This window comes from Oncorhynchus clarkii, chromosome 30 (genome assembly GCF_045791955.1).
Source record: "Oncorhynchus clarkii lewisi isolate Uvic-CL-2024 chromosome 30, UVic_Ocla_1.0, whole genome shotgun sequence".
In the NCBI taxonomy this organism is placed as follows: domain Eukaryota; kingdom Metazoa; phylum Chordata; class Actinopteri; order Salmoniformes; family Salmonidae; genus Oncorhynchus; species Oncorhynchus clarkii.
This window is the reverse complement of record NC_092176.1, coordinates 18,273,981-18,418,159: the sequence shown is the minus strand read 5'-3', so window position 1 is coordinate 18,418,159 and position 144,179 is coordinate 18,273,981. Positions and strand designations below refer to the sequence as shown.

General features: G+C 41.9%; 5 protein-coding genes across 7 annotated transcripts in view; 3 read left to right on the top strand and 2 right to left on the bottom strand.

The window, feature by feature from the left end:
* Nucleotides 1–8,215: 8,215 nt before the first annotated feature.
* Nucleotides 8,216–25,889, bottom strand: LOC139389779 (phytanoyl-CoA hydroxylase-interacting protein-like). 2 transcript variants are annotated; one of them, XM_071136723.1, is made up of 5 exons: nucleotides 25,658–25,889; nucleotides 15,047–15,226; nucleotides 13,571–13,745; nucleotides 9,305–9,422; nucleotides 8,216–9,205 (listed from the first exon to the last, which is right to left on the bottom strand). In XM_071136723.1, the coding sequence occupies exons 2-5, from the start codon at nucleotides 15,212–15,214 to the stop codon at nucleotides 8,662–8,664; spliced, it is 1,005 nt and encodes a 334-aa protein (XP_070992824.1). In that variant the 5' UTR covers nucleotides 15,215–15,226; nucleotides 25,658–25,889; the 3' UTR covers nucleotides 8,216–8,661. The 2 variants fall into 2 exon arrangements, with proteins under 2 accessions (XP_070992824.1, XP_070992825.1); XM_071136724.1 differs by having other exon boundaries at nucleotides 15,047–15,223.
* A 7,757-nt stretch (nucleotides 25,890–33,646) lies between these two features.
* Nucleotides 33,647–41,408, top strand: LOC139389794 (DNA-directed RNA polymerase III subunit RPC4-like). Its single transcript, XM_071136747.1, has 9 exons — nucleotides 33,647–33,826; nucleotides 36,987–37,155; nucleotides 37,258–37,301; nucleotides 37,419–37,576; nucleotides 37,683–37,807; nucleotides 37,910–38,081; nucleotides 38,197–38,447; nucleotides 38,548–38,700; nucleotides 40,509–41,408. Exons 2-9 carry the CDS (start codon nucleotides 36,988–36,990, stop codon nucleotides 40,626–40,628), a joined length of 1,191 nt encoding a protein of 396 aa, XP_070992848.1. The 5' UTR covers nucleotides 33,647–33,826; nucleotide 36,987; the 3' UTR covers nucleotides 40,629–41,408.
* Nucleotides 41,409–42,219: 811 nt separating this feature from the next.
* LOC139389808 (glycerol-3-phosphate acyltransferase 4-like) lies at nucleotides 42,220–76,669 on the top strand. Its single transcript, XM_071136772.1, has 13 exons — nucleotides 42,220–42,316; nucleotides 43,632–44,248; nucleotides 49,273–49,342; nucleotides 49,440–49,740; nucleotides 57,170–57,244; nucleotides 57,358–57,447; nucleotides 64,387–64,480; nucleotides 64,762–64,877; nucleotides 66,448–66,503; nucleotides 66,653–66,738; nucleotides 66,818–66,946; nucleotides 72,895–72,974; nucleotides 73,141–76,669. The coding sequence occupies exons 2-13, from the start codon at nucleotides 44,075–44,077 to the stop codon at nucleotides 73,247–73,249; spliced, it is 1,380 nt and encodes a 459-aa protein (XP_070992873.1). The 5' UTR covers nucleotides 42,220–42,316; nucleotides 43,632–44,074; the 3' UTR covers nucleotides 73,250–76,669.
* Nucleotides 76,670–87,923: 11,254 nt separating this feature from the next.
* LOC139389457 (inositol polyphosphate-5-phosphatase A-like) lies at nucleotides 87,924–138,739 on the top strand. Of its 2 annotated transcripts, none has more exons than XM_071136227.1 (16): nucleotides 87,924–88,354; nucleotides 112,530–112,571; nucleotides 113,019–113,119; nucleotides 113,448–113,535; nucleotides 128,631–128,694; nucleotides 129,330–129,433; nucleotides 129,677–129,729; nucleotides 130,323–130,442; nucleotides 130,557–130,641; nucleotides 130,744–130,839; nucleotides 130,934–131,008; nucleotides 132,420–132,493; nucleotides 132,605–132,716; nucleotides 132,826–132,894; nucleotides 132,999–133,058; nucleotides 134,190–138,739. In XM_071136227.1, the coding sequence occupies exons 1-15, from the start codon at nucleotides 88,295–88,297 to the stop codon at nucleotides 133,038–133,040; spliced, it is 1,185 nt and encodes a 394-aa protein (XP_070992328.1). In that variant the 5' UTR covers nucleotides 87,924–88,294; the 3' UTR covers nucleotides 133,041–133,058; nucleotides 134,190–138,739. The 2 variants fall into 2 exon arrangements, 1 of the variants encoding a protein (XP_070992328.1); XR_011629410.1 differs by having other exon boundaries at nucleotides 87,931–88,354; nucleotides 132,999–133,848; nucleotides 134,190–134,932.
* A 4,386-nt stretch (nucleotides 138,740–143,125) lies between these two features.
* LOC139390139 (NK6 homeobox 3) overlaps nucleotides 143,126–144,179 on the bottom strand; it is a 1,728-nt gene continuing 674 nt past the window's right edge. Inside the window, exons 2-3 of the mRNA XM_071137338.1 lie at nucleotides 143,514–143,683; nucleotides 143,126–143,356 (exon numbers count right to left, since the gene is read on the bottom strand). Of these exons, the coding sequence (XP_070993439.1) occupies nucleotides 143,126–143,356; nucleotides 143,514–143,683 (401 nt within the window). The remainder of the gene's footprint in view (nucleotides 143,357–143,513; nucleotides 143,684–144,179) is intronic.

Here is a 144,179-nt window from a genome sequence, read left to right as displayed (position 1 = left end):
AGAGCACACCCCCATTCTCATTGACGGGGTGTAATGAAGCAGGTTGAGAGTTTCAAGTTCCTTGGTGTCCACATCACCAACAAACTATTATTGTCCAAACACACCATGACAGTTGTGAAGAGGGTACGACAAAGCCTATTCCCCCTCAGGAGACTGAAAAGATTTGGCATGGGTTCACAGATCCTTGTACAGCTGCACCATTGAGAGCATCCTGAGTGGTTGCATCACTGCCTGGTATGGCAACTGCTAGGCCTCCGACCGCAAGACACTACAAAGGTAATGCGTACGACCCAGTACATCACTGGGGCCAAGCTTCCTGCCATCCAGGACCTCTATTCCAGGCGGTGTCAGAGGATGGCCCTAAAAATTGTCAAAAACTCCAGCCACCCTAGTCATAGACTGATCTCTCTGCTACCGCATGGCAAGCGGTACCGGAGCGCCAAGTCTCAGTCCAAAAGGCTTCTTAACAGCTTCTACCCCCAAGCCATAAGACTCCTGAACAGCTAATCGAATGGTTACCCAGACTATTTGCATTGTCCCCCCTCCCTTATTTATGCTGCTGCTACTCTCTGTTTATTATCTATGCATAGTCACTTTAACTCAACATGTACACTACCGTTCAAAAGTTTGGGGTCACTTAGAAATGTCCTTGTTTTTGAAAGAAAAGCCATTTTTTGGGTCAATTTTGTCCACCAAACTGTCTCTAACCAGAGTAGAAAGAGGAGTGGGAGTCCCCAGTGCACAACTGAGCAAGTACATTATAGTGTCTAGTTCGCGAAACAGACGCCTCACAAGTCTTCAACTGGCAGCTTCATTAAATAGTACCCGCAAATCACCAGTCTCAACGTCAACAGTGAAGAGGCGACTCCGGGATGCTGGCCTTCTAGGCAGAGTTCCTCTTTCCAGTGTCTGTGTTCTTTTGCCCATCTTAATATTTTATTTTTATTGGCCAGTCTGAGATATGGCTTTTTCTTTGCAACTCTGCTTAGAAGGCCAGCGTCCCGGAGTCGCCTCTTCACTGTTGACGTTGCGAACCCAAAAATGCTGATGCTCCAGACACTCAACTAGTCTAAAGCAGGCCAGTTTTATTGCTTCTTTAATCAAATTGCAAAAGGGTTTTCTAATGATCAATCAGCCTTTTAAAATGATCAACTTGGAATAGTTAACTCAACGTGCCATTGGAACACAGGAGTGATGGTTGTTGATAATGGGCCTCCGTATGCCTACAGTGCCTTGCGAAAGTATTCGGCCCCCTTGAACTTTGCGACCTTTTGCCACATTTCAGGCTTCAAACATAAAGATATAAAACTGTATTTTTTTGTGAAGAATCAACAACAAGTGGGACACAATCATGAAGTGGAACGACATTTATTGGATATTTCAAATTTTTTGACAAATCAAAAACTGAAAAATTGGGCGTGCAAAATTATTCAGCCCCCTTAAGTTAATATTTTGTAGCGCCACCTTTTGCTGCGATTACAGCTGTAAGTTGCTTGGGGTATGTCTCTATCAGTTTTGCACATCGAGAGACTGACATTTTTTCCCATTCCTCCTTGCAAAACAGCTCGAGCTCAGTGAGGTTGGATGGAGAGCATTTGTGAACAGCAGTTTTCAGTTCTTTCCACAGATTCTCGATTGGATTCAGGTCTGGACTTTGACTTGGCCATTCTAACACCTGGATATGTTTATTTTTGAACCATTCCATTGTAGATTTTGCTTTTTGTTTTGGATCATTGTCTTGTTGGAAGACAAATCTCCGTCCCAGTCTCAGGTCTTTTGCAGACTCCATCAGGTTTTCTTCCAGAATGGTCCTGTATTTGGCTCCATCCATCTTCCCATCAATTTTAACCATCTTCCCTGTCCCTGCTGAAGAAAAGCAGGCCCAAACCATGATGCTGCCACCACCATGTTTGACAGTGGGGATGGTGTGTTCAGGGTGATGAGCTGTGTTGCTTTTACGCCAAACATAACGTTTTGCATTGTTGCCAAAAAGTTCAATTTTGGTTTCATCTGACCAGAGCACCTTCTTCCACATGTTTGGTGTGTCTCCCAGGTGGCTTGTGGCAAACTTTAAACGACACTTTTTATGGATATCTTTAAGAAATGGCTTTCTTCTTGCCACTCTTCCATAAAGGCCAGATTTGTGCAATATACGACTGATTGTTGTCCTATGGACAGAGTCTCCCACCTCAGCTGTAGATCTCTGCAGTTCATCCAGAGTGATCATGGGCCTCTTGGCTGCATCTCTGATCAGTCTTCTCCTTGTATGAGCTGAAAGTTTAGAGGGACGGCCAGGTCTTGGTAGATTTGCAGTGGTCTGATACTCCTTCCATTTCAATATTATCGCTTGCACAGTGCTCCTTGGGATGTTTAAAGCTTGGGAAATCTTTTTGTATCCAAATCCGGCTTTAAACTTCTTCACAACAGTATCTCGGACCTGCCTGGTGTGTTCCTTGTTCTTCATGATGCTCTCTGCGCTTTTAACGGACCTCTGAGACTATCACAGTGCAGGTGCATTTATACGGAGACTTGATTACACACAGGTGGATTGTGTTTATCATCATTAGTCATTTAGGTCAACATTGGATCATTCAGAGATCCTCACTGAACTTCTGGAGAGAGTTTGCTGCACTGAAAGTAAAGGGACTGAATAATTTTGCACGCCCAATTTTTCAGTTTTTGATTTGTTAAAAAAGTTTGAAATATCCAATAAATGTCGTTCCACTTCATGATTGTGTCCCACTTGTTGTTGATTCTTCACAAAAAAATACAGTTTTATATCTTTATGTTTGAAGCCTGAAATGTCGCAAAGTTCAAGGGGGCCGAATACTTTCGCAAGGCACTGTATGTAGATATTCCATTGAAAATCAGCTGTTTCCAGCTACAATAGTAATTTACAACATATTTTCTTAGCTTTATTTAACTAGGCAAGTCAGTTAAGAACAAATTCTTATTTTCAATTATGGTCTAGGAACAGTGGGTTACATGCCTTGTTCATGGGCAGAACGACAGATTTTGTACCTTGTCAGTTCGGGGATATGATTTTGCAACCTTTGGGTCACTAGTCCGACGCTCTAACCACTAGGCTATGCTGCTGTCTACCCTGTATTTCTGATCAATTTTATGTTATTTTGACAAACAAAAAAATGGCTTTTCTTTCAAAACCAAGGACATTTCTAAGTGACCCCAAACATTTGAACGGTAGTGTACGTTACCTCAATTACCTCGACTAACCGGTGCCCCCGCACATTGACTCTGTACCGGTCGGTACCCTCTGTATATAGCCTCGCTGCTGTTATTTTACTGAGGCTCTTTAATGATTTGTTATTTTAATTTTGTATGTTTTATTTATCAATTTTTTACTTAACACTTATTTTTCTTAAAACTGCATTGTTGGTTAAGGGCTTGTAAGTAAGCATTTCACTGTAATGCTTACACCTGTTGTATTTGATGTGACAAATCAAATTTGATTTGATTTGATATGGTGTGTGGTCTTCCCACTACAATTTGGGAAACCATGCAGTTTATTAGGCTGTGGATGAAATAAACGAGGATGAACTTCACAGGGTGGTGAAAGTGTACAGTGGTCTTGATACTCCTTTCCAATAAATATCAAAGGTCTTATTCTGGTGACATGGATGCTTGACTGCATTTGACAAATAAAAATATTCTCACTCTTATCGATAATAATCTCATGTACACTAGCCTACTCGCACGGTATCTGCAAACTGTTGGCTAGAACGCAAAATGCCAAGTCCAGAGTAGTCATATTTGTTATTTAAGGCAACAGGTTTTGGGACAAAACTATCGTTAGAATTGATGCGATGGAAACACATTGAACTTTAGATTTTTAGCCGGTACATGAAAACTTAAGAGAAAAGGTACATTTTGTGTGCACTATGTTGTCACACATGGATTTTTATCCACGATATGTCCATTTGGTGAAAACACACCACTGGTGGGAAAACTTGCATATTTTCTTTATGTGGATTCTAGAATATTCATGTGAAAATCTGTCACTAATTGGAAACCAAGCTGCTGTTCTGTAAATTAGTCATAAAACTCATCACTATTGGCTAAGAATGATAAGGAAGTTAATTTCATTGGTCAGGATTAAGGAGGTATATAGTAGCAGGCACTACTGAAACTAGGTTCACAGTGCAGGACCAGGAAGGAGTGAAGTGAGAGACACAATAACTGGATGATTGGATTTTTTTTGAATAAACCTTAAATTATAGCGTTTTTAGATTGACTGTTGCAATTACTGTTTTTAACTCACAATATATAGGTCCAAGGCTGCTTCATGACACGTGTGATGTTTTTTCTAATTAAAAGTCTTAAAAAATATATTTTTAGCAAATTCTAAAATCAGAATGTCTATGACTAATTGCTGTATTTTATAGTGTCATTCTAACTGACATCTATACCTTTATGATCTTCTTACTACAGAATATATCCCAAAACAACAGAAGATGGCCTGTACAACAGAATAATTATTATATTATCTTGATGTTAATGATTTATCATGAATCTGTAGAAGATTATTCTTTTGTATTGACTTTCATCTTTATCCTTCATAGGGTATTAATTATGAATGTTTGGTGATCAGTCTGTGGGACCTCTGGATATTGCTGTAAGGCTGTGGGACCTCTGGACTTGGCTGTAAGGCTGTTGGACCTCTGGACATTGCCGTAAGGCTGTGGGACCTCTGGACATTGTTTTAAGGCTGTGGGACCTCTGTGTCACGTCCTGACCATAGAAAGCTTTTCATTCTCTATGCTGGTTAGGTCGGGGTGTGACTAGTGTGGGTCATCTAGGTGATTCATATTTCTATGTTGGTCTGGTATGTTTCCCAATCAGAGGCAGCTGTTTTTCGTTGTCTCTGATTGGGGATCATATTTAGGCAGCCATTTCCCCTTTGTGTTTTGTGGGATCTTGTAACGGCTGTCGTGGGTTGAAGAAGGTGAGGACCAAGGTGCAGCGTGGTACATGGTCATCTTTATTTATGAATTGAACACTGAATGAAAAAAACAACAAAAGACAATCAACGAAACAAAAACAGTTCTGTCTGGTACAGAATACAAAAACAGAAAACAACTACCCACAAACACAGGTGGGAACAGGCTACCTAAGTATGGTTCTCAATCAGAGACAACGATTGACAGCTGCCTCTGATTGGGAACCATACCAGACCAAACACATAGAAATACAACACACAGACCAAAACATAGAATGAAAAACATAGAATACCCACCCCGACTCATGCCCTGACCAAACCAAAATAGAGACATAAAAAAGGAACTAAGGTCAGGACGTGACAGATCTTGTTTTTGTGTAGCTGCCTGTGAGCAGCCCAGAACGTCACGTTTCGTTTTTCTTCTGTTTTTGTTTGGTGAGTTTATTTATTATTAAACATGTGGAATTCTACGCACGCTGCTCCTTGGCCCAATCATTATGACGAACGTGACACTCTGGACATTGCCGTAAGGCTGGGGGACCTCTGGACATTGCCGTAAGGCTGGGGGACCTCTGGACATTGCCGTAAAGGCTGGGGGACCTCTGGACATTGCTGTAAGGCTGTGAGACCTCTGGACATTGCTGTAAGGCTGTGGGACCTCTGGACATTGCTGTAAGGCTGTGGGACCTCTGGAATGCTGTAAGGCTGTGGGACCTCTGGACATTGCTGTAAGGCTGTGGGACCTCTGGACATTGCTGTAAGGCTGTGGGACCTCTGGACATTGCTGTAAGGCTGTGGAACCTCTGGACATTGCCGTAAGGCTGTGCTGGAGCCAGTGTCCACCCCTGTGTCAGCTCTTTTGTGCATCCTCTCTGAACCACCTGAGACCCTGCATCAGAGCCCCTGTGCCAGAGCAACTCTCCCAGAGCAGCCTAAGCCCTACACACCTGTGACTCTGAAGGAGATTGGTGAGGATGAAGTCAAGGCTAAGACTCAAAAGGATTGTCCCTAACAGCAGTCAATGTCTTCTCTGAGATGGAGCACTGGATGTACCCACAGCCATCACGCCCAGAAAGGGACCAGGAAACGACAGTGGGTGGTTCCAACTGCACCGTCAGGAATTTCAGTGAAGAGAGCAGGCTGCATATGGGCTTCCCACAGCCCTCTGCAGACTTCCTGTGTTTCCCTGCCAGGCTGAAGGAGGGCATGGTTCTCCTGGAGAACTGCAGTGTGACTGCACTGGCCCTACACGGAACAGTCCGTATGAAGAACCTGAGCTTTCAGAGTGCTGTGTGCATCTCAATCACCTTTGACTCTTGGCACAGCCACCAAGAAGTGCCCTGTGATTTCCTGAAGGAAAGCTATGGTGTACCTGACACAGACATTTGAACTTGACATCACCCTGCCCAAGCTCCTAGATGAAAATATAGAATGATGTGTGTCTTATCTACCTGATAGGTACAGCACCCCATTCTGGGAAAATAACAATAGACAGAATTACAGCATCTTTGTCTCTGACAAGTCTAAGGCACACTGGGGCATAATCTGGACAACAGAAAGACTGCACTAGGTTACTCTGAACCGCACAGTAATATTTCTGTTTAGACCCCAAGGTGAACTTTAATATGCTAAAATGTGAAAAAGACCTGGCTGCTTCACTACATCTAATCAGCTTATGAAATAAACTATTTATGTTTGAATTATGTGGATTTTCATATTTTTCACAGCGTGTGCTGCTTGTTTTCTGGAATAAAAGTAATTTGAATAGAATAGTATTGGAGATGGCTCTGTGCTTATTCCGTTTTAAACAATCATTGAAAACTTTTATATTTGCAATATTTCCAACATGGCTGGAGGGAAAGCCTGATATTTTCTAGTCTTCTATACTTCTGTCAGTGTGCAATGCAATTCAATCCCCCCTTCCCCAAAACACTTGTGAATATTGGACTATATATAAATTGTGCGTTCCTGTATTATACTTAAGCTCAAATGTTTATTCTATTCTACTGAGCCATGTACTTTATGTTTGTATTCTTATATTTTATTATTTCTTATTGTTGCATTGTCGACAAGGAACCAGCAAGTAAGCATTTAGTTGGACGGTGTATACCATGTGTACATACTACTAATAAAACTTTAAACTTGGAACAATTTGATTCCTCAAAGGAGAGAGTGAGATAATCTTATCCCAGTATTGTACTCTCTAATGCCCACATGACTAAAGCCTGGTATCATACGCTATAGGGATCAGGTATTGTTCCTGTGGTATTATCCTTCCATAGATCTAGACAGCCAGAGACACAATATCGTTACTTATCGACTAAAAGACAAAAGGAATGATGGCAGAAGCAAGCTGTGACTGGACATGCTGCCCACTCTGTGTACATGATGATCAGTGTTCTAAAGTACTTAAGTAAAAATACTTTAAAGAACTACTTAAGTCATTCTTTGAGGTAACGGTACTTCACTTAAATATTTATATTTTTGACAACTTTCACTTTTATTTCAGTACAATCCTAAAGAAAATTATGTCATTTTTACTCCATACATTTTCCCTGACATCCAAAGTACTCGTTACATTTTGAATGCTTAGCAGGACAGAAAATGGTCCAATTTGCACACTTATCAAGTGAATATCCCAGGTCATCCCTACTGCCTCTGATCTGGCGGACTCACTAAACACAAATGCTTGGATTTTAAATTATGTCTGAGTGTTGGTGTGACCCTGGTTATCCGTAAAAAATAAAGAAAATTGTGCCGTCTGGTTTGCTTAATATAAGAAATGTTTAATTATTCATACTATTACTTTTGATACTTAAGTATATTTTAACAACTACATTTACTTTTGGTAAATCCAGAACTTGCACAGTTGGTGGCTGACTAAATACTTTTTTGCCCCACTATATATTTCAACAAAATACTTTAAGACTTTTACTTTTACTTTTACCCAGTATTTTACTGGGGGACTTTCACTTGAGTCATTTTCTATTGAAGTATCTTTACTTTTACTCAACTATGAGTATTGAGTACTTTTTGCACCACTGTACATGATTCACAGCTATTGTGTCACTCTGAAAATGGTTTAGTAATGTCTGATCACAGGAATCATGACACATCTGTTGTGGGCATTGGTTTGGGGCATTCTCTTTTTGACCAAATGACATCCTACAGTCAATTAAAATCTTTATTATTCACTTATCATAAGCATTGACTCAATAACAATGTTTGAACATTTTCAAATAGTAATTCAGTTGACAGTGTGTTTTAACGTACAATACATTTTGGAATCATCTAAGACCAACAGGTTCTGTAAGGAAAAGATGGAAATATCATACGAATATATATCATACGAAATGTTATTTGACAAATACAGTGTTACACAATGTGTACATCACAGCTTCCTCTAGCAATGGAGGATCTCAAACATATGGTCCTCTGTATCAAACTGTAAGCCCATAATCTATCGTGCCTTTCTTTGGGTCCACATGATGATTGATGATTTTGGAGATTTTGAATACTAGTAGCGACGGAGAGGGATGGGGCAGTCAGCATGCACATACCCCAAGAGATGGGCTGTCACAGTCGTGTTACTTTACCTTACACTATGAGATAGATGAAATCGCTCTGCACATTTCTCTACATCTGCAGCTATGCCTACACAAATCCTCACTGTTCTCTAAAGCCTGTCAGTCCAGCCCGTTCTCTCAGCGGCCCACACTGATGTTGCACACCTTGCAGCTGGGGTCCTTCTTGGCGTTGGCCGTCGTCTGGCTCATCTGGTGGTGGCCACTGATCTTCACCACACTGCCCTGCTCCAGATGTATTGGCTCTGTGTACAGCACCTCCAGGATGACATCACTGGCGTGGCAGAACAAGGACTCTTCCTCTTGCCTCTGAGAGGGGATGTATGTCAGGAAGGGGTTGGCAGTCAAGTCCAGCAGGGGGAGACTGGTATGGCAGAAGTTATCCCCCTCTGAGCCAGCAGGGGCCAGTACCAACACCACATAGTGATAGGCTGTGTACATACAGTAGAAGTCAGCAAAGTAAAGATTAGTGTTGCGATTCAGCAGGTTCCCGGCCGGGATCTGGAAACGCAGGGGGCCGTAGGGGGAGTCGTTTGGAGGAAGACCTGTGTCAAACTCAGTGTTGCAGCTGAGGAAGACTCCCTGCAGTTTGCTGTTGATAGGAGAGCCATGGCTTCCACTATTGTCTTTCATGGCTGGGCGCATCAGCCCCCCACACTCAGTTCTAACAGAAGAGGAGAAACATTTGTACATTTTGTTATTGAACTTTACAGCACATCCATATATACCTGTGTGTATTTACAGAGAATTGTGTGGAACTGACCTGACATATTGAAAATAATCAGGGTGCTGGTTGCGATAAAATACAGAGAACCTTAGCAATCTTCCAGCAGAACCCTTTGCTTTGCCAAGGAGCTGTTTCAGGTGGTCCATGGCATAATCTGTGTCAAACAACAACTGTCAGTTATGAGGTTCCTGCTTCAAATCCTTTTTTTGGGCAAATTCAATTGAATCTATACTCTAAAGCTGGTTATACTGTGTGTATGTAAATGCTGTATATACAGTTGAAGTCGGAAGTTTACATACACGTTAGCCAAATACATATAAACTCAGTTTTTCACCATTCCTGACATTTAATCCTAGTAATAATGCCCTGTTTTAGGTCAGTTTGGATCACCACTTCATTTTAAGAATGTGAAATGTCAGAATAACAGTAGAGAGAGAAATTTATTTCAGATTTTGTTTCTTTCATCACATTCCCAGTGGGTCAGAAGTTTACATACACTCAATTAGTATTTGGTAGCATTGCCTTTAAATTGTTTAACTTGGGTCAAAAGTTTCAGGTAGCCTTCCACAAGCTTCCCACAATAAGTTGGGTGAATTTTGGCACATTCCTCATGACAGAGCTGGAGTAACTGAGTCAGGTTTGTAGGCCTCCTTGCTCACACACGCTTTTTCAGGTCTGCTCACAAATTTTCTATAGGATTGAGGTCAGGGCTTTGTGATGGCCACTCCAATACGTTGACTTTGTTGTCCTTAAGTCATTTTCCCACAACTTTGGAAGTATGCTTGGGGTCATTGTCCATTTGGAAGACCCATTTGCGACCAAGCTTTAGCTTCCTGACTGATGTCTTGAGATGTTTCTTCAATACATAATTTTGGGAGCAATTTCCAAACACCTGAAGGTACCACGTCCATCTGTACAAACAATAGTATGCAAGTATAAACACCATGGGACCACACAGCCGTCATACCGCTCAGGAAGGAGACACGTTCTGTCTCCTAGAGATGAACATACTTTGGTGCGAAAAGTGCAAATCAATCCCAGAACAACAGCAAAGGACCTTGTGAAGATGCTGGAGGAAACAGATACAAAGCTATCTATATCCACAGTAAAACGAGTCTTATATTGACATAACCTGAAAGGCCGCTCAGCAAGGAAGAAGCCACTGCTCCAAAACCGCCATAAAAAAGCCAGACTATGGTTTGCAACTGCACATGGGGACAAATATCGTACTTTTTAGAGAAATGTCCTCTGGTCTGATGAAACAAAAATATAACTATTTGCCATAATGACCATCGTTATGTTTGGAGAGAAAAGGGGGAGGCTTGCAAGCCGAAGAACACCATCCCAACCGTGAAGCACGGGTGTGGCAGCATCATGTTGTGGGGGTGCTTTGCTGCAGGAGGGACTGGTGCACTTCACAAAATAGATGGCATCATGAGGAATGAAATTTATGTGGATATATTGAAGCAACATCTCAAGACGTCAGTCAGGAAGTTAAAGCTTGGTCGCAAATGGGTCTTCCAAATGGACAATGACCTCAAGCATACTTCCAAAGTTGTGGCAAAATGGCTTAAGGACAACAAACATATTGGAGCGGCCATCACAAAGCACTGACCTCCATCCCATAGAAAATTTGTGGGCAGAACTGAAAAAGCGGCCAACAAAACCTGACTCAGTTACACCAGCTTTGTCAGGAGGAATGGGACAAAATTCACCCAACTTATTGTGGGAAGCTTGAGGAAGGCTACCCAAAACGTTTGACCCAAGTTTAACAATTGAAAGTCAATGCTACCAAATACCAATTGAGTGGATGTAAGAATGAAATAAATTAAAGCCGAAATAAATTATTCTCTCAACTATTATTCTGACATTTCACATTCTTAAAATAAAGTGATGATCCTAGCTGACCTAAGACAGGGAATTTTTACTGGGATTAAATGTCAGGAATTGTGAAAAACTGAGTTTATATGTATTTGGCTAAGGTGTATGTAAACTTCCGGCTACAATTGTGTATATACACAGTACCAGTCAAAAGTTTGGACACACCTACTCATTCAAGGGTTTTTATTTATTTGTACTATTTTCTACATTGTAGAATAATAGTGAAGACATCAAAACTATGAAATAACACATATGGAATCATACAGTAACCAAAAAAGTGTTAAACAAACTAAATATATGTTATATTTGAGATTCTTCAAAGTAGCCACCCTTTGCCTTGATGAAAGCTTTGTACACTCTTGGCATTCTCTCAACCAGCTTCAACTGGTATATATATACACAGACGCCTCACAAGTCCTCAACTGGCAGCTTCATTAAATAGTACCCACAAAACACCAGTCTCAACGTCAACAGTGAAGAGGCGACTCCAGGATACTGGCCATTTTGCCCATCTTAATCTTTTCTTTTCATTGGCCAGTCTGAGATATGTTTTTTTCTTTGCAACTCTGCCTAGAAGGCCAGCATCCCGGAGTCGCCTATTCACTGTTGACGTTGAAACTGGTGTTTTGCGGTTACTATTTAACAAAGCTGCCAGTTGAGGACTTGTGATGCATCTGTTTCTCAAACTAGACAATATAATGTACTTGTCCTCTTGCTCAGTTGTGCACCGGGGCCTTCCAATCCTCTTTCTATTCTGGTTAGAGCCAGTTTGCGCTGTTCTGTGAAGGGAGTAGTACACAAATTCGTACCAGATCTTCAGATTCTTGACAATTTCTCACATGGAATAGCCTTCATTTCACAGAATAAGAATAGACTGACCAGTTTCAGAAGAAAGTTATTTGTTTCTGGCCATTTTGATCCTGTAATCGAACCAACAAAGGCTGATGCTCTGAATACTCAACTAGTCTAAAGAAGGTCAGTTGTATTGCTTCTTTAATTAAAACAGCAGTTTCAGCTGTGCTAACATAATTGCAAAAGGGTTTTCTAATGACCAATTAGCCTTTTAAACTTGGATTAGCTAACACAACATGCCATTGGAACACAGGAGTGATGGTTGCTGATAATGGGCCTCTGTATGCCTATGTAGATATTCCATTAAATATCAGCTGTTTCTAGCTACAATAGCCATTTACAACATTAACAATGTCTACATTGTATTTCTGATCATTTTGATGTTATTTTAATGGACAAAAAATGAGCTTTTCTTTCAAAAACAAGGACATTTCTAAGTGACTCCAAACTTTTGAATGGTAGTGTATATGGACCCCAGTCGGGGTCTCAACTTATTATTGAGAGTAAGAATAGTAGAATACACCATGTGCATTTTCTAAATTTGGTTGTGGATCAGCAGTTTTTCTCTTGTTATGTCAGTCACTGACAGTCACTTAATTAGCCATGCCAGCTAACAATGTTTTGACTTGCAGTAATAAACTTGTAGTAATCATGGCCAAATATTGACTAGTCACGCAGGGCATGTGTCCACGGGCCTTGACCTCCATGGGGCCCCCATTGATTTTGTTAGTCATTCTCACTCGGATCATATTTTTATTTATTTAACCCTTATTTTACCAGGTAAGTTGACTGAGAACGCATTCTCATTTGCAGAAACAACTTGGGGAATAGTTACAGGGCAGAGGAGGGGAGATTAATGAGCCAATTGGATGCTGTGGATGATTAGTTGACCATGATGGCATGATTGACACATTGGGAATTTAGCACCCCTATTTAACACCCCTAGTCTACAATAAGTGCCATTGGATCTTTATTGACCACAGAGAGTCAGAACACCCATTTAACGTCTTATTGAAAAGACAGCACCCTACACAGAGCAATATCCCCAATCATTGAGCTAGAGTGCCTCCTACTGGCCCTCGAACATCAATTCCAGCAGTATCTGGTCTCCCAACCAGGACCAACCCTGCTTAGCTTCAGAAGCAAACCAGCAGTGGGACGTATGGTGGTGTGCTGCTGGATAAACATGGCAAAAGTCATTACTTTAAAATGGCAAAAGTTCTCTCTCTGTCCCATGGCAAAATGTGTGGAGTTGCAGAAAACTTTCTGTAAATCTGCAACATTTTCTCTATGCCCCTTGGCAAAATGTGTAGAATTGCAGGAAATGTACTTATAAAACTGAGTTTTTTTTCTTCACCGTCAAGAGGGGTGCCACTAAAATGTTTTGCCGCGAGGTGAGGTGCCCCCCAATTAAATCTTGCTTAGGCCCGGCTCTAGCCTTTTTGTGCTTCTATAAAAATAATAATAGATTTATTTTATATAGTGCTTTTCATACCAAGTACAATCTCAAAGCCACTTTAAAAACAAAAAAACGTAACTTAAACAAATGTAGGGATCTGGCAGACATACCCCCTGTGCAGAACTCGACCACCTGGCTCCAGTCAGACACCAGGTACTCTCCATCTGCCTGTCTTACTGCTGTCTGCACAGCAACACAGTACTCTGTCCGCGGGCTCAGGAACCAATGGCCTCTCACTGCCATGGGTAAGGGCACCGCCTTGGCCACCAATTTGGTGGGCACATCCTAATGGGTGAAACAAGGATACACGTTAATTCAAGTGACTCATTAGTTGAATTACAAGAGTACAGCAATTCATTGATACAAATGCCATTTTCGGTAGTTTCTAGTATGTTATCATACTCGTGAATTTTATATTCGTGAATTTTATATTTCTGCCACATATTGTGGCACAAACTGGTCTAGCTAAGCTGCTGTATATCTAACCAAATTAGTGGCTTTGTGTTGGCCAGGGGCTCTAAGACGCAACAAGCTCAGAACTAATTGCAACAAGCTCAGAGGGGCCACATATCCATGGCAACCACCCTGGTGCAAATTTGTTTGTGTCACTTTGATTCCTGAGTGATAGAAACACGCTTCCAATCAAGTACTCGGCACAGCTCTGGACAACGGAAGTCAGGAGCTTTTGTAAAGGCTGAGGGGAGAATAAGACAAAAGTATATTGATCAGAAATGAAGAAAAATGAATACCTTGCATTGCTGACTCAAATGTGTGAAATACGGAAAGGACTTAGAAATGACAATAAATAGAGAACCTTACCAAAGTAGGTAATCAAGTATCTAACGTGTGGATAGAGTAGGTGTAGAGATAAGTAAAGCTCAGAAGCACCCATTTAGGGATGACTGAGCATGACATCTTTTATTTCAATCATTCAAATTCTCCTTCTGTCACAAGATAAGAGATGACCTCAAATAATAGCCATAGGTTCTTCCAACAGTAAGGCAATTGAATCTGCTGCAATGCATAATTTCCGTCTGTTAGGAAGGATCCCATTGAAAATAACGGTCACTTAATTTTCTATTTCAAACATTCTTGTATTTTATATAATGATTGCAATTAGCTAAGCCTATATATTTTTTTTACCCCTAACATGTTGTCAAGAAAATAAAAGGAAATGATGGGTAGTGTAGAGTAGCTCAGTTCAGCGATTGGTCTGGAATAAAATCACAGTTCATAGCGAAGAGAACAGAGCTGCAGTTTTTAGGCTTTGTCAGTTTTTAGCCATTGAAGAGGAAAGAAATGTGACAATGAGCTGCTTGCCCGAAGCTGTTTTGCAGCACACAATAGACACTGCATAAACACTGTCTCATGCAAGGCCATCTCTGGTTATATCAAAATATATCACATCCCATGTTGTAGTGAAATGTCTTTTATTGGAGAACAGGATGGAATGACGTAAAAAACATGGCTCTAGACAGTGGGAGTCAGAGTCATGATGGTAATGGTCATTGAGTTAAGGGGGAAGGATGGGGGGGCCGGGGAAGGTTGTATGAGGGAGAAAAGCAGTGACAGTCTGTCAGACAGACCCTGTGCTTGAAGCGGTTGGGATCCCCGCCCTCCTTGCGGCTGAGGTCAATGAAGAAGTGTGTGGCCTTGGCAGTATCCTCAGGGGTCATGTCCCAGCCGATGCGGAAGGAGTCGCAGGTCACCTCACAGATCTGGATATTATGGGGGGTGGAAAGGGCTGTCTCCATGGTTATTAGCTGCTGAACAAGAAGAAAAAGGAGATCAGATGGGATCAGATTGTAACATTGTGATAAAGACTTATAGGTACAGGACTGAGAACATTTTATAGAATAAAAAAACCTCTAGTGAAATAGCTACGTTGCAATATTTTCCCATGTCCAATCTCAATTCCTTCCTTTCAAGCTATTTTTGATCAGTCTAAATCCATTGTGACTTTTAATACTAATCAATGAATCACGATTGGAGTATTGACTGTTAGATTAGTTTCACTTTCTCAACTTCCTCATCATGCATAGAGGGCTGGGACAAATACTGTGCTAAAACACCAAGATGGAAAGATTAGACAACAATGACACTGCCAGCTACGGAACATGCCTCAGACCAAATTCAATTAACCTTTAGTTAGGGGACCTGTCTGTGGCCACATCTCCTCTCCTCTGTCGTATTTGCTGCCCTTTTCTCTCTCTCCTCCCACCCTCTTTCACCCTCCACTGGCTTTTCCTTCATAACAATATACAACCCTATATTACGCCCACAGCCAATTGACTGGTCTCTGCAGGTTCTCCTTATTTCATAATCCACCAACAGCAGTCGCCTGGCAACCAGGCAGCATCGGCCACCATGTTCAATCCTCTAGTTTTACATTACCTCATTTACCTCATCTGCAAGTCTAAGGAAATGGTCCTACAGTCAGAGCTTAAAGGTCCAATGCTTAAAGGTCCAATATCAAATAATTTCTGGGTAACAATTAAGTACCCTCCTGTGATTGTTTTCAATCAAAATGGTAAATTAAAAAAAAACATCTTAGTAAAGAGCAATTTCTCAAGCAAGGATTTTGCAAGGACTGTCTGGGAGTGGTGTGGGGAGGGGAAAGCTGAAAACTAGCTGTTATTGACAGAGAGGTTTGAAACTCTCTTTCTTATTGATCTATTTAACTAATTTACCTCCTGGTGATGTCACCAGACAGCCCAAAACTCCATCCCATCAAAACAGGCTGACATTTCAGGTGGTCTTTTCCAACAGCTCTTACACTAATAGGACATTATCATAATTTTCACAATTTCATAATTTTATTGCAAATATATACTGTGCATTCAGAAATTATTCAGACCCCTTGACTTTCACATTTTGTTAGGTTACAGCTTTATTCTAAAATGGATCAAATAGATTTTTCCTCTAATCAATCTACACACAATACCCCATAATGACAAAGCAAAAACAGATACTTTTATTTAATTGTTTTGCTAATTTATTCAAAATAAAAAACGGAAATATCACATTTACATAAGTATTCAGACCCTTTACTCAATACTTTGTTGAAGCACCTTTGGCAGCAATTATAGCCTTGAGTGTTCTTGGGTATGACGCTACAAGCTTGACACCTGTATTTAGGGAGTTTCTCCCATTCTTCCCTACAGATCCTCTCGAGCTCTGTCAGGTTGGATGGGAGCTTTGCTGCACAGCTATTTTCAAGTCTCTCCAGAGATGTTCGATCAGGTTCAAGTCCGGGCTCTGGCTGGGCCACTGAAGGACATTCAGAGACTTGTCCCGAAGCCACTCCTGCATTAACTTGGCTGTGTGCTTAGGGTCGTTGTCCTGTTGGAAGGTGAACCTTCACCACACTGAGGTCCTAAGCACTCTGGAACAGATTTTCATCAAGGATCTCTCTGTACTTTGCTCCACTCATCCTGACTAGTCTCACAGTCCCTGCCGCTGAAAAACATCCCTACAGCATGATGCTGCCACCACCATGCTCCAGCGTAGGGATGGTGCCAGGTTTCCTCCTGACGTGACGGTTGGCATTCAGGCCAAAGAGTTCCATCTTGGTTACATCAGACCAGAGAATCTTGTTTATCATGGTCTGAGAGTTCTTTAGTTGCCTTTTGTCAATCTCCAAGCGAGCTGTCATGTGCCTTTTTACTGAGGAATGGCTTACATCTGGCCACTCTACTATAAAGGCCTGATTGGTGGAGGGCTGCAGAGATGGTTGTCCTTCTGGAAGGGTCTCTCATCTCCACAGAAGATCTCTAAAGCTCTGTCAGAGTGACCATCGGGTTCTTGTTCTCCTCCCTGACCAAGGCCCTTCTCCCCCGATTGCTCAGTTTGGCCGGGTGGCCAGCTCTGGGGAAGAGTCTTGGTGTTCCAAACTTCTTCCACTTAAGAATGATGGATGCCACTGTATTCTTGGGGACCTTCAGTGCTGCAGAAATGTGTTGTTACCCTTCCCCCGATCTCTGCCCCGACACAATCCTCTCTCGGAGCTCTACGGACAATTTCTTAGACCTCATGGCTTGGTTTTTGCTCGGACATGCCCTGTCAACTGTGGGACCTTATATAGACAGGTGTGTGCCTTTCCAAATCATGTCCAATCAATTGAATTTACCACAGGTGGGCTCCAAGTTGTAGAAACATCTGAAGGATGATCAATGGAAACAGGATGCACCTGAGCTTAATTTCGAGTCTTATACCAAAGGCTCTGAATACTTACGTAAATAAGGTATTTTTGTTATTTATTTTCATAAATTTGCAAACATTTCTATAAACCTGTTTTCGCTTTGTGATTATGGGGTTTTGTGTGTAGGTTCATGATGACATTTCTTTTTTTTTACATCCATTTTAGAATAAGGCTGTAATGTAACAAAATGTGGATAAAGGCAAGGGGTGTGAATACTTTCCGAATGCACGGCATAAAACAAGAAAATCACGTTTTTGACTGCACTGGGCCTTTAACAGAACTTCTGAGTAAAATTGAATCAAACTTTTATTTTCTAAGTTGGATGTTATCTCTGATTGAATGTATTTCCTATGGTGCTCAGAGCTCTATGAAAGCTGAGCAAGCAGAACGAGTGCAACTCAGGGGATATGGCATCTGACGTGTTGGAAGAAATAGAAAAACCGTGAATTGACAGGATAAGGTTATCTATGTATGGTCTTATTTATTTGCCCATAACAGCCAGGGGATTCAGGCTGGTGAACATAGCCTTGAAGACTGGAGTGTGTGTAATCTGTGGGTTAGCCTATTGTTTTTGATTAGCTGTCACATTCCCTCTCCTGAATTGATGGTGCCATTGATGTGCCTTCCAGGGTAAAAACAATTATCTCCCTCTCCGGTCCTGGCTGCTGTGAGTATGAAAGACAGGCAGGGAAGGCATCAACTTGTGAACTCCACTCTACTGGCTTCTTTTCAGTTGCATGTTTTCACCCTCAGTAATTCCTGAGAGGAATTATCATGATATAATTATATAAATGTTAATGTCTCCTCACCAGGATCCTTGACCTGGGGAAAGGTTATTGGGTTTCCTGTATGTTCCCGAGTTGTCTTTGAACTAGCCTTTGATGTAATGAAGTTTTATGCAGACCTAGCAGTTGGATTAAATATTAATCATCGAAATGAGAAGTTGTTCGGTTCATCTTTATATCCATGCCTTACACTTAGAATATAATGTATCTTTTTTTGTATCTCTGTCATCCTTCTTTACCTTCCTTGTCCTATTTTTCTCCCATCTCATAATGCCAATAGCTTGGTACAAAACGACATATGGCCCATTTCCCTGATTATGAGAACAGACACATGTAACATGTGCTGTAACAGTTTGATGCTCAGCAGTATGCGGCTAGCAATAAACAGTAGTAGTACAGACAGCATCTCTGTTATATTGTGTGATATTTGTTTATTAGTGAGAGTGGATGTTACAGTGACTGGATGGTGGAGAGACTGCGTGTGTGGTTTACAGTATGTGAGGTTCACTGTGTCACACATGGGTGTACATACTGCCTGGTCCTGTAGTGCATCTGCTTACCTAGGGCTGTGGCGGTCATTAAATATTGTCAGCCGGTTATTGTCATGCAAAAGACTGCTGGTTTCACAGTAATTTACTGTTAATTAACATAAACACCTATATCGTCTCCAGGCCTCCACGCATACAAGCCGCATACAAGCCTCTGTCGTGCGCCTTTGAAAAATCTACATTTGAAAATAGTCTAATAAATCAATTGAATATACACCATCACAATAAATCTATTTTATCAAAAAAGAAATGGCCTGCATGAAGCTACTAGGCTATTGATGATTTGAGAAAGTCGCCAAAAAAAGCTTGTCGTCTGTTCCTTGCCTCAGGGTACACATGCCATTCTCTGATCAAGTGATGATATTTTCACCCATCAGACTATTGTCAATTTAATCTTGTCTTTACTAATACAATACAAGTCAAAAGTTTGGACACACTTACTCATTCAAGGGTTTTTCTTTATTTTTTACAATTTTCTACATTGTCGAATAATATCGAAGACATCAAAACTATGAAATAACACATATGGAAACATGTAGTAAACAAAAAAGTGCATTTTATATATGAGATTCTTCAAAGTAGCCACATTTTGCCTTGATGACAGCTTTGCACACTCTTGGCATTCTCTCAACCAGCTTCACCTGGAATGCTTTTCCAACAGTCTTGAAGGAGTTCCCACATATGCTGAGCACGTGTTGGCTGCTTTTCCTTCACTCTGCGGTCCAACTCATCCCAAACCATTTCAGTCGGGTGATTGTGGAGGCCAGGTCATCTGATGCAGCACTCCATCACTCTTCTTCTAGGTCAAATAGCCCTTACACAGACTGGAGGTCTGTTGGGTCATTGTCCTGTTGAAAAACAAATGATAGTCCCCCTAAGCACAAATCAGAAGGGATGGCGTATCACTGCATAATGCTGTGATAGCCATGCTGGTTAAGTGTGTCTTGAATTCTAAATAAATCACTGACAGTGTCACCAGCAAAGCACTCCCACATCATCACACCTCATCCTCCATGCTTCACAGTGGGAACCACACATGCAGAGATCATCCGTTCACCTACTCTGCGTCTCACAAAGACACTGCGGTTAGAACCAAAAATCTCAAATTTGGACTCATCAGACCAAAGGACAGATTTCCACAGGTCTAATGTCCATTGCTCGTGTTTCTTGGCCCAAGCAAGTCCCTTCTTATTATTGTTGTCCTTTAGTAGTGGTTTCTTTGCAGCAATCCGACCATGAAGGCCTGATTCACGCAGTCTCCTCTGAACAGTTGATGTTGAGACGTGTCTGTTACTTGAATTCTGTGAATAATTTATTTGGGCTGCAATCTGAGGTGCAGTTAACTCTAATGAACTAATCCTCCGCAGCAGAGGTAACTCTTGGTCTTCCTTTCTTGTGGCAGTCCTCATGAGAGCCAATTTCATCATAGCGATTGATGGTCTTTGCGACTGCACTTGAAGACATTTTCAAAATTCTTAAAATGTTCCATATTGACTGAACTTCATGTCTTAAAGTAATGATGAACTGTCCTTTCTCTTTGCTTATTTGAGCTGTTCTTGCCATAATATGAACTTGGTCTTCTACCAAATAAGGCTGTATACCACCCCTACCTTCTCACAACAAAACTGATTGGCTCAAATGCATTAAGAAGGAATGGAATCCCACAAATTAACTTTTAATTGAAATGCATTCCAGGTGACGACCTGATGAAGCTGGTTGAGAGAATGCCAAGAGTGTGCAAAGCTGTCATCAAGGCAAAGGGTGGCTACTTTGAAGAATCTCAAATTTAAAATACATTTTGATTTGTTTAACACTTTTTTGGTTACTACATGATTCCATATGTGTTATTTCATCGTTTTGATGTCTTCACTATTATTCTACAATGTAGAAAATAGTAAAAATTAAGAAAAAACCTGGAATGAGTTTTGACTGGTACTGTTTGTAAAATTTGTTGAGATTCAGAATGGCCCATTATGAAATGGGCAGGAACAGGGGCAAGAGAAAAAATACATATCATCCTTATGCACTCGATTAGCGAATAGAGGCCACTTTCCCACCGGTTCATTTCACTCATGTCAGGTAAGCTACTCCAGTTATTTTGTTGTGTGATAGGTGATATTTATCCTAAACTCCGTATGCCATGGACTCTCCAACCCTGTTCCTGCAGGTACCCCTGCACTGTGTGCTTAATTTAGGAATCCAAGTGAAATCTCTCCGGGAACATCAACAGTAACATGACACATATTTCATTGAACTGTTGACAGCCCCTCACACTGCGTGCTGGAAAAAGGAATGAAGGAGCGAGGAGAAGATGGAAACGCACAGTGGTGCGATATTTTGTAGCTAAAGGTAATGTGTCAGCCTAGTATAAAAAATACCTTGTTACTATGCCCTATTATTCAAAATCAAATACAACTGCAATATAATTGTAGGCTCTCTCTGAATTAGTTTAATTTAGGCTAGACCAATTATGTACCAAAGATATCTTAATCAGTATATTTTTGCATTTGTTTCTGTTTGTTTTGAGGGTTGGGCTCATTTATATAGAGTTGAAGTCTGAAGTTTACATACACATTAGCCAAATACAGTTAAACTCAGTTTTTCACAATTCCTGACATTTAACCCAAGTAACAAATCCCTGCCTTAGGTCAGTTATGATCACCACTTCATTTTAAGAATATGAAATGTCAGAGTAATAGTAGAGAGTATGATTTATTTCAGCTTTTATTTCTTTCATCACATTCCCAGTGGGTCAGAAGTTTACATACACTCAATTAGTATTTGGTAGCATTGCCTTTAAATTGGGTAAAACATTTCAGGTAACCTTCCACAAGCTTCCCACAATAAGTTGGGTGAATTCTGGCCCATTCCTCCTGACAGAGCTTGTGTAAATGACTCAGGTTTGTTGGCCTCCTTGCTCGCAAACACTTTTTCAGTTCTGCCCACAAATGCTCTAAAGGATTGAGGTCAGGGCTTGTGATGGCCAGTCCAATACCTTGACTTTGTTGTCCTTAAGTCATTTTCCCACAACTTTGGAAGTATGCTTGGGGTCATTGTCCATTTGGAAGACCCATTTGCGACCAAGCTTTAACTTCCTGACTGATGTCTTGAGATGTTGCTTCAATATATCCACATCATTTTCATTCCTCATGATGCCATCTATTTTGTGAAGTCCCTCCTGCAGCAAAGCACCCCCACAACATGATGCTGCCACACCCGTGCTTTACGGTTGGGATGTTGTTTTTCAGCTTGCAAGCCTCCCCTTTTCTCTCCAAACATAACAATGGTCTTTATGGCCAAACAGTTATATTTTTGTTTCGTCAGACCAGAGGACATTTCTCCAAAAAGTACGATCTTTGTTCCATGTGCAGTTGCAAACCATAGCCCGGCTTTTTTATGGCAGTTTTGGAGCAGTGGCATCTCCCTTTGCTGAGTGGCATTTCAGGTTATGTCAATATAGGACTCGTTATGCTGTGGATATAGATACTTTTGTACCTGTTTCCTCCATCTTCACAAGGTCCTTTGCTGTTGTTCTGTGATTAATTTGCACTTTTCGCACCAAAGTACGTTCATCTCTAGGAGACAGACCGCGTCTCCTTCCTGAGCGGTATGACGGCTGTGTGGTCCCATGGTGTTTATACTTGAGTACTATTGTTTGTACAGATGAACGTGGTACCTTCAGGCATTTGGAAATTGCTCCCAAGGATGAACCAGACTTGTGGAGGTTTACAATATTTTCCTGGGGTCTTGGCTGAGTTCTTTTGATTTTCCCATGATGTCAAGCAAAGAGGCACTGAGTTTGAAGGTAGGTCTTGAAATATATCCACATGTACACCTCCAATTGACTCAAATTACGTCAATTAGCCTATCAGAAGCGTCTAAAGCCATGACATCATTTTCTGGAATTTTCTAAGCTGTTTAAAGGCACAGTCAACTTAGTGTCTGTAAACTTCTGACCCACTGGAATTGTGATACAGTGAATTATAAGTGTAATAATCTGTCAGTAAACAATTGTTGGAAAAATTACTTGTGTCATGCACTAAATAGACTGTAGTTTGTTAGCAAGAAATTTGTGGAGTGGTTGTAAAACGAGTTTTAATGACTCCAACCTAAGTGCATGTAAACCTCTGGCTTCAACTGTTTGGCCTATGCATTTGCATAAGCTCTAATATGCATATAGTTGTTTTTAATTAATCATCACGTTAGAAAGCACTGTCCATTTAGTTGTGTTAGGCTTTGAAACAACATCCACAAGTTCAATGTTTTCCACTCAGTTTCAACCTTTTTTCAAATTGATCAAACACAGTGAGGTATGTTTTAAAAGCACCTACTATTTTGATGATGTGTTTGATGTGATTTTAGATTGTATTTGCAGTGATGTCAGAGTGGTTAGAGGGACAATAGAGCCCTTAGTACCAGACCATTAGCACCCTGACTATCATTAGTGAGTTGGATACTACTTACACATGTCCAGAGTGAATAAGAGATTACCATGACTAAATGGTCACATAGAACACTATGACTCATGACTGCCGGTGTGGCGGTAATATGGTCACCGCAACAGCCCTATGTGTACCAGAGGGAGCCGGTGGGAGGAGCTATAAGAGGACGGACTCAATGTTATGGCTGGAATGGAATAAATAGAACTGAGTCAAATGTGATTTCCATATGTTTGATGTGTTTGATACCGTTCCTTATATTCCATTCCCTTATTTACAATGTTCCTGTCCTCCTATAGCTCCTCCTACCAGCCCCCTCTACTATGCACTGTATGTGGCCTGAAGAGCCATTGTGTTCTGGTCCACCTCATGATGGCGGCAGCTCATTAAAGCCACAGAGCTGTGAAATGTGTGAGCTAGCTTGTTCACACCAGGGATGAGGGAGCTGGCTGTGGCACCACACACATTCCCTCCCTGGGTCTCCTGTGTTACCCAGCTGCTGCCTGCCTGTCTGCTCCTCTCCCTCTTTTCACACACACAGAATTTAGGGCAAGAGGAGATTCTCATAGAGAAAACCATCAAAGCCTCCTAATTTCCAGTTGTGCTTGCTCCACTTTCTGACTGAATATGTCTGAACACAGTTCAAACGCAAGTCCCCCACATCATTTAAATAGTCCTCCCTAAGCTCTTAATTATATATCAGTATGCTAAATAGAGAGAGATTTCATTCCACTGTCTTTCCCCTATCTAATTGCCCATAATCAGCTAATTAGATCTGCAAGAAAACAGACTATTGAGCTGCATAGATCAATTCCACTCTTGGGTAAAGCAATTGAATATAATAATTATTATTATTATTATTCTTGCCTCTGGTCTTTGATAGTAACACATTTTACAGTTTGACTCATATATTTGTTTGTTATGTAAATATGTGATGTGTTCACAGTGGGAACTGTGAAGGGCATATTACTCATTCTCATTCTCCAGTGATCTAGAACCCTGATGCATACATTATCACTGTGCTGTGACAGTGTGGTGATGAATGCTGCTGCATACACCAAAAATGAATAGTGTACGCACAGTAAGCAGCTCCATGCCTCAAAGGCTGCATTCATACAGGCAGACCAATTCTGATATTTTTTTCACTAATTGGTCTTTTGACCAATCAGATCATCTCTGAAAAAGATCTGCTGTGAAAAGATCTGACGGGATTGGGGAAAAGATCAGTTAGTGGAAAAAATATCAGAATTGGTCTGCCTGTGTAAACACAGCCTTTGACATTTTTCTACTAGAATAGTGGGTATCAGGTGCATATAAGATACAAGTCATGGGATGTGTCCTATAAGGTGGAGGGTCATACATATGTGACAGTCAGTTGACTGAGGTTGAGGAAATGAAGCGACAGAGAGGCAAGTTTAGCGTGCCTTCTGCTCCACATCAGGTCATGGTAGAGGGACTGTGTGATCTCAAATTAACTGTATCCTCTGTCTACACCATATGGTGTACTCTACACTGAATCACTGTGTGGTAATCACTGTGTGGTAATCACTGTGTGGTAATCACTGTGTGGTAATCACTGTGTGGTAATCACTGTGCGGTAATCACTGTGTGGTAATCATTGTGTGGTAATCATTGTGTGATAATTGTGGTAATCATTATGCTATCATCAGAAAGGATCCTATTTGCACAGTGGTTCTTGTAATCTCTCAAAGCTCGTTTGTGATTGTGACTGTTTAATACATATTTCAGCCAGGTTATTAATGACTGTCAGTCATAGACAGATCTCTCTCTACACATGGGCTGATGATAATCACACCTGCATTGGGGCAAATTCTAAATGCCTGTACCACAGCTGAGACTCAAAACAGTTTATTACAAGATCATGGGCTTGACATAATGCACTAACTGCAAAAACACAGACTGCCTGATAGCATAATATAAGAATTTGTTCTACCTCAATAATAAGAAATGTAAACAGGCATTCTAACACTAAGCACACTCACATTATCAGTGGATCAATGTATCTACAGTACATAGTGTCGAACAGTAAATGGAGAATGCCCTGGTAATAAGCATGGAAAAAAGAGCATGCAATTTCCAGCATATAAATGAACAAACTGTCATCCTATTTACTGTGGCTCTACAATAGGTGTTGTTTACCTTCTGAACACTTGATGCATTAAGAGACTGACTTGAAGAGAATCAGATGGAAATATAGCCTTACCTCCGTGCGGTAGGTGAGTGTCTATGCAAACAAAATGCAATAGGTCCTTAACCAGAGAAGATGACTGCAGAAATCTATTCTATTTTACCCCTTTATTTTCTTCTGCAGTCGTTGATAGATTCCCCCAGGAAAACCGACTAGGAAGTAAAATGAACACTCCTTTTCTCTTACTCTTATTCTCACTTGATCTTCCTCTACTCTCCCTCTCTCCTTCTCTCGTTCCCTCTCATTCTCTCTCTCTATCACACACGCTCCCTCCCTTTCTCTCCTCCTCTAGCTGGGCTCTGATAGGGATATTTACTGGACTGCTGTACAGCTGCATCGCCTAATGCGAAACAACTGCTATTGCTGAGAACACAAACAAGAGATTTGCAACTGAGGTGCATGAGCAATTGGGATAAGCCTTTCACCGACATCAGCACCAACTTGCTGACAAATGGCAACGCAATTACACATCACTGACGAGCATGCCTCTAATGGGACAGGGACAGCAGCTTTACATAGCTGACAGTAGCTGACAGAGAAATCATCCTACATCTGACTACACAGACTCATACTGTATATCCGATGATGCCAGGAGGGGATGGAGGGGGTTCTGAGGATGCATGTAGTCCAGTGCTTAAACTCACAGAGTTACACCATATGGGCATCCTCCACAGTACCTCCACCCTTGGTAATCTATAGGACAGGAAGAGACTGGTACTGGATGCCTGCAAATAAAAATATTATTGAAGATAGAGATGTGCTTGCATATACATTTTTTTTTTGTTGGTCCGGCTGTAAGTGGAAAGAGCAACCTAACCCTTTGAAGAAATCAAATGAAAAGGCTGATATTGCCACAGGCCTATATTATGTGGCCGTTTGAGGCTGAAATAACACATATGATCATTGAATCATAAAGACAGTGTAGGACTAAATGGAATCTGGAAAAATATGTGTAGACAGCCTTAGGTGAGGTGAATAAGTGCATATTGTACATTCATAAAAGCTGTTCATTCTCTCTAGGGCATTGTTGACTAAATACTCTGTTTGCTGCAGCATTGTCTTTATTTAAAGATACACTCTGTGATTTCCCAGGACTGGACTGTGTGAGTTATCACCCAGCACCCAGGCTCTTTTATAAGGCTTGCCAGCCACAACTTACTGATTCCATCAAAATGCAATCATTCATCATTAGACATTCCAGCCATGCAAGGGCAAGATGGAGGGGGCTGGAGCAGCAGGGGGAGGGAGCAGAGTCACAACACAACTTATGCCTAATTTACATGCTAGTCGGAACTAGGAAACTGACATTCGACTTGCTAACTGCTTGAACATAACACAGCACGTATACTACAACCAGTTAGCAAGTTGGAGTTTCCTAGATTCCACTAGGACGTGGACACAGCATTAAGGCGTTTAAACGCTTCGCAGACAAAACTGTAAGAGTTTGTGCATATATTGTAAACACATGTAACGTTTGTTGGTTTGGACTTTGGTAAAGTTTTTTTCGGCTGATCGGACACACATTTCTTCTGAGGCTAGCAGAAGTTAGGGAGCCAAAGGCTGTGATTGGTCAACCTTAATTGAAGAATCTCTAAGTCTTTGTTGACTCATTTTCATGCACATTTTGCACATCAAAATGAATACAGTTTCTTGAGTTATTTTAGCTTAATTCTGACTCCTTTGAGGACGTGTATACTGGCTATGGCTTCTCAAAATGGACAAACAGTAGGCCTACTTTTGCACTTCTTTACTAAGCAAAGGTTTTAAGGGAGTATGCAAGCACACTTGTTCGGTTCACCAAGCCCAGCCGAACTGAAGCATGTTGAGGCATAGGCCTACTGTCACGATCATTATATAAATAATCGGACCAAGGCCCAGTGTGAGTAGTGTTCCACATATTTATTACAGTGAAACTTCACCACAAAGACTTCACGAACATGCAGTACGTAGCGCACATAGATACAAAAAAACAATATCCCACATCGCAGGTGGGAAAAATGACAACCTAAGTATGATCCCCAACTAGAGGCAAAGATATTCCGCTAACTCCAATTGGGAACCATACTCACACACCAACATAGGACTAAAATGACTAGAAACCCCCCCACTAGTCACGCTCTGACCTATTACACCATAGAGAACCCCAAGGGCTCTCTATGGTCAGGGTGTGACACCTACTGCAAATGTTGCAGGCTTGTTAGACTATTATTATGTTTTCATGTGTCACGTTCTGACCCTAGTTATTGTGTTAATTGTTTGTTTTAGTTGGTCAGGACGTGAGTTGGGTGGGCATTCTATGTTTTGTGTGTCTAGGTTGTTTTTCTGTGTTCGGCCTAGTATGGTTCTCAATCAGAGGCAGGTGTCGTTAGTTGTCTCTGATTGAGAATCATACTTAGGTAGCCTGGGTTTCACTGTTGTTTTGTGGGTGATTGTTTCCGTGTCTGTGTTTTACACCACACGGTACTGTTTTCGGTTTCGGTTATTCACATTACGTTTATTGTTTTTGTATGGAGTGTTCAGTTTATGTGTTTAAATAAACAACTATGGACACTTACCACGCCGCATATTGGTCCTCCAATCCTTCTCGCCTCTCCTCTTCAGACGAAGAGGAGGAAAACCATTACAGAATCACCCACCAAACAAGAACCAAGCGGCGTGGTAATGAGCAGCAACAGCGGCCGAAGACACAAGACTCCTGGACGTGGGAGGAGGGGGAGTTTGTGCATATACAGGGGAGTGTCACCGTCCCAAGCAGCAGCAGGAGAAGCAGCAGCGGCAGGAGCAACAGCAGCAGCAGCAAAAGCAGCAGCAGGAGAAGCAACAGAAGCAGCAGAGGAAGCGGCAGCAGCAGCAAAAGCAGCAGCAGGAGAAGCAACAGAAGCAGCAGAAGAAGAAGCAGCAACAGCAGCAACAGGTGGAGGCATTGAGGAGAGCAGAGGCAGCCGGAGAGAGGAGCCATCGATACGAGGGAACGCGACTGGCAAGGGCACTTGGAGCTGTCGGCGAAGCTGAGGGCTGAGTCTGAAAGGGTCGAGGAGTTATTGGACAGATTGGAGGAGAGTGAACGGATGGGAGATGAGGAGACACTCGAGGAGTTGTTAATAGAATTGGAGGAGAGTGAAGAGAGAGCTGTTGATTTGGCGTAGTATGCAAGGCATTCGCCCTGAGGTGCGTGTCCCCAGCCCGGTACCACCAGTGCCGGCACCCCGCACCAGGCTGTCTCTCCGTCCCATCAATACAGGTGCTCCCGCCTGTCCGGCGCTACCAGAGTTTCCGCCTCTCAGGCCAGAGGCGCCAGAGCCCCTCAGTCCAGAGGCGCCAGAGCCCCTCTGGCCAGCGCTGCCAGAGCCTTCCTCCTCTCCAGCGCTGCCGGAGTCTCCCGCCTGTCCGGCGCTGCCAGTGTTTCCGCCCCTCAGTCCAGAGCCGCCAGAGCCCCTCAGTCCAGAGGCGCCAGAGCCCCTCTGTCCAGCGCTGCCAGAGCTTTCCTCCTCTCCAGCGCTGCCGGAGACTCCTGCCTGTCCGGCGCTGCCAGAGTTTCCGCCCCTCAGTCCAGAGGCACCAGAGCCCATCAGTCCAGAGGCGCCAGAGCGCCTCTGTCTAGCGCTGCCAGAGCCTTCCTCCTCTCCAGCGTCGCCGGAGTCTCCAGTCTGTCCAGCTCCGCCTGAGCCGGCCGTCTGCCCAGCGCCGCCTGAGCCGCCCATCTGCCCAGCGCCGCCTGAGCCGCCTGTCTGCCCAGCGCCGTCTGAGCCTGAAAGGGTCGAGGAGTTATTGGACAGATTGGAGGAGAGTGAACGGATGGGAGATGAGGAGACACTCGAGGAGTTGTTAATAGAATTGGAGGAGAGTGAAGAGAGAGCTGTTGATTTGGCGTAGTATGCAAGGCATTCGCCCTGAGGTGCGTGTCCCCAGCCCGGTACCACCAGTGCCGGCACCCCGCACCAGGCTGACTCTCCGTCCCATCAATACAGGTGCTCCCGCCTGTCCGGCGCCACCAGAGTTTCCGCCCCTCAGTCCAGAGGCGCCAGAGCTCCTCTGTCCAGCGCTGCCAGAGCCTTCCTCCTCTCCGGCGCTGCCGGAGTCTCCCGCCTGTCCGGCGCCGCCGGAGCCTCCCGCCTGTCCGGAGCCGCCAGAGTCTCCCGTCTGTCCGGAGCCGCCAGAGTCTCCTGTCTGTCCGGAGCCGCCAGAGTCTCCCGTCTGTCCGGAGCCGCCAGAGTCTCCCGTCTGTCCGGAGCCGCCAGAGTCTCCTGTCTGTCCGGAGCCGCCAGAGTCTCCCGTCTGTCCAGAGCCGCCAGAGTCTCCCGTCTGTCCAGAGCCGCCAGAGTCTCCCGTCTGTCCAGAGCCGCCAGAGCCGTCACCCAGCCTAAGCTACCCCTCAGTCCTGAGCTACCTCTCAGTCCTGAATTACCTCTCAGTCCTGAGCTACCCCTCAGTCCTGAGTTACCCCTCAGTCCGGTGGGCCTGTTGTTTAGGGTTCCCAGGTCAGGGTCGGCGGCAAGGGTCGCCGTTCCTAGGAGACCACAGAGGCGGACTAAGACGTGGAGTGGGGTCCACGTCTAGCGCCAGAGCCGCCACCGCGGACAGATGCCCACCCAGACCCTCCCCTATAGGTTCAGGTTTTGCGGCCAGAGTCCGCACCTTGGGAGGGGGGTACTGTCATGTTCTGACCCTAGTTATTGTGTTAATTGTTTGTTTTAGTTGGTCAGGACGTGAGTTGGGTGGGCATTCTATGTTTTGTGTGTCTAGGTTGTTTTTCTGTGTTCGGCCTAGTATGGTTCTCAATCAGAGGCAGGTGTCGTTAGTTGTCTCTGATTGAGAATCATACTTAGGTAGCCTGGGCTTCACTGTTGTTTTGTTGGTGATTGTTTCCGTGTCTGTGTTTTACACCACATGGTACTGTTTTCGGTTTCGGTTATTCACATTACGTTTATTGTTTTTGTATGGAGTGTTCAGTTTATGTGTTTAAATAAACAACTATGGACACTTACCACGCCGCATATTGGTCCTCCAATCATTCTCGCCTCTCCTCTTCAGACGAAGAGGAGAAACTATTACATCATGCAATTCCTGAACTATATAAAAACAACACCCAAAAACAAAACAAATTGTTTGTTTATAAAAGGTATGTTGATCTATGGCTTTGTAAATGTACATGTGTTATCTGTATTCAAATAGTCTTACCAAACTCAAATCCTGCGCACAAAAAGAGAGACCATGTGTAAGGTTCTGTATTTATTTTCTTAGTCAACCTTGTGTTGTGTTTCGTTGTGTTCTTGAATGTAGCCCTGTCTTTCATTTTTGTTCATTGATTTCACCTGTGTTAGTTACTCACCTGGTCTCATCAGCTCCTTATTTAGTTCAGTTCATTCTGTTTGTAGCTTTGTGAGGTATTGTTCATTTTGACTCTGCTAAGCCTTTGCCTAGCCCATTTGTAAGAAACAGTTATAGACTTAATTCCCAGTTTTGATTCACCTGCCTGTTTGTCTACCTGTGTATGACCATTGCATGCCTGTGACCACTATTCCTGCCTTCTATGAAGGCAAAATAAACACCTGCTGCGCTCTGCGTGTGAATCTACACCTTTTTCTTCCTGAGTATTCATTACACCATGTTATTGAAAGTACTGGTGCTTCTAGTACAGAGAGCGTGAAGAGAGTGATGGTAGGGAACAAGAGTAATGATGTATGTATTGTGGAAAGTTGTGATGGTGTTTGATGTCACCACAGGGCCGCATCCTCACGCTATCCGATTAACAAATTATGTAAATAAAGAGGTGATGTAAAACTAGCCCGGTTCATTGGAAATGGTAGACTGCTAATATTTTGTGTTAGTCATGCTCAACAAGGGAAGATTCTTCAAATGGAAACTCTCAATGGGAAGAAGATCAAAAGCCATGTCCCTGGAGCTTATGCTAAGTTGAGGGGGAAAAAATGTGCCAACCCACTGGGTACAGAGGTCAATTCAACTACTAGTTTTGATTTACATTTGGTGGATGCCAGGTGCAGAGAGGCTAGAGCGGCCCAGAGATATAGAAACAATCATGTCTCATATGCAGAGGCTGTAAGACCGATTGGTGGAACTACTATTTGGACAATGGAGCTACCATGGCTGCTCTCCTAGTAAATGGACCTTCTGTCAGAACTGATGCTTCTAAGGCCTGTTCAGAAATCTTGCTCCCATATTTGTGCTGTGTCAAAGGACACTGATTGTAAATAAAATTGACTTAATAGCATTCATTGGAAAGGTTATCAACACAACTTGGATTGTGGAAAGCAGAAATGTCAGGTTAAAGATGATTGTAGATATGTCAAAGGCGTTATTAGGGTAACAGATGTCATGGTTGACATGATTTTTGAAATGCTGAATAATAATAAGGATGAGTCTCAGCATGATAGAGAGAATGTTTGAGGTTGGGAGGGTTTTGTGGAGGGGGAAGGTTTGTTAGTTATTAAGTATTTATTTATACTGAAAAATAAATAAACGCAACATGTAAATTGTTGGTCCCATGTTTCATGAGCTGAAATAAAATATACTAGAAATGTTCCATAAGTACAAAAAGCTTATTTCTCTCAAATGTTTTGCACACATTTGTTTACATCCCTGTGAGTGAGCATCTCTCCTTCGCCAAGATAATCCAGCCACCTGACAGGTGTGGTATATCAAGAAGCGAATTAAACAGCATGATCATTACACAGGTGCACCTTGTGCTGGGGACAATAAAAGGCCACTCTAAAATGCGTTGTTTTGTCACACAACACAATGCCACAGATGTCGCAAGTTGAGGGAGCATGCAATTGGCATGCTGACTGCATGTTGGTCCACCAGAGCTGTTGCCAGAGAATTTAATGTTCATTTATCTACCATAAGCCACCTCCAATGTCATTTCAGAGAATTTGGCTGCACGTCCAACTGGCCTCACAACAGCAGACCTCTACAACAGGTTTCTTCACCTGTGGGATCGTCTGAGACCAGCCACCTGGAAAGCTAATGAAACTGTTGGTTTGCACAACCAAATAATTTCTGCACAAACTGTCAGAAACTGTCTCAGGGAAGCTCATCTGCGGGCTCGTCATCCTCACCAGGGTCTTGACCTGGCGTCGGCGTCGTAACCGACTTCAGTGGGAAAATGCTCACCTTTGATGGCCATTGGCATGCTGGAGAAGTGTGCTCTTCATGGATGAATCCCGGTTTCAACTGTACCGGAGCAGATGGCAGACAATGTGTATAGCGTTGTGTGGGCGAGCACTTGCTGATGTAAACATTGTGAACAGAGTGCCCCATGGTGGCTGTGGGGTTATGTTATGGGCTGGCATAACACAACAGACAATGAACACAATTGCATTTTATCGATGGCAATTTGAATGCACAGAGATACCGTGACGAGATCCTGAGGCCCATTGTCGTGCCATTACCTCATGTTTCAGCATGATAATGCACGGCCCTATGTTGCAAACACAATTCCTGGAAGCTGAAAATGTCCCAATTCTTCCATGGCCTGCATATTCAACAGTCATGTTACCCATTGAGCATGTTTCCAGTTCCCGCCAATATCCAGCAACTTTGCATAGCCATTGAAGAGGAGTGGGACAACATTCCACAATCAACATCATGATGAACTCTATGCGAAGAAGATGTGTAAGAGCTGCATCTGGCAAATGGGGGTCACATCAGATACTGACTGGTTTTCTGATCCACGTCCCTACCTTTTTTTGTTTGTTATCTGTGACCAACAGTTGCATATCTGTATTCCCAGTCATGTGAAATCCATAGATTAGGTCATAATGAATTTATTTCAATTGAACGATTTCCTTATCTGAACTGTAAAATCTTTGAAATTGTTGCATATTGCGTATATATTTTTGTTCAGTGTATTGTCTTTGTTGTACAGAATTAGGCAACCCATGATCGATCGCACAATCCAGCACAGTAGAAGGCAGCATGCACATTATACGGTTGTTTGTATAGCACCTTTATACCATAGAAGAAGAAGAAATCCTGCGCATGTTTGATCCGCAAAAATACACGAGATGCAACGTCACGTCTATCTGTCATGGCGCTGTACAGCAGTCAATGTTGACTTTTTGAGTAGACCACTGGCTGAAGAAATTGACACGGTTTTACTCATAGAAGGGCTACAGTACATTTAAACGCAATCTTGGTTTGGTGAACATCTATAGAAGTAATCAGGTAATTGTAATAAGACAATATCTAAACGCAGTCAGTCCTTGCTAACTAATGTAACCAGCATGCATTGTTGCCATGTGTTGACAACTTCTTGATTCTCAGTTGTGGTAGCTATAACTTTGTCTAACTACCAATAGCATAGGCTCTATAAAACTTGAAGAATGTGGTATCAAAGACAAATATAAAGCTATGCGCATTCCATCCAATTATTTATACAAGTTATACAATAGATGACGCTACTTTGAAGCCTCCATCTTGGCACTCCCTTACCATTATAGTTTTTGGAACGTTTATTCTATCGCGGACACCATAATGTACATGTATCAAACTAATTCCACAGATGGCCGAGTGTCTGCGTGTTTTCGCTCCACCCTTGTACTTGATTGATGAATTAAGGTCACTAATTAGAACTCCCCTCACCAGGTTTTCTAGGTCTTAATTGAATGGAAAAAAACAACCTGCAGACACTCGGCCCTCCGTGGAATGAGTTTTGACACCTTTGTCTTCATGTATACTTTTTAAATTACATTGTGAGCTAAACAAAAAATATATAACATTTTCCTTAAAGTATAAGTTTTAGAAACGACTAACGATACTGCCCCCACTACCAAAAAAACAATAAAAATTATATTTGGCCTTAATATTTAATAGAAATACTGTAGAATTCCTATGGAGGACTGCTCCTACTGGGGAGTGTTATTGAGAACCCAAAGGGGACTTTCAACATGGGGACCCCTCAAGGGTGTGTGCTTAGTCCCTCCCTGTTCACCCACGACTCCAACACCATCAAGTTTGGTGATGACAAGACGTGGTAGGCCTGATCACCTTCGGCAATGAGACAGCCTACAGGGAGGATGTCAGAGACTTGCATGCTGACGACACCGGCTCGCGTTGCGTGGGTGAGCATTGCAAAATAAATATACACATGTTATTCAGTCATTGCACCCTCATTGCTCGCAAGCGTCTGCGTAGCCAGGCGCTAAAATAGAGCTTGGTTCTATTTGTGACTCTTAACGCTCTGCAAGTCCCACCTCTCCCAACTCCTCATTGGTTTTTAGGAGTTTATACCTACGTGGGTGATTGAAAGATGAACTGAGGTGCACGCTCCAGTTGGTAGTGGTTATGCACCTTAAAGTTGGTTGCCAACTGCCATATAAAGTCCAAAGAAGAAGCCTGAAAGAGGAGAGATTACTAGAAAACAAACTTTTACCCTTTTATCTGTGGATTAATTGTCGGAGTAGAGGACCTTGTGCATTTCAGGTAAAATAACAACCCAATGTTTATATCCCAGAACAAATTAGCTAGCAACAGCAAGCAAACTAGCTAAATTACCATAAATGTTTAATGCTTTTTGACAAGTCCACAAATTTAATATAGGTTTTTCAGAGTTTGTTTGATATTTCAACCTGCTTGTCCTGATTGCGTCTGGTGTGGGGGGACAAAATCAACATGCGCGCGATGGCTCAGCATGTTAGTAGTGTGGTACCAGGATAACAACCTCTCCCTCATCGTCAGTAAGACCAAGGAGCTGATCGTGGACTATAGGAGAAAAGGGAGAGCTCTCCCCCAACCACATCGACAGGGCTGTTGTGGAGCGGGTCGAGCGTTGTATCATGGTATGGCAAATGCACCGCCTTCAACTGCAAAGTGCTACAGAAGGTGGTGCTGACAGCCCAGTACATCACTGAGGCCGAGCTCCCTCCCATCCAGGACCTCTATCAGGTGGTGTCAGAGGAATGCCTGAACAATTGCCAATGACTCTAGTCACCCAAGCCATAGACTATTCACTCTGCTACCGTCTGGAAAACAGTACCGGAGCATCGGCTCTCGGACCGACGAGCCCAGAAACAGCTTCGACCTCCCCCAAGCCATAAGACTGCTAAATAGTCAATTAATGGTACCTAGTGTGTGGGAAATGTGAATGTGTGTGGGAGTGTCAATATAGTGTGTGTATATATATAGTCTAGTGAGTGTGTGTAGGGTCAGTGCAAGATAGTCAGCGCAAATAGTTTGGGTGCCATTAATACGCATACACACACACATACCAATGCAACACAAACATACAAATTACGCACACACATTCACACTTTTACTCATCAGTATCTGCTGCTACTCTGTTCTTTATTTTACTCCTTTCTATCCTGATGCCCAGTCAATTTACCCTGCCTTTATGTACATATTTACCTCAAATACCTCGCACCCCTGCACATTGATCTGGTACTGATACTCCCTGTATATAGCTCCATTCTTGTGTATTTTATTCCTCTTGTGTTATTATTTTGAAATGCTGTATCGTTGGGAAGGGCTCAATAAGCAAGCATTTCACAGTAAAGTTTACACCAGTTGTATATGACAAATACAACTTGATTTGAAGGCCAGCGGGTCCCCCTCTTGGATTCTCAGCTGAAGGTATGGACCACAGCTGGCTTCATGTGAATCCCCAATCCTGACGCTCTGTTTTAACGTTTAGAAACTTTATTAATCCTTGCTAGTGATATGGTTTTGTAAACCTTTTGGGACTTTATATGTTTATTGCTCGCACACACAGTTTTGCAGCGGTTATAGCAGGTGCAGTGAAATGCTTATGTTACTAGCTCCTAACAATGCAGTAAATGTCACAGATACACAAATAATAAATACACATTTTGTAGGCAGTTTGGACCTTGTGGCTGTGGAATCTGACTTTGGCTGTGTTATCTAGTGGACACTTGTGCAAAGATTGTTATTTTAATACCTCAATGGCTAAAAGAGAATCTGTCACGAGCAAAGGACCAGTGAGAATTTGCAATCTGTGAGCTTTATCATGCTGCGACTTTACAATCACTACCAATCACAAGCGTAAAAAGAAAGCTAATCATTGATTGTGAGCCATAGCTGCGGGAAGTAGTTCGGGGGTCGGGGTGCTGCGATGTATTAACTTATTTTTTCCCCGCGGTATTTCACGCTGTGAACTTTTTTACATGATATCGGGCAGTGTCACATCAGGGCATTTACCTCAGGCAGCATATAGATATGTGGAATGACCCAATGGAATTGTAGTCATGATAAGGGCTACATGCAGATATACTGTAGGTGTTCTATTGAAGACTTATTGAATGAAGCCATGTGGATAGTTATCCATTTAGCTTTCCTATACAATTTTCTCCCTAATTGCTTTGTCCAGGATGGCGGAGCCAGGCTCAAGCGACCCTGGTGGCCCCTCTAGCACTCCAGCAATGCCTGGAGGGAGTGGCAGGGGATTGGTGATGGGACGCCGGCTTCCAGCTACCCTCTCCACCGGCCGCTTCCCTTCCATGCGCACCAAAGACCTCACCTTAGGAGGGGTGAAGAAGGTAGGCTCAGTGAATTGTATGGAGTGTTTTTAATGGTCTATCACCAGCACTTGTGTATTTATTTAACTAGGTCCATCTTGACTTCAATGTTTTATATTTCAGAAAACCTTCACCCCTAACATTATTGGCAGGAAAGCTAAAGAAGAGTAAGTTCAGTTGTTCTGTCTGTGACAATATATGTGATTGCATGATACTGAAATGTTTTCCAGCACATACTAAAGGACCATATGTTGTTAACAGAGTTTTACTTTCTTATACTATAGGCAGAAGGTTGAGTCTGGGCAAAGGAGGGAAAGGAGAGAGAATGATCGGGGTCGTGAGCGAGGTGGTAGGGGTGGTCGGGGCCGGGGACGTCCAGAAGTCATCCAGTCCCACTCTATCTTTGAACAAGGGCCTGCGGAGATGATGATGAAGAAAAGAGGTAGAATCAGGGTCATTCAGCTGTAATTACATAACATTTGTTATATGGTATCATTACCATAATGATGTATCATTTCGTTTGAACTTTCTTCCTGTGCTCTATTCAGGTGGCTATGAAGGTGAGAGAGATGCACCAAGTGTGGGTCCCTCACCCATCATCAACATTAAGAAGGAGAAGAGGGAGACAGAGGAAGAGACCAAAGAAATTTTGCGCAATCTGGAACGAGACAATGTGAGTCCTCCATGTACCTATGTCTCATCATACTGTCTGTCTGTACAATAATTGTCTAGTTTGTTGTCCACTTATGAGTAATTTACAACTAATTTCCACCAGTTCCTGGATGACCCTCACCTAAGGAGTGATGTAAGGAGCTGCCCTGTTCAGCTGCCCCTGGCTGTGTCAGGGTGGGGATTCAAGGAGGAAAGTGATGTCACTGATATAGCCTTCAAACCAGACAAGTCTGAGGAGGACATTGAGGCCACGGAGGGAACAAATGCAGTCAAAGGTAACTATAATCACAGCTCTTACATCGCCAACGTTCATGTCAGTTCAAATGAAACAGAATGGCAAAACAATCTACTATAACTGTCTAATTTGTCTCCCTCCCTCCCTCTCTTCAGTGAAGCAGGAGCCAGAAGATGCTCCAGAGGTCAAGAAGATGGAACCCACTTTCAGACGACCTCCACTCCCTGATCCTGAAGTTTTACCTGAACTGCTGCACACCTGGAGTCAGAGCAAAGTGGAGGAGCTGTTCTTCATCCAGCTCCCCGACTCTCTACCAGGGCAGCCGCCCACCCGAGAGGTCAGGCCAGTGAAGACAGAGATGCAGTCAGAGGATGGACAGTCCATGCTATTGAAAACTGAATCTCAAGTAGGTATTCAGGTGTATTAAATATGTGGTTCAGAGAGCAAGGCTTCTGTGTACTCTGTATACGATCAGTTTGTTTGTGTGTGTGTCCTCTGTGGAATAGGAGGAGCAGCAGGAGGAGAACAGTTGCCATCTGAGAGACCTGCAGGAGGGTCTGGTGGGACGACTGTTGGTTCGGAAGTCTGGTCGGGTGCAGCTCATACTGGGGCATGTCACACTAGATGTGGCTCTGGGAACCTCATGCGCTTTCCTCCAGGTCAGAGAAAACACAACCTTTGGCAGCTCATAGTTGGTTGAAATTAGTGTCTACGGATGATGTCACCGGAAACACTTATCTTTTTCTATTTTGTTTTACTACAAAACATGGAAATCTGATGTTTTCATATACACTATATATACAAAAGTATGTGGACACCCCTTAAAATAGGGGATTCGGCTATTTCAGCCGGACAACGTCTGTCCTCAGTTGCAACACTCACTACCTAGTTCCAAACTGCCTCTGGAAGCAATGTCAGCACAATAACTGTTCGTCGGGAGCTTCATGAAATGGGTTTCCATGGCAGAGCAGCCACACACAAGCCTAACATCACCATGCAGAATGCCAAGTGTCGGCTGGTATGGTGTAAAGCTCGCCGCCATTGGACTCTGGAGTAGTGGAAACGCGTTCTTTGGAGTGATGAATCAAGCTTTACCATCTGGCAGCCCGACGGACTAATCAGGGTTTGGCGGATGCCAGGAGAATGCTACCTGCCCCAATGCATAGTGCAACTCTAAAGTTTGGTGGAGGAGGAATAATGGTCTGGGGCTGTTTTTCATGATTCGGTCTAGGCCCCATTTAACGCAACAGCATACAATGACATTCTAGATTATGTGCTTACAATGTTGTGGCAACAGTTTGGGTAAGGCCTTTTCCTGTTTCAGCATGACGATGCCCCTGTGCACAAAGCAAGGACCATACAGAAATGGTTTGTCGCGGTCGGTGTGGAAGAACTTGACTGGCCTGCACAGAGCCCTGACCTCAATCCCATCTAACACATTTAGGATGAATTGGAACGCTTACTGTGAGCCAGGCCTAATCAGTGCCCGACCTCACCAATGCTCTTGTGGCTGAAATAGAAGCAAGTCCCTGCAGAAAAATTCCAACATCTTAAGGATGCAAATTCTTCCCAGAAGAGTGGAGGCTGTTATAGCAGCAAAGGGGAACCAACTCCATATTAATGTCCATGATTTTGAAATGAGATGTTCAATAAGCAGGTGTCCACATACTTTTAGTCATGTAGTGTATGTTGATGTTGGTGATGAATTTGATGTTGGAAAAAGGGTGGAATTTCCCTTCAAATCTTCACTTCCCTGTAGTTGTATGTAAACATACAGGTGTGGCCAATTAATATGGGCTCCTTTGCACGTTTCTTAAATAATTCCCTATTCTAAAATAAGTTGAAATTGAAAAACACTTGGTCACACTTGTTATCGGATTTTCAACATTGCAGAAACAATTACATTTTTTAACTTAAGTTTACAATTTGAATAAAAAAATATAAAGACAAAGGGAATGGACAAAATGATTGCCATCCCGGAGCTAGTACTTGGTTGCACAGCCTTTGGCCAAAATATCTGCAGAAATACACTTATCGTAGCCATCAATAAGCTTGCTTCACCTTTCTACTGACAATTTGGCCCACTTTTCAGCAGCAAACGGCTCTAATTCTTCAATATTTGATGGGTGCCCTCCATCAACTACTGTATTCAGAGCTCGCCATAGGTTTTGATGTGATTCAGATCTGGAATCTTCGCTAGACACTCAAGAACAGTCCAGCATATCCTCTTAACAATTCCTGTGTGCTTCTTGATGTGTGTTTGGGGTCCTTGTCATGCTGGAAGACCCACAACCTTCAAAGGAGACTCAATATTTGGACACTGGGTTGAACATTGGACCACAAAACACCTGACACTCTGCTGATTTCATGATGCCTTTTCAAATTAAACTTATTTTAGACAAATTAGGAATTTTTAAAGCAAAGTGTAAGTGTGCCAATATAATTGCCTCTCCCCCCACCCCCTTAGGAGCTGGTGTCAATTGGAACAGGAGAGGGCCGGACTGGTGACTTGTCAGTGCTGGGTCACATCAAACACAAATTGGTCTGCTCGCCAGACTTCGAAGCCCTGCTGGAGAACAGAGTATGACAAACCAGGACAGGACTAACAGGACAAATATAAGCACCCACCATTAGGCCAGCGTTTCTACAGTACAGTGGGGACCACACACAGAATAACACAGACCGTGCAGCGCTGTATAAGGTCTATAAGGACAGTAGTACCACAAGCAAACATGGCACCTAAAACCTATACATGTTTTTTCAAGTGTCCATTGTTGTAACTTGGCCCTGGATAGTTTCAGAATGCGAAATAGAAAGTCTTGTAAACAGATTTCCTACCACTAGTTTGTAAGAAAAGCTGGCTTGTTTACAGAACATTTTATTTATTTTTCTCTGCTGAAAGTGATGGGGAAAGATGACCTTGTTTGAGATGTGTGCTAAATGACTCTAATAAAGGGATGGTACAGTATCCTCTCATTCAAAATGATAAGCCTACATGAATGTGCCAAATGTCCTATTTAGTGATGTAGTGATAAAGAAAATAGGTGGGTGAACTCTGATTGCCGGTCGTGCTGTAAAAATGAACGTGATCTATGCTTCCATTTTAATTTTCTTACTGTCATACAAAAAAGGTTGGTAAACTGTCACATGAAAGGTAGGTAAACTGTCTCACAAAAGTGGGTAAACTGCATTTACTTGTGTTTACCATCCACTACACCACTGGTCCTATTCCAGTTTTGTAAGCAGATCACACTATCAGGTCTAAGCTTGGGAGGGATAAGTAGAGCAGTAATATTTCCCATGTGGTATCCTGTAAACCCATGCCTAAATGACTGGATGTAAGATGAATAAAAATAACAAAAGTTCCTGTGTGCTTTATGTATTCATATACTTATATTAGCACTGAAGCTCTAAGGTAACTTGTTATACTTCAAACATTTTCATTGTGATATATATATATTTTCAACTTTACATGATGCGAGATAAGGATTTATCAGGGTCTAGCGTGGATTGCATTGCATTTATATTTCTGACAACTTTTACTCCATTACAATCCTAAAGAAAATAATGTACTTTTTACTCCTTACATTTTCCCTGACACCCAAAAGTACTCGTTACATTTTGAATGCTTAGCAGGACAGAAAATGTCTAATTAATGCGCTGATCAAGAGAACATCCCTTGTCATCCCTACTGCCTCTGATCTGGCAGACTCACTAGACACATGCTTCATTTGTAAATTATGTCTGAGTGTTGAACTGTGACCCTGGCTATCTGTAAATGTAAAAAAATTGTGTTGTCTGGTTTGCTTAATATAAGACATTTTTAATTATTTTTACTTTTGATACTTAAGTACATTTAAAACCAAATACTTTTAGACTTTTACACAAGTAGTATTTTACTGAGTGACTTACTTTTAATGGAGTCATTTTATTTGAAGGTGTCTTAACTTTTACACAAGTATGACTATTGGGTACTTTTTCTACCACTGTATTTACGCAACTATATCATATGTGTGATTGCCCTCACTGGGCCTACTGTGATGTATATAAAATACATGTATTTTGTGTTCAGCGTTAAGTAATTCGCCGGTGCTTCCACGTCCTACCACCAGATGTCAGTTTAGAGACGAGGAAGGATGTTTTTGTTCTTGCTGAAAAACGAGACCACAAAACCGACGAGATTCTCGCAGGAACATCTGATGCGCACCATCATCGTTCCATCACCTTAGGTCTATGCCGCTGTCGGTTGGCCAGGAGTGGAGACAACAATGTTAGGTGAGTACATTCATGTAGCTATCTACCCACGTTTCAGGAAATTGTATCTCATCTTCCATGATAGAAAGCTAACGTAGCACAAAAAAAATCGACTGCTTGATATTGTTTGTGAATATATGGTGTACAGCGTCAATGGTTACCACAGCCACAAAGTGTTCGTCCAAACCCGGCCTATTTCTACAATTGTCTTGTGATTTTTAACCTAACCTTAACCACACTGCTAACCTTATGCCTAATCTTAAATTAAGACACATGAGCAAAGTTTTGTTTAATGAATGTGTACTATATAGCTAACCAATATTTACTTTGTGGCTGTGGTAAATAGTGACAGAGTACAGCAGGTTAGAACTAAGCATTTTTAGCTAACCATAACCATTTTCTTAACCTATTTATCATAAACTGCTATGTTACTTCTAAACTAATGTGTAATTTCTAAAGTGCTAAGAAAAAGTCACTTCTGGTCGTAGCTGCATCCCACCTAGTCAGAGTACTCAATACTAGCCTAGCTAGCCATGCCGACTCAACTCTATGATTTAAGAATAGCCCGCAATTAATGTGTAAATGCAGGCTATTTGGCTGCTGAAATCCATCCCGCCCACATCCGTAGCAGCTCAAGTCCGTCGCAATTTGTTAAATTGCTCAACTCATTGTAATTCGTGGAGTTTAGTTTAATTGGCTAGCCTAAAAGTGTGATACGGATTGAATGCATAAATCGTGACACATTATTAGCTAGAATCCGTGTAATTTCCCCCGTCCTGGTCTGCTGGAGTTGGTGTTAAATTATTGCAACAGTCAGAAAATGTAAGTACATAATTTTCTCGATTCTCATACTGTGCAATAGCAAGCCCCTCACCAAAATGTTATCTGCCAGCCAGCTACCGTTACGTAGCTAACTTGCCGGCTTCCGATGTTATAATAACATGTCGTGACTGGAGCGAGGAGTGATGTTTAGTGGAAATAGTAGCGTATTTTTTAAAATGTATATAGTGGCGTTAGTTCTTTGTAGCTAGTTGCAAGTACTAACGTTAGCTAACTAATGTTACGAAGAACAGACTTGGCTGGCCTGACCATCCTAACATTTGAGTCCTCATAATCTGAAGGAGAGAGACGCCACGCTAGCATCATGGTCGTGTCCATCATGCGCAGTTAATTTTATTTTACATTATTTGCGCAAAGCTTCCTATTGGTTGATTATGATACTTCCCAATTGGGACACACATTTCTACAACGAGTTAGCAAATCAGAAATCTCCGACCTTCCTAGTATCGACCATCACTTAGGCCTGACCTTGTGTTTTTGTTTACATCTCTTTCAGGAACATGTGATACTCAACTAAACAGTTGCAACTTTTGGATTCTTTCAATGCACAATATTCTCAAACCCTTTCCGGGTCCATAAAAAAATGTTTGGTAGTAGTGGCGTTAAGTTAAACCCACATTCATTGTAGACCAATGCCCCGCAATAAGTTTGACTGATAAGAAGCTACAGAAAACAACTTAACTGATAGACTGGAAGGCCCAGTTGCTATAACATATCTATAAAGCTGGGAGACAGCAGCAAGATGCTGTCCTCTACAGACATTGATTCACTGACCAGTGTGAGGAGGAGTCTGGTCCCTCAGATGTCTTAATGAAGGCACTGCTCTGACTGTGACTGAGTCCTAAAAGGCGGACAAGTGCGACACTGTCTCCTCCTGCTTTTGGGTAGCCTTTATATTCTGTGTAGTAGGATCTCCCCATTGCCCCCTAAAGCCTCAAGATGGGCCCATTCTTAGACTTCAACCCTTTTGATAACCTGCTGTGCATTCTCTTGGGCATCTCCTTCACTGTGTGGTTCACCCTACTGCTCGTCTTCATCATCGTGCCTGCCATTTTTGGAGTGTCCTTTGGCATTCGCCGGCTGTACATGAAAACCTTACTGAAGATCTTTGAGGTGAGTGGGAACCACTTCACTGTTTGCTGGGGTTCACAGATGTTATCAGTTTGTGGTCAGATAGGACATCACATCAGACATTTGCACATGCATAATTAATTTGAATGATCAAGAATAGATGGTAGGCATATGTCACACAACATTTATGACTGACATAGACTTGAGTGGAGTGCATGAATTATACAAATCAATATCAAATCTAATTTATTTGTCACATACACATGGTTAGCATGTCTATGTTATTTTATTTATATTCACTGTGTGCAGTGATGTGGTACTTCCTTGTTTGACAGTGCACCTGACCCAAACTGGGATTTAGCAATGGGAATTTAGTTTAGTGTAGGTCATGTGTTTAGTGCACCTCCCCACCTTCAATCCCTCCCTTTCGACATCAACTCTCTATTGCGTGAGTTCAGTTCAGGTCCATATTTACAATGTGCTTCACATGAAGTCACGACAAGCACCTTTGTTGTCACAGAGATGCCGAAGCAGGACATGTCATATAAGATGGGTATAATGAGTGTGTAATAGAAATAGCACACAAGCATAAAGTTAGCACCACTCTAATCAATAACTCAACAATATAATGGGTCACTGCCAAGAGAGTCAATAAAAACTTTGCTGGCTGGCCACTATAAGTCAATTGTTAGTGGCACTCTTCACAACTCTGGCTTCACAGTGACCTTTTATCACTAGTACCCAGACAGCCATGCATTCAGTGGTTGGTGGGTGGAGATTACATGATGGCCAGGGGCCCTGCCTCCCCCTCATTATGTAACTATGGAGAGACCAGAGAGAACGGTACAGACCTAGGTACTAAAAGTCTTTATCTGGCTACATGTTTATGGTATGAACATGACTTTGTGGGATATGTGCTTCTGACCCTACATTATTAACATTCACTTTCTTGTTTGGCCTGCTGATGGAATCAAGTGTCTCTCAATATGATTAATCAAAGGTTTCAATGGTTGTTGGGAGTTAGCCTAGCTGTCTGTTCACCTCTCACTAGTGAGATGAAACCAGAGAAGGTTATCTCCCTCTGTCATCTTCTGCTTTATATGCTGACTGTAAGCCTGTGAGCAGTTTCCAGTCAACCCCTTTGAGAGAAAGTTCTAGTGGCAGAAATAATTGGGCTGGAGGGAGATGGCTGGTGATATGAGAGGTTTCTCAGCTCGCAGTAGCACCAAGCCTAGTCTACCAGCATTTTTATGAGAGAAATAAGCTTACAGGCTGACCACACCGCTCACGTTGCAAAATAAATGTAGGAATCTATGTTATTCCATTATTGCACCCACACTGCTTGCACGTGTCAATGAGTGTCTGCGTTGCCAAGGGCTAAAATTGAAGTAATTCCTATTTCTGATGCAGATTGTCCTGCCTCTCCCATCTCCTCACGTGCAGTCTCCTCATTGGTTATACCCACGTGGGTGATTGAAAGATGAACTGTGTTGCCGGTCGGTGTAGTAATACTATGAAAGTTTAGATGCCAATCACCATATAAGTTCAAAGATGAAAAAGCCTGCAAGGAGGAGAGATGACTAGAAACGATTCGGTTGACCGTTTTATGTGTGGATTAATTGTCGGAGTAGAGGACCTTGTGCATTTCAGGTCAAATTAAAAACTCAATGTTTATATCCCAGGACAAATTAGCTAGCAACAGCAAGCTAGCTAAATAGGACAAATTAGCTTGCAAGTGCAAGCTAACTAGCTAAATTGCCATAATTGTTTAATGCTTTTTGACAAGTCAAATTGCATCAGCTGCAGTGTTAGAGAATGGGAAGGAGAGAATGAACAAGGAGGACCCTGTAACTCCTACTCAATCTAGGCTATGAAGTGAGTGTAGAGGTATCACACACCATCTCTTTTTTTGGTTAGTATTATATAATCCTGTGCTACCACACCCCTTTGTCCTAAGCCATGTGCTGGCCTTGATTTGCCCTGTTCCAGTTCAGACTCAACAAGATTGCTATGTTCGTCATCTACTAGCCTAAACCAAAGCAAACACATTTGTGTCCCTATAAGCTGCACTTTAGTCTTATGATTCACATGTAATGGTATTGTCATGTCAGTAAGGATTTTGTTGCGGCCAACCAACTGTAAAATCTCCCCTCGGCGAGCAGTGTTATCATTTCAAAAGGTGGGATGGTCAATTTCAGTTTCTAAAGAGAACTGTCCTTCGTCCTGTAGTGTTGTTGACATTGGCCTGGCACTGCTAAGTAGCAAAGATGCTTTGCCTCTTACTATGTTGTTGTCCTCCTGTCCACAAGTGGTCAGTCTTGTAAATGTTCAGTTTACCTATCCTGTCAGAGGAATGTTGTGAAGTTGATCAGGTGAACCTTAACTGCTGTCAAGGCCTGTTGCCTAGTAAAGCCTTTTAGAATGTGAACACAGTCTACACACTTTTTTTTGTTGCTAGGTGCCCTGATCTACTTCCATTAGCCATTTGGCTCAAATAACTGTATTGGAGTGTAATGTATGTGTAAGATAGATGCTTGAGCAGATTGGAATGTTCTGGCAGCAGAATTCTGCTCCTCTTTGCCCTGTCTGTGAACATCAGGATCCTATAAAGATGTGATGTGTTGTGTGAACTTGCACCCAGCTCAGTGCCTGAGGTTGAAGTAAAAGTTTGAGAACAGTGGATCCCCTCCCACTTCCTCCTCTCCTCCCTGCTCTGCCAGTTGTTGCTAAGGTATTTGCAACATTGTCCATTTCCAGCCTCATACTTTAGTGTTTGTCTAGGTGTGCAGATACAGTATGGACATCTGCACTTCGTTCAGCTTAGGTGAGCATGGTCTTTTAGGCCTACATAAAACGGACAATTACTATGTGAATGCATTTAATAAAGAAATAGAGAAAACAAATTATTCTAATGATTTCCATGGGGACAGACTCCTCTCATAATCGCTAGCTGCCCTGGAATAGTAATATCAAACTAATGGCAAAATACCGTATCAACCTAATAGAATTAACTGCTTTATGTTATACTGTGTTTGTCTTGTGCAATATCGGCCTATTGGAAATGGCACTTGTTGATAACATGTCCGCAATTTACTGCACATCTTTATAAACTCAAGTGTTGTAGATAAAATATAATGGACATATCAATGTAGGCCTATCTGTAATTGAATTATCTAACCTGTCAAAATGCCACATAATTCCCGTAATACAGCATGAAGCTGTTTTGGTCATTTTATGTGACATAAAGTAAAAATGGGAAGTCTATTATTTAGAATTTGATAATTGTCTGAAGGAGGTTGAGGCAGAATGTTTCTCTAGGAAGTAACGGGCTAACACCTGCAGGATCTTTTCTGGATCAAAAGGGGGTTTAGGGGGCCGTGGCAGGGGGTGTGGAAATTGGCGCTGTGTAAATATTTTGGCGGTGTAGAGAAATGTGTTCATTTCCTGCTATTCAAAACATTTCTCCATGGAGCTGAGACATTTTAGCAATTTCTAAGGTAATTTCCTGCAATTGTACATGTTCTGTCATGGAGCTCAGAGAATGTTGCCGTTTTAAAGCTAATTTCCTGAAATTCAAGTCATTTTTGCCTTGGCTAATGCTGTTCTTTTGCTCAAACATAACAAAATCAATACTGCTGACTTCATTGTTTTTGGAATTTTAAATTCTCCCTGACTTTCTAGCTTTTATTTAAATGTTTCCAGTATTATACAGTAGGGGTTTTTTCTTTTTACTATTTTCTACATTTGTATAATAATAGTGACGACATCAAAACTATGAAATAACACACGGAATCACGTAGTAAGCAAAAAAGTATTAAACAAATCAAAATATTTGAGATGCCTTGAGATGTTGTTTTGTGACAATAGGGTTGGTATACAGAAGAGAACCCTATTTGGTAAAATACCAAGTCCATATTATGGCAAGAACAGCTCAAATAAGCAAAGAGAAACAACTGTCAATTACTTTAAGACATGAAGGTCAGTCAATCCGGACAATGTCAAGAACTTTGAATGTTTCTTCAAGTGCAGTTGCAAAAACCATCAAGTGCTGTGATGAAACTGGCTCTCATGAGGACCATCTCAGGAAAGGAAGACCAAGAGTTACCGCTGCTGCAGAGGATAAGTTCATTAGTTACCAGCCTCAAATTGCAGCACAAATAAATGCTTCAGAGTTCAAGTAACAGACCCATCTCAACATCAACTGTTCAGAGGAGATTGTGTGAATCGGGTCTTCATGGTTGAATTGCTGCAAAGAAACCACTACTACTAAAGGACACCAATAATAATAAGAGACTTGCTTGGGCCAAGAAACACGAACAATGGACCTTGGGCCTGACGTTTCCAAATTTGAGATTATTGGTTCCAACAGCTGTGTCTTTGTGAGATGCAAGAGTTTGTGAACGGATGATCTCTGCATGTGTGGTTCCCACCGTGAAGCATGGAGGAGGTGTGATTGTATGGGGGTGCTTTGCTGGTGACACTGCCTGTGATTTTTATTTAGAATTCAAGGCACACTTAACAAGCATGACTACCATCGCATTCTGCAGTGATATGCCATCCCATCTGGTTTGTGCTCAGTCCCACTATCATGTATTTTTCAACAAGACAATGACCCAACACACCACAGGCTGTGTAAGGGCTATTTGACCAAGGAGAGTGCTCCAGCAGTTGACTTAACCTCCACAATAACCTGACCTCCACCCAATTGAGAGGGTTTGGGATGAGTTGGACTGCATAATGAAGGAAAAGCAGCCAACAAGTGCTCAGTATTTGTGGGAACTCCCTCAAGACTGTTGGAAAAGCATTCCAGGTGAAGCTGGTTGAGAGAATGCGAGCAGTGTGCAAAGCTGTCAAGGCAAAAGATGACTACTTTGAAAAATCTCAAATATTTTGATTTGTTCAACACTTTTTGGTGTTCTACAATGTAGAAAATAGTAAAATAAAAACCCTTCAATGAGTGTGTCAACTTTTGACTGGTAGTGTATATATTTTTAACTACAGTTTGGACTTAGGCAACCCAAAATGACAGAAAAATCCCTGACCTGTCTACTTTACTTTTCTTGTAGTGGGCCACACATAGAATTGAAAGAGGAGCCAAGGATAACAACCATCTCTTGTACAAGCCCTACTCGAATGGTGAGTGATAGGCTGTGTGTTCTGTGTTGTTGATGAGTTTGGTTGAGTTTGGTGTATAGGTGTTAACCATTTCCCATGTCTCCCTGGGGTATTGCAGCCATCATTGCCAAGGAGCCCACCTCCCTGGAGGAGGAGATTAATGAGATCCGGCGCCGCGGCAGTAACCGGGACCTGGACTCCGCTTCTGAGTTTGAGATGTCTGACATCTTCTACTTCTGCCGGCGAGGAGTGGAGAGCATCATGGACGACGAGGTGACCAAGAGGTTTTCTGCTGAGGAGCTGGAGTCATGGAACCTGCTGACCCGTAGCAACTATAACTTCCAGCACATCAGCCTGAGGCTGACGGTCCTGTGGGGGCTGGGGGTGGTGATCCGCTACGGCTTCCTGCTGCCTCTCAGGTAAGCCAGGGTCCAGGTTAGCTCAAGGGATCAGATGGGGCGCTGGTTGGTTCAGTAATAGTACTCTCTGTTTTCTGACATGTGGAAACAAAGATGTTTGACAGGCTAACATCAGAAACACTTCTCCATGTTTCTTCCTGAGAACAAAAAACAAACAAACATTTGGCCATAGGCAGGGCTCTAACTAATAAAAGTAAGGAACACAACATAGAACTTTAGAAACCAGAATTTTTATTTTTATTGATTGAGCTATACAGTAACCTATTGTATGGTGTTCACCCATAAAATGAATAATTCTTTCAAGGTTTATAAAAATGTCCATTCAATAGGTATTTGCGTCCGAAAAACAATCGTCCAAACCCCATGTCTCTACCATACAGTACGTTCCCGAAAGTATTCAGACAGCTTTACTTTTTCCACATTTTGTTATGTTACAGCCTTATTCTAAAATGTATTGAATCATTTTCCCCCCTCATCAATCTACATACAATACCCCATAAAAAGCAAAAACAAGTTTTTCAAAATTGTAGCAATGTATAAAAAATAAACAGCTTATTTACTTAAGTATTCAGACCCTTTGCTATTAGACTTGACAGTTTGCTCAGGTGAATCCTGTTTCCATTGATCATCCTTGAGATGTTTCTACAACTTGATTTGGAGTCCACCTATGGTAAATTCAATTGATTGGACGTGATTTGGAACGGCACACACCTGTCTATATAAGGTCCCTCAGTTGACAGTGCATGTCAAAGCAAAAGCCAAACCATGAGGTCAAAGAAATTATCCATAGAGCTCCAAGACAGGATTATGTTGAGAAACAGATCTGGGGAAGGGTACCAAAAACTTCCTGCAGCGTTGAAGGTCCCCAAGAACACAGTGGCCTCCATCATTCTTGAATGGAAGAAGTCTTGGTGGTTCCAAACTCTTCCTAGAGCAGGCTGCCCAGCCAAACTGAGCAATCGGGGGTCAGGGAGGTAACCAAGAACCCGATGGTCACTCTGACAAAGCTCCAGAGTTCCTCTGTGGAGATGGGAGAACCTTCCAGAAGGACAACCATCTCTGCAGCGCTTCACCAATCAGGACTTTATGGTAGACTAGACGTGGCTAGACGTAAGCCACTCCTCAGTAAAAGGCACATGACAGCCCGCTTGGAGTTTGACAAAAGGCACCTAAATGACTCTGACCATGAAAAACAAGATTCTTTGGTCTGATGAAACCATGAACTCATTGGCCTGAATGTCAAGCACAACTTCTGGAGGAAACCTTGCACCACCCCCATGACCATCCCTACGGTGAAGCATGGTGGTTGCAGCATCGTGCTGTGGGGGTGTTCTTCAGTGGCAGGGACTGGGAAACTACTCAGGATCAAGGGAAAGATGAACGGAGCAAACTCCAGAGATCCTTGATGAAAACCTGCTCCAGAGTACTGGGACCTCAGACTGGGGTGACGGTTCACCTTCCAACAGGAGAATAACCCTAAACAAACAGCCAAGACAACGCTTGAGTGGCTTCAGGATACGTCTCTGAATGTCCTTGAGTGGCCCAGCCAGAGCCCGGACTTGAACCCGATCAAACATCTCTGGAGAGACCTGAAAATATCTGTGCAGCGATGCTCCCCTTCCAACCTGACAGGGCTTGGGAGGATCTGCAGAGAAAAATGAAAGAAACTCTCCAAATACAGGTGTGCCAAGCTTGTAGCATCATACCCAAGATTCAAGGCTGTAATCACTGCCAAAGGTGCTTCAACAAAGTACTGGGTAAAGGGTCTAAATACTTATGTAAATGTAATATTTCAGTCTTTTTAATAAATTTATACATACATCATCGACTACAGCTCGGCATTTAACACCATAGTGACCTCCAAGCTCATCATCAAGCTCAAGACCCTGGGTCTCGACCCCGCCCTGTGCAACTGGGTACTGGACTTCCTGACGGGCCGCCCCCAGGTGGTGAGGGTAGGCAACAACATCTCCACCTCGCTGATCCTCAACACTGGGGCCCCACAAGGGTGCGTTCTGAGCACTCTCCTGTACTCCCTGTTCACCCACTCATCAAGTTTGCGGACGACACAACAGTGGTAGGCTTGATTACCAACAACGACGAGGCGGCCTACAGGGAGGAGGTGAGGGCCTTCGGAGTGTGGTGTCAGGAAAATAACCAACAAAACTAAGGAGATGATTGTGGACTTCGGGAAACAGCAGAGGGAACACCCCCCTATCCACATCGATGGAACGGTAGTGGAGAGGGTAGTAAGTTTTAAGTTCCTCGGCGTACACATAACAGACAAACTGAATTGGTCCACCCACACAGACAGCATCGTGAAGAAGGCGCAGCAGCGCCTCTTCAACCTCAGGAGGCTGAAGAAATTTGGCTTGTCAACAAAAGCACTCACAAACTTCTACAGATGCACAATCGAGAGCATCCTGTCGGGCTGTATCACCGCCTGGTACGGCAACTGCTCCGCCCACCGGGGGCAAACTACCTGCCCTCCAGGACACCTACACCACCCGATGTCACAGGAAGGCCATAAAGATCATCAAGGACAACAACCACCCGAGCCACTGCCTGTTCACCCCGCTATCATCCAGAAGGCGAGGTCAGTACAGGTGCATCAAAGCTGGGACCGAGAGACTGAAAAACAGCTTCTATCTCAAGGCCATCAGACTGTTAAACAGCTACCACTAACATTGAGTGGCTGCTGCCAACACACTGACTCAACTCCAGCCACTTTAATAATGGGAATTGATGGGAAATTATGTAAAATATATCACTAGCCACTTTAAACAATGCTACCTAATATAATGTTTACATACCCTACATTATTCATCTCATATGTATACGTATATACTGTACTCTATCATCTACTGCATCTTTATGTAATACATGTATCACTAGCCACTTTAACTATGCCACTTTGTTTACCAACTCATCTCATATGTATATACTGTACTCAATACCATCTACTGTATCTTGCCTATGCTGCTCTGTACCATCACTCATTCATATATCTTTATGTACATATTCTTTATCCCCTTACACTTGTGTCTATAAGGTAGTAGTTTTGGAATTGTTAGCTAGATTACTTGTTGGTTATTACTGCATTGTCGGAACTAGAAGCACAAGCATTTCGCTACACTCGCATTAACATCTGCTAACCATGTGTATGTGACAAATAAAATTGTATTTTATTTGACATTTGCAAAAATTTCTAAAACGCTTTGCTTTGTCGTCATGAGGTTTTTGTGTTTTTATTTATTTTAAAATCCATTTTAGAATAAGGCTGTAACCTAACAAAATGTGGAAAAAGTCAGTCTGAATACTTCCGAATGCACTGTGTATGGTTCAAAAGTTAAGACTATTTACTCTGAGAATTTAGCATCAACTTAACTCTGTGGCACTGCTCCGTGACAACGGGACTGACTTTGAACATCAACTGACAACCTAACTAGCGGTTGCCGGTTTGTGATCGACATGGGCTTTTTCTAAATGAAATCTGAAGAATGCAAAATAAGGACTATATTATATATATATATATATATTTATTTCCAAAGCTAAGACTGAATTTTAATATCCACCCCCTGAAGACAGTATTCCTGTTTTCATAGTGTATTTCTGATTCTTTCCCTTTAAATTGCCATAGAAACTCTCAATGTAGATTGATCGCCAATGAAAGCTATGGATCTGGACATGAAAATGACGAGGCTATCAAGTTGATTTTAATTGGTCCAACCATCGGTAACGCATCCAAATGGTTCCACCTCCAAATGCTGGATAAACAGTATTTCTTTGTGGCTGGGCTTTCGGTCAGTGGACCTTCATCAGAGCACCTCCCAAAGCCAAATATGAAAGAGATGCGACGAAAGTCTAAACTAGCAACGGTCAAAGCAATTTACATTTCTTATTTCATCAACACTATCAAGTACAAGTATATTCAATTACAATATTGTTGAGAACAATTATTAATTTCTTGATTTATAAAGACAGGGAAATAACTGTTTTGAGATTCATTTCATAGCATCCTCTGGAATTGCCCCTTTCTCTACATTCTAGAGAATTGAGTGAACGTACAGTACCAGTCAAAGTTATACATTGAAGAATCTCAAATATATTATTATACAAAGTATTTACCCTTTGCCTTGATGACAGCTTTGCACACTCTTGGCATTATCTCAACCAGCTTCATGGGGCAGTCACCTGGAATGCATTTCAATTAACTAATCTAGGGTAGGGGGCAGCATTGGGAATTTTGGATGAAAAGCATGCCCAAATTAAACTGCCTGCTACTCAGCCATAAAAGCTAGAATATGCATATAGTTAGATTTGGATAGACAACACCCTGAAGTTTCTAAAACTGTTTGAATGATGTCTGTGAGCATAACAGAACTCATATGGCAGGCAAAAACCTGAGAAAAATCCAACTAGGAAGTGGGAAATCTGAGGTTTGTAGTTTTTCAACTCTTTGCCATTCCAATAAACAGTGTAAATGGGGTCATATTGCACATCCTAAGGCTTCCATTAGATGTCAACAGTCTTTAGAACTTTGTTTCAGGCTTTTACTATGAAGGGGGAGAGAATGAGAGGGGATTGAGCCAGGTGTCTGGCAGAGTGCCTGAGGCGCGGTCACGAGAGAGTTAGCTCTCGTTCCATTGCTTTTCTACAGAAATAGGAATTCTCCGGTTGGAACATTATTGAAGATTTATGATAAAAACATCCTAAAGATTGATTCTATACTTAGTTTGACAAGTTTCTACGACCTGTAATATAGCTTTTTGAACTTTTCGTCCGACGTTCGTCTGGACCTGAACGCGCGTTTGGATTTGTTTACCGAACGCCCTAACAAAAGATGCTATTTGGACATAAATGATGAACTTTATCGAACAAATCAAACATTTATTGTGGAACTGGGATTCCTGGGAGTGCATTCTGATGAAGATCATCAAAGGTAAATTAATATTTATAATGCTATTTCTGACTAATGTTGACTACACAATATGGCGGATATCTTTTTGGCTGCTTTGTTGTCTGAACGCTGTACTCAGATGATTATTTTCTGTAATGTTTTTTTTAAATCTGACAAAGCGGTTGCATTAAGGAGAAGTATATCTCTAATTCCATGAATAACACTTGTATATTCATCAACATTTATGATGAGTATTTCTGTAAATTGATGTGGCTCTCTGCACAATCACCGCATGTTTTAGAACTACTGAACGTAACGTGCCAATGTAAAAGGAATTTTTTTGATATACATATGTACTTTAGCGAACAAAACATGTATTGTGTAACATGAAGTCCTATGAGTGTCATCTGATGAAGATCATCAAAGGTTTGTGATTTAATTTTTATTTCTTTGTGCTTTTTGTGACTCCTCTCTTTGGCTGGAAAATGGCTGTTTTTCTGTGACTTGGTGGTGACCTAACATAATCGTTTGTGGTGCGTTTGCTGTAAAGCCTTTTTGAAATCAGACACTGTGGCTGGATTAAGGAGAATTTTATCTTTAAAATGGTGTAAAATACTTGTATGCTTGAGGAATTTTAATTCTGAGATTTTTGTTGTTTTGAATTTGGCGCCCTGCACTTTCACTGGCTGTTGTCATATCATCCCGTTAACCTCTTTGGGCTGCAATCGCGTTATCCTTTTCACATGTGAGTTCCATATATCGCTAACGGTCGCCCCCAGCGCGAGTTTTATGCACGTGATGTCAGAATGCATTCACTGTTCCAAAATGTGATTGTTACGCAACAGAACAGTTAACCCGCGCTGCCTGCTAAATATCTATAGGCTGTTTTAACTTGTCAAATGTCTAATGATTTTCTAACACAAGTTTGAATTGAGGTGTGTTCTGCCTCATTAATTCACAGAAGTAGTCAATTTCAGTGATGTGAACAACTTATGTTTGAGGCTTTACTGAGTCAGACTTCACTCTGAGGAGAGCCCTTCCGCATTTTTCCCACATCAAGTATGCCGACACTTGTGAAGTCTTGCACGAACTGGATTTTTTTTTGGATTGGCGCTCGCATTGTTGTTTTCCTTACAAATAATAACTTTGGATATGTGTGCGTTCCAATCAAAATGTGTTATTTTCTGTATACCATGTCGTTTCTACTGTATCATCATACAGTATTGTATGTAAACTCAGCAAAAAAATAAACATTCTCTCACTGTCAACTGCGTTTATTTTCAGCAAACTTAACTTGTGTAAATATTTGTATGAACACAAGATTCAACAACTGAGACAAACTGAACAAGTTCCACAGACGTGACTAACAGAAGTGGAATAATGTGTCCCTGAACAAAGGGGGGGGGGGGGGGGGGGTCCTAAGTTAGTCACAATCTGGTGTGGCCACCAGCTGCATTAAGTACTGACTGCAGTGCATCTCTTCCTCATGGACTGCACCAGATTTGCCAGTTCTTGCTGTGAGATGTTACCCCACTCTTCCACCAAGGCACCTGCAAGTTCCTGGACATTTCTGAGGGGATTGGCCCTAGCCCTCACACTCCGATCCAACAGGTCCCAGACGTGCGCAATAGGATTGAGATCCGGGCTCTTCACTGGCCATGGCAGAACTCTGACATACCTGTCTAGCAGGAAATCACCCACAGAACTAACAGTATGGCTGGTGGCATTGTCATGCTGGAGGGTCATGTCAGGATGAGCCTGCAGGAAGGGTACCACGAGGGAGGAGGATGTCTTCCCTGTAACGCACATCGTTGAGATTGCCTGCAATGACAACAAGCTAAGTCCAATGCTGTGACACACCGCCCCAGACCATGCTGTAAATCGGGCATTTGTTGTCGCCATCCTGTACCTGTTCCGCAGGTGTGATGTTCGGATGTACCGATCTTGTGCAGGTGTTACACGTCTTAACGACCGTTCCACAGGTGCATGTTCATCAATTGTTTATAGTTCATTGAACAAGCATGGGAAACTGTGTTTAATAAACCCACAGTGAGCTACTTTAGGTCAGTGGTCTGAGTCTGTTAGCCTCATTCACCTCCTGACATACACACACCTTTCCTCATGTGATGTGGAGTTAACGAGCTCTGATAAATCTAAATCTGCACATCCTTTATCCAGCTTTGTGTGTAGTGCGGATTCACCTGGATTAGACTTGCTGCCTCTGTCTGCCTGCCTGCATGCCCGCCAGCCAGGGAAAGTGGAGACAGACTTGGTGTAGGATAACATGACTCTTATTAATGAAAGTTTCAATCAGATAAACGCAACGTAATTTTGTATCCAGAGTAATCCATGTTCATTTAGCATTTATCATTAGGGAGAGTGAAAGCATTGCCGCAACTGTCTGTTAAAGACACTTTGAAAATGTCTTATGTTGTGTGATATGCACATGAGCTCAAACACAGAAATCATATGATTAGAATGGGCTGTACTGAGCTGTGTTTGACTGGAGCTCTGTGTGTTCTCTGACAGGGTAACTCTTGCCTTCACCGGGGTGGGTCTTCTCGTCGTTCTCACATCCATCATCGGGTTTCTTCCAAATGGGAGGTAAGGATTTCTCATTGTAACACTTTCCTTCTACCTGAGTCGTAACAGTAATTATGGTAGTAACGACATTGGTGTTGCTAGGTACCAAGCTGTTTCCTGTGTTCTTCCTGAAGGATGAAGAACTTCTTCAGTGAGCAGGTGCATCTGATGTGTTACCGTATCTGTGTTAGAGCGCTCACTGCCATCATCACCTACCACGACAGGTAAGCAGCAACCACTAGGCATACACATGGAAAGCATGTTGATGCATCTGGTCGTGATTGGGAGTCCCATAGGGCGGCGCACAATTGGTCCACATTGCCCGGGCCGTCATTGTAAATAAGAACGGACTTGCCTAGTTAAATCAAGGTTACACACACACCACACTGACCAAAAGGTTGTTTTTTTATTTTTGAATTTTTACCCCCTTTTTCTCCCCAATTTCGTGGTATCCAATTGTTTGTAGCTACTATCTTGTCTCATCGCTAGAACTCCCGTATGGGCTCGGGAGAGACGAATGTCGAAAGTCATGCGTCCTCCGATACACAACCCAACCAAGCCGCACTACTTCTTAACCCGGAAGCCGGGTTGGAAACACCGTTCACCTGGCAACATTGGTTAGCGTGCACTGCGCCCGGCCCGTCACAGGAGTCGCTGGTGCGCGATGAGACAAGGATATCCCTACCTGCCATACCCACCCGGACGACGCTAGGCCAATTGTGCGTCGCCCCACGGACCTCCCAAAAGGTTATTTTGTTGGCATTTACATATGTCCCCATTACCAGTAAAACATCATCAAAACCTATTTCTTTCACTTACTTGCTGTGCTGTTCCGTTCAGTCGTTTCATTTTCAACCAGGATTTCTATGGAACGCCGTTTGGGTCTTGGCGTGTCAAAAAAGAGACGTGTCAAATAACACTATTCCACTATTGTGCCTAATCCGTACTGTGTCTAGCTTCACAACACAACCCGGTCAGGTCAAGCCTCACTAGACAGACGCTAGCTGGCTGCTTATAACGTTAGCTGTGGGCAACAGGGTTAAGTAGCTGGATAGCTATTTATTTTTATGAACTGAAGATCAATTTCAATAGGTGAACAACAGGTGCCAACCTAGCTAATACTTACACACAAGGATTTCTAAATCATTGCTAAGAATAATGAAAATGACTCAGTTTCTACTGTTCATTGTTATCAGGCTGGTTGTATTGGTGCTAGCTAGCTACCCCAGAAATTGCGGTTGAACAAATAATGCCTTATTACCAACGCGGTATTGTAAACACATCGTTCGTGGCCGGTGTTTGCAGACTTTTTTGTGCAGCTTTGACAGTGCTACTGTATCTTTTTGAACATGCAAATACCCAAACGGCGTATGTCGTGAAGCTAATAGCAGTGACGCTATTACTGTGTAACTCCGGTAGGACAACATCTGAAAAATAGTGCAGTTGGCTGTGTGTACTGGTGCTCGACCAGTCGGCGAAAGCCAACATCACCCACAATAGAGAACGGCTGATTGTCTAGGGCAATGAATTCCATTATCTTGGCGTTTTTAATGGATTTTGCCTTTTGAGTTGTCTCGCTGAAATGTGCTTACTCTTTCAAATGACTGCTCGACTTGTTGACCGCTCGAGCCACACAGCATGTGTGGGCTAGGTTAGGAATGCTGTGTTGCACGTGTAGTGCAACATTTTACGTGGCGTCATTACGTCATGTAGGTATGCATGTTAGCTTTGACATCGGTTTTTAACATCGACGTTAAACTAGACATCGGCTGATTCCGATATGTTCACCAAATTTATATCGTACATCCCTAGTTAGTGCAAAAAGGGTAAATGCAGATGGTTAACTGGACTAACTATTTAGCCATCTTATGGCTTGGGGGTAGTAGCTGTTCAGGGTCCTATTGGTTCCAGACCTGGTGCATCGATACCACTTTTTGTGCGGTAGCAGAGAAGTCTATGACTTGGGTGGCTGGAGTCCTTGACAATTTTTAGGGCCTTCCTCTGACACTGCCTGATAGATATAGAGGTCCTGGATGGCAGGGAGCTCGGCCTTAGTGATTTACTGGGCTGTATGCACTACACTCTGTAGCGCGGTCGGATGCCAAGCAGCAGTTACCATACCAAGCGGTGATGCAGCTAGTCAAGATGCTCTCAATGGTGCAGCTGTAGAACTTTGAGGATCTAAGGGCCCATGCCAAATCTATTCAGGCTCCTGAGGAGGAAGAGGCATTGTTGTGCCCTCTTCACTGTGTTGGTGTGTGTGGACCATGATAGATCCTGAGTGATGTGGACACCGAGGAACTTGAAGCTCTCGACCCACTCCGCTATAACCACTGTCAATGTGAATGGGTGCATACTCGGCCCTCCATTTCCTGTAGTCCACGATCAGCTCCTTTGTTTTGCTGACGTTGAGGGAGAGGTTATTGTTCTGGCAGCACACTGCCAGATCTCTGATCTCCTCCTTTATAGGCTCTCATTCTCGTCGGTGATCAGGCCTGTGTTGTCGGAAAATGTAATGATGGTGTTGGAGTCGTGCACGGCCACACATTTGTGGGTGAACAGGGAGTACAGGATGGGACTAGGCACGTACCCCTGAGGGTCCAGCGTGGCGGACTTGTTGTTGCCTACTCTCACCACCTCAGGGCGGCATGTCAGGAGGTCCAGGATCCAGTTGTGGAGGGAGGTGTCCAGTCCCAGGGTCCTTAGCTTAGTGCCCTCCAAGCTCATCACTATAGTGTTGAAAGCTGAGCTGTAGTCAAAAAACGGCATTCTCACATAGGTGGCAAAGAGCAGTATGGAGTGCAATAGTGTCATCTGTGGATCTGTTGAGTTGGTATTGGAGTGGGTTCAGGGTGGCTAGGATGATGGTGTTGATGTGAGCCATGACCAGCCTTTCAAAGCATTTCATGGCTACAGATGTGAGTGCTCCAGGGCAATAGTCATTTAGACAGGTTACCTTGGCATTCTTTGTCACAGGGACTATGGTTGTCTGCTTGGGACATGTTGGTATGACAGACTAGGTCACGGAGCAGTAGAAAATATCAGTGAAGACACTTGCCAGCTGGTCAGAGCATGCTCTGAGTAGGCGTCCTGGTAATCCGTCTGGCCTTGCAGCCTTGTGAATTATACCTGTTTAAAGGTCTTACTCACATCCTCTACTGCGAGCGTGATCACACAGTCATCCGGAACAGCTGGCACTCTCATGCATGGTTCAGTGCTGCTGGCCTCAAAGCGAGAATAGAAGGCATTTAGCTCTTCTGTTAGGCTTGAGTCACTGGGCAACTCGCGGTTGGGTTTCCCTTTGTAATCCGTGATAGTTTGCAAGCCCTGCCACATCCAACGAGTGTCAGTGCCGGAGTAGTAGGATTTGATCATAGTCCTGTATTGTTGCTTTGCCTGTTTGGTGATTTGAACAAGGCAATCACATTTAATCTAGGTCTGGGGTAGACTACCCTGAGAGGAACCCAGCACAAACTGCTGCCACGGACTTTACCAGGCTAGGTGTCACTAAAGGCACTAGTGCCAGAGAAACATCAGCAAATCCTTCATTGTTCAGGCATTAAAAACCCGATGTTCGCACCCGGCAGAAATCTGTTTTAGCATAATTAAATAAATCCCACTTCTGCATCTGCTGTCAAAGGTAACAGTGAGCAGTGTTTGTCAGACCATGAGACTTCTCGAAATTGTCTGTGATGTCCGAGCAGTTTGGCCTATAAACTATTATGACCCCTCTATGGAAAGACTCACGAACGGCCAAAATAAATAATGGAAGTACAGTGCATTCAGACCCCGTGATTTTTTTCACCCAAATTTTGTTACAGCCTTATTCTGAGATTGATTGATTGTGGGGGGAAAAAATATTTAATCTACACACAATACCGCATAATGACAAAACAAGAACAGGTTGACATTTTTGCTCATTTATATAAAAAAATTAAGTATTCAGACCTCTTACTTAGAACTTTGTTGAAGCACATTTGGCAGCGATTACAGCCTGCAAGCTTGACACACCTGTATTTTTGGCATTTCTCCCATTCTTCTCTGCAGATCCTCTCAAGCTATCAGGTTGGATGGAGAGCATTGCTGCACAGCTATTTTCAGGTCTCTCCAGAGATGTTTGATCGGGTTCAAGTCCGGGCTCTGGCTAGGCCACTCAAGGACATTGAGACTTGTCTCGAAGCCACTCCTGTTTTGTCTTGGCTGTGTGCTTCGGGTCATTGTTCTGTTGGAAGGTGAACCTTGGCCCCAGTCTGCTCCATAGCGCTCAGGACTTCGTTAAGGATCTCTTTGCGCCGTTCATCTTTCCCTTGATCCTGAGTAGTTTCCCAGTCCCTGCCGCTGAAAAACATCCCCACAGCATGATGCATGCTTCACCGTAGGGATGGTTCCAGGTTTCCTCCAGACGTGACACCTGACATTTAGCTCAGAGTTCAATCTTGGTTTCATCAGACCAGAAAATCTTGTTCACGTGCCTTTTACTGAGGCGTGCATTCTGTCTGGCCACTCTACCATAAAGGCCTGATTTGATGAAGTGCTGCAGAGATGGTTGTCCTTCTAGAAGGTTCTCCCATCTCCATCAAGGGACTCCAATCAAGTTGTAGAAATATCTCAAGGATGATCAATGGAAACAGGATCCGCCTGAGCTCAATTTCAAGTCTCCTAGCAAAGGGACTAATACTTAAGTACATAAGGTATTTCTGTTATTTTTATCAAATTTGCCAAATTCTAAACCTGTTCATTGTCATTATGGGGTATTGTTTGTCAATTTAAATATTTATTTTCTCAATCAATTTTAGAATAAAGCTATAACTTAACAATGTGGACATACAGTCGTGGCCAAATGTTTTGAGAATGACACAAATATCAATTTTCACAAAGTCTGCTGCCTCAGTTTGTATGATGGCAATTTGCATATACTCCAGAATGTTATGACATGAATTGCAATTAATTGCAAAGTCCCTCTTTGCCATGCAAATTAACTGAATCCCCAAAAAACATTTCCACTGCATTTCAGCCCTGCCACAAAAGGACTAGCTGACATCATGTCAGTGATTCTCTCGTTAACACAGGTGTGAGTGTTGACAAGGCTGGAGATCACTATTTCATGCTGTTCGAGTTCGAATAACAGACTGGAAGCTTCAAAAGGAGGGTGGTGCTTGGAATCATTGTTCTTCCTCTATCAAACATGGTTACCTATAAGGAAACATGTGCTGTCATCATTGCTTTGCACAAAAAGGGCTTCACAGGCAAGGATATTGCTGCCAGTAAGATTGCACCTGAATCAACCATTTAACTTCTCAAGAACTTCAAGGATAGCGGTTCAATTGTTGTGAAGAAGGCTTCAGCGTGCCCAAGAAAGTCCAGCAAGTGCCAGGGCTGTCTCCTAAAGTTGATTCAGCTGCGGGATCAGGGCACCACCAGTACAGAGCTTGCTCAGGAATGGCAGCAGGCAAGTGTGAGTGCATCTGCACGCACAGTGAGGCAAAGACGTTTGGAGGATGGCCTGGTGTCAAGAAGGGCAGCAAGAAGCCACTTCTCTCCAGGAAAAACATCAGGGACAGACTGATATTCTGCAAAAGGTACAGGGATTGGACTGCTGAGGACGGGGGTAAAGTCATTTTCTCTGAATCCCCTTTCCGAATGTTTAGGGCATCCGGAAAAAAGCTTGTCCGGAGAAGACCAGGTGAGCGCTACCGTCAGTCCTGTGTCATGCCAACAGTAAAGCATCCTGAGACCATGTGTGGGGTTGCCTCTCAGCCAAGGGAGTGGGATCACTCACAATTTTGCCTAAGAACACAGCCATGAATAAAGAAGGGTACCAACACATCCTCCGAGAGCAACTTCTCCCAACCATCCAGGAACAGTTTGGTGACGAACAATGCCTTTTACAGCATGATTGCCATAACAGCACCTTGCCATAAGGCAAAAGTGATAACTAAGTGGCTCGGGGAACAAAACATTGATATTTTGGGTCCATGGCCAGGAAACTACCTAGACCTTAATCCCATTTGAGAATTTGTGGTCAATCCTCAAGAGGCAGGTGGACAAACAAAAACCCACCAATTCTGACAAACTCCAAGCATTGATTAAGCAAGAATGGGCTGCCATCAGTCAGGATGTGGCCCAGAAGTTAATTGACAGCATGCCAGGGCAGATAGCAGAGGTCTTGAAAAAGAAGGGTCAACACTGCAAATATTGACTCTTTGCATCAACTTCATGTAATTGTCAATAAAAGCCTTTGACACTTATGAAATGCTTGTAATTATACTTCAATATTCCATAGTTACATCTGACAAAAATATCTAAAGACACTGAAGCAGTAAACTTTGTGGAAATTAATATTTGTGTCATTCTCAAAACCTTTGGCCAAGACTACTTTCCGAATATGGAGACTGTTTAGTGCCAAAATACATGTAAAAATATATTTTTTTTTCTAAACATCTTTCAGATATAGGACAGACACTTCAGAACAGACTTCCTTTTAGATTTCTGTTCCGTGTAGTGAATCTATTATTCAATGTTTGTATGGGCTAATGGCAGTAAGACCCAAAATTTAATTTATCATACTTAAAAAATATACTTTCAAGGCGTCTTTAAAGTCAAAATCAAATAGCTGAATGATCCTTGGTATGACCTGCTTAAAACAATTCCATATAACTTAGTAGCCCTAAGTGCAAATGTTTTCAAAGACTTATCCATCGGTATGAAAATAACTGCTCATAAACATGTTTCTAATAGGCCAAACTGTCTAAGAATGTGGTGTATTCAGTATGGGTTATGTCCCCTGAAGGAATCTACATATAGCGCTGGGCCTGTTACAGCATGTTCTTCTGCCTAGTCTGGGGGCAAAAAATACTGAAGTGGTGTAAGAGGGGCTCTGTTTTGGTAACAATACAACACAATCACCATTTATCTCCTGAATGTAACCTCGTACTCCAGTCCAACATGCTCAGGGGGTCAGGCTTTGAATGCCAACCTCATTTGTCTTCTCTCACGTTCATGTTAATTAGGGAGGGGAGAGGGAGCCTGGCTTCTCCCTCAAACCCATTTTCCATCATCCACAGGTTTCTTAGGATCTAGTTTACACTGGAATGGTCATTTCCTGATAATGTCTTGTTTACTGATACTCATCCTGTCCTCTCTCTCTCTATCTATCCTCCCAGTGAAAACAAGCCCAAGAATGGAGGGATCTGTGTGGCCAACCACACCTCACCCATCGACGTCATCATCTTGGCCAGTGATGGCTGCTATGCAATGGTAAGGCCCATGATGAACAGCACAGCAGTCAGACACAATGCTACCTACCACAGCACTGAATGACTGCTGTCAATCATTGAGTTAGTGTCAAATTAGAAAGTTACTGGCGTGCTACTTACTACCATAACACAAAATATTTTAGAAGCAAGCTCTCAAATGTTCTTACTGAGAATTTACCAAAAAATGTAGAATTAAAATAGTATTTTAAAGAGGCAGGTGTGAGATTGTTGACCTGTATTATCAGATGTTTGTTAAACCACACCTGTGTGCGTCTATTCCAGGTTGGGCAAATCCATGGTGGTTTGATGGGCGTAATACAGAAGTCTATGGTGAAAGCCTGTCCACACATTTGGTTTGAACGCTCTGAAGTCAAAGACCGACATCTAGTGGCCAAAAGGTAGTAATGCACATCTGCACTTTTGGGTTGGAAGTCACTCCGCTCGAGTCTGGTAGGTACCAAACTCGGTCCTCCTGACTAGAGTTTCGGAAGCTGCTTGATGTCAGCACGATGCGTCAATTATAAAGGGGGCTGTGCATTTACTGGTTGGTTCAGTCTTTCCCACTCAAAAAAAGTATATCCCCTTGTAAAAAAAAAAAAGAAGTTTGAGAACCAATCAAAGCTCGCTCTATTTCTAAGCAAATATATACGCACAAAAAATAATCCTGTGCAAACCTGTGGGGCACAGCTCAACCTCGCTGTGTACCACGTTAGTCGTGTCAGCCAGGCTAACTCAGCTGTACCTTAGCTAAGACCTAAAGAATCTATACTGAACAAAAATAAACGCAACATGTAAAGTGTTAGTTTCATGAGCTGAAATAAAAGATCCCAGAAATTTTCAGAATGTATAAACTTATTCTCAAATTTTGCGCACAAATTTGTTTACATCCCTGTTAGTGAGCATTTCTCCTTTGCCAAGTTAATCCATCCACCTGACAGGTGTGGCATATCAAGAAGCTGATTAAACAGCATGATCATTGCACAGGTAGGTGCACCTTGTGCTGGGGACAATAAAAGGCCACTCTAAAATTTTCAGTTTTGCCATACAAACACAATGCCACAGATGTCTCACGTTTTAAGGGAGCATGAGATTGGCATGTTGACTGCAGGAATGTCCACCAGAGCTGTTGCCAGATAATTTAATGTTAATTTCTCTACCATAAGCCACCTCAAACGTCATTTTAGAGAATTTGGTAGTACGCCCAACCGGCCTCACAACCACAGATCACATATAACCAGGCCAGGAACTCCACATCTAGCGTCTTCCCCAGCGGATTCGTCTGAGACCAGCCACCTTGACTGAGTATTTGTCTGTAATAAAGCCCTTTTGTGGGGAAAAACTCATTACGATTGGCTGGGCCTGGCTTCCCAAGTTTGTGGGCCTATGGACTCCCAGGCCCACCCATGGCTGCGCTCTTTCCCAGTCATGTGAAAGATATAGATTAGGGCCTAATGAATTTATTTAAATTGACTGATTTCCTTATATGAACTGTAACTCAGTTGCATGTTGCGTTTTTTTGTTAAGTATAAATAGATAATTGACAAATCCATTGACGGTTTACTGTGACCATGTTTTGATTTAACGACTATTTTGGGTTTAGTGTTTGTGTATTGGTATTGGTAAAGACTAGTCAAGCTGTATCTAATCAATATACTGTACACTAGAGCTGGGACGATAAATCTCAAATTTGACACCAACCAATCCGACCACTCATCGAAGACATTTTACTGATAACGATAAGTAGCCTATACTAGAGAAATGTGAAGTTTGAAATAAGTCTTTAATTTGGGCAATTGCTAACTACAACATTCAAAGTAGTAGTAGCAATTACAAGTATACAAAAGTAACTGGTGCACGTTATTGTTAAACTTATTGTTCTATCTTGAGAATTCAGTTAATTTATCGGGATATAGATTTGTCCATATAGCCCAGTTCTACTGTACACTTACAACACCTCTTGTGTTGCAGATTGAGTGATCATGTAGAAGACACAACTAAACTTCCTATTCTCATTTTCCCCGAAGGTGAGTCGTTTTTGTTTTTCCTTAGTTACTGCTTTGAACACAAGTTACAGTAGTGTTGATTACTGCATTTCTACTGTGGAAATGTGACTATAAGTTAGCTTTAATATAATTTCCTATCCCCATTTGTTAACACTGACTTTTCCCCATAGGCACCTGCATCAACAACACTTCAGTAATGATGTTTAAAAAAGGCAGCTTTGAGATTGGCTCCACAGTCTACCCTGTGGCCATCAAGGTGAGTGTGTGTCGTGAGCGCTTGCGTGTGATGTTTTTACCGGTCTCCCAGTATTAATCAGATGTCCCTGTCCCAACAGTACGACCCCCGCTTTGGAGATGCCTTCTGGAACAGCAGCCAGTTTGGGATGGTCAACTACCTGCTGAGGATGATGAGCAGCTGGGCCATTGTGTGCAGTGTGTGGTACCTTCCACCCATGACCAGAGAGGTGAGTCTGGGAACAACCTCACCGTTTTCTTTTTAAAATCCATCTTCTTGAAAATATCGCTAAAAGGCTTAAGGGTTGCTTTGACATTGATTCAAGACCCTAAGCTCAGTGGCGTTTTTGACTGGCAATTGTGCGTTGTTTAATGATGGCTGGAACATGATTTGATTAGCACACTCTAGCCCCAGTAAAATTAATACTGTAAAGCACGACCCATTTCAAAAAATGTAGAACCAGGAATAGATATAGCCCTTGGTTCACTCCAGACCTGACTGCCCTTGACCAGCACAAAAACATCCTATGGCATACTGCATTAGCATAGAATAGCCCCCGTGATGTGCAACTTTTCTGGGAAGTTAGGAACCAATATACACAGGCAGTTTGAAAAAGCTAGCCTTAGCTTTCCTAACAGAAATGTGCATCCTGTAGCACAACCTCCAAAAAGTTCTGTAACACTGTAAAGTCTATGGAGAATAAGAGCACCTCCTCCCACTGCACTGAGGCTAGGAAACATAGTCACCACCGATAAATCCGAGATAATTGAGAATTTAAATAAACATTTTTTCTACTGCTGGCAATGCTTTCCACCTGGCTACCCCTACCCCGGTCAACAGCCCTGTGCCCCCCACAGCAACTTGCCCAAGCCTCCCCCATTTTCTCCGTCACCCAAATCCAGATAGCTGATGTTCTGAATGAGCTGCAAAATCTGGACCCCTACAAATCAGCCGGGCTAGACAATCTGGACCCTCTCTTTCTAAAATGATCCGCCGAAATGTTTGCAACCCCTATTTACTAGACTGTTCAACCTCTTTCGTAATGTCTGAGATCCCCAAAGATTGGAAAGCTGCGGCGGTCATCCCCCTCTTCAAAGGGGGAGACACTCTAGACCCAAACTGCTACAGACCTATATCTATCCTACCCTGCCTTTCTAGGGTCTTTGAAAGCCAAGTTAACAAACAGATCGACCATTTCGAATCCCACCATACCGTCTCCGCTATGCAATCTGGTTTCCGAGCTGGTCATGGGTGCACATCAGCCACGCTCAAGGTCCTAAACGATATCATAACCACCATCGATAAGAGACAATACTGTGCAGCTGTATACATCAACCTGGCCAAGGCTTTGGACTCTGTCAATCACCACATTCTTATCGGCAGACTCAACAGCTTTGTTTTCTCAAATGACTGCCTTGCCTGGTTCACCAATACTTCTCAGAGTTCAGTGTGTCAAATCGGAGGGCCTGTTGTCCGGACCTCTGGCAGTCTCTATGGGGGTGCCACAGGGTTCAATCCTCGGGCCGACTCTTTTCTCTGTAAACATCAATGATGTAGCTCTTGCTGCTGGTGATTATTTGATCCACCTCTACGCAGACGACAACATTCTGTATACTTCTGGCCCTTATTTGGACACTGTGTTAACTAACCTCCAGATGAGCTTCAATGCCATACATCTCCCCTTCCGTGGCCTCCAACTGCTCTTAAATGTAAGTAAAACTAAATGCATGCTATTCAATCGATCGCTGCCCGCCCGTCCAGCATCACTGCTCTGGATGGTTATGACTTAGAATATGTGGACAACTACAAATACCTGGGTGTCTGGTTAGACTGTAAACTCTCCTTCCAGACTCACATTAAGCATCTCCAATCCAAAATGAAATCTAGAATCTGCTTCCTATTTCGCAACAAAGCATCCTTCACTCATTGCTGCCTAACATACCCTTATAAAACGGACTATCCTACCGATCCTTGACTTCGCCGATGTCATTTACAAAATAACCTCCAACACTCTACTCAGCAAATTGGATGCAGCCTATAACATTGCCATCCGTTTTGTCACCAAAGCCCCATATACTACCCACCACTGCGACCTGTATGCTCTCGTTGGCTGGCCCTCACTTCATATTTGTCGCCAAACCCACTGGCTTCAGGTCATCTATAAGTCTTTGCTAGGTAAAGCCTTGCCTTATCTCAGCTCACTGGTCACCATAGCAGCACCCACCGTAGCACGTGCTCCAGCAGGTATATTTCACTGGTCACCCCCAAAGCCAATTCCTACTTCGGCCGCCTTTCCTTCCAGTTCTCTGCTGCCAATGACTGGAACGAATTGCAAAAATTACAGAAGCTGGAGACTCATATCTCCCTCACTAGCTTTAAATACCAGCTGTCAGAGCAGCTCACATCACTACACCTGTACATAGCTCATCTGTAAATAGCCCATCCAACTACCTCATCCCCATACTGTCATTTTATTTATGTTGCTCCATTACACCCCAGTATCTCTACTTGCACCGCCATCACTCCAGTGTTTAATTGCTATATTGTAATTATTTCGCCACTATAGCCTATTTATTGCCAGAGTTACACATGGAATGAACAAAACATACAGAAGGAAAAAAAAAAGAAAACAAAGTCTATATACAATGAGTGCAAATTAGGTCAAATAAGGGGGTTAAGGCAATAAATAGGCCATGGTGGCGAAATAATTACAATATGGCAATTAAACACTGGAATGGTAGATGTGCAAAAGATGGATGTGCAAGTAGAGATACTGTGGTGCAAAAGGAGCAAAATAAACAAATACAGTATGGGGATGAGGTAGATAGATGGGCTGTATACAGATGGGCTATTGACAGGTGCAGTGATATGTGAGCTGCTCTGACAGCTGGTACTTAAAGCTAGTGAGGGAGATATGAGTCTCCAGCTTCTGTAATTTTTGCAGTTCGGTCCAGTCAGTGGCAGCAGAGAACTGGAAGGAAAGGCGGCCGAAGTAGGAATTGGCTTTGGGGGTGACCAGTGAGATATACCTGCTGGAGCGTGTGCTACGAGTGGGTGCTGCTATGGTGACCAGCGAGCTGAGATAGGGCGGGGCTTTACCTAGCAGAGACTTGTAGATAACCTGTAGCCAGAGGGTTTGGCGACGGGTATGAAGCATGGGCCAGCCAACGAGAGCGTGCAGGTCGCAGTGGTGGGTAGTATATGGGGCTTTGGTGACAAAACGGATGGCACTGTGATAGACTACATCCAGTTTGCTGAGTAGAGTGTTGGAGGCTATTTTATAGATGACATCGCCGAAGTCAAGGATCCGTAGGATGGTCAGTTGTTGCGAAATAGGAAGCCGATTCTAGATTTAATTTTAGATTGTAGATGCTTAATGTGAGTCTGGAAGGAGAGTTTACAGTCTAGCCAGACACCTAGGTATTTGTAGTTATCCACGTATTTTAAGTCAGAGCCGTCCAGAGTAGTGATGCTGGATGGGCGGGCAATGATCGGTTGAATAGCATGCATTTAGTTTTATTTGTGTTTAAGAGCAGTTGGAGGCCACGGAAGGAGAGCTGTATGGCATTGAAGTTCGTCTGGAGGTTAGTTAACACAGTGTCCAAAGATGGGCCAGAAGTATACAGAATGGTGTCGTCTGCTTAGAGGTAGATCAGAGAATCACCAGCAGCAAGAGCGACATCATTGATGTTTACAGAGAAGAGAGTCGGCCCGAGAATTGAACCCTGTGGCACCCCCATAGAGACTGCCAGAGGTCCGGACAACAGGCCCTCAGATTTGACACACTGAGCTCTATCAGAGAAGTAGTTGGTGAACCAGAGGCAATCATTTGAGAAACCAAGGCTGTTGAGTCTGCCGATGAGGATGTGGTGATTGACAGAGTCGAAAGCCTTGGCCAGGTCGATGAATACAGCTGCACAGTAATGTCTCTTATCGATGGCGGTTATGATATCGTTTAGTACCTTGAGCGTGGCTGAGGTCCACCCATGACCACCCCGGAAACCAGATTGCATAGCGGAGAAGGTACGATGTGATTCAAAATGGTCAGTGATCTGTTTGTTAACTTGGCTTTCGAAGACCTTAGAGATGCAGGGTAGGATAGATATAGGTCTGTAGCAGTTTGGGTCTAGAGTGTCTCCCCCTTTGAAGAGGGGGATGACCGCGGCAGCTTTCCAATCTTTGGGAATCTCAGACGATACGAAAGAGGGGTTGAACAGGCTAGTAATAGGGGTTGCAACAATTTCGGCAGATAGTTTTTTAGAAAGAGAGGTTCCAGATTGTCTAGCCCTGTTGATTTGTAGGGGTCCAGATTTTGCAGCTCTTTCAGAACATCAGCTATCTGGATATGGGTGAAGGAGAAATGGTGGGGGCTTGGGCGGGTTGCTGTGGAGGGTGCCGGGCAGTTGACGGGGTAGGGGTAGCCAGGTGGAAAGCATGGCCAGCCATAGAGAAAAGCTTATTGAAATTCTCAATTACAGTGGATTTGTCGGTTGTGACAGTGTTTCCTAGCCTCAGACCACTGGGTAGCTGGGATGAGGTGCTCTTATTCTCCATGGACTTTACAGTGTCCCAGAACTTTGAGTTTGTACTGCAGGATGCACATTTCTGTTTAAAAAAGCTAGCCTGAGCTTTCCTAACTGCCTGTGTATAATGGTTCCTAACTTCCCTGAAAAGTTGCATATCACGGGGGCTATTCAATGCCAATGCAGAACGGATGTTTTTGTGCTGGCCAAGGGCAGACAAGTCTGGAGTGAACCAAGGGCTATATCTATTCCTGGTTCTACATTTATTTTGAAAGGGGCATGCCTATTTAAGATGGTGAGGAAGGCACTTTTAAAGAATAACCAGGCATCCTCTACTGTCGGGATGAGGTCAATGTCATTCCAGGATCCCCCTGCCAGGTCGGTTTAGAAAGGCTTGCTCGCTGAAGTGTTTTAGGGAGCGTTTGACAGTGATGAGGGGTGGTCGTTTGCTCGCAGTGATGAGGGTTGGTAGTTTGCTAAATGAGAACTTGTTCTCAACTAGCCTACCTGGTAAAATAAAAAAGCATTTGTGTAGTCAAGCTACCCTCCCTGAAGTTAGCTGTTTTATGTGGTTGATATTATTGCCATTGTGCAATCTATCATTTCAATACACCAGTAGGTCATATTGAATGGATGCATATGATGCACACCTTCCTTTGACCTTAGCCTGGCATGATTTACCTAGGTTATGTTCAAGCTACCCTGAGTTTGCATTTGGTGATGCAAATAAATCCTGCTCTCAGTGGGTTTTCAAATCAGCATTCATCTCATTTTACAGTTGATAGCCTCTCAGCTTCCACCCCTGATTCTAAGGAAATATGATTCAAATCAGTATTTTGAGATGCTAGTATGGCTGCCTCCTTTAGACGCGCTGGCTTATGTACTTGTTGGTTTGTTTCATGTTAGGTTGTCTTTCACAGTACATTCATGCTGATTGCACAACCAGAGCTTGACAAAGCAATTTGTACCAGGATTGTGGATGACCATTGTGTGTGACTTGGTATAATGATTTTAGTATTTTGAGCCGGGTGTGGATGTGAACTTGGTCAGACCTCGCTCATGAATAACAGGAAAGAGTTGAGTACTACCACCCACTTCTAAAACAACATGTTCAGCGGCAGGGGTTGGCTAGCTTTGTGGCCCTGGCCATTGACCGACGACTGTCCCATTTTGATGTAGAAAGCAGAGGGAGGGAAGATTGGGACATTTTTCTTTAAATGTCAGAGTTGAAGAAACTTGGGCTGGGATCCAACTGGTCCTCAGAGGTGTCCTGCCCTTTGAATACATTTTCCACTTGCTGCTTGAAGGGAAACTAGTACTTGGTGCAGACATTTGGACCAGCCATCTTCTCCAGTCACTTTGTAACCTGGAGATCATAGTCACACAGAATCAGAACACTCCATTTTTAGAGATTCTTCTGTCCTCTTGATGCATGGCCCATGAATTGCAATGTGCTTGATTTGATATCCCAGTTTGTCAATTTACTTGATACTATACTACAATATGCCAATTTTGCCCGTTAGTGGCTGTAGCCATTGAATAGGATAGGTCCTTCATACATTATGTGCACTGAGACCCTTTCCAGCATGCTCAGGTGGCCCAGTCCCCTTTGTGTGTCAACCTGGTCTTCATCTTTGTTTTCCTTTCTGAACAGGAAGGCGAGGATGCAGTCCAGTTTGCCAGTCGGGTCAAAGCAGCTATCGCCAGGCAAGGAGGGCTGGTGGACTTGCTATGGTGAGTAACCCATAGCAAACATCTGTGAACATATGTACACATGGGTTATAGGCTTATAATATCAGGTCTGTGTCATTGTTAAACCCAGCTTAGTTTTGCTCAGCTGTATTCCTGTGTGAGCATCAGAGTACTGTGTAATGGATTTGTGAATGATGTTGCTTTGTAGGGATGGCGGTTTAAAGCGAGGGAAAGTAAAAGATACATTCAAAGAGGAGCAACAAAAGTTATACAGCAAAATGCTAGTGGGAACCCAAGAGGACCGCAGTCGTTCTTGAAGTGAAACGTACAGAGTATGAGATGATCAGAGACCCACTTGTGGACAACAGAGTGGACAGTCTTCTGCACCCTTAAGGATTTTTTTTGACCTGGAATACTCCAACCCTCATGTCAGGAATTCTTCACTTGGCTTCCTCGGTCAGTGCCTCAGCTTGGCATATTAAGTTCTTATTGCTGTTACAGCCCATTCTGGTCACTGTCCTCTGATTCTAATGATTTGACAATGGACTGGCCTCTACTGCACCAGCCTGTCATGATGCTGTGCACTAAGAGTTCTCTCACCATCAGGGAAGATAACACACTCTCTTTTGAGTGACTAATATATTTATGACCTTCGTTGAGTTAATGTATATGTTTTGTTTTTATCCGGTCTCTCTGTTTATTGTTAATAGTATTATGACAGTTATCATAATTGTTCTTTAAGTTACAAGTGATCTGCCAGGGGACGTAGCAGTGCAGCATAGAGAATTATTGGAGAGCTTGTACTGAAGGGGAAATCTGTGACCATGTTCAACAGACTGAGATGGCAAGGTACCACGTGAATGTTTCTAATACTTTTTTATAGTTTTTATTTTCAATGAAAACCTTTTTTTTTTTAAAGCATTGTATTCATGTGTAAAATATAGTTATGTTAAAGTGGAGCTTGGGTTTTGTTTTTTGTTTCTGTTCTTGTGTCCATGGAATGTGGAAGACTGTTCACATTATGATGTGGAGAATATACATTCTCAGTGACTGAGGGTTGTTGAAGTGTAGTAGATACCCCACCTTCGTCTCATCTAAACTAGCCTACATAATCTAAACACTCACGTCTGCCTCCCATCCTAATTGACCATGAAGCTTATTTCTGAGCTGTCTGCCACCTCACGATAGCTGTGGTATTAAGCAGCATTCTGTGCTTTTACTTACTTACAGTGGCTTGCAAAAGTATTCACCCCCTTGGCATTTTTCCTATTTTTGAATTTCCAACCTGGGAAAAAAAGGGTGGGGGTTGTTTCATTTAATTTACCCAGCATGCCTTCCCCTTTTGAAGATGCATATTTTTGTGTGAAACAAATAAAAACGGAGAACTTGAGCATGCATTCACCCCCCCCCCCCCCCCTCCCAAAGTCAATACTTCGTAGAGCCACCTTTTGCAGCAATTACAGCTGCAGGTCTCTTGGGGTATGTATCTATAAGCTTGGCACATCTAGCCACTGGGATTTTTGCCCAATCTTCAAGGCAAAACTGCTCCAGCTCCTTCAAGTTGGATGGGTTCCGCTTGTGTACAGCAATCTTTAAGTCATACCACAAATTCTCAATTGGATTGAGGTCTGGGCTTTGACTAAGCCATTCCAAGACATTTAAATGTTTCCCCTTAAACCACTCAAGTGTTTCTTTAACAGTATGCTTCGGGTCATTGTCCTGCTGGAAGGTGAACCGCAGTCTCAAATCTCTGGAAGACAAACGGGTTTCCCTCAAGAATTTCCCTGTATTTAGCGCCATCCATCATTCCTTCAATTCTGACCAGTTTCCCAGTCCCTGCCAATGGAAAAACATCCCCACAGCATGATGCTGCCACCACCATGCTTCACTGCGGGGATGGTGTTCTCGGGGTGATGAGAGGTGTTGGGTTTGCGCCAGACAGTGCTTTCCTTGATGGCCGAAAAGCTCAATTTTAGTCTCATCTAACTAGAGTACCTTCCATATGTTTGGGGAGTCTCCCACATGCCTTTTGGACACCAAACGTGTTTGCTTATTTTTTTCTTTGAGCAATGGCGTTTTTCTGTCCACTCTTCCGTAAAGCCCAGCTCTGTGGAGTATACAGCTTAAAGTAGTCCTATGGATAGATACTCCAATCGCCGCTGTGGAGCTTTGCAGCTCCTTCAGGGTTATCTTTGGTCTCTTTGTTGACTCTCTGATTAATGCCCTCCTGGCCTGGTCTGTGAAGTTTGGTGGGTGGCCCTCTCTTGGCAGGTTTGTTGTGGTGCCATATTCTTTCAATTTTTTAATTATGGATTTATTGGTGCTCCGTGGGATGTTCAAAGTTTCAGATATTTTTCATAACCCAACCCTGATCTGTACTCCACAACTTTGTCCTTGACCTGTTTGGAGAGCTCCTTGGTCTTCATATTGCCCCTTGCTTGGTGGTGCCCCGTGCTTAGTGGTGTTGCAGACTCGCCTTTCAGAAAAGGTGTGTGTGTGTGTGTGTGTGTATATATACTGAGATCATGTGACACTTAGATTGCACACTATTTAACCAATGATCTAACTTCTGAAGGTAATTGGTTGCACCAGATCTTATTTAGGGGCTTCATAGCAAAGGGGGTGAATACATAAGCACGTACCACTTTTCAGTTTTACATTTTTTTGAAACAAGTAATTTTTTTCACTTCACCAATTTGGGCTATTTTGTATATGTACATTACGTGAAATCCAATTTAAATTACTGGTTGTAATGCAACAAAATAGGAAAAGTGCCAAGGGGGGTGAATACTTTTGCAAGGCACTGTAGGTATAACATGGTTTTAATGTGATATACTGGGCCACGGATGTTCAAAATGCCTTGTTCCCTTGCTGCTGAATCTATTAATAATTCTATGAAAGCTTCTCATCTACTGTGGGAATCCTCTTGCCAAATTCACTTCAGAAAGTGACAGCTGTTAGCTGTCATGTTTTTTTAATCAACTATCTTCCCATAGCTTGGCAGCTTATTTGAAGGGGCCTTACGGAGAGGGAGTGCAGTGTTAGTCTTATGCCCTGCTAGGCTGCAGTGCAAGCCTAGTGGAAATCCTTGGGCCTCGACTTCCTCAAACTCCTGTTTTGGTTCTTTCATCCCAGTACTGTACCAGGGGTATAAACGTTCCAGTGTTGACCAATAAAAATCCCTGGGTGAAGACATCAAACTTGTACAAGTTTAGTTGATGTAGAATGAGCTATTGAGAGCACTTGTCGACTCAAGCATATGCCATAATTTTTTTGTTCTCATTAGTATACAAGAATACACACTTGGACAGGCTTGTTGAAAAGAGTGGCCTTTGTCCTCTGGAACCCCTAAGAAGAAGGATTCCATCAGAATTCAAAGCATGAAGCTGGCATTCAGGTAAGGAAGGTGGCCGGCTGTGGGCCTGCTGGCCGGCAGTGGGTATGTTGGCTACATTTGACCCTGTACCAGGTTCCTTTCAATATTTTGTTGGCTGCCTGACTGATATTGCTTTGTGTTCTTGATGCTTCACAGTAGTGTTATTCAAGTATTCCTGTTTCTGAATGTCATCCAAAAAACTAAGTGTTGCTTTAGTAATGGTTGATGGGGTTGAATAAATCATTTATATGTGGCGATCATTTCAAGTTCCTTTTAAGGCGGGTATTCCCAAACTGGGGTACTGGGGGTACACCAAATAAAAATGTGATTCACATTAAAAAATATATTTTACATTTTCCAACGTGGCTATACATTTTGGTGAGTTTATTTCCCCTTGCCTGAGTAGCCTCGTTTCACTGCTAAAAATATAATTAAACCATCTAGTGTTCAGCGAAATAACGTCAAATATAGGTAGCCTAGTCAAATAATTAACATCCAGTCACGTTAATCGTTACTATGTAGCCAAACATTGCGTAGCCAAACATTGCGTAGCCAAACATTGCTGTTGCTCATGTTGGTATCTGTACTGATGGCGCAATAGCCATGACAAGGAGACGGAGTGGTAACGCTCGTGCAAGCAGTTGCTCCAGACGCCACTTGGTTACACTGCAGCATCTGAGAGGCTCTTGCTGCCAAGGGAATGCCTGACCGCTTGAAAGACGTTTTGGACACTACAGTGAAAATGGTTAACTTTGTTAAAGCAAGGCCCCTGAACTAGTGTGCATTTTCTGCACTATGCAATGATATGGACAGTGACAATGTAACTATTTTACAGTGACAATGTAACGCTTTTTGCTGGTTATCAAGGGGCAAAGTATTGACTTTTTTTTTTTTTAAATTGCGAGATACGAGCTTTGTTTTTACTGACTGTAATTTTCACATGTCTGACCGCTTGCATGATGAGTTTTATACGACTAGCCTATCTGGGGTGATGTTATTTTTCGCCCAAATGATCTAAATCTAGGAATACAGGGACTCTGCAACTATATTCAGTGTGCGGGACAAAATTGAGGCTGTGATTAAGAAGTTCGAGCTCTTCTCTGTCTGCATTAACAAGGACAACACACAGGTCTTTCCATCATTGTATGATTTTGTGTGCAAATTCAAGCTTATGGACAATGTCAAATGTGATAGGTGCTTCGCTATGAGTGAGTTGGGTGCGCAATTACGCAGGTACTTTCCAGAAACCGATGACAAACTGGATTCGTTATCCCTTTCGTACCCTGCCTCTAGTCCCCTTACCGATATCTGAACAAGAGAGCCAGAAGCCGCGGCCAGATTTCTGGATTTGATCTGCGTTCAGAGTATCCTACCCTTGGCAAATCGCTCTGTTAAGACGTTGATGCCCTTTGCAACCACGTACCTATGCGAGAGTGGATTCTCAGCCCTCACTAGCATGAAAACTAAATACAGGCACAGACTGTGTGGAAAATGATTTGACTGACACTCTCCAATACAACCCAACATTGCAGAGTTATGTGCATCCTTTCAAGCACACCCTTCTCATTAACATTTTTCGATAAACAAATAAGGTTTAATATGATGGTTAAATGATGGTTAAATAATGAGCAAAATAATGATAAATAATGAGCCCTGGTCCTATAAGAGCCCTGTCACTTCCCACGAGCCAGGTTGTGTCAAACTCGCACTCATTCTTATGTTTAGTGTGTGGCAGGCTTACAATGATGGCAAAAAAACATTTGCAAGTGTGCTGTCTCTGGTGCTAGAGGGGGTACGCAGCTGGATTGAATGTTTTGAAGGGGTACGCCACTAAAGTTTGGGAACCACTGCGTTAAGGGATACATTAACCAATTAACACTAAAATAACTAGTTTTGAGTCTCCGGAGGTATTGCAGGTGGTGTGGGATATTTTCTTTAAAAAAAAATGTGAATATGAATATCGCTAGCAACAGAAACCAATTGAATTAAATACAGTAGAAAAGAGAATAAAACTGCTGGTATGCTTTGACATGGGCATACACTTTTGCCAACCCATGACTGAACTTTGTTAAACCAGCTAAACAACTGCTCTTAGTGAAAACGTGTTTGGAGTTACCTTTCTAGCTCAAGGAGTACCGGTACTGAGTCAATGTGCAGGGGTATGATGATGTTGAGCTAATATGTACATGTAGGTAGGGGTAAAGGTGACTCGGCAATCACGATAGACAAACTGTAGCAGCAGCGTATGTGAAAGTGTCTATCTGCAAGTGTCTCGTGTGTGTGTGTGTGTGTGTGTGTGTGTGTGTGTGTGTGTTGGAGTGTCAGTGTGGTATGTATGTGTGGGTAGAGAGTCTGTCCAAATAAAAAGGGGGTCAATGCAAATAATCAGGTAGCCATTTGATTAACTGTTCAAGCCATAAGACTGCCGGGGGTAGAAGCTGTTCAGGAGCTTTTTGGTCCGAGACTTGGCACTCTGGTACCGCATGCCGTGCGGTAGAAGAGAGAGAACAAGGTGCTCTCAATGGTGCAGCTGTAGAACTTTGAGGATCTGAGGGCCCATGACAAATCTTTTCGGCCTCCTGAAGGGGAAGAGGCGTTGTCGTGCCCGCTTCACGGTTGTGTTGGTATGTTTGGACCATGATAGGTCCTTAATGATGTGGACACCCAGGAACTTGAAGATATCAACCCACTCCACTATAGCCCTGTTGATGTGAATTGGGGCGTTCCCGTCCCTCTGTTTCTTGTAGTTGACGATCAGCTGAAGCGTTACAGATACTGCGCTAGAAATGTAAAGGTAATTTCCAATTTGAGCTGAGATATGCAGCATTTACTTGTCGTCAATGAAGGTGTTAGTTGAGTGGGGCCACGCAGTCGTGGGTGAACAGGGACTACAGGAGGGCTCTAAGCACACACCCCTGAGGGACCCCCATGTTGAGGGTCAGTGTGGCAGATGTGTTGTTGCCTACCCTCACCACCCGTCAGGAAGAAGGTGTTCAATCCCAGAGTCCTTAGCTTAGAGATGAACTTGGAGGGCACTATGGCATTGAATGCTAAACTGTAGTCAATGAACAGCATCCTCATGTAGATGTTCCTTTTCTCTATGTGGGAAAGGGAAGTGTGGCGTGCAATAGCAATGGTGTCATCTGGATCTGTTGGGGCGATATGTGAATTGGAGTGAGCAGGGCAAGGGTCTCCAACCTTCTAGCAAGAGTGCTACTCAAAAAAAAAGAGCGCTTACGAGCTACAACTTTTTTCCCCTAGCGTTCAAATAGGCACATTCTTCTCTTTGCCTCACCCCTGCAACTCTTACCCGGGTCCTTAGTGTACAATAGAAAGTAGTGCACTGCTTTCTGTCAATATACCTGGTAAAATGGTTAATAAACAACTCTAAAGGGGGCCGTATAAAATCTGTTACACCCCCCCCTCCCCCAAAAATGGTATATTTTCCCAAATGATGTACTGTTTTTTTAATTTTTTACTCAAAATTACAATTACCCAAGGAGAAAGAGCTAAATTGGATGTTCTGACTACATGGCAAGACATAATTTTTTTTTTGGTCTGGAAGAAAACTAACATTTTCATTCTTCAGTGTAATTGCGCATCTAGCGAGTGAGGAATGTGCCTTCTAATGTTCAGGTCTAATGATGGTTCTGTACTGCTGCTGCTCATTTCCTGGCAAAGCTAGAAAATAACATACTAGATACAAATGATACTTCTGCCAGGTAAGCCTACTTTGCAGTTAACATTTAGTTGAAGGTTTTAGGTAAAGTATTTCTGTCAATCAACAAGACGGTTATCACATCAACTGGCTACACAAGAAGTGATGGACAAACGCATGCACCACAGACAGACGGGCAATACTGCTGGAAATGAATTGCCAGATATTGTGTTACGTTTGGCTTTTTAAGCCAATAGTGGCTAACCAGGGGTGGGATAATGTCAATGTTGCATTGATTAGATCGTAGCTGGGAGCGTGCAGTGTCTAATATTTGTGAAATTTATGATAGTTTGCAGTGGAACACGTGTGAATTGCATGTAGTGTACTTTCAGAATTGTTTGGCGAGCTACTCATAAGTGTGCTGGTAGCTCGCGATCAACCTGTTGGAGACCCCTGGTCCAGGGTGCCTGGGATGAGTGTGTTGATGTGAGCCATGACAAGCCTTTCAAATCATTTCATGGCTACAGTTGCGAGTGCTATGGGGCGATAGTAATTTAGACAGATTACCTTGGCATTCTTGGGCACACGGACTATGGTGGTCTGTTTGAAACATGTACACGTCCTGGTAATCCGTCTGGCCTTGTGGCCTTGGGAATGTTAACCTGTAAAGTTCTTACTCGCATCACCGATGGAGAGTGATCACAATCGTCCGGAACCGCTGGTGCTCTCATGCATGTTTCTGTGTTGCTAGCCTCCAAGCTAGCATAAGGCATTTAGTTTGTCTGGTACGCTCACGTCACTGGGCAGTTCTCGTGGCTGGGGTTTTCTTTGTAATCTGTGATAGTTTGCAAGCCCTGCCACATCCAACGACCGTCAGAGCCGGTGTAGTAGGATTTTATCTTAGTCCTTTATTGACGCTTTGCCTGTTTTTCGGAGTATCTTAAGTGTCGCAATAGGCTATGGTAGTTGACACTTTCTCTTCCAATTATAATTTAGGATGTGAAAATAATGATTACTTCTCCTTTCCATTCAGTCATCTAATGAAAAGATAAGTCTGCTAACGTACGATGGTTTGCCTTGGAGGGGGTCCCTGTTCTATATCGATTCATTATCTTGCCATGCACTCAGTGACATGTTGTCCAGCCAGGACTCCTTTCAGCCAGGGTAAATTATTGCCAGTGATTCTGCTGAGACCCCATCCAGTACCCAGGTGGCATCCCAACAGTGAGGAACTGCCTCAGTAGCCTTTCAGGGGAATTTCCCTTTTAGGTGGCTTTGTTTCCACTGCTGATGGACAGGGCAGCATTATGTTCTGCCTCTGTGTGCTGCAATGGCTTCAAATGGATCCATTGTCCAGCATGCAATACACAGAGGAGCAAGAGGAAGCAGTGTGAAAACCTTAAACCATGGCATGGTTTACACAACCAACCTTTATCAACTCGTTGCAAGTACTATGGAGAAGATGTTTTCGGCCTCTGCACCCTTTCAGTGCTTTACTATTTTGACTCGTTCTGTGCAAATTCAGTTCAAGACCAAAATAATATTTGCAACCCCACTTGGAAGAAAAATACATGGTTAGGAACTTTGTAGAATGTACTGCATTTAATAAAGATGGTGCTTCTGCTGAGAGCTTCACCTAATCCTTGAATTATCTGGCCTATTCACCACAAGGTTAAACATTTTCTGACCTTCCCCATAGTCCTATGCCATTTGTATACACTTCCTTAGGTCTGACCGGGTTATTCAACAGCTCACCATAATAAGTGGGGTGTTGTTTATCCTGTTATCAAGTAAGCCCAATAGAGTAGGCTGTGAGGTCTATGACAACATGAGGTAGGGGCAGAATTCTGCTCTTTCACAATATCAGTGTATCACTCAAGAATGTGGCTGTTTTAGTGCAGAACGGTCAATGTAGTGTCTGCTCAAAGATCATAGCATAGTGTAAAGCCAAAATGGATCATATTCAGTCAAAACACTTGAAAAACATAATAGTTCTGCCTTGTCAGGCATGGTGGCAGAAAGTGGTGGGCACATGTCCAAATGGAGCTAGTCACAAATAAAAGGATGGTGAGATGAGCTCAATCCAATTAAAAGTACACCGCTCTGCTCTTTTGTTTCCATCATTGAAAATAGTCAACCAGTTATGTTTTACAACAACAGTGTCTGAGTTTGATGGATAATTTAAATCAGAAAACTGCGTCTGGTCTTTCATCTTCTATTCTTTGAACATTTTGCCAGGCCACTGATAACAGATTGAACATGATCCACAATCTCTATAAATTAATAGGTTACATGTATATTAATGTTGCTTAATTGTTTATTTGTTTATTTGTGAAGTAGCTTAATATCTGGTTTTTGATAGGCCCAACCATTCATAATAATTTCCCCCAGTCTCAGACATACATGTGTGGGTTATATGTTAATGTGGTAACCTAATGGACTACTATCTGTATAAATGCTACTACTAGCCTATTATTTTTAGGGACTGGATGTGGTTTTAGTTAAACTTGACTAAGAAAATAGGTAGGCATTATAGTCCACCCGCTGGGTACAGACATCAATTCAATGTCTATTTCACGTAAATTCTACGTAATTTCGTTGAAATTATGTGGAAACAACGTTGATTCAAAACACTGTCTGCAGAATATAAGTACTCTGAGTGGACTTTTTAGTCCGACTTAGGAGGTGCGCACAACATCCACCGCTTCAGAGTATATTACTCGCTAATGTTCCAACACTGGATAAAAAAAGGGCAGGGGTGTATGTTTCATGATTATGTCATGACGTTGGCCTGGGGGGAGGTTTATGACAGTCATACCTCTTCCCCCCCTTTTTCCTCTCTGCCCTACTGATGTTACATTTGCAAACACCTTGGTTAACATAGAGATTCTGGGAACATCAAAAGGTGGGGGGAAATGAACTATATTCTGGTAATCCGACCAATTGAACATATGTGGTGGTACTTAATAAATATGATGTCAGTTCGGTTGTCATCTGAGACGTTCTCATCAGTGGAAAGTCTACACAGAGTTATCGGATTCACATGGTATTGTTGTTCAATTTAAATGTTTGAATATGAAATTATTTGATGGGATGAAATGTGATTTTAGATTCTAAAATGTGAGAATTGTTTTTTTATAAGGTTAGGGCTCTGCTCAATCAGTGGCCCGCCCCTGTGAAGGGACATGGGCTATAAAACTTTTCAAACACGCCCTCCTCTCCCTTCCTATATAAAGCCTTGACGACAAAAAACCTGCTGTTCCGAGGACGACGGTCCGATGTCAGAACGGTTCAGATAATAACTACAGAACGAAGCCAACATCAGCGTGAGCTTTGGTTGCGAATGGTATGAACTTTGAACTCTTATTCACTACAGAAGTGATACCTCCTAGCCGTTGAGTTAGCAACAGCAAATGTAGGTTAGGAAGGAACAGACAGAGTATCCCATCTACCACACTAAAACTACTACATTGTATCCAATTTACCAGCAGAGACATTCTTCAAATGACTTGGTTGTGCAACACGGCCTTCCATCTACCACCAACCTACCGAAGCGCAGCTCAGAGTAAATATTTATTTCATTTTCCTTTTCCAAATGGGCGGTAATTTAGAATGCATAAGATTCTGTATTTACGATAGCACAGCTTCGCCCTTTGTTCTTCAGTCTTCCCGCTCTTTCACTCAAACCCAGCCCTTTTCTTTTGTGTAACCAGCTGTCATATCTGTTCCGCCCGCTAGGGACGTTTTCCTTTATGATGTAATTTGTAATCAAGTTATGATTTTAATTATGTGTAATTCTGTGTGATTAGTTAGGTATTTAGTAAATAAATAATTAAACCCAATTTTGTATTGCTGATTCAACTTGTTAGCCAGGGTTTGTGCAGATAACCAAGAATTTACAACTTTCAGATGAGACGGAATTAAGATGACGATTAATATTGACTGCTATTTATGTAAAATATTACTAGGTCTTTAAGAGTTTATTCGGAAGATAACAGCTCTATAAATATTATTTTGTGGTGCCCCGACTCTAGTTAATTACATTTACATGATTAGCTGAATCAGGTAATATTAATTACGGAGAAATTATTTTATAGAATAGCATGTCGTATCACTTAATCCGGCATAGCCAAAGACACGACAATTAACTACTCATGGTGTGATTGTGATAACATACAGGAACTTAAGTCCTTTTGTTCATCCGACCTAGAATACCTCAATCAAATGCTGACCGTATTACCTCCCGAGAGAATTCTCTTCGGTTATAGTCACAGCCACGTATATTCCCGCTCAAGCTGATACCACGACAGCCCTCAAAGAACTTCACTGGACTTTATGCAAACTTGAAACCACATATCCTGAGGCCGCATTTATTGTAGCTGGGGATTTTAACAAAGCAAATTTGAGGAAAACGTTACCGAAGTTCTATCAACACATTGACTGTAGTACTCGCGCTGCTAAAACACTTGACCACTGTTACTCCAACTTCCAGGATGCCTACAAGACCCTCCCTTTGGCAAATCAGATCACAACTCAATTTTGCTCCTCCCTTCCTATAGGCAGAAACTCAAACAGGACGTACCCGTGCTAAGGACAATTCAACACTGGTCTGACCAATCGGAATCCACGCTTTAAGATCGTTTTGATAACGCGGACTGGGATATGTTCTGTGTTGCCTATGAGAACAACAAACTCAGTCATCGTATCAGTGTGTTCGTCTATCAGGAAGTGTATAGGTGATGTACCCACTGAATATTAAAACCTACCCTAACCAGAAACCGTGGCTAGTTGGCAGCATTCACGCAAAACTGAAAGCGCAAACCATCGCATTTAAACATGGCAAGGTGACTGGGAATATGTCCGAATACAAACAGTGTAGTTATTCCCTCAGTAAGGCAATCAAACAGGCAAAACGTCAGCATAGAGGAAGTGGAGTCGCAATTCAACGGCTCAGACACGAGACATATGTGGCAGGGTCTACAGACAATCATGGACTACAAAGGGAAAACCAGCCACGTCGTGGACACTGACGTCTTGCTTACTGACAAGCTAAACACCTTCTTCGACTGATTTGGGGATAACACAGTGCCACCGATGCGGCCCGCTACCAAGGACTGTGGCCTCTCCTTCTCCGTGGCTGACGTAAGACATTTAAGCGTGTTAACCCAGACGGCATCCCTAGCCGCGTCCTCAGAGCATGCGCAGACCAGCTGGCTGGAGTGTTTACGGATATATTCAATCTCTTCCTATTCCCACATGCTTCAAGATGTTCACCATTGTTCCTGTAACCAAGGAAAATAAACTAAATGACTGTCGCTCGTTGCACTCACTTCTGTCATCATGAAGTGCTTTGAGAGGCTAGTTAAGGATCATATCACCTCCCACCTTAACTGACACCCTAGACCTACTTCAATTTGCTTACCTCCCCAGTAGATCTGCAGATGATGCCATCACACTGCACACTGCTCTATCCCATCTGGACAAGAGGAATACCAATGTAAGAATGCTGTTCATTAACTATAGCTCAGCATTCAACACCATGGTACCCTCCAAGCTCATCATTAAGCTTGAGGCCCTGGGTCTGAACCCCACCCTGTGCAACTGGGACCTGGACTTCCTGATAGGCCGCCCCCAGGTGGTGAAGGTAGGAAAAAACACCTCCACTTTGCTGATCCTCAACACTGGGGCCCCACAAAGATGTGTGCTCAGCCCCCTCCTGTACTCCCTGGTCACCCATGACTGCATGGCCATGCACAGCTCCAACTCAATCATCAAGTTTGTAGACGACAACAGTAGTAGGCCTGATTACAACAATGACGAGACAGCCTACAGGGAGGAGATGAGGGCCCTGAGAGGGTGGTGCAAGGAAAATAACCTTTCACCCAAAGTCAACAAAACCTAAATGGAAACAGCAGAGGTAGCACCCCCCTATCCACATCGACGGGACCGCAGTGGATTAGGTGGAAAGCTTCAAATTCCTCAGAGTACACATCACTGACAAACTGAAATGGTCCACACACACAGACAGTGTGGTGAAGAAGGCGCAACGGCGCCTCTTCAACCTCAGGAGTCTGAAGAAATTTGGCTTGGCAACTAAAACCCACAAACTTTTACAGATGCACAATTGAGAGTATCCTGTCGGGCTGTATCACGGTCTGGTACGACAACTGCACCGCCCGCAACCGCAGAGCTCTCCAGAGGGTGGTGTGGTCTGCCCAACGCATCACCGGGGGCAAGCTACCTGCCCTCCAGGACACCTACAGCACCCGATGTCACAGGAAGGACAAAAAGATCAAGGACAACAACCACCCAAGCCACTGCCTGTCCACCCCACTATCATCAAGGAGAGGTCAGTAGAGGTGCATCAAGGCTGGGACCGAGAGACCGAAACAGCTTCTATCTCAAGGCCATCGGACTGTTAAATAGCCATCACTAGCCCACTAGAGGCTGCTGCCCTATACACATAGACTTGAAATCACTGTCCATTTTAAAAATGGAACACTAGTCACTAATAATGTTTGCATTACTCATCTCATCTGTATATACTGTATTCTATCCTATTCTAATGTATTTTAGTCTATGCCGCTCTGACATTGCTTGTCCGAGTATTTATATATTCTAATTCCATTCCTTTAGATTGTGTATATTGTTAGATATTACTGCACTGTTGGAGCTAGAAACACAAGGATTTCACTACACCCACAATAACATCTGCTAAACACTTGTATGTGAGAAATAACATTTGATGTGTGCTCACACCTGCTTTACTGAAAAGGGCACATCTCAATAGATGGTCCGGGTATCCTCATGGCATGGCACAGGTTGGGGGGGGGGGGGGCATTCCTCTTTTGTTCTCCACCTCTCCTCTACTGACAGGTTGGTTGTTTTAGCTACAAAATCAACGCCAAAGATGTGTATAACTAACCCAAGATAGACCACGGCCTGTTGTTTCCAATAGGAGCAAATTAATCATAGTGGGCAGAACAAGCAAGGTTGGTAGAGCCAAGCACGAGCTAGCGAAAGCCTGTTGGCAGTGTTCTAGCATGTATTTGCATATTTCTGTAAGGGAACGCCTACTCTGAAGCACGCATGTGCAATAACTCAATTTGGCCTTGCACCACTAAACAATGCAATTGTTTAAAGCTTTCGCAAAGGGTAAAGTATACAAAACAGAAAATTGTATTGAGATCAAATGTTTAATCGATAAGTAAATTAGCATCTCACTCCATCTTCTCCCACTGCCGGCCACTGAGTTTCCTCTCACCACCATACTTGGTAATGAGTAGAAACGCCAACAGGATTTCTCAGTTATACATCTGGTGAAATATCTATCATTGTATATGTACAGACTGACGCGTGCGAACTATGGGGCAAAACAGGCGGGTGGCTTAGATTGTTGACAACATGTAAACTATATTTCTTCGCCGATGTTTATTGAAAACAGATACATTTGCACAATGAGCACTTGTCTTTCAAATACATCGTTACAGTTGTTGGTTACCTAGCAAGTGCATTTGTGCCAAATTAGCATTGACATGAAATCAGTCAAGAAGACATGGTATCAATAACTAGCTGAAACGAGTCACTTACGATTCCCCACATGGCAGTTTGTCATTGTTGGTAGCTATCTGGCCATCCAGAATTACAACTCACGAACTTCTGCCCCATTGAAGCGTGCAAATCGTTGTGATATTTGTCATCTAACCCATCAGTTCATGCAAGCAAGCGGGAGACGGATGACATGAGACTCAAGAGGGCCCCATCAGACCAACAACACCTTGAATGGCCTACTACTCCATGAAGTTTGCACTTGTGTCTAAAGAAACACTTGCTCAAAACATTGTTTTACCATAGTGGGTGTACATTACTGTATTTACACCTGGGATATTGTTTTTCAGAAATTGTTGGAATGTGTCTTTAATAACTGGGTGCCGTGGGCGGAGCTCCGAAGTTCATGACACAGCATTGACAACAACTGCTTGATCAGGTCGCGCGGGGCAGAAGGAACTGTTCTGGCGCAGGCAGCAGGTATAAATCCAATTACAACGAAGATAGAAATCCTGTCCTGCAATTTCTCAGCAGACATGGAAGATAAGTCTATCATTGAGCAGGAGTTAAGACGACAGACGACTCACGCCATCAACCAAAAGCGGGCAAGTTAAAAACAACAGAAACAAATGATCAAGATGAATTATACGACCGACTTCTTCAGCGACATATACAATACAGCACCGTATCAGTAAGCTGTTTGTAACACACGCAAAGGATTTTGCCATCGCGTCTAACGGAGTTCTTCCCGCGGACTATTTCTGGAATTCGATCGTTATCATGGAAATGTACACTGACGTCCTACTTGTCACTGCAAATGTTGGATCATTATTCGACAATGTAAGTATTAAACACATGCTTACTTGACTATATACTGTTTTAAGTCACTTTGAATGGCGATTATTATTTTGTTCAGTGGAACAGCGATATTCCTATGTAAGCAGTTAGATCTGCCGGAGAACACTAGAACCGTACAAGACCAAATTCTACTGCCTGTAACAACATTCCATAGATTCGAATGAAGACAAATTCAAATCCCACAGTCTGTCTTCGGGCATGCGATCCAATCCACTATTTAAATTGATCATTAATAGGCCTTATAAAATGAGTTATTTTTCAACATCAGGCTTCCTTTGACTATTCATTTTCATCATGAAAATCATTATTTATGTAGCCGAAATGGTTTATTTTCAATCGATATGTGGATCATAACTTTGAAGTCACTTCACGCGCTGTAGCTGCGCCTTGGGACACTGTTATTGCGGCTTCTGACGACATAATTGTTTTGTTGTTTACTTCGTTCGGCCTTCAACTGCAATTTCCTCTGCCTAGTTATCCTCATTCCGTATTTACCGAGTTTTTTTGCGGCATGATTATTGAGGTTGCGTGAGTGTTCTCACATCAGATCCGCGGAGAGAACCATTAAGCAACAACGGGTCCAAGACAGTTTAAATCAAACAGGAAATTGATGGCGTGCAACAACGTCACATTTAAAGGAGAAGTTAACTTGTTTTTTAGTTTTTTTTTTAGAACTTGATGTTTGACTCACCCTGAAAGTAGTCTATGGGCCAGGATAAACTAGTCTATAGTTCTGTTTTTGATAGGGCAATATTTAGATTTCCGCCTAAATAGATGTAACTATTTTTCATGGCCATAAATAATAACTGGCAATGTAGCATAATTTTTTAGAAAGGTCTAGTCAGGAACTCACCTTTCTGGTAAAAAATAGTTTATACATTGCTGAGGTGTACTCACTTTTGAAGACACAAGCTCAAGTACATAGTACATATATTATGAAAAATCATGATTCCCCTATTCAACAAAAGTGGGGCAATAGGGCTTGAAATGACAAATGCGTTCTAAATACAGTAACAATAAATGATAAACAACTTACTATAAGATTTCACCTTTCTTATAACTGTCAAATATGATCATAAAGTACAATATTGGCACCATTTCATGTAACTGAAAACAGAGAATTTTCTCAAACATCCACTGAGCACTGCAGACACCATTGAAATGTGTGCAGGCTTGTCACAACTGGGCAATTCCATGGTAACGGAATGAGACTCCGATTTTTCATTTAAAATGTATGCCAAACAAAAACCAATGATTTTAAAGTTTAACAAACCATACAGCTCAATGCACAATAACTACTTTTAACAATTTTCACTGAACATTTTACAAGACACATTTACTGAAATAAATTTGCAGTTGCAAAGTTTTTCGGTAAAATCTCCCTTTGTTTGTTAAGTGACCAGATTATCGAAAACCTTAAATATCTGCTTTGAATTAAGATTCAAAGATGTCTGCAGAAAGAATAAGGTGCTAGCTATGACATGACACCTTAAGTTTGAAAAAAATAATATTTTGGTTATTAAACTACAGTAAGGGAAGTGGATTTATACCAAGTAACAGCGGTAACAGAATGTTCTTCATGGGTCCCTGATCTGTACTTCACAGAAATGCATAATTATGGATCTAAATTTCATTCTCTTCATGGTGATGTATCCTAAATAGGTAGAAATATGCAATATCCTTCTTTGCATATTTGGGTATTATTCCACACACAGGCTATTATTTTAATGAGCTCTGCCACCAAACGACCAAATTTGGTTGGTCTGAATTGGACCAAATATGAACCAATCAAAGACTTCCATGTTTCACTAGTTTGGACATCAAAGTACAGCACAGTAGAGCTCAGTATAGTACATTACAGCACAGTAGAGCTCAGTATAGTACATTACAGCACAGTAGAATAAAGTCTAGTTCAAGTCAAATGTTTGACCATTTTAATGGAAAACAATCACAGGAGGGTACTTCATTGTTACTCAGAAATGATTTGAAATTGAGAAAGTCTGCATCGGACTTAAGAAACATCAAACCAAATATGGAGTTGATTTCAGTTGTTTTGGACATTACAACATGACATTGAGCAGATGCTTTTATCCAAAGCAACTTTTTCCCTCCTTTTTCATATGGGTGGTCCTGGTGTCGAACCCACTTTCTTGAGTTCCACTGTCTCATATTCCCCTGTCCACGCTCTACCAACTGAGCTACAGAGGACTATCTCTCTTCCATTTATTTTTAGCTAGCGGTGGCAAAAGTTAGCTGAACTTTGTAATGGATGTTTAAGGAACTGAACCATGGATTGCCTTTGCTCCTGGCCCATAGACTATTTTCAGGTTTTGGTACCATCTACCATCAAGTTGTAAAATAGTGCACTTCTCCGTTTAAGTTATTGCAGCGAAAGTGCAGTTCATAACTTTTTCAGTCACCAAGCTCCCTCTGCTTCAGCTACTATATAATTTGTAACCTATGCTACAGTGTTGGCAATTAGATTTGTTTGCCTATAGCATATTGTTTAACAACATATCAAAAACAAACGTAGGCCTACAGTGTAACAACATATCAAAAACAATGCTGGTACAGGCCTACAGTGTAACAACATTATTACTACAGTGTAACAACATATCAAAAACAATGCTGGTACCAGAGTAGGCCTACAGTGTAACAACATATCAAAAACAATGCTGGTACCAGAGTAGGCCTACAGTGTAACAACATATCAAAAACAATGCTGGTACCAGTAGGCCTACAGTGCAATGCTGGTACAGGCCTACAGTGTAACAACATATCAAAAACAATGCTGGTACCAGAGTAGGCCTACAGTGTAACAACATATCAAAAACAATGCTGGTACCAGAGTAGGCCTACAGTGTAACAACATATCAAAAACAATGCTGGTACCAGAGTAGGCCTACAGTGTAACAACATATCAAAAACAATGCTGGTACCAGAGTAGGCCTACAGTGTAACAACATATCAAAAACAATGCTGGTACCAGAGTAGGCCTACAATGTTACCTCATAAGTATTTTACACATGTATAAACTGAAATGTAGTAGACTGATCATGGTCAGCATGGAATTGCCCAGACTTGGGTGTGTTGGGTGTACTCACATTATGCACACTGTGCAGTAGCCTAATGCAATTACCTCTGTTCCCTAGACAACATTTATTGTGAATTTACTTATTTCCTTTCATTCTGAGGAAGGCAGTGACAAACACTGTGAGGCTAACATGTTTGCACAACATTTTATTTTCTTTGAACTCATTCTGATTTTCCACTAAATCTGGCCAAATATTTCAAGAGACTAGTGGTGGGAACACTAACACTAAGGTAACCTGCCTAAATGACTACCGACCCGTAGCACTTACATTTGTAGCCATGAAATGCTTTGAAAGGCTGGTCATTCCTCACATCAACACCATTATCCCAGAAAACCTAGACCCACTCCAATTTGCATACTGCACCAACAGATCCACAGATGACGCATTCTCTATTGTACTCCACACTGCCCTTTCCCACCTGGACAAAAGGAACACACCTATGTGAGAATTCTATTAATTGACTACAGCTCAGCGTTCAACACCATAGTGTCCTCAAAGCTCGTCACTAAGCTAAGGATCCTGGGACTTAACACCTCCCTCTGCAACAGGATCCTGGACTTCCTAACGGGCCGCCCCCAGGTGGTAAGGGTAGGTAACAACACATCCACCACGCCAATCCTCAACACGGGGGCCCCTCAAGTGTGTGTGCTCAGTTCCCTCCTGTACTCCCTGTTCACTCATGACTGCATGGCCAGGTACGACTCCAACACTATCATTAAGTTTGCTGATGACACAACAATGGTAGGCCTGATCACCGACAATGATGACAGCCTTTAGGGAGGAGGCCTGACCATGTGGTTCAAGGACAACAACCTCTCCCTCAACGTGATCAAGACAAAGGAGATGATTGTGGACTGCAGGAAAAGGAGGACTGAGCACACCCCCATTCTCATCGACGGGGCTGTAGTAAAGCAGGTTGAGCGCTTCAAGTTTCTTGGTGTCCACATCCCCAACAAACTAACATGGTCCAAGCACACCAAGACAGTCGTAAAAAGGGTACGACAAAAGCTATTCCCCCTCAGGAGACTGAAAAGATTTGGCATTGGTCCTTAGATCCTCAAAATATTTTACAGCTACACCATCGAGAGCATCCTGACTGGTTGCATCACTGCCTGGTATGGCCACTGCTCGGCTTCCGGCCGCAGGGCACTACAGAGGATAGTGCGTACTGCCCAGTACATCACCGGAGCCAAGCTTTCTTCTATCCAGGACCTCTATACCAGGCTGTGTCAGAGGATAGCCCTAAAAATTGTCAAAGACTCCAGCCACCCTAGTTGTTGACTGTTTTCTCTGCTACTGCACGGCAAGAAGCGGTACCGGAGCGCCAAGTCTAGGTCCAAGAGGCTTCTGAACACCTTCTACCCCCAAGCCATAAGACACCTGAACAGATAATTAAATGGCTACCGAGACTATTTGCACCCCCCCCCCCCCCCCCCCCCTTCTACGCTGCTGCTACTATGCATAGTCACTTTAATAACTCTACCTACATGTACATATTACCTCGACACCGGTGCCCCTGCACATTGACTCTGTATAGGTACCCCCTGTATATAGTCAATTTTTTTTTTTGGGGGGGGGGTATTTCCTTAACTGCATTGTTGGTTAAGGGCTTGTAAGTAGGCATTTCACTGTAAGGTCTACACCTGTTGTATTCGGCGCATGTGACAAATAAAATTAGATTTAATGGCCAGTGGGGGCCATGCTGAATCTGATGTTTGGTCATGATCTAGAGCTAGGCTACTATGCTGGAAGATTTTATTCACATACTCTGCTTGTAGGCACCAGGAACCCTTGTTGTCACAATTACCTGTAATATATACATTTACCTATCTGTATGATCTTAAGCATCTCAGATACCTTCCCAGCTGACACACTGATAGTGATAGGCTACTGGAAACACTGGAAACACCAGTACACAACACCACTGCCACAGCCTTATTAGTCACATGGTGTGTATTGTGATTTGAGATCATGGAGACGGTTGCCTTAATGATATGATACTTTGTGTGTGTGGAAATAATAGTATGGAATCAATATAATATATGACTAGAGAGTGATTCCTCATGAAACCCAGGACAAAAAAAGGCTAGGATTTGGGGGATTTTCATGAAATGTAAGGAGGAAGAATTGTTGACACAATTGTATCTAAAAGTATAATTGTGAAATAATTTATCAAAGTTGGCATATTTATTACATTTTGGCCTTCCACAAGCTCATTGGCTCATTTATTAGCATTGGTCAGAAAATGTTGCCAGCATGTTATGTAGTTCAACAAGTGGATAATTTTGCTCTTCACTCCAGTCACTTAGTAGCCGAGGCCTACTCCTGACCAAAACCCTGTGACGTGTCTTAATCAATCAATGTGATTTTGTTTCACTGAATCTCTGTCAGTATATTTGGTTAATTCTATGGCGGGGCAAATACGTGGAAGTGGTGTAGCTCATCTATTTGTTTGCTCATCTGTCACTGATCAGAAACATTTAGCATGTAATAATGTAGCCTAAATCTAGTGTAGGTCTATTATTTTGCTGGGTCGCGTTTAGGAAACTCCACAAGCCTGCGGAGGCTGTGAAATATGACGCAAGTTGTGTGGTAAAAATATAATTTGTATTTGTTATTTCATTATATTCTTAACCTAGTATGAAATATGAGTGTGTTGACTGATCGGGGTAGCCTAAGTGTGTCTTGTCTGTTTAATTAACAAAATAACTATTGAGTCCATGCTGCAGCCATATAGTCTGCACAGACCAGTAACATCACCAGTAACATCACCAGTAACATCAACTCAAAATGTGCCATTCTATTCTTTTGAAAATACATTTTATTAGTCTTATGTTTCTTGGGAACTGCCTAAAGAAATTCATGGATTTATTTTTGATGGTGTATATTCTCAATAGATTTATTAAAATAGACGCCCACTCACATCTGCACTCCACTAATACCATTCGTTGCCGGCATGCTCATGGGAGTTATAAAGTATGGTAAAAATGGGCCTGTTTGTAAGGAGGTCATATAAACATTGCCCAATTTGTTTTACAAGTGAAATAAATCCGATCTGAAAGCAGTATCATATTACAGAGCAAGTGGTAAAGCTTCATATGACACCAATGTTTGCTTTGTAACACCAACAGATGGAACACTATGGAGTCTTAAAGGAGGCCTGGGTAAGGTGAAAATGTCATAAATATGCCATGGTCTTTCCACTTCAAAAAGCACAAGAAAGAGGATTTGACACCCACCATCTCAGATTGTTCTGAAATAGTTTCTGTTAGAAACAGATACAATGAGCATTCCTGCAATATTATTTTGTTGAAATATAATTTGATCTCTGACAAATGAAGCTAATTGATTGCATCCAAATGGGCCATTTTAAATGGATAGGATTCATATAATATTCAATAATTATAGTACCTGACATAGTACCTGTACCAAACTTCTAACAGTGAGTTTTAGACATGTGGAATCCAGAGGAATGGTGAAAAGCCACCCATGGACCTCCTACACCACATATGTCAGAGTCAAGGCCCGCGGGCCACATCCGGCCCGCAAGAAGGTTTTTTACGGCCCCTGGGATGATCTTGATTTATTATTAGAACCGGCCCGCAGCAAGCCGGCAGCCCGCAGATCTTTTACACGCACCAATACTACATTTCCCACAATGCAAAGGTGACGCACCGAGCAGTAGGCTGCTTCATTTCAATATTTATTGGCACAGCAGTCGTCAGCATCACAGTAAAATTAACTTTCAGATACCCATCAAAAATGGCAAAACGGAAGGTGGATACTGAGAACCGGGGGTTTCAAACAAGGTGGGAGTCGGAGTATATGTTCACGAAGGTAGCTGGAAAACCTGTGTGTCTTCTGTGTGGAGAAAGTGTGGCGGTACTGAAAGAGTATAATCTGAGACGACATTATGAAACGAAACACGCGGACAAAAACAAGAATATGGACATGGAACAAAGGCTACAAAAGGCAGAGGAATTAAAACGAGGCCTCAAATCTCGACAGGCTCTGTTCAAAAAAGCCAAATCACAAGGCCAGGCTGCTGTCAAGGCCAGTTTTATTTTGGCAGAAGAGATCGCTAAATCAGCCCGGCCATTTACGGAGGGGGATTTCATCAAAAACTGCATGATTAAAGTTTGTGACGAAGTTTGCCCAGAAAAAAGGCAACTCTTTTTAAATGTGAGTCTGAGCAGAAACACCATTGCCGAGAGAGTAGACCAGTTGTCCATCAATCTAAAAGAGCAGCTTGTGAAAAAGGGAAAAGATTTTATTGCATATTCCTTGGCTGTGGATGAGAGCACCGACATTTCTGACATTGCCCAGTTGTCAATTTTCATCCGCGGAGTGGACTCCAACCTAAGCGTGACAGAGGAGTTTTTGGCTTTACGTCCTATGCATGGCACAACTACGGGGCATGATTTGTATGAAGAGGTGTCAAGATGTGTAAATGAGATGGAGCTGCCTTGGGAAAAACTCGTGGGTTTGACAACCGACGGAGCACCTGCGATGTGTGGACACAGGAGCGGACTGGTGGCGAAGATACGGGAAAAGATGCAAGAGGAAAACGCGACAGGTGAGCTGACAGCTTATCATTGTATCATACACCAGGAAGCGTTGTGCGGTAAAGCCTTGAAAATGGAGCATGTAATGAGCATCATCACGCGCACAGTTAACTTTATCAGAGCCAAAGGTTTGAATCACCGCCAGTTCAAGGCATTTCTGACGGAGTTAGAAACGGAGCATGGTGATTTGCCTTATCACACAGAGGTGCGATGGCTAAGCCAGGGAAAGGTGCTTCAAAGATGTTTCGAGCTTCGTGAGGAGATTTGTCTGTTCTTGGACAGCAAAGGGAAAGACACAACACAACTCCGAGACGAAATGTTTCTGTGTGAAATGGCTTTTCTGTGTGACATTACGAGTCATCTGAATGCAATAAACTTGCAGCTGCAGGGTCGGGATCGTGTCATCTCTGATATGTACAGTACAGTGAAGGCATTTAAAACCAAACTGACTCTGTGGGAGACGCAGATGCGGAAAGAAAATTTGAGCCACTTTCCCAGCTGCCAGACCATGAAAGAGAAGCTCTCTACCAGTGCGTTCCCGAGCACACAGTTGGCTGATAAAATAGGTATGCTTGCCGCTGACTTTCGACGCCGATTTGCTGACTTTGAAGCACAAAAAAGCAGGTTGGAACTGCTCGGTAACCCATTTGCTGTTGACGTGGAAAGCTCACCACCAAACCTCCAAATGGAGTTGATTGATGCACTGAGGGCAAAATATGCGGCAGTGGGTGCTGCGGAGTTCGCCCGTTTCCTCCCCGGCACAATGCCCCAGCTGCGCATCCAGGCTGCTCAAACGTTGTCTATGTTTGGCAGCACATACCTGTGTGAACAACTGTTTTCTTTGATGAACCTGAACAAAACATCACACAGAAGTCGACTTACTGCTGAACACCTCCACTCAATTCTGAGGATTTCTTCAGCTCAGAGCCTTACCCCGAACATTGATGAACTTGTGGAAAAGATGGGACACCACCAAGTATCACCCTCAACCTCAAACAAGTGAACATTACTGTGCAATCACATATTTAGAGTTTTTACTCAGTTCAAGTTTAAAAGTTAAAATTTAATATTTGTTTTCACTGCATGTTACTTCTCCTTAAACAAAGTGTTGTTTTTGATTAATAGATTTTTGCACTTTATTTTTTTGTATTTCAATCCAATTATATTTTAAAAATATTTCAGTTGAGTGGATGATAGAAAATTGCTATTATTGTTTTTTCTTTGAAGTAAATTTAGCCCACTTTTGCTAAAATAGAAAATATAGTCTACTGATGGTGCCTTGAATACCGGTTTCTTTCATTTAATGTTCATGTTATGGGGATATTTATATAAAGGAAATTTGTCTTTTGTGTCTGTTGAAAATTAAAGATTACTGACAGAGCCATAAGAAAATATTGCTTTATTTATCTGATCATATTGTAATATATTTGTTAGGTTTTCAGTAGGTTCAATTAGGTTCACTAGACTATATGCGTCATTTAAAAATTTTTCAATGAACATTCGAACAGTCCGGCCCTCGTCTTGTAGCTGATTTTTTTATTTGGCCCTCCGTCCATTTGACTTTGACACCCCTGTCCTACACCAATCCCACCCCAACAACAAGTATATAGTATCAGTTATCTGTGTCTGACAAGTAGTAGGGAGCTGCGGCTCAAGTATTGTTGTATATAATGTATTCTCAGTGAATTTGGTGTTGCGTTTCCCCCCCCCCCCCCCTGTTCAGAGAAATTAGTAATTGAAGTTGTTAGCTGTATGTCCCATCCTGCATCCTGATATTACCCGTTTCTGACCACTAGATTGTGCAGTACCTGCTATTAGGTGAAAAGTTTGAAGGCCCCTCCCCCCATTTTAAAAGGATTTTTCACCCAAATTACAAAATGACAATGGTTTCCTTACCCTGTAAGCAGTCTATTGACAAAGTATGACAGCAAGCCATGCTTTGGTTTTTGGTGGCCACTGTTTTAAATGCTAACTTTTTGGCATTTGTAGCAGAAATCCAATGTAAGTCAATGGTACCTACAGTATGAGTTAAAAGTTTGGACACCTACTCATTCCAGGTTTTTTCTTTATTTTTACTATTTTCTAGCGACCCTTTGCCTTCATGACAGCTTTGCACACGCTTGGCATTCTATCAACCAGCTTCATGCTGTAGTCATCTGGAATGCATTTCAATTAACAGGTGTGCTTTGTTAAAAGTTAATTTGTTGAATTTATTTCCTTCTTAATGCGTTTGAGCCAATCAGTTGTGTTGTGACAAGGTAGGGGTGGTATACAGAAGATAGCCCTATTTGATAAAAGACTAAGTCCATATTATGTCAAGAACAGCTCAAATAAGCAAAGACAAACAACAGTCCGTCATTACTTTAAGAAATGAAGGTCAGTCAATCCGGAAAATGTCAAGAACTCTGAATGTTTCTTCAAGTGTAGTTGCAAAAACCATCAAGTGCTATGATGAAACTGGCTCTCATGAGGACCGCCACAGGAAAGGAAGACCCAGAGTTGAACACTTTTTTGGTTGCTACATGTATGTTATTTCAATGTAGAAAATGGTAAAAATGAAATAAAACCCTTGAATGAGTAAGTGTGTCCAAACTTTTGACTGGTACTGTATATTAGCATTTTCACACGTCATGTTCAAATGATCCTAAAGTATACAACAATAGATTGAGTTACACAATGTTACTTATAGATGGTTTGGATATGAAACGCCCAAATTATTTAGTTACCATTGACTTGAATTGGATTTGTGCCACAAATGCTCAAACGTTAGCATTTGAAACAGTGGCCAGGGAAACAACCAAAGCATGGGTTGTTGTCATACCTTTTCCATAGACTGGAAACTCATTTAGGTCATTTAGTAATTTGCTTTAACTATCCCTTTAACATTGAGAGATTATTTTTTTTAAATCTAGTGGTCAGAACTTGGTAATATCAGGATGTAGGATGGGACATTCACCTAACTTCAATTTCTCTGAACTGGAGGGGGAAAATACATTACATAGGATGAGGAAACAATACTCAGAGCCGCAGCGCCATACTTCTGGTCAGACATTGAGAACTGATACTGTATACTCATTGTTGGGTTGGGATTGGTGCGGGGGGTTCGTGGTTGACCATTTCTTTGGATTCCTCATGTCTTTATAATTTTTATAATTTGTTTTGGTCCAAATCGGATGTTCTTTATTTATTAAATATTATATGAATCCTATGAATTAAAATGTCCGATTTTGGCGCAATCAATTAGCTTAATTTCTCAGAGAGTAAATTATATTTGAACAAAATCACGTTGAAGGAATTCTAATCTTATCGGGTTCTAACTACTTAAATAAAGGTTAAATATATATATTTTTAACTAGGCAAGTCGGTTAAAACCATTTTAATTACAATGGTAGCCTACACCAGACAACGCTGTGATACAGCCTGGATTCGAACCAGGGTGTCTGTAGTGATGCCTCGAGCACTGAGATGCTGAGATGCAGTGCCTTAGACCGCTGCGCCACTCGGGAGCCCCAACTACAGAAACGATTTCATAACAATCTGAGATGGTGGGTGTCATGGCTTGCTGAAACAACCCGCCAACTTTGATAAATTATTTTGAAGTTATGCTTTTAGATGCACATGTCAAATATAAGTCAACAATCCTTACTCAAAGACTATTCTATGGATTGCATTATATGAAAACCTCAGTCTTTTTTTTGGTCTGGGTTTTGTGAGGAATCACTCTAGCCCTACTTTAGGTGGTTGTGCTCTGATAAACTCCATGTTCGTTAGTCTTTAGCTTTGGGCTGTGATGTTTGGGAAAAAGGGGCTTGGCTGTCATTGTGACTGAGGGGGAGGGAGGAACTTACACTCATGGAAATTTGGCTCAGGACCATGTTTCCGGTTGCCGTATATGGCACTGTTGAAAACATGTTAGATCCCATTGGCTGGCCTCGCTTTTTAGGGCCTGTTTACATGAAGGGAAAAAGTGAGGGGTCTGCACTGGAAATCAAGGTTTGTTAGGGCTAATGTGTACATTTAAATCAAATCAATGCACATGAAAGTCACCAGGCCATGAAATGAAAGGACATTTTGTTGTTGAGGAGAACAGTATAAATCACCTCTAGGTTTAGAATAATTTTTATGTTGACTGACTTTTCTTTAGAGGGCATGATGTAGCAGAGATTGATGGTTGTACAGGACATGGATGATGGGTCAGGGTCAATTACATGTTTTTGCTATTAAACATGCCTGGTGTTGTTGCCTCTGTCAGCAGACATCCTGTTGGCACAGTACCGGTATACAGTTAAGGTCATAGCAATGGAAATAATATAATTACCCTGGTCAGAAAAACAGTCAATGTTAGATGGACATAGGGTCAGAAACTTTGCGGTAAATTTTCCATGGGAAGTTAAGCCCTAGAATTTGGGGAATATTGCTTAAATTCATAAAATAAGTTAGCTTATAACAGTGAACCTTTTTTTGTGGGATACACATGGCAATTCTAGGTCTTGTGGCATATTTTGGTTAATCTATCCCCAATTCAATGGAACCCTCTGCATGCCCAGTGCATTCTTCCATCACATGTACAGTTGATTCTCAAGATCTTGCACACTAATGAGATGCTATTGAGGCCACTACTACACTGTCTGAGCCAAGGACTACATGCTTTCTGGTAAGTTTTGATTACAATAATGGGTGGGGTGAATATACACTGCTCAAAAAAATAAAGGGAACACTTAAACAACACAATGTAACTCCAAGTCAATCACACTTCTGTGAAATCAAACTGTCCACTTAGGAAGCAACACTGATTGACAAATTTCACATGCTGTTGTGCAAATGGAATAGACAACAGGTGGAAATTATAGGCAATTAGCAAGACACCCCCAATAAAGGAGTGGTTCTGCAGGTGGTGACCACAGACCACTTCTCAGTTCCTATGCTTCCTGGCTGATGTTTTGGTCACTTTTGAATGCTGGTGGTGCTTTCACTCTAGTGGTAGCATGAGACGGAGTCTACAACCCACACAGGTGGCTCAGGTAGTGCAGCTCATCCAGGATGGCACATCAATGCGAGTTGTGGCAAGAAGATTTGCTGTGTCTGTCAGCGTAGTGTCCAGAGCATGGAGGCGCTACCAGGAGACAGGCCAGTACATCAGGAGATGTGGAGGAGGCCGTAGGAGGGCAACAACCCAGCAGCAGGACCGCTACCTCCGCCTTTGTGCAAGGAGGAGCAGGAGGAGCACTGCCAGAGCCCTGCAAAATGACCTCCAGCAGGCCACAAATGTGCATGTGTCTGCTCAAACGGTCAGAAACAGACTCCATGAGGGTGGTATGAGGGCCCGACGTCCACAGGTGAGGGTTGTGCTTACAGCCCAACACCGTGCAGGACATTTGGCATTTGCCAGAGAACACCAAGATTGGCAAATTTGCCACTGGCGCCCTGTGCACTTCACAGATGAAAGCAGGTTCACACTGAGCACATGTGACAGTCTGGAGACGCCGTGGAGAACATTCTGCTGCCTGCAACATCCTCCAGCATGACCGGTTTGGTGTGGGGTGGCATTTCTTTGGGGGGCCGCACAGCCCTCCATGTGCTAGACCTCGTGGCTGGAGTGTGTCAGCAGTTCCTGCAAGAGGAAGGCATTGATGCTATGGATTGGCCCGCCCGTTCCCCAGACCTGAATCCAATTGAGCACATCTGGGACATCATGTCTCTCTCCATCCACCAACAGACTCCACCACAGACTGTCCAGGAGTTGGCGGATGCTTTAGTCCAGGTCTGGGAGGAGATCCCTCAGGAGACCATCCGCCACCTCATCAGGAGCATGCCCAGGCGTTGTAGGGAGGTCATACATGAACGTGGAGGCCACACACACTACTGAGCCTCATGTTTACTTGTTTTAAGGACATTACATCAAAGTTGAATCAGCCTGTAGTGTGGTTTTCCACTTTAATTTTGAGTGTGACTCCAAATCCAGACCTCCATGGGTTGATAAATTTGATTTCCATTGATAATTTTTGTGTGATTTTGTTGTCAGCACATTCAACTATGTAAATAAAAAAGTATTTAATAAGAATATTTCATTCATTCAGATCTAGGATGTGTTATTTTAGTGTTCCCTTTATTTTTTTGAGCAGTGTATTTTATGACATACATGATTTTTTGTTAACCAGTAAATAGTAACCTACAGAAAAGTGTGTTTAAATCATTTCTAACTTGTTAACCATTTCTGATGGTCAGTTTTTGCTACCATGTGGGTTTTAGCTTGCTTGAGCCTGCTAACTGAGGAGTGTTAATTCACCTGTTTCCATTCATGTTTCATTTTTATCTTACAAAGGAGTTGTTTAATTTAACCATTTATCTGTACATGGAATTGTATCTGGGGTTTTTTTACACTTTTTTTCTAATCTTTACAGGAATATGCCACAGGCACTTTGATGTTGGGAGACGTTTCACCGCAGCTAATGTTGAAGGAAAAGCTGTATACATTTGCAAATACTGTGCCAAATCATATAATATGTGAAGAATGCAACAAAGATGCAGAATCATCTGGCCCAGTGCATAAAGTTCACTCCGCACTCACAACAAGCAACCTCTGACAAAATTCCCTCTACTTCTATTTGAGGTTAAAAAAAATTATGAATCGGACACCTTATCAATAGCACTTTGACTCAATGGAGGAACGTAGTCAGAGAAATGCTGATGAATGTCTTGCTCGAGCTGTGTATGCAACTGGTTCACCGCTGATGCTCACAGGCAATGTGTATTTCTGAATGTCCGTCACCCAGCATACACCCCTCCAACCAGACATGCTTAATATACTAATTTGCTGGATGCAGAGTTCAACAGAGTTCAAGTGAAGGTCAAGCAAATCATAGAGAAAGCAGACTGTATTGCAATCCTCTCTGATGGGTGGTCGAATGTTTGTGGGCAAGGAATAATTAACTACATCTCCACCGCTCAACCAGTATTCTACAAGAGCACAGACACAAGGGACAACAGACACACTGGTCTCTACATTGCAGATGAGCTGACGGCAGTTATCAATAACCTTGGACCACAGAAGGTATTTCCACTGGTGACAGACAATGCTGCGAACATGAAGGCTGCTTGGTCTAAAGTGGAGGAGTCCTACCCTCACATCACACCCATTGAATATGCTCCCCGAGGACATCATGGCACTGAAAATAATGGATACACTCTACAAGAGAGCCAAGGAAATGGTTAGGTATGTGAAGGGTCATCAAGTTATAGCAGCAATGTACCTCACCAAGCAAAGTGAGAAGAATAAGAGCGCCACATTGAAGCTGCCCAGCAATGGGTGGTGTTGTCATCATGTTTGACATTCTCCTGTAGGGGAAGGAGTCTCTCCAAGAGATGGCCATATCACAGTCTGCTGATATGGACAGCCCCATCAAGAGGATCCTCCTGGATGATGTATTTTGGGAGAGAGTGGTAAGCAGCCTGAAACTCCTGAAACCTATAGCAGTAGCCATTGCATGGATTGAGGGAGACAATTCCATCCTGTCTGATATTCAGACTCTGCTTGCAGATGTAAGAGAAGAAATCTGTACTGCCCTGCCCACTTCATTGTTGCTCCAACCTGAGAAAACTGCAGTTCTGAAAAACATCAAAAAGTATGAAGACTTCTGCCTGAAGCCCATACACACCACAGCGTACATGTTGGACCTCAAGTGTGCTGGCAAGAGCATCCTGTCTTGTGCAGAGATCAACTAGGTCTATGGTGCCATCACTACCATGTCTCACCACCTTGGCCTGGATGAGGGCAAGGTTCTTGGCAGTCTGGCGAGGTACACTTCCAAGCAAGGGCTTTGGGATGGAGATACAATATGGCAGTCGTGCCAACATACAGTGCATTGCGAAAGTATTCGGCCCCCTTGAACTTTGCGACCTTTTGCCACATTTCAGGCTTCAAACATAAAGGTATAAAACTGTATTTTTTTTGTGAAGAATCAACAACAAGTGGGACACAATCATGAAGTGGAACGACATTTATTGGATATTTCAAACTTTTTTAACAAATCAAAAACGGAAAAATTGGGCGTGCAAAATTATTCAGCCCCCTTAAGTTAATACTTTGTAGCGCCACCTTTTGCTGCGATTACAGCTGTAAGTCGCTTGGGGTATGTCTCTATCAGTTTTGCACATCGAGAGACTGAATTTTTTTCCCATTCCTCCTTGCAAAACAGCTCGAGCTCAGTGAGGTTGGATGGAGAGCATTTGTGAACAGCAGTTTTCAGTTCTTTCCACAGATTCTCGATTGGATTCAGGTCTGGACTTTGACTTGGCCATTTTAACACCTGGATATGTTTATTTTTGAACCATTCCATTGTAGATTTTGCTTTGTTTTGGATCATTGTCTTGTTGGAAGACAAATCTCCGTCCCAGTCTCAGGTCTTTTGCAGACTCCATCAGGTTTTCTTCCAGAATGGTCCTGTATTTGGCTCCATCCATCTTCCCATCAATTTTAACCATCTTCCCTGTCCCTGCTGAAGAAAAGCAGGCCCAAACCATAATGCTGCCACCACCATGTTTGACAGTGGGGATGGTGTGTTCAGGGTGATGTGCTGTGTTGCTTTTACGCCAAACATAACGTTTTGCATTGTTGCCAAAAAGTTCAATTTTGGTTTCATCTGACCAGAGCACCTTCTTCCACATGTTTGGTGTGTCTCCCAGGTGGCTTGTGGCAAACTTTAAACAACACTTTTTATGGATATCTTTAAGAAATGTCTTTCTTCTTGCCACTCTTCCATAAAGGCCAGATTTGTGCAATATACGACTGATTGTTGTCCTATGGACAGAGTCTCCCACCTCAGCTGTAGATCTCTGCAGTTCATCCAGAGTGATCATGGGCCTCTTGGCTGCATCTCTGATCAGTCTTCTCCTTGTATGAGCTGAAAGTTTAGAGGGACAGCCAGGTCTTGGTAGATTTGCAGTGGTCTGATACTCCTTCCATTTCAATATTATCGCTTGCACAGTGCTCCTTGGGATGTTTAAAGCTTGGGAAATCTTTTTGTATCCAAATCCGGCTTTAAACTTCTTCACAACAGTATCTCGGACCTGCCTGGTGTGTTCCTTGTTCTTCATGATGCTCTCTGCGCTTTTAACGGACCTCTGAGACTATCACAGTGCAGGTGCATTTATACGGAGACTTGATTACACACAGGTGGATTGTATTTATCATCATTAGTCATTTAGGTCAACATTGGATCATTCAGAGATCCTCACTGAACTTCTGGAGAGAGTTTGCTGCACTGAAAGTAAAGGGGCTGAATAATTTTGCATGCCCAATTTTTCAGTTTTTGATTTGTTAAAAAAGTTTTAAATATCCAATAAATGTTGTTCCACTTCATGATTGTGTCCCACTTGTTGTTGATTCTTCACAAAAAAATACAGTTTTATATCTTTATGTTTGAAGCCTGAAATGTGGCAAAAAGTCACAAAGTTCAAGGGGGCCGAATACTTTTGCAATGCACTGTATCTCATCAGCCACCTGGTGGAAGGGACTTTGTGGATTTGAGGCTCTTTCCCCTGTTGCCTTCATCATCCTCCAAATCCCACCAACATCAGCCACCTCAGAGCGTAACTGGTCCTTGTTTGGGAACACACACCAAAGCACGCAAAAGGCTGACCAATACAAGGGTTGAAAAATTGGTGGCCATCTGGGCAAATTTTAGTTTTTTTGAGTCTTACAACAAGCCATCCTCAACAAGGTTGGAAAGTGACAGTGAAGATGAGGCCTCAGAGTCTGATGTTCAAGAAGTGGACATTGAGGAGGTCCAGGGAGAAGACATGGAAGCCTGAGAGGAAGGAAACCAAACTTTAGTTTCTAGACTATTATTTTACAGTATGTTGAAAACGTTTTTGGGAGATGCGATGAATGAGTCAACTCATTTAATTAAAGTTCAATTCGTAACTAATATTTTACATTTGATTTCTATTGGAAGGGTTTCATTATTTGCAATTATGTCTACTTATGATAAACATTTTACCTTATGTTTCTGTCTCCCTATGATATGGTAACTATATCCAATGCAAAAAACATCTACATTTGAAATGGTATTAATACTAATTCCCATATATTCCCGTTAATTCCCACAGAAAGTTTCCACCTAAATATTCCCCGAGATGTGCAACCCTAGATGGACATACATTTATCTTGGCGTTCTCTACCTTTTAAAGAGCATTGTGTCAATTAATATTGTGTTTGGATCAGAATAGGGAAAGTTTCACTTTCTGTAGCAAACCCTTTCTGTTACTTCGAAAGGACTTCAGATCAAGATCAGAGGGATTTACTAGAGTGCCTTGGATCCTTTTGTTTGTAATTTCATATGATCTTTGGTTGGGTTTTCAGGATTTTGAATTTTTACCTTGTTACATCTTGCTGTGTCTGTATAACATGTTCTACCCTAAGAAACGGAAGAAAATGGAAATACAGCACTGTAATGAAATGTTGGTTCAGACACCAAACCTTCAATAAAATGCTTTACAATTTCAAATTGCAAAGCTTTTTATTGAATCTCAGCATCTGTTAGACCAAACCATTATGTTTTTATGGATGAGTTTCACTGGACAAAGATAATACTGTCCCATGAAGCATGAGGACACATGCAGTTGGGCTTCTTCAGTCAGACACCTGTATTATGGATGAGCACCCCTCCTGTCAGGTCTCATAGCCTGGGTACGGTGGGCAGCAGCAGTCATTCAGCCATGCAAATGCCCTATGCAAAGCCAGTGTGGTGCTGCTGCTACTCTGGCAGGTTGGCCTGGATCAGGCTGGCCCTGGAAAAGACAACACCATCTGTATTCTGGTCTGGCATTGCGGGGAAACACCAAAACACCCCCAGTACTCTGGATACTCAGTTGCTCACAGGGTTTCCCTGGAAATGTTTCATTGAATAACAGTCATTAACCTCTTGGATGCAATTGCGAAATGTTGATTTCCGCCTAAATAGACACCCCAAAATAACTGCTGTTTGACACTTCGTATATTTGGAAAGATGAGATCTGGGTGATTGAGGAAATGATAAGAATATAGGAGTTACATAGTTCAGAATACACAAGACCAAGCACACACAAAATATTTTAAAAGTAATCTAAGTGCTATAAGTGAATTATTGATGCCCAGAGCTGGAAACACATCAGATGGCTTCCACAACATGTGAACAATATCAGAAGAAAAATGGGATTGATAGACCTAACAACTAGAAATGGGCAGATGTTCTAGAAAGTGGGAAATGTCTAAACTAGATAATTACAGTGCTATTACATATTCGCAATCCCTAAATGCTATTTGTTCAGTATAAAAACACCATATCAACCTCACTCATACATTGTGGTGGTGTTATGGTGTATGCAGGATACATTCAAGTGTCCTTTCAACTGCTTCAAAGTGTCTGAATGTGGTAATTGCACTGTTTTTGCACTCTGGGTGTGCCTAAAAGTTAAAAACAAAATTCTACAACATCACCCTCTCTCAAATATTGTGGTGGTGTTGGGGGACATACCAATAGTTTTTTTTTTCAACCTCTCCAAAGTGCCTGAATGTTTAGCCTAGGCATATCCAATGTATTGGTCCCACATACAAATGAACTGTTAACAAAAACAATATAAAAGTAACAGAGACATAAAAAATATATATAAGCATGTTTTATCAAACACAAACTTGGTTACACACGTGTCCTTCACTAAAAAAGGTGCAAATATAGAAATAAGTTGAACTATTTACAAATGGCATTCGTGTTCGTTTTACATTCCAGGTGTAGACAATTATATTTAACTTTCAACTTAGCTTGTGCATGTCGTGATAGTCTTTGAAGCAGTCCCTCTCTGCCAGGAAACAAAAAGCAAACTGGCATTTCAGACAGAAGATCAGTCATTTCACCCCCCCCATGTGTTTTGTGCAATGCTTTCAGTTCTTCCTTTTCTCTTTTGGCATGTGTGTTGGATACTGGCGCTCACCTTGAGTGGGTGGTATTGTGATGGTTGCTTTGGTCCCCCAATTCAGCCATTTCCAATACCAGCTGCTCTTGGAAGGCCAACTGGGAGAGAGGGTTTTGACCTTTTGCTTTGGCCATCCTAAACTTTATCTGTACAGTGAGTGATGATGGTGCCGGAGGAGATGGTTGCCGTTTTATGGGCTCCTCACCAATTGTGCTATTGTGTGTGTTTTTTCGCATTATTTGTAACTTATTTTGTACATAATGTTTCTGCCACTGTCTCTTATGACAGAAAAGAGCTTCTGGATATCAGGACAGCGATTACTCACCTCATACTGGACGAAGATTTTTTCTTTAACGAGTCAGACGTGGAGGATTTACTTCAGACACCCGACAAGGCCCAAATCCCCGTCATTCGCATGAAGAAGAGACAGAGATATCGGGACGTAGGTCGGGGTGCCTTGTAAGGATCTGACGGCGAGTGAGTAATCCCCCTCTACTATCAGTCCTATTAGCCAAAGTGCAGTCATTGGATAACAAAATGGATGAGCTCCGATCAAGACTATCCTACCAACGGGACATTAAAAACTGTAATACCGAACGATGACATAGATAACATACAGCTGGCTGGATTTTCGGTCCATTTGGCAAATCTGACCATAACTATCCTCCTGATTCCTGCTTACAAGTAAAAACAAAAGCAGGAAGTACCAATGACTCACTCAATAAGGAAGTGGTCAGATGACGCAGGTGTTAAGCTACAGGACTGTTTTTCTAGCACAGACTAGAATGTGTTCCGATATTCTTCCGATGGCATTGAGTACACCACATCAGTCACTGACTTCATCAATAAGTGCATCGATGAGGTCGTCCCCACAGTGACTGTATGTACATACCCCAACCAAAAGCCATGGATTACAGGCAACATCCGCACTGAGCTAAAGGGAGCGGGACGCTTATAAGAAATCCCGCTATGCCCTCCGACGAACCATCAAACAGGCAAAGCATCAATACAGGACTAAGATTGAATCGTACTAAACCGGATCCGATGCTTGTCGGAAAAGCTGCCCAGTGACATGAGCCTACCAGACAAGCTAAATGCCTTCTATGCTTGCTTCGAGGCTAACAACACTGAAGCATGAGAGCATCAGCTGCTCCGGACAACTGTGTGATCACGCTCTCCGTAGCCGATGTGAGTAAGACCTTTAAACAAGTCAACATTCACAAGGCCGCAGGGCCAGACGGATTACCAGGACTCAAAGCTCATCACTAAATGAAGGACCCTGGGACTAAACACTTCCCTCTGTAACTGGATCCTGGACTTCCTGACGGGTTGCCCCCAGGTGCTAAGGTTAGGTAACGACATCTGCCACGCTGATCCTCAACACAGAGGCCCCTCAAGGATGCGTGTTCAGTCCCCTCCTGTACTTCCTGTTCACCCATGACTCCAACACCATCATTTAAGTTTGCTGACGACACAACCTGATCACAGACAACGATGAGACAGCCTATAGGGGAGGTCAGAGACCTGGCAGTGTGGTGCCAGGATATCAACCTCTCCCTCAATGTGCTCAAGACAAGGAGATGATGTCGACCACAGGAAAAGGAGGACCGAGCACGCCCCCATTCTCATCAACGGGGCTTTAGTGGAGCAGGATGAGAGCTTCAAGTTCCTTGGTGTCCACATCACCAACAAACTATCATGGTCCAAATACACCAAGACAGTCGTGAAGAGGTCATGACAATGCTTATTCCCCCTCAGGAGATTTGGCATAGGTCCTCAGATCCTCAAAAAGTTATACAGCTGCACCATGCGTCACCACCTGGTATGGCAACTGCTCGGCCTCCGACCGCAAGACACTACAGAGGGTAGTGCGTACGGCCCAGTACATCACGGGGGCCAAGCTTCCTGCCATCCAGGACCTCTATACCAGGCAGTGTCAGAGGTTAGCCCAAAAAATAGCCTAACGACTCCAGCCACCCTAGTCATAGACTGTTCTCCCTGCTATTTCATGGCAAGTGGTACCGGAGAAGGTCCAAAAGGCTTCTTAACAGCTTCTACCCCCAAGCCTTAGGACTCCTGAACAACTAATCAAATGGCTACCCGGACTATTTGCATTGTCCCCCCATCCCCATTTTTACGCTGCTGCTACAGTCTGTTTATTATCCATGCATAGTCACTTTACCTCTACCTATCAGTACACATTAGCTCAATTACCTCACCTAACCGGTGCCCCAACACATTGACTCTGTACTGGTACCCCCTGTATATAGCCTCGCTACTGTTAGTTTATAGTTGCCCCTTAATTGTTATTTTTCTATTTTTCTTATAATTTTTTTAACTTCAGTTTATTTTAGTAAATCATTTCTTAACATGTTTTTCTTATCTGTATTGTTGGTTAAGGGCTTGTAAGCATTTAAAAGGTACCTTTTGTATTCAGCGCATGTAACATATACAATTTGATCTGATTTGACTCGTATAGAAGGTGTGAAGCACACACACACACACACACACACACACACACACACACACACACACACACACATTGCAAACACTTTGGAGACAAAGGCAGAGGTGAGAACCACAAATAAACAATGGCCATGAGAGTGTAATGGTCTCTCCAAAGATAAAATAATTTAACTAAGAACAGTGAACTAAAATGAAACATGGACAGTAACTACTTTGGAATTATATAACATTGAAATTACTTATTACATAGGCCTATAAACTAAATCTAAAGCACAAAAATCAGACAACATATAAAAAAAAATGAAATAACTTTAAATAGCAAATGTATTATATTTATGAAAATAATCGACTTACAGATCAAAAATTTTATCCAATCCTTCTAGAAAACAATCTTTGTCGGCCGAGTCGAAATCCTCGTCCAAATCATTCCCCTGATCCGAGTCCAACTCCAGTATACATTTTCAGAACTGCCTCTTTTTAGCTTCCTGTTCGATATTCTTAGTTTTGACCTTTTTTTCCCCCCTTGAGAAACCATTTTTTTATGCTAAAATTATGAAATTAAAGCTATGAAATCTGTTTACAATGTAATGTAGCGTGCCCGATGCGTCTCGTCTCTGAGTCAGGTAGCAATGGTTCGCATTACACTTCGATCACACCGACAGCATCATTGCATTTTGGTACATCAGAATTACATTAATTTCCAATGAAATGCTGCGTTTGCCTTGCAGCATTGCGTTGCAGTTGTAGAGTGGTGCATACTTTAGATTTATAGAACATATGTGTCAAACTGTATGTGTGACGGCTTGACAGGAATGATAGCAGAAGGTGAATGTTTTACTTTTGTTGCATTCATATCCAGATGATGCTGCGTGCTATTTTGCGCAAGGATGCTGTCGGTGTAATCGAAACGTTACACATATGGTTCTAGGCCTTGCTTTGTCCCACCCAGGTCAACTGCATATCCCTGGAAAGCTTATCTCATTGGCTACAAGACTGTCAATGTGCCATAGTAGCCAATCCCCTGCGTAATGGATGGCTACGCCACATAAGCAGCACACATCATATTTTTCATGCGCTAAGATAATCACTCTGTGGACATTCGATGTTGCCATTAAGTCATACATCATCAGATAATATTGGAAATATGTTAGATTTGTTCCTACCAACCTAAGGATTAATTTCATAACCCCATGTAGTTATAGCTCAAACACAGACCAAATCGAAGCTTACCTTGTAAGATGTTTGATATAAACGTTGTATAAAATAAACATTTTGACTCTGTTATTGTGATCAATAACAGTAGGTCACAAGCAGACAAATAAGACATCCTCATGATCTGTGGAGTCCCGGCTTTCGGTGTGAATAAACGTATTTCCTGTTTATTTCGTTCATGCTTCACAACACAAACCGGAATGTAGGTAGCAGCCATCTTGAAATGAGGTAATCTGCTCTGCGTGCCCTTATACATTCGTATGCCAATATATGGTAGTAAATCACACCAAAGATTAAGGCACATATCAATAACCAAGACACTCAGCTTTCCGCATACACCCTGCTTTTGCAGATAGGGGCTACTGTTCTCATACCAGACTGAATTTAATTTTTAAAAATCTAATAGGGTCACCAAATATGGGGACTTCACATTTAAGAGGTGAAACAAAATGGAAGGACAAATAGCTAGTTTAATCTCGCATTAACATTGTGTATTGCATTAGTTAAGTGTTCAACATATAATCTTACCTGTTTGGTCAATCATGGTGGGTGTCTGCCTAAACCTTACTGTATTTCCCACCGAAATGTTTGACAAGACTGTGTTGTGTTTATCCACCTATCTGCATGTTTTATATCCTCCACTGTCAAATGCTAATATATTATTAAACATGGTCAGTGGAGAGGAAAGGTGCCTGGTCAGGTTGATTGGTACACCTGGGTTGACATGATAACTTCCGGGATCTCATTTAAACCATTATGTTTATGCCCTTTGTGTTGTATGTGTCAACTGTTCAGTTATTATATTTGACTGTAGGCTAAGTGGTAGAAACCATGTGTGAATTTAAAATGTTTATGTTTTTAAACCAACAGGTGGGTGAGATTGAGAGTGACTGGATGCGAGAATTCTTTGGGGTGAGTTTGGATCCCTCTCAGGTGTCCACTATAGAATGGATCCTCAAGTAAAACAAATATCTCTGTGACTCTTCCTTACTGTTACTACGAAGGTCAGCTGTTTTACTGTTCAAATGCAAACACCTTAAGTCACTCACTCATTCTGTGACCAAACCATGAGCACTCCTGGATGGTGGACTTTGACCAGATATGGACATTATAAACTGTCCTTGCTACTCAAGCTTTTCTATGTCAGTCATTAGATACTGGCTCCATTCCCAAAGGTGGAAAAGACACTTTCTACTATTTAGCCAACACATTATGCCTCGTAAAAGTCCAAAGTTGTAAAAGTAATCTTAAGAAATAATATTTACTTACCAGAATTCAGTAGCTAGCCCCACACTTACCACGATTATGGCACATGATTGTGGTAGATTGACAGCCTGTCTGATTTCTGTTTTTTCACAGACAGTCCAGAGTCACAAACCACGCTTCATCGCCCTGCATTTCCAGGAGGTTGGAGGGAAGGACTACATGGTCAACATGGGCCATGCAGAGAACTTCTTTTGGTAAGATATCACTCACATCACTGTGCCAAACTCCATGGTTCATGAGCCAAAGTATTCATAAATGCTGCCTAGACTCATTATAGTTTTCTGACTATTTTATCTGATCAGCAGTATAACTCTCATAATTTATCTGGCAGGTGATGTGCCAGAAGGGATTTTAACTGTGAAATTCTTTATAAAATCTGTGTGAAAGACTATATGATGTTATAACCTCAGACATCTACTGTCCACACCTCCCACCAGACAACCAAGTCCCTAAAAAGTGATGATACTGTGATATTGTATGCAGAAATATGTTCAGCCTATTCTTCTCTCCTCTGGTCTTCAGTAACATTGAGTCCAATGAGGAGATGAGGGACTTTGACAGGGTCTGCACCTATGTGGACAACCACTTCAAGAACGTGGACAGCTTCACTGTAAGTTCTACAGTGATCAACTGACTGAAGTTGAATTGAGAGACTCTCTGTAACCACCATGCTTGGTCTAGGGTTACACCAATTTCAGTTGTTTGACATGAACATCGATATAGTAATGCAGTGGAGCTTGATGGACATGACGCCTAGGTAAAGCAATGACATGTTGTGTAAATACTTACACAACATGTCTTTGTCTTTCGGGCTCAGACACACTAATAGAATTTGCTGGCCGAGATTACTTAGCACCTCTGAACATAATTTGTGATCTGAGTTTTACATGTAGAATCGTGTGAAATTTAGGCTGTCAGACATCTACAGCGGGTGATCCCTAAAACACAGTGCGGTGAACGATCAGTAGATAAATGCTAGATCCATATTCGGTGGAATGTGTGCCAACCTTTAGAAGAGCTTGTATCTCCTACGACAGTCAAATTATTGTTCAGACCGCAGTGTACCTCTGTGACCACAAGGTGGGGCCCTGCTCCATACTACTGCTCTACTGAGGGCCAGAGGCCCTTTATAAATGCCCTGTTGTTAATTTTTAGACTGAGAAACAGAGGGAATATTGCATATTAGAATATCAATATACATTTTATGCTTGCCAAAGCAAAATGCTATCTTCAGGACATCCGTTCTGTAAAGGTCTTACTTAAATAATTTGACATTTCTTTTCAAGCATGCCTGATACACTCACCTTGTTGAACATGATATGAGTATTTTAAACATGATCATAGGGTGAGGCTTTACATAATTGTTTCATTACATAGACAGGGTAGCCATATTTATTTGACAAAAAGCTTGTCATTAAATATATAAGTATCTGCTTTTCTCAATAGTATAATCTGAGGACCAAGCTTCAACAAATTTGACCATTGAAACTAGGGTGACTGAACAAAAATGTAAATGCAACATGTAGTGTTGGTCCCATGTTTCATGAGCAAAAATAAAAGATCCCGGGAAATTTTCCATACACACAAAAAGTTTAACTTCTCAAATTTTACATTGGATAAATGTAGAGACGCCGAGCTAGAAAATGGTATGTCATACACGGCAGTTGAGGAACAATGGGAAAGTAATTCTGCTTTGAAAGTTGATCAACTTGTAACCTCACTTTTGAGAAAATGTCCCTTGAATGTTTTGGTACACCTACAGGAGAGCTCTTCTTTGTCTACACCCATTCCACATTGTTCACACCCTCTTAAGCCTTAGCCCCACCCATCTCTTTAAGGATTCACATGTGAGGCCATCTGGTAAACACATACTCTGTCAATAAAATGTAAGTTTATTTGTCACATGCACAGGATACAGATGGTGTAAACGGTACACTGAGATGGTTACTTGCATAGTAGCAATATCAAAATAAGAAAGTGTCCAGATCAAAATATTTGATACATATTTTATAATTATTAGATTATTACCCGACACACTTGTCTAATTTGATGGGTCATGTGAAGGAAATGCTATAACCACCCCCCAGCCACATCTAGCTAAGTGGATGGGTCACTATTGTCTAGACATGTATACATGTTCATAAAATACAATAGATGGCCATAATCACCCCTGGCTAATTTGATGGGTAGTGTAATAATCCGGACGAAGTGGAGTATTTTGTTTAGACATGTAGCTAGCTACATAGCTAGCTAGCTAAACAATGAACCGGCACAATCCCAACTCATACTACTACCAATACAAACATTGTCATAGGTGTAGTATGAATCTGCAGGTAGCTAAAGCTAACAAACTAGGTTCAATGTTAGCTAGCTAACATTAGGCTATAACTAGCAATGCAAATAGATTTCTGATTTGAATAATATTACTACACAGATCATACATGTAACGTTAACTCGCGAGCCAGTAAGCTAACATTTGCTAGCTAAATAACAGTACACTTTAACTTGCAATAAAAACGCATTTCTGACAAAATTAGAAACTTTTATATCTGAAAATGTAGCTAGACTCTTACCCATATACATCGATAAACGCTTCACGTCAGACTGGAATCATTTAACTCTGTTTTGTTTGTAGCTACATCTTGTTTGGCCAGCATTGTGTCAAGTCACTCCGATTCACACTGACCGTGACATGTGCAGAAAGCAGAGGTGGGACCAAGTCATTCTTTTACAAGTCACAAGTAAGTCTCAAGTCTTAGCACTCAAGTCTCAAGTCAAGACCGTCAAGTCTCAAGTCTTTAACCTTGAGTTTCAAGTCCTAAACAAGTCATAATGTGCTATTTTTTTCACCTTTATTTAACCAGGTAGGCTAATTGAGAACAAGCTCTCATTTACAACTGCGACCTGGCCAAGATAAAGCAAAGCAGTTCGACACATACAACAACACAGAGTTACACATGGAATAAACAAACAGACAGTCAATAATACAGTAGAATAGGTCATATACATTGTGTGCATAGGCCATGGTGGCGAAGTAATTACAATATACCAATAAAATACTGTAGTCATAGATGTGCAGGTGATGAATGTGCTCTTCACCAAATGTAATACCATTTCATATTTTTAATAAGAGTAATAGTTAGTACAGTTAGTATGTTACATTATTATATATTAAATATATTACATATATCCACATAATTTGCCTTCCTCATAATTTTCCTTCCTTTGTGAAGTGCACCAGTCCCTCCTGCAGCAAAGCACCCCCACAACATGATGCTGCCACCCCGTGCTTCAATGTTGGGATGTTCTTCGGCTTGCAAGCCTCCCCCTTTTTCCTCCAAACATAACGATGGTCATTATGGCCAAACAATTCTATTTTTGTTTCATCAGACCAGAGGACATTTCTCCAAAAAAGTATGCTCTTTGTCCCCATGTGCAGTTGCAAAGCATAGTCTGGCTTTTTTATGGCGGTTTTGGAGCAGTGGCTTCTTTCTTGCTGAGCGGCCTTTCAGGTTTTGTTGATATAGGACTCGTTTACTGTGGATATAGATACTTTTGTACCAGTTTCCTCCAGCATCTTCACAAGGTCCTTTGCTGTTGTTCTGGGATTGATTTGCACTTTTTGCACCAAAGTACGTTCATCTCTAGGAGACAGAACGCATCTCCTTCCTTAGCGGTATGACGGCTGCGTGGTCCCACGGTGTTTATACTTGCGTATTATTGTTTGTACAGATGAACGTGGTACCTTCAGGCGTTTGGTAATTGCTCCCAAGGATGAACCAGACTAGTGGAGGTCTAAAATTGTATTTCTTTTGATTTTCCCATGATGTCAAGCAAAGAGGCACTGAGATTGAAGGTGTGTCAACTTGTGATACAATGAATTATAAGTAAAATAATCTCTGTAAACAATTGTAGGAAAAATGACTTGTGTCATGCACAAAGTAGATGTCCTAACCGACTTGCCAAAACTATAGTTCGTTAACAAGAAATTTGTGGAGTGGTTGAATAACTACACTGTTTGTATTCGGCCATATTCCCGGTCATCTTCCCATGGTTAAATGCGGTTGTTCGCCATCAATCCACAGTTTTTGGATAGGGAATGTTTTATAGTCACAGTGGGAACAACATCTCATATGCACTTCCTTATAAACTCACTCACTGAATCGCCGTATAAATCTATATTATTCTCTGAGGCTACCCGGAACATGTCCCAGTCCGCGTGATCAAAACAATTTTGAAGCGTGGATTCCGATTGGTCAGACCAGTGTTGGATGGTCCTCGTCATGGGTACATCCTGTTTGAGTTTCTGCCTATAGGAGTGGATAAGTAAAATGTAGTCATGGTCGGATTTACCGAACAGAGGGCGAGGGAGGGCCTTGCATGCATCACAGATGTTAGAGTAGCAGTGATCCAGTGTTTTGCCAGCCCGGCTACTACACTCTCGGCTTGAATTTTGACTCCAAGGGAGCTTGACTGAGAAAAGTTTGGTGACCACTGTTCTAGAGTTTTTCCTGTTAACACTGTTAACGTTTCCGCTTACTGTGGCAATTGTGATCGAATCAACTCAATATTAGCCACTTTCAATGCAACATACCAAAACAAAATTAACTATGCAAGAGATTTTGTTGTTGGCAGAACACATCAGAGTAGGATTCTATTGCATTGACACACACTACTCAGCTCATACTGCAGTAGGCCTATATGCAAATAGACCATTGCAAAATATGGATCTGTGCCATTTACTTTGAACTGGACTTTGTTTTCAGCATGAGCGGTCATGAGTAGATGAGCTTGTTTTGAGATTAAAGCGAGAGCTGCATGTAGCCACGTGTGCACATGTTGTTCATATCCTTTGCTAGTGAGTGAGTTATTAGCCCAGTTCTAGATCATTTGTAGTCAGCAATAGGGTAGTGATTGCTTCCTACAAGGGCACAAAACATATACATTTCTATCTTTGAAAAGTCAGGTAAATTGCTTTTTTTTGTCTTAAAGGGGCAGTGTTGTAGCCAATGGGCAGATGGCAGCATAATTTGTCTGATTCTCTGTAGCAATGGTATTTTATTTTGTAAAGTGGTTTCTTGCATCAAACAACACAATAACATTTTCAGTCATCTCCTTGTCTGAAGGACAAGTGGATAAACAGTTTAATATCAAGCCCTGCATGTTTTTTTTAAAGTCTCATGGAATGTAGGCTTACATTAAACACCACAAATTGGATACTACTGAAGGCTGAATGATATAACAGCTATTTCCATGTTAAAATGTTATGGGATGCATTTTCTCCGTTGTTTTTGATGATGGGCCACTCTGGTAGGCCTACATTATGACCAAAAAGTCACAGTAGCCTACTTGGCCACAGTTAAAACTGTAACTTAAAGTGGGTACAGCCTCAGTGTTCACAGTAAACACACACTGGAAGTTGCACAGAATTTTCACAATGTTCAAGTTTGTACTCAGCAGACCAGAAATTTGCTCAGTGCTAAATTTTTTTAGAAGGAACATTGCATTGAGCATGTTTGGGATGCTCTTGATCAATGTGTACTACAGCGTGTTCCAGTTCCCGCCAATATCCAACAACTTTGCACAGCCATTGAAGAGGAGTGGGACAACATTCCACAGGCCACAATCAACAGCCTGATCAACTCTATGCAAAGGATATGTGTCGCGCTGCTGTTGTGGAAATTTCCTCTATTTACCAAATCATGAGCGCAAACCACACACAAGTCAGAGTTAGTTATCAAAGTCCATCTTTAATTATATGAGCTCTATCACAACCCTGTGACTCTCAGATCAATTCAGTGTCTATCAATGAATTCTCTGAGAGACCCCTCTATATTGCAACTGAGATCCTTTAATAGCAAAGAACACACATAGTCAGACAGCATAGACATAATACATCGTTCAGCTTTGTCTCCTTACTCAAACCCAGAACCATAAACCAATCCTCCATATCAACAGGCATATATCAAATTGTCATTTAGATACAACCAATTCTATGTTACCCACCAATTCTGATTATTCCCCAACATTCCCCTCTCAAGGGACTCAGTCCCTTCTGAAGAATCAGAATAGTAACATGGCACCTTACTAACATATAGAATAATACATTTTTTTTAGTAAAAATGAAAATAACAAAACATAAAAATGCTCCCAAAATTACAAGAGAACCCAGTGTCTAAACACAGGCCTCCTCACAACATATAGGACAGACATCCCTCATGCTCAGAAATATAGTCCTCATGCTCAGAAATATACTTAGGAATAGAGAATAGGTCATTGAAATCATTCATATTCCAAATCATAAGCAACAACCCCACAATTTATCAAACCAATATTTAGAATAGCATTCCTCAGTGATTCAAATTTGTCTTATCACTCAAAGTAAAAACCTCAATTTAACACACATCAATATTAGCAGATTTACATACAGTATAATTATCCCATAATTCTACTATTAACTTTTTTAATCATGATTATAATACAGATCAGTATCTCATTGCATTCTTAATCTAAATTACTACAATTTACATGGTGTAGACCTCTTCAATCAACCTGATACCACAAAAGTATAAACAATTTTAATGGCACAGTTGACCAACCCCCCCTTCTCCGGCACTGCGATCTTCTTCTGGCGTCTCTTTCGTTTTTCTTCAGATAGCTTTACAGTTCAAAGTGGACGGCCCATGATAATGTCCCAATTTCAATGTCTCATCTTTACCACTCATGTCTTGTCCATTCGTCAACCAATATAACAGCATCATAAGAAAATGTTAGAACAGATCTTTCTCCATGATCACTCCAAGTGGACTCATCACAGTATGAGAGAACCATGAAAGAAAAGCAGTTGATAGCTTAGATCTGATACTGTACACCAATTTCTGGCTTGGTTCTTTTCTCTCGGTAGAAGTGGTTTGGAAAGCCTCCTTCAACGCCTTTGTCACTCTTCTTCAGCCAGTTAGAGGGGGTTTTGAGGTACACACACCATACGGTCCAATTATCTCTTCCATGCATTAAGATACCGTCTGATGTCACTTTTCATGATAACCTCGAAAGAACAGATCAGAACAACAGTTTAGTTCAGTTCAGTTCATTAAACTACATGATAAATTATTACTTTTACCAATTATTCTTAACACACACCTCAATTTAAACATATTTCACAGAGAATATCAAAACATTCTATTGAAACTCTTCTTTCAAATTGGTTTATACTCCCCATCTCACTGTCAACTCCATCGTAGAGCCAAGGATCAAGAAGTTAGACCTATACCCCTCGGGAATAGAACAAAACAAACACAACAATACAATACACTCCTTCACATATCACTTAAGTTGTATAACTTCATTTCAAACCCTCAAAAAACTGAATCCTCCCCATGTTTTACACACATCTCTCCGTATGAGAGTAATGTAAAACAAAACTGAAAAGAAATGTAAAACAACATTTCAGCTAACCTAATCAAATTAAAATCACTAAACTGAAGAAAAAAAACTCCACAAAGAAAAAATATTTAACCCCTATGGTCATAGGAAAATAGACTTAAAGCAGCATACCCTTAGTTAAAAGCAATGCCCTTCACAGTGGTCCAAATTACAAATATGGCTAAGAAACATATTTACCAATTACACAAATTATTTTGAAAGCAGTATTACAAATGACCATACATTTATTATCCAAATGGCTTTCCAATGCGGGTGATCAAGCCACAACGGAAAGTCATCAGAAGGTCATAGGTCATACAAAACCCTTCAAAGCAGTGTTTTTCACTATTTGAAACAAATTGCAAACAATAATCAACTAGTTCCAAACATTTTTGTATTTCCATGTTCCCAGAACATTCCTTTATCAAAAGAAATTGGGTGTGTAATGAAAAGTCAGAAAATAAAATAAAAGTGCCCCTTTAATACCTTTGCACTACCACAAAAAACTTCCCGGCCCCCTCCAATGTGGTAGTTTATGGCCTCAATTTCACTCACTCTCCCCCAGAGTATAGTCCCTGGAAACATTCCAGAGAGAGACAGTGAAATATCCATTTTCCCGGAGAAAACACAAAAACACTTAGTATTCATTACACTACATCGATTCAGAAACTCAAACGTGAAACTATAAACCAAACCTAATGATAATTCCACTGTATCTCAAATCATTAATCATAAGTTTTAATCAAATCAATGTATATGTATGATACAATGTTTAATTAAGTTAAATCAACTCCTAAAAAAAAACTTTAATCAGCAATCTAATAATTTCAACCTGTTGATATAAATTTAGTAAAAACCAATCCTGATTTTTTTAATGCAAATCTAAAATCTTTCAAAAGTCGGTGCTGTCTCATCATCGTAAAAATAAAAATAAACTTGTTTTTTTCTCCCACTGATATCCACAAAAAAGTCAATACTGTTCAGCACATCCATTAATGATCTTCCTTTAGTCTGTACAGGGTCTGAAGTTCCAATGTATGCAGATGATACAGTGATAAATTCATGCAAATAACAAACTACACAAGAACTCACTACTATAATGATTCAGATGACAAAATTGCTCAGAGACTCATGTTTACATCTCAATAAAATAAAACACAGTCTGCATGTTCCTCGAAAAACAACTACTGATGGAAAAAGCTCCTGGTGGTATCTGATTTTAAGTGCCAAGGCATCATACTTGATTCCAACCTTTCTTTTAAAAAGCAAATAATAAAGGAATTCAAATACCAAATTCAACCTAGCTAATTTCCCAAAACATATGATTTTTTTTTGACTATTGCGGTAACAACACTATAATTAAAATCTATGATACTCCCCCACTTAACATATTAGTTTACTAGTTTGGCCCAAGCTTGCTTTTCAACATTCATACCCATTCAGTCTTCTGTCAACAGGCTCTCATACTATTCAATCCAGCAATCACCTTTAATGACCTGACATTGTTCCACATAATGGAAACATACTATAATGTTAGACTACATGAACTTTCCTGCTCAAATTAACTGGTGTTACTTAAACAATCAAACCAAGAATCAATAACCATCAGAATCTATTCTTACGATGTTTTATGATTCAGACATCCAGTCTCCCACAAATCTATGATGCCCACCTAGCAAATCAGCTGCTAGAAATACAGAAAAAAATGTACCTGAACAACGGTCAAAACAATTAGAGTAAGGTTATTGTATATTCAAACTAATAACGCAAATTTACGTTATTCTACAACAATCTACCTGCCTCCAGCAACTTTGCCTGACAATTAGTAGCCAACAAAGCAACTAACTCTCTTATTTCTTTTTTCCCCAGTTGGGCAAAAATATAACCCCTCTCATTTCAACGTTTTATCCTTATCTCTATCGTAAGATTAAAACCCCAACTTTATAACTTCCTCTTCTCTTTGCTCTCCACACTTATGAAATGTATCCTATTTCTTTAAAAATAACACGCAGCGCCAAAATTATAACATGCGTCAGTCAATCTATAAGAATGAAAAACATTTCGGTAACCACTTTCTATTGCAATTCTCTCCCCGCTATTATTCAGAATTTCTTTAACTTAGGTAACTGTCTTCTCTATTGATACAGTAATTTAAATACGACCCAATTCTCAATACATTATTCCAGCAGATAATTTAGTGAACAGACATCGTCTTGCATCAGAATTCGCTTCGTTATTACTTTAAGTTGAATTAGTCTATCAATTTAACCTAAAAATCTATTGAAAACGTTCAATTTATCCCTTCTATCAATTTAACCTAAACAATCTATTGAAAACGTTCAGTTTACATCTTATACAAACACTAGCAACCATAACTTTCCAGGCAAAACATACAAATAGATTATTTACAATCAAAAACTCAGAATTCAGTCAGCGCAATGACTGGGAATGGAACCCGGGCCTCCCGCGTTGCAGGCGAGAATTCTACCACTGAACCAAGATTCTCCGCAAATAAACCCACTTTACAAGTAAAATAGAGACACGTCACTATCAGCAATTCCCAGAAGAATAATAGCCCAATTTGAATAGTACAAACGTTACTCCAGCTATAATTCTCAAATTCCAAATGAATATATTAGCAATCAAAGAATAAAATCGACAGTTAATGACTAGGAAACAGATATTGCGCCTTTTAATAAAAGTAGATTATGTTTACTTATGCAACGTATTTCAATTACTTTACTACATCACATTAATCACGCAATGATAATTAGTTTGATGGAAAACCTTAGGATTTGAACGACATTAGAAATTACATCGAGCATCCCTCGAATTCTCTTTAACTTTATGGAAAACAGTTTATTCAATAAATCCCGCAACTTCTCTCATACTGGGAAGAAAAATTATAACATGTTCAGACCTTAAGGGCAGTTTAATTTCAAATGTTTCACTCAGACGGAGATAATCCAATATGCGTTCTATAGTTACATCATTAGGGTAAGATAACCAAAAGTGGACACATTCTAATCAGTTTCTAGAGCTCAATTTCCCAGATTTTGTAGATTATTTTAATAGTGCTTAAAAACTTCATCTTTATCAAATTATCCATTTAAGATACCAACTCAAAACCTATGTACGTCTACGAATGGGTGGTTTAAATTGTATCTAATCATTCTCAGCATTACTTTATCAAATCTCTAGTAATTGATTATACACACATACAATTGATCATAATTTCAAATAATTCACAGAATCCATATAAAATGTAAGAAATCTTAGGTACTCACACAGAACTTTCAGGATCATCCACACAGGATTGGTCAGATTTTCTCACAGAACTGGTCAGACGTCCACACAGAACATCAGAAAAAAGGTTTGCCCACACAGAGTCAACCCTACCCCGCTCACACAGAACGGTCCGACAACTATTACCTAGTGATCCCATAACAAAATACTCACACAGAGTAACCCAGGGCATACCTGGCTAGCACATTTAAAATAATTGGAATTCACCACATCTGAGGGTCACTTAGACAAATCACACAGACACACAGAATGAGGTCCTTCTTCCAATAGGGCTTCACCAAGTGCCGTGTTTCACCTAGAACACACAGTCCCCTGGCTCCTCACCCCGACAGACCTCACCAAATCCCCACTGTGATCAATTCAGTGTCAGGAGGGCTCTTGGTCACTGACAACCGGGCAGTGCAGAGCATATTTTGAGTCCACAAAACCCCTGACTCGGCCCTGCTTACGCCGCCAAGGTGCCTTCCTTACAAAGGAATTCACGCTCAGAGTATACGTAACAGGCATAATTAAAAAACTCGACTTCAAATCTGTGTGTGGTTCGCTCACCTTTTTCTTTAAAAAAAACTCAGTTCGAGATGTGGTATCCACTCGGCTCGCTTCCTCTTAGATCAAAGGTTGGTCCATCTGCTTTGTTCCCGAAGTGTGGTTCCCCTGAGATCCCAAGTTTAGGGGATCCCTCGTGCACAATTTATTTACCTAGATCGTAGGAACGGTCACCGAGTGAAGATTCACATCCCCTCCTCGTCGCCAAATGTTGTGGAAATTTCCTCTATTTACCAAATCATGAGCGCAAACCACACAAGTCAGAGTTAGTTATCAAAGTCCATCTTTAATTATATGAGCTCTATCACAACCCTGTGACTCTCAGATCAATTCAGTGTCTATCAATGAATTCTCTGAGAGCCCCCTCTATATTGCAACTGAGATCCTTTAATAGCAAAGAACACACATAGTCAGACAGCATAGACATAATATAGACATCGTTCAGCTTTGTCTCCTTACTCAAACCCAGAACCATAAACCAATCCTCCATATCAACAGGCATATATCAAATTGTCATTTAGATACAACCAATTCTAAATACAACCAATCCTGGACAAGCTCACGGGGAGCATAGAATGATTCCAGACACTGCCATCCTCCTCTCCCCGATGGGAAAAGTAGGGAGTGACTGGCACACAGACACAGTGGAGCAAAAGACATGTTTACACACAATGACACCTTGACCTCTCCCCTCTCTGCGGCCCATGCAACTTAGTCTTGACATAGAACAGATAACTGCCAATGGCCACCACTATAGTACAACAAAATACATTCTTATTAAAAATAACTCATAAGCATATCATGAAAATAAAACATCTTATCTATGTTACCCACCAATTCTGATTATTCCCCAACACTGCTTAAGGCTTAAGGCAAATGGTGGTCACACCAAATACTGACTGGTTTTCAGATCCGCGTCCCTACCTTTTTTTTACAAGTTATCTTTGACCAGCAGATGCATATACAGTGGGGCAAAAAAGTATTTAGTCAGCCACCAATTGTGCAAGTTCTCCCACTTAAAAAGATGAGAGAGGCCTGTAATTTTCATCATAGGTACACTTCAACTATGACAGACAAAATGAGAAAAAGAAATCCAGAAAAATGAGGGGGAAAAATCCAGAAAATCACATTGTAGGATTTTCAGACTTACAGAAAACGTTTGACCTCTGTCATTGCCAACAAAGGGTATATAACAAAGTATTGAGAAACTTTTGTTATTGACCAAATACTTATTTTCCACCATAATTTGCAAATAAATTCATTAAAAATCCTACAATGTGTTTGTCTGTCATAGTTGAAGTGTACCTATGATGAAAATTACAGGCCTCTCTCATATTTTTAAGTGGGAGAACTTGCACAATTGGTGGCTGACTAAATACTTTTTTGCCCCACTGTATGTATTCCCAGTCATGTTAAATCCATAGATTAGAGCCTAATGAATTTATTTACATTTCCTTATATGATCTGTAACTCAGTAAAATCTTTGAAATTGTTGCTTGTTGCCTTTATATACAGTGTCTGTTCAGTATAGTTTGACCTAGGGTTGCAAAATTCCTAGAACTTTCAATAAATTCCCTGGTTTTCCCTAAATCCCAGTTGGATGTTTCGCTGGTTTTGATCTCCGTGTGTGATCTCCGTCTGGTTTTGATCTCCGTGTGTGATCTCCGTGTGTGATCTCCGTCTGGTTTTGATCTCCATGTGTGATCTCCGTCTGGTTTTGATCTCCGTGTGTGATCTCCGTCTGGTTTTGATCTCCGTGTGTGATCTCCGTCTGGTTTTGATCTCCGTGTGTGATCTCCGTGTGTGATCTCCGTCTGGTTTTGATCTCCGTGTGTGATCTCCGTCTGGTTTTGATCTCCGTGTGTGATCTCCGTCTGTGATCTCCGTCTGGTTTTGATCTCCGTGTGTAGGCAGGACCTTGGGTTACATGCTGAGCTTGTATATTTGACCTGTGAAAGGAATAGAAAAACCAACACACTTAACTGTTGTATCCTTTTGTAGAGTTCATTGCAACGTGACAGTATGTGTGTGGGAATGTTTCTCAAAGTTATAGTATGATGAACTGTATATTCTGAAAGTTACAAGGTGTGAGTACACACAGAGGCCATGTGTTTAAAGGCTGGTTTATACACTTGGTCTTGGCTCTATCCTCTGGCCCGCCACCTCTCTCTAAATGTAACTATAGTATATGACTGTGCGTCAGTACAGCACTAAACTGCCATTATAGAGCTGTAGGAGGCTGTCTCTGTCATGGACGCTGTCTCAATCTCCACACCTGTCATACTGCCAGCTCTCAGACCAACTCTATCTTCAGCCTCCTTTCCAATGGCCTCTGTACCAGGAATAAGGACTGTTTGCCAGCGTTTTTTAATTCTGAGCCACATTGTAACTGTCATAGTAGCGCCTGGTTCCTAATGGTCTGGCAGGTCAACACAGTAGTTGTTGCATAAATCCAGTCTTGGGAGGGTCCATCCCTATCACGTGCAGAGTGTGATTAACCCTAACCCCACCCAGGTGAGACCCTAACACTGGAGCCCTGACAGTGGGGGTCAATGGATCTGTCCACACTCAAGAGTGTGTGAAGTGGAGGGGAAAGTCAATGGCCAGGTGTGGGGAGACAGGCCAAAGTCAATAAATTTAACTCTAGATTAAAACTATTGATCCCAGGCCATTTGTAAACAATAAATAAGGGCTGAGGGGAGTGGCGGACAGCTGGGACTATGTTTCCGCTGTGCTGGGGTGTCTGCGCCCCTCCTCCCCTGCCCTAAGAGGGCTGCAGCCCCCAATGCCTCATTCTCATTTCTCCTGTGCCACCCACATTGATTTTCAATTTGTTTCTCTTTGGCTGTGGATCATCAGCTCCCTGGCCAGGAGAGGCTGAGGGATAGGGGGGAGGGGTCTCTGTTCAAAGGGGCTGTGAGGAGGGAGGCAGGCATGCAGGCATTCCCTGTACAAATGGTGTTTTGATAAAAAATCACTTGTAAGTCGATAGTTTTTTATTAAACTGTGCACAAACCTGATTGATGAAGATAGGTGGTTGGCAGAGTATGTGGAGGAGAACCTTTCTGTGTGTGTGTGTGTGTGTGACATTAAGGTTTTTGAGAAAAGGTACAGCAGACTTTTACAGTCATAAAACAGTTTTATGGTTTTAAGAATATCAACAACAAAAACATCCAATGCTATTGATACCTTTACTATATATACAATACATTATACAATGTTTCTTAGGTCGGTAAGCACTCTTAAAACTGCCACCATGTTTTCTTCAAAACTGAGCTAATGCTCAAGCAAAATAAAATGTGATGTAATTTAATAACTGCTATAACCAAGGGATTCAGTTTAATTAGTCGATGTTAGATCGAATTTGCGAGACCCTCCGTTTAGTCCGTACCCCCTCTCTCTCCTCTAACCCCCAGCTAACCCCCCTTCCTCCCCCAACATAACATGGACAGGTCTATCCCTAATCGCTGGTCACCCGGGCTAGTTGGAGTAGGGACAGCTCCATCCCATTAAATGAGGATTGCTCTGGCAGTGAAGATGAATGGTCTCTTCAGGGAGAGATCTCTCTTGCCGTCACGCCTGAGACCCTCTGGGTGCCGCCATATTTTTCTTCGTACCCGAGTCGCAGCCGCCAAGGCGGCAGTCAGCAGCCGTACTGCTTAATACCTTTTAAATTGTTTTAATTTTCTGTCTTTATTGATCTCAGGGTTTGATTAATCAGATCATTGAAGCAGGCAGTTAGTACAATCAAAATTGTCAGCCCATGTCAGGGATGATTAGGTGCTAAAGTGTGTTTGTGTGCTTGCGTGTGTGTGTATGTGCGTGTGCCCGTTTGAGTGTGTACTGTGTACATGTTATTGCAGTAAGACTGTATGTTTCTGTGGAGAAGAGTGAGTTGAGCATAATATAATTGCTTGAAAAAAGGGGAGGATTGAAGGCCGGGTGTGTGTGGCAGGAGACTAGATCTACTGTAGATTGGGATGGTTCATGATAATAATGGAAACAGAATCAGATCATGTTGGATGACTCAGACATTGGGTTGTTTCTTTAAGTCATTATGACTGTATTTTACCACTGAAGCCTGAGTGCTGCGTCTGACCAACATGGTCTCGCATGTCTCCTGAGCATGTCGAAGTGAATGAAGCTGTTTCGCAAGAAATGATAACGTTGAAACTTGAAATAACTATTTGGCATGGATTCAAACTATAAGTGAGAACTGTACAAGGTATTTCTTGAAGGATGCAATATTGGAAAATCAGACATTCTATATTCACTAACAGAAAAAAAAATCTGTCTACCTGTACTGTACTAGCTAATGTACACAATAAAATTGCAACCTTAAATCAAACTCTATACTATCATCAATACAGCAAACTGCCATTCTCAGCGATTGTTTTAAATGAGCTTGTATTTTATTATTTGTCCTTACAGGCCTTGGGAAGCATGTACTTCATCCATAAGTCATTGAAAAACATCTACCAATATGATTTTAATGGTAAGGACATTACAATCATATCTGTATGACATCATTATTGACTTTGAATAACAAAAGATTAATGACATTTTGTTATCACCTTATGATGGATCACTTCCATTCAGGCCCTGCACATGGCGATAATTTCAGAACATCTGCATCAGTCCTGGTGTGCAAACTTGGCCCTTTGTAATATATCATGATTATAATATAATTAGAGTTTGGCACAAAAGAGTTTAGGAGGAAGCAAGATCAATTTTGTATGTCAGTCTGGAGATTTGTGTCTGTATTTTTATACAATGTGTCTGATCATCTTTTGAATGTCGCCGGGGGATGGACACCTTTTTTGGCCCAGACGTATCAGTGAATCTGAATTGAAAGTGGGATGTATTATTTTCTTGTTGCATAGTCCAGTCACGTTAGGCATGGAAAAAGCTCTTCAGAAAAGGCTTATGGAAGAGCCATTAACATCCCAAGCCTGCCATGTTCTGTGTCGCCAGTCAGATCAGTGCACAGTGACCAAACACTGCCTAATGGCCTGATTATAGGTTCTCTGATCACATATGGTGCTGTTATAAGCTGAACGTCACTTTATTGATTAGTGTTTGCATGTTTTCTCACTATTTTACCCTTCCACGCCTCTCTCCCCCTCACAGTTAAGGATTTCAAAGCAGTGTCTGGACAGAACAAGTATGTAGGCTCCCTGGATGAAGTAACCACAGTGGAGAAAGAAAAATTCCTGAAGAATTTCTGGCCCGATGTAAGTGTGTGTGTGTGGGCTGGGAGAGGTCAGGGTGGGCCGGGATGTGTTGGGACAAATGGGTCTATAGGGGCTGAAGGGGGAGTCTGCCCAATCTGACAGGGATATGAGACAAATTGTATTGAATAATCAATAATTACCAGAATGGCCCTCCAATGAGTTAGTTAAATGGTGCTATTTGTTGAACATTTCACATACAAAACATTCATCGGTATAGCTTCTGTTGTGTGATGTGTTTTGCAGTTCAAATGGTCTAGGAAGGGCTTTATGAGGACCCGGTGGATCATTCACAACCAGTACGTGCTCTACTCTACTCTACATTACTCTACTCTACTGTCTACTATCACAGCTCATCAATAGACAGGGACCCACAGAGAGAGAGGCTGCTCGAACAGTCACAGCCAGCTGTCAGCCCATTGCTCACTGCTACTGCAGTGGTTGAAGCTGAAGCTCAGCAAACACCCTCGGTTTCCTCTGCACAATAGTTACTATTTGCCCTCCTGTGTCACTACCACCGGGTCTTAGACAAAAGGAGTTCATGGGCAGAGTGCTACAAGGTCACCCTGTAAGTAAACACAGCCTGCCAGTTGTATGCACATTAATTGTGTTCAGGTGGCAGCAGCAGAAAAGGAGTTAATGCTTGGCACAGGAGACAAATGTGTTTCTTTGTGGACTAGCATGGACGTCGAGTGCACTCACTAATAAGTAAGCTCTTCATAACTACCACTGAACAGTTCCCACACATACACACGTGTAGATTTGATAGAAGGCAATAACAATTCCCAATAATTTCGTTTTTTCATAGATCTGCCTGCCACTTCTCACTTTGTGTGTGTGTGTGTGTGTGTGTGTCCGTGCGTGCGTGCGTGCATGTGTGTGCTCTCGGCAGGGGTCTGGACCTAGTCAACGTACACCTCTTCCATGATGCCTCCAACCTCATTGCCTGTAACGCCAGTCCCTCCATTTACTCAGACAACCGCCAGAAGGCCATGAGATATGTCATCAACAGGTAGGCCTGTCTATTCTCAGCTTTGGAGAACAACTCAAGTGCAACTACTTGAGAGATATACAAGGCTTTTGCATTGAGCCCACTTCGAATAATACCACTGTTGTTTCCTTCCAGGATATCAGACAGCAGCTACACCCCACTCCCCTTCTTCCTTTTTGGGGATTTCAACTTCCGCCTGGACACCCTTAGCCTGGTCCAGGTATTATTACATGGCCCACTTCCTTAAAAATTTCACGAGAATCTTTACTAATGGTTAGATGACTATTGAGTTTTAGTTGACCGAACTGTGTGTGTGTTCCAGAACTTGTCCACTTCAGCAGTGGTGCAGACAGTGAAGAAGGACAGCAGTAATGAGGTGGAAAAAATTATCTGTGAGCAAAAGGACAATGACCACAAGGTGAGTCTCCACACCCATCAACTTCTTCCATCCTGTTTCCCTGTTGTTATTCAGATTCAGATGTTTACTCTATCCCCTGTTCCTTCATCTCAAGGTTCTTCTCCATATTGAGACCAAGATATTTGCCTACCTGCACCAGGCAGTGTTCACAGAGGACAACGGCAGAGCGGTGAGAACATTATCTGCTGTATACATCAACCCCACCCATATTAATCTCATGGGCTACCACTCGCTGCCTTGACAGCAATCATTAATGCCTTGGCGCCGATGACGTGGATGTCGTTTAAGGCAGCACCCCCCCCCCCCCCACCCACCCACTTCTCTGATTCAGACGGGTTGGGCTGAATGCGGAAGACACATTTCGGTTGAATGCATTCAGTATCCAATTGACTAGGGAGCCCATTTCCCTTTCCCGTCCCTACCAGTTCTAAACCGAAAACAACCACAGAAAATACTTCATTAAATGGGGGCTGAACTTCCTGATTTGGCCTAATTTTTTGGTCATTAAGAAATGCAGCGGCCATGACTGAAGCCACACGTCTTGTGATGGTGGTTTAATTTGTGTGTCTCGTGTGTATGTGTGTGTGTGGTTGCACATGGCAAGAGTGTGTACATTCACTCTGTCAAAACAGTACACAGTCACTCACCCTTCTAGATAACTTGAAACAGTCTAACCAGGTCTTGTCTTGAAGTCACCTAGGCTAGCTAGTGCTTGCCAACTTCTTTCACCAATTAGCTTCAGCCGCCTGGTGTGCAACGGTGGCAAAGTTGGTTTGACATTGGGTAGCCTATCTCTAGGGCTAGTTGGGAACAATCAATAAATTACACAATGTAAATGGGACAATATTTTCATGTTGCACATCTTTTAGTTGTCTCATTAAATGCTTTCAATATTTGTATATGAACTCTGACAATTTATAGTTGGTTTTAGGTTTTTAAGTCGTTGAAATTTGGAGCTATTGACATAAATATGTTGTCCCATGTATATCGTGTAATTTACTGAAGGTCCCTAACTAGCCTGATATGGATATCGAATGTCAAACTAAATTGACCATGGGCATTATGATTGGGTTGGCTTCAGCTGCACCCGACCCAATCACTTGGATGCTGCCAGCTGTGGGCATGTGGCCAGGATTGAAATGAAACCTAATGAAAACTGTTATGGTACACTTCATGCTGAGGAGTATTTCTGTCTGTAAAAAAAGCCATTTTATGAGTAAAAACTCATTCTGATTGGCTGGGCCTGGCTCCCCAGTGGGTGGGCCTGGCTCCCCAGTGGGTGGGCCTGGCTGCCAAGTGGATGGGCCTATGCCCTCCAAGGCCCACCCATAGCTGCACCCCTGCCCAGTCATGTGAAATCCATAGATTAGGGCTTAATTTAGATCAATTGACTGATTTCCTTATATGAACTGTAACTCAGTAAAACATTTGAAATTGTTGCATGTTGCGTTTCAATATTTTTGTTCAAGTAATGGTGAATTCTAGGTGAAATTGAATATTCACATTATGCAGATCTTTATGGTTTGCAGATACCATGTTTTCAGACCTCCAGTAATTGTTAATCCTTCTATATCCCTCAGATTCTGAAGTATGACAAGGAGATCTCAGCCTTTCAAGATGTCATTACAGAGGAAGACATTCTGTTTCCACCCAGGTAAGCCTCATCCCTGGCAGGCCTGGCACTATTACGATCAATCCCTGTTACTATGCCTAAGGAGTGTTCCTGCTGACACTATCACTGCCATGCTGTGTGTCTGTCTGTCAGTTACCCATACTGTGAGGACTACACTAAACCCACCCAGTACATGAACACTCGCTGCCCCTCCTGGTGTGACCGCATTCTCATGTCTCACACTGCCCAAGATATCATCCACAGGGTGAGTCACTTGGCAACACTCTGCCATCCACACTTCATGGATTAATTGATGTATTTACCATAGATCCATGTTCTACAGGCCTATTAAACAGCTGTGTGCTTCATTTTAGAGAGATGAGGGAGCGAGCAGTGTTGTTTACAACACAATGGGCCCTAATGTCTGCATGGGAGACCACAAGGTAATGTTTTTTTTTATATAATGTAACATGTCTGGTCTTGAAAACGGCCCTTGATAAACAGAAGGAAACTTATGTACCATTGTGTATTCCTCCTTTTTTCCTAGCCTGTTTTCTTGTCCTTTGCACTGAAGACGCATGGCCATTGACAAGGATCCCGCTCAATGGTAAGAGTATATGTGCTAGTGAGTGTGTAGTATATGTTGTGTAGGTATACAGGACCATAACCAGGGGGTCACTCTGAAAGAGCGATTACAGGCCAAAATCATTTCCAGCTCCTGGGCCTTATTCCCCAGAGAGCCAAAGGCCAGGCTGGTCCAGTGGAGTGCTGTGGGGATGAACTAAGATGAAGTGGCTCTGTGGACAAACTGTCTCCTTTGTGCATAATGTAGTTTAATGTCACTTCTGTTGATCTATGTCTATAGAATGTTCTCTTCTGTCACTGTGTGTAGCTACACCAAGCCCAATGTGGGACCTCTGTTCATTCATTACCAGACAGATCGCCGGCCAGAGAGACATGCATCGTGCAGAGCAGTGTATTGACATTTTTACGCCCGTGATTTTGTTTTGCTGCCTGTTATATGGCTTTTTCATAGGATGGTTCTCTCCTCTATGAGGATTCCTCTTCAGGAGGATCTAAAGGTGATGAAAGCCATTTCAGAAAGGAAACACCACATAAAAATATGTTTAACCATTTATTAAAGAATTAATAATGCAAGTCTTGGCGATATAGGCTCTGCTCCTTCAGGGTAGCTCACAGCCCAAGCAAAGCATCAATATATAAAATGACCTACAAGCAGTGAGCGTGGATGGCTATACCAATCCCCCAGCAGGAAAACAGAACCTAACCGGTGGAAGCTGGTTTGGTGGTGGGAGCAAACGCATACTAGCAGTAGCAGCAAGTGGCAGTAGGATGTTTGAACAGATCCCGTCAGTTTAAATGGACCGCCAAATAAGGTAAGCGGGATTGTTACTAGCATCTAATTAGATGCACTCAGGTTCCCTTTCTGAACTGGCTTTGCTTTATGCATCGGAAGAACTTAGGGCTGTCAATGAGCTTTTCAATGAGATGGACAGCATTCCAAATCATATGTGATGATCTGGTCTGCCATGCCTCTCCTGGTTCCATCTATGAATCCAGTAGGATTTCACCCAATTTGGACTTTTATGTTTTATTTTTTTGTAACTCCTTTAACCAATCTTATATCATTCATTTACACATTGAAATAACAAATTATTTATAGATGTTATGTTTTCCTTGTGGATGGTAAAGAGTGTATTAACTTTTCTCCCTTTAGGTATGCCAGTATCTATCCAACACAAGTCCCACTGGCCATCACCATCACACTCCCACTCCACTATCTGTACCAGAGGATAAACAGAACAGCTCCTAGCCAGTCACGGGACCCAGCCTCTCCCTGATGTACATGCAGTCAGTCAGTATCCACCCAACCAGGTTTCTCATGTTCTCTTCTCCTCTCACTCCAAGTTATTGATTGCCATGGCTTGGGTGACATCACCACAGATTTGATCATCAGCATTATGGATTTTTTTGACGGACAATTTGCTCTGTCCTGTGCTCGGCCATATATCTTAAATTGTCTGACCCCAAAATACACAGAGATGCAGGGGTATTTTCTGGAGTCCTACCTTCAGTGCTCAACCATTGGAACCAGAGTATGTGTGGCAGTTTGCTGGATGGAATAGGGCCAAAGAAAAGACAATGTGGGACTGCTGGTCTTGTCATGGAGGGCACCGGTCTGTCCCAATGGGATTAAAGAGACATGTGAGGACACACACACTGGAATCTTACCAAGTAAATACCCTAACTCTAGCTGATCAAACGGTTTTCAAGTGTCAAGGGTCTACGGTTAAGTATTCCTTCTGACATCCCTGAATGGAATATGCATGCATGCTTTTCAGTTGTATTTTAGTAGTCTTTCATTTTACCTATTTATTTTCTAACTTTTAACTGGTTACTATCAATATAAGTATGCTTAAATCAAATATTCAGAAACACAATAAACAAAAGCTACCACAGTATTTCAAAACACCGTCAGCATGTTTGGCCAGGTTGCGTCCCTCTTCAGAATAGAGCAGTAGCATAATACACATTTCTCTGTGCATTCTCATGTTGTGTTGTCTTTTGTTCAAAACATACATTTCACTAGTACATACAATGCCTTCAGAAAGTATTCATACCCCTTGACTTATTTCATGTTGTTGTGTTAAAGCCTAATTCCAAAAATGGATTACATTTTTTTAAATCTCACCCATCTACACACAATACCCCATGATGTCAAAGTGAAACATGCTTTTATACATTTTAGCAAATTTATTGAAAATTAAATACAGAAACACCTCATTTACGTAAGTATTCAGACCCCTGAGTCAATACTTTGTAAAAGTCGATTACAGCTGTGAATCTTTTTGGGTAAGTCTCTAAGAGCTTTGCACACCTGGATTGTACAATATTGCCCATTATACCTCTTAAAATTCTTCAAACTCTGTCAAGTTGATTGTTGATCATTACTAGACAGGCGCTATTAAGTCTTGCCATAGATTGTCAAGCCGTTTTAAGTCAAAACTGTAACTAGGCCACTCAGGAACATTCAATGTCATTTTGGTAAGCAACTCCAGTGTAGATTTGGCCTTGTGTTTTATAAAAAATAAATACCTTTTTACCCTTTTTTCTCCCCAATTTCGTGGTATCCATTTGGTAGTTAGTCCCGTACGAGAGCCGTGCATCCTCCGGAACACAACCCAGCTATGGTGCTAGCAAAGACTTATAGATGACCTGGAGCCAGTGGGTTTTGCGACGAATATGTAGCGAGGGCCAGCCAACGAGAGCATACAGGTTGCAGTGGTGGGTAGTATATGGGGCTTTGGTGAAAAAACAGATGGCACTGTGATAGACTACATCCAGTTTGCTGAGTAGAGTATTGGAGGCTATTTTGTAAATGACATCGCCGAAGTCAAGGATCGGTAGGATAGTCAGTTTTACGAGGGTATGTTTGGCAGCGTGAGTGAAGGAGGCTTTGTAGCGAAATAGTAAGCCGATTCTAGGTTTAATTTTGGATTGGAGATGCTTAATGTGAGTCTGGAAGGAGAGTTTACAGTCTAACCAGACACCTAGGTATTTGTAGTTATCCACATATTCAAAGTCAGAACCGTCCAGAGTAGTGATGCTAGTCGGGTGGGCGGGTGCGGGCAGCAATCGGTTGAAGAGCATGCATTTAGTTTTACTAGCATTTAAAAGCAGTTGGAGGCCACAGAAGGAGTGTTGTATGGCATTGAAGCTTGTTTGGAGGTTTTTTAACACAGTGTACAAAGAAGGGCCATAAGTATACAGAATGGTGTCGTCTGCGTAGAGGTGGATCAGAGAATCACCAGCAGCAAGAGCGACATCATTGATGTATACAGAGAAAAGAGCCGGCCCGAGAATTGAACCCTGTGGCACCCCCATAGAGACAAGATTAGTATTGTGGAGTGAGTATAATGTTGTTGATCCATCGTCAGTTTTCTCATATCACAACCAAAATCACAAAAATTCATGAGTAGTTTCCTTTCTCTCCTCCAACTGAGTTAGGAAGGACACCTCTAATTAATAACTTCGCCATACTCAAAGGGATATTTGACAGCGTCTGCTTTTTATTTTTTTATTTAGGCTTGCCATAACAAAGGGGTTGAATACTTATTTGACTAAAGGCATTTGAACCTTACATTTATTATTAATTTCAAAATAATTATTAAAAAAAAAACAATTTTGACATTATGGGGTATTGTGTGTGCATCAGTGACACAAAATCTAAATGTAACCTATTTTTAATACAGGCTCTGACAACAAAATGTAGAAAAAGTAAAGGGGTGTGAATACTTTCTGAATGCACTGTACATACTATCCCAGCTCATCCCTCAAACAGTCTACTTTTTAAAAAAATGCCACACTGAGGTCTCTTTTCCTAACCTCCTTCCATAACTATGGTTATAACTCAGCTTAAATCAATAAGATCATGTAAAAGACCAGTGGGACCAGATTCAGGCTGGGAGCCCATCAGGTCAGTATGAAAAACGGAAATGCCCTCCCTCCCCATCGAACCTCTAACTTGGATTCCCGCAGACTCTAAAATATAACATCTACATGCTGCTGAATACTGATTATCACTGGGCTTTGCCTGCCTGCTACTCCACTCTGCTGGGTGTGCTCTCTGGCGGGTTGTACATTGACATATTATGGGGTGGGCCCATGTAATGGACAAACTTATTATGCTTCAACTGTAAGGTTAGTCCCTACTCTACAGGACATTAAGTCAGGACACCATGATAGCTGGCAGTTATGTAGTCTGTTTTCATTTCTGATGCGTATTGCCTGTGGTACGCAGCTACGTTGTTACCATGAAGTGCTTTATTCCACAAACTATGGGCTAGTCCTTTAAAGTAACTCCTCAAAGTTTCAAATATTTGTTCGTCTTTTTAGAGAATTGAGGAGTGTGCTAATAGAGATTTATCTTGTTCAGGGGAACTGGCTGAATGTTATTTAGTTTTTAATGATGCATTCACCTAATTTTAACATTCTGTCATAAAGAGCACATGGTCAACGTAATAAAAAACACAAACATCTCAAGAGGTTTAATAAAACAATTACTATAGAAAGCGCCTATTAAGTGCCAAATAAAGTAACAGGGTTGACAATTTAATCTTACAGTGGCAAGAAAAAGTATGTGAACCCTTTGGAATTACCTGGATTTCTGCATAAATTGGTCATCAAATTTGATCTGATCTTCATCTAAGTCACAACAATAGACAAACAGTCTGCTTAATCTAATAACACACAAATTAATGTATTTTTCTTGCCTGTATTGAATACATAATTTAAACATTCACAGTCTAGGTTGGGAAAAGTATGTGAACTCCTAGGCTAATGGAGTCAGCTAACCTGGAGTCCAATCAATGAGACGAGATCAGAAATGTTGGTTAGAGCTGCCTTTGCCCTATAAAAAACACTCACAAAATGTGAGTTTGCTTTTCTTCACAAGAAGCATTACCTGATGTGAACCATGCCTCGAACAAAAGAGATCTCAGAAAACCTAAGTTTACAAGTTATTAACTTGCATAAAGCTGGAAAGGGTTACAAAAGTATCTCTAAAAGCCTTGACGTTCATCAGTCCACGATAAGACAAATTGTCTATAAATGGAGAAAGTTCAGCACTGTTGCTACTCTCCTTAGGAGTGGCCATCCTGCAGAGATGACTGCAAGAGCACAGTGCAGAATGATTAATGAGGTTAAGAAGAATCTTAGAGTGTCAGCTAAAGACTTACAGAAATCTTTGGAACATGCTAACATCTCTGTTGACGAGTCTACGATACGTAAAACACTAAACAAGAATGGTGTTCATGGGAGGACACCATGGAAGAAGCCACGGCTGTCAAAAAAAAACATTGCTGCGCGTTTTATGTTTCCAAAAGTGCACCTGGATGTTCCACAGCGCTACTGGCTAAATATTCTTGGATGAAACATACAACACTATGTGTGGAGGGTTCACATACCCTGCACTGTGAATGTTTACACGGTGTGTTCAATAAAGACATGAAAACATATAATTGTTTGTGTGTTATTTGTTTAAGCAGACTGTGTTTGTCTATTGTTGTGACCCAGATGAAGATCAGATCAAATCTTATTACCAATTTATGCAGAAATCCAGGTATTTCCAGAAGGTTCACATACTTTTTCTTGCCACTGTAAATCAGCCGCAAATCCCCTTGTGACGGGGAATATAAGCTTGTTGTGTTCAACAGAGTGGAAATTGAATGCAAGCTTCACCCAAAAAATGTAATAAAAAATAAAAAATGTAGACTGTCTATATGTGGGTAACAGGGTTGACGTGTTGTTCTCCACCAGCTCAGTTCTCCACCACAAAACACCAGAAAACGGACAAAAAGAGTAGAACCAGCTCACCTGCTTTTACACTGATTTGGCAATTAGATGTTCATTTTTCTTTTGGAAAAAATATATTTAAAAAGGAGTAGTTTAACCATATTAAATGAAGAGTTCAGTTCACGTAACAGGGTTGGCCTTAAAATGAGTAACAGACATAAATGAATTACTAATCACATTAAATAAATTATCTTCAGAAATGACTGTCAAAGCAACAAAATAGCTAGGGCTTTACAAGGATGGTGAAAACTTGGAGAAGTGTTGGGGTTCAGTGGGTTAATCTTCCTAGAAGTCACAGAGGGTACACGGAGAGATGTTTAGAGTCTTTACTCATCTGATTTATTGAATTATCTGTGTGGTCTATATTAAAGGGCACTTAATTGAATATAACTGGCTTTTAAAATTAAATATTTGTGCATCATCTGTTCTTAAAATATCAAATGGACGCAAAAGGCACTCATTTCGTGGAACAACCCATCTATTGTTTTACTGTTTCAGTTACTGTGATCAGTTTAACTTCTGCCAAATCACTATAACTTGTTTACCATACAATTATTTTAAATGAATGTGTCTGGAATGGATGTCTGATACCACAGCCACACACAAAATCACATGCAAGCACACCCATGCACACCCAGGCGCATGCACACCCAGGCACATGCTCACACAAACACACGCAAAGTTCACAACATTTTAAGCTTGAAACCACTATATTATTTTGGTTGAAGTTATTTTATTGATTTTATCTATATTCGGTGTTCTATGTTGATTTGTGCTGCAGCAGATCTTTGTTCATTGTCCATCCTCTGTATTTTGTATGAAATGGATGGCTGGTTTGCATAATGTTGTTTTATTACAGACTAATTCAAAGACTTTTAATATATAATCATGGTTTTCATATTATTTTATAGTTGTATGTGTTATTCAGAATGGACTTAAATGATCAATGCATATTAATGACTTATTTATTTTACTGTTATACTCCCTATATTTTGAGGTAGAAAATGCATCATTTGTAATCAATCTTCCTCTGTAGTATGTGTTGACTGATTTACACTCAATCTGCTGTGAAGTAATTGTAGACTGATAATACCAGGATTCATTAGTTCAAATGTATAGATCCTTTTAATCTGTACCCTCTCAAATTTCCTTACGTTTGTTTACAATTAATGATTGATGTGTCTGCGTGGAAAGTGCAAGGCCCACCTGTCAATAACATATTTGTAGTAGTTGATTCATGGTATGGTCAACATATTCTAATAATGCCCTTCGCGGAATGCTCTTGGTTTGGAGTTCAACATGAGGCCAGTAGTATTGTTAGATGGAGTGGACTAATGTTTGTCATTTCTGGTCGAACACAAACAAACACTACATTCTTGTAATGCTTCCAGTTTTGTAAATAAATGTTGACCACTGCAATTACATTATTGTATAACTCTCCCTTAATGAGATTCTACCTTTGCAAAATCAATATCAATTTTAGAGCTACTAGCTTGTTTCTTTTCGGTTGGCATTCTACTTGCAATTTATCTTAGAGTTGTGCAAGGGTTTTCCTTTTGGCAGGTAACTCTGATCACTATTGGGCTTTCTCTTTCAGTCACACCAGTGCTCTGCATAACACAACCATTGCCATGTGATTTCAAATAAAGCTCTTTATGTATGGTTTCACTCCAATGCTTATCGACAACACTGGATGCAGCTGGTTTGTAACATACCACCGACGACGTACCACTCCTTTAATGTAGGCCTAATGCATGAAACGAGAATGCCTGGACTCTCCCATGCTCGTGGTGGAGTGTCCTTAAACAGTTCCCATCAACTGGGTTACAATGGGTTATACTTGCTGTCAGGGAGGAACACACACAGATCACTGCAAGGTGTTTTGGAGAGGTCATGCTGAAATAGGTAAACTTTTATTTGATTATTCTCATGCTAAATGTCCATCTGGGCCTTACACACTCAACTTGAACTTATTATGGCCATGTTAATTATTCCCATTTTTGGTTTGAGAATCCAGCCCAGCCTGAGACTTGCCTCTTTGGTTGGAGAGAGAAAGTGAGGCTGCGTATTGATAGGACTTTGTGTGAAGTAGATGGGATATTAAACGTGCCCTCTCAAGGTGGAATGGGCTGGCTGTTTCGGACGGTCAGAACTGGCCAAGTTGTTTCGATCAATACCCTTTAAAACTCCAGAAAGGAAAAGCCAACTGAAATTGTGAGTTGCTCTGAATCCGATCCTCACAATTATTGCATTTTGGAGGACAAATGTTGATCCAATACCGTTGCCTTGGATTTATCAAGTGCTAGGCAAAATAATCAGCAGAAAAAGTACAGTCTGCAGTCAGCAAATGTAAAATGCGCACCAAAAACAATGGAAATGACCTGTCCTGGCCTAGATGCTGAAAGATTTAAGTAAAGCAGATTCCATGAATATGCAAGTCTCATTTATGAAGAGCTTTTGCAGTTTCACAGAACTGGGCTCTTTGAATTTTTATTTATTTTTTTCACTTTCATATGAAGCTGCACAAGAACTGAAGTGTTCTGAGAGTTTCCTAGATTCAGTGATACAGCACAGGCTTGGTTTCCCAACCATGCCAAGACTGATATCAATGTTGCTCTTCAGCTTTTCTCAGAGATGGGTTTCCCTGCCTTTTCTCTCCTGTGTATAGAACTTTTAGTAGTAGAAAGGTATCTGGTATAGCATATTCATATGGTTATATTCTCAAAGTTTGCAGTCTGTATGCTGTTGCTGTTAACATATCTCTATCCTGAACTGTAGAGCGACCTAACTCTTGACGTTAGCGTCTTGTTAGTCTCAGAAATCCCAGACCTGGGGCATTGTTCACATTGTGGGAGGCAACCCGTCTGCCTAGGGAGACTAGCATCTTGTTGATGTTTTACTATCAACAATTGCATAATTGTTTCAACAGTACAACAAGCACAATGCATATTTCCCCTGGTGCTGGGCACACCCTCACACACTTCCGTAGCATCTGTCCTAATGACAAACAGCACTGAGCTGCAGGGGCCAGGGGTGAGAGATATTCAATTAGTGAATTAAATAGAATAGTAGCATTGATTTTGTGATGGCGTGGATGGGTCTGATGGCTTTGTCTTCTACACAGAACAGTTCAGCCAGTCCAATTCCAGCACCCTGGTAACTACATAGATCACCTTGGGATTGGCCTTTGACCCCTCACTTCTACTCAATGATTGTGCCTTTCTACCCACCATCTGTCTAAACTGTCGCTTTTAATGTATTAACAACTCTATTGCTGATATAGACTTCAATGTCTGTTTAGATGTCAGATACAGCACAGTATAAGTTGTTTGTTTGGGGATTGTTGTCTTTTATATGAAAACAATTACTGAAAAACCAAGGCATGACACAATCATTGTACCATTGTATTCAATAAATAATTCACAATAATTTATTGTACAATTAAAAATGTCATCATTCATTTACATTATCCTTATGCAACTTAATTTGGATGCGCAGAAACCCTCAAATGTCAGGAAAGCTTGCATGTCTGCATGACATTAGCTAACACATTAGTCAAAATAAAAGGTCAAGACTTATCTTGATATGTGTACCCTCAACGCCAGTGTTAAAAAAAACCCAGCATTGCCAGGCTCTCAATTAAATGAATCAGAGTTAATAATAGAAATATTCTGTGTTCATAGTACAGCAGTTGACTGAAACAAGTTCAAATGGACATTCAATATTAAGAGTACAACAAGCAAATTAATTTGATGAACTGAAATAGAAAGTCCTTGACCTGAAGTGTTTATTCTACTCAAATAAAACGGGTACTGTCAACTGCATTATCCATGGTTTACATATCTATTTAGCTTTGGTCTGCTATAATGTGTATGTACACATGAGAAACTATTTCCTTTCACGTTTGATGCAACCATCATGGTGCAGCTGAGGATAATAGGTCATAATGGGTTTCCTACATAACAGTTAACCATTTGCCTCATTGAAAGTCATTGATGAATTCTATTTTCAATTTAAACTGTTTCACCCATCATTTAATGGTAACATCTTCCCTCTGTTTCCATTATGGTTACAAATATGGTACGTCAAGGCATCACTTCACGTGAACCGTTACCCTTTTTTCTCCTTAAACTTACTGTATTATAAATGTGCCTTATTTTGAACATGCTTGAATATTTAGTTGTGTGTCTGTCTGTACTACAAAATGTGTTTAATGCTACCCCTTGCTACAACATGCACATCTGATGTGTGCGTGTGTGTCTGTGTGCGTGTGTGCGTGGCAGCTTTTGTGTTTATGTGTCAGACGTGATGTGGTCCAAGGCGGAGTACAGAGAAAGCCCGGCGGTGTTTGCGCAGCAGCAGTCGTATCTTCTCGTCGTCCGAGTCGGGATCCAGAGGCTTGTTGTACTCCTCATCCTCCACCTCGTTCTCCGAGGCCTCCCCTCCCTGCTCACCCCGCATCGCCTGGGTGGAGCTGGGCTCTGAGGCACTCTTCTTCCTCCACTTAGTGCGGCGGTTCTGGAACCACACCTGATTTAAATAATTTCTTTACTTAGTGGGATTTCTTATTTTAACCAGCATACATTCAGTTATACAATACTGTAATCCTTTTTACTAAATTAATTCAGATGAAGTGTATAGTCAGTGCATGCATTTAGATCTGTCTATATGGGGACTTTTGCTTTACCTTGACTTGTGACTCTGTCATGCCCAGGGAGTAGGCCAGTCTAGCTCTCTCTGGCCCAGCCAAGTACTTGGTCCGCTCAAAGGTTTTCTCCAGGGCAAATATCTGATGTCCACTGAATGTAGGTCTGGTGTGCTTCTTCCTGCCTGAAATATCCTCTAGATGCCCAATGTCTGGAAATGAAGTGTGCATTACACTTATTTTCAATTTACGTCACTTGGAGACTGCATACAAAGAGTGAGGTAAATAATGATGGTCAATTACATAGATATTTTTACACATCTGTAAAATATTAGTAGTAGTTAGTCAAATACTCATATTGGAGGAATAAAAATGAATATACAACCAATTGTACTGTATTTTTGTGTGTGTTTGTATTGCAGAGATGATCCGATATAATATTAGATACATTTCTCAATACAAACTTTTTTCACATCTTAAAATGTTTTATGTGACCTATGCAGCATTATCCTTGTATAGCATGTAATCAGATTCCAGATATGTGTATGTTAAGTGAATGAGTCAGCCAAATTCTATGTACACTATCTTTACTGAAAGACTGAATGGTTAGTGAGAACCAGTATTTAAACAATGACACATACAATTACATTATAGATTACAATAGACTGCCATACACTTTATACAAAAATATATTTTCACCTTTAACTA

What these genes read in the sequence shown, in the direction of transcription:
- LOC139389779 (XM_071136723.1), bottom strand. Translation starts at nt 15,214, where the DNA reads ATGGAGACAGCCCTTTCCACCCCCCATAATATCCAGATCTGTGAGGTG. An exon ending in CCAACCGCTTCAAGCACAGG is followed by an intron (nt 13,746 to 15,046) that starts GTCTGTCTGACA and finishes TTCACCCATTAG; the next exon opens with GATGTGCCCACCAAATTGGT. An exon ending in GGTCGAGTTCTGCACAGGGG is followed by an intron (nt 9,423 to 13,570) that starts GTATGTCTGCCA and finishes TGTTTGACACAG; the next exon opens with ATTATGCCATGGACCACCTG.
- LOC139389794 (XM_071136747.1), top strand. Translation starts at nt 36,988, where the DNA reads ATGGCGGAGCCAGGCTCAAGCGACCCTGGTGGCCCCTCTAGCACTCCA. An exon ending in GCAATCTGGAACGAGACAAT is followed by an intron (nt 37,808 to 37,909) that starts GTGAGTCCTCCA and finishes AATTTCCACCAG; the next exon opens with TTCCTGGATGACCCTCACCT. An exon ending in TATTGAAAACTGAATCTCAA is followed by an intron (nt 38,448 to 38,547) that starts GTAGGTATTCAG and finishes TCTGTGGAATAG; the next exon opens with GAGGAGCAGCAGGAGGAGAA.
- LOC139389808 (XM_071136772.1), top strand. Translation starts at nt 44,075, where the DNA reads ATGGGCCCATTCTTAGACTTCAACCCTTTTGATAACCTGCTGTGCATT. An exon ending in CCTTACTGAAGATCTTTGAG is followed by an intron (nt 44,249 to 49,272) that starts GTGAGTGGGAAC and finishes CTTTTCTTGTAG; the next exon opens with TGGGCCACACATAGAATTGA. An exon ending in GGCTTCCTGCTGCCTCTCAG is followed by an intron (nt 49,741 to 57,169) that starts GTAAGCCAGGGT and finishes GTTCTCTGACAG; the next exon opens with GGTAACTCTTGCCTTCACCG.
- LOC139389457 (XM_071136227.1), top strand. Translation starts at nt 88,295, where the DNA reads ATGGAAATGTACACTGACGTCCTACTTGTCACTGCAAATGTTGGATCA. An exon ending in CATGCAGAGAACTTCTTTTG is followed by an intron (nt 113,120 to 113,447) that starts GTAAGATATCAC and finishes TCTGGTCTTCAG; the next exon opens with TAACATTGAGTCCAATGAGG. An exon ending in ATGAGATATGTCATCAACAG is followed by an intron (nt 130,443 to 130,556) that starts GTAGGCCTGTCT and finishes GTTTCCTTCCAG; the next exon opens with GATATCAGACAGCAGCTACA.